This window comes from Phaethon aethereus, assembly GCF_964289735.1.
Source record: "Phaethon aethereus genome assembly, chromosome: W".
NCBI lineage: Eukaryota > Metazoa > Chordata > Aves > Phaethontiformes > Phaethontidae > Phaethon > Phaethon aethereus.
In genome coordinates, this window is record NC_138581.1 from 35,375,593 (window position 1) to 35,519,771 (window position 144,179).

Here is a 144,179-nt window from a genome sequence, read left to right on the forward strand (position 1 = left end):
ACTGACTCAATAAGGCATGCGACATTGCAAAATAGGGCAGCTATCGACTTCCTACTTTTGGCCCAAGGGCACGGGTGTGAGGAGTTTGATGGCATGTGTTGTATGAATTTAACAGATATGTCACAGTCGGTAACTCAACAATTGCAAAAACTGAAGGACTTAACGGACAGGTTACAGACAAGTTCACTAGGCCTCGAATCATGGCTGTCAAGTTTGGGCCTAAGCGGATGGTTACAAGACTTAGTAAAAGGGGCAGTTGTTATAGTGCTTGTTATCTTAATACTAATGCTTATTGTACCGTGTTTATTGCATTGTCTACAAGGAATGGTTCAAAAGGTAGTAAAGAATGCTTGGCTAGCTAATAACTCCAACGAGTATCTTACACACCCAATGAATGAGCTTTGTTAGATAAACACGCTCAAAACAAAAAGGGGGAGAGGCTACCACATCACCCTAAGAACGTTTGAATAAAGCCTTATATGTGTTAAATTATTTGCGGAAGGAGAAAGGACCTTTTCAACTGCTAACCAGGGGACGAGGTTGACGGTGGTGGCTGTTTTACCCATGGTTTTACCCATGGTTTTACCCACTTTGCAGGTGCCTCGAAGTGGGTGAGGCCATGGGTGGGGCAGTCGCCATCGTCATCGTCGGACACATCATGACACTATCAGGTGTCATCGCAATCTGGATGCCACCTCAGTCAAAAGAAAATGTAGGGGTAAATCACACTGAAATTTGCTGTATCATGAGATGAACGTGGAAAGCTTTTGAGGCAAAGTGTTCTATAACTACAAATGCTTTGGTAAGATATAATATTGGTCTTCATAGCCTTATACAAGTACCTTTTTTCTATCACTAGGAGTAGTTTATATCACTAGAAGTAGTACAGCTAGAATTGTTTTGCTTTGTAATATTCTGCTATTGACTTAAGCATAAGTTGATATGTGACTGCTGAGTTATGAAAAAATGCCGTGTGAACAAAGCCTACGAACCAATAGACGGGATGGCTGTGGCACGTGCAGCACGTCTGGCCAGCGGGCGCATACACCATAGGCTCCCTGTGTTAAAAGGTGACAACTGAGGTGAGTTCTGACACTCGCTGGCCATGTGTGTCAAAACTCGTTCCTCTACAAATGTGTAATACCGGGATTTCCTGAAGGGCAGTGGGCCGGTGTACGGCAAGGCCACCGTTGCCTCTGTGGGGACGCCCACGTAAAGCTGGCACCTACCAACTGCTGGGCTGAGTTCGCGGCACAGGACGATACAAGAATGTACAGATGGTCCATCTTCCTCACAGTCCTTGGGTTGCGAATGATCTATCAGGTTTTGTTTATACAAAAACAAAAAGAGGGAGATGTTGGGATCACTCTGCACGGCTCGACCTTAAGGAGAAGGAGCTGCAGCACTGAGAAGCTGGTAAACAGCTGGATATCTGCACGGCTCAGCCTTGAGAAGAGGGAGCTGTGGTAAACAGCTAAGAAGAAGCAAGAAAAACAGGGACACCTGCAAGCAGCAATCCTGACTCTGTGAGGGGTGCGTGGACAGCACGTGATATCTTGTATATAGCCAATTGCAATAATGTGTATAACAAGCTGTAACCAATCATGAGTGTGTGCGCAGTGAATAAGCGAAAATTATGATATATATTGGAGTCAGACAAGACAATAAACGGCATTGACCTGATCATGTTGGTCGTACGCGTCGTGTCCGAGACTTCCGCGTCACGCATTCTGACATTATTCCAGATGTAATGTGCAATCTGATTAATATCCCAATAAAATTCCCCATGCAATCTACTTACTTATTGTTTGTTAATAATAATAAATTATTCATTACAGTACGCACAATATCAGAATCACAGAATCATTAAGCTTGGAAAGGACCTTCAAGATCATCAAGTCCAACCATTAATCCAGCGTCACCATGTCCCCTAAACCATGTCCTGAAGCGCCACAGCCACACAGCCTCTGCCCATCGATCCAGCCTGTCCAGATCCCTCTGCAGAGCCCTCCTACCCTCCAGCAGATCAACACTCCCACCCAACTTGGTGTCATCTGCAAACTTACTGAGGGAGCACTCGATTCCCTCATCCAGATCATCTATAAAGATATTGAACAAGACTGGCCCCAGAACCAAGCCCTGGGGGACACCGCTTGTGACCAGCCGCCAGCCGGATTCAACATCGTTCACCACAACTCTCTGGGCTCGGCCATCCAGCCAGTTCCTCACCCAGCGAAGAGTAAACCTGTCTAAGCCACGAGCCGCCAGTTTCTCCAGGAGAATGCTGTGGGAGACGCTGTCAAAGGCTTTACTAAAGTCCAGGTAGACAACATCCACAGCCTTTCCCTCATCCACTAGGCAGGTCACCTGGTCATAGAAGGGGATCAGGTTGGTCAAGCAGGACCTGCCTTTCATGAACCCATGCTGGCTGGGCCTGATCCCTTGGTTGTCCTGCACATGCCCTGTGAGCACTCTCAAGACCAACCGCTCCATGATCTTCCCCGGCACAGAGGTCAGGCTGACAGGCCTGTAGTTCCCAGGATCCTCCTTCCAGCCTTTCTTGTAGACGGGCGTCACATTGGCAAGCCTCCAGTCGCCTGGGACCTCCCCTGTTAACCAGGACTGCTGATACATGATGGAGAGGGGCTTGGCAAGCTCCTCTGCCAGCTCTCTCAGTACTCTCGGGTGGATCCCATTAGGCCCCATAGACTTGTGGGTGTCCAGGTGGTTTAGCATGTCCTTGACTGCTTCCTCCTGGATTATGAGGAGTACATTGTGCTCTCCATCCCCATCTTCCAGCTCAGGGGGCTGAATACCCTGCGGATACCTGGACTGGCTATTAAAGACAGAGGCAAAGAAGGCATTAAGTACCTCAGCCTTATCCTCATCCTTGGAGACAATGTTCCCTGCCATATCCAGTAGGGGATGGATATTCTCCTTGCCTCTCTTTTTGTTGTTAATGTATTTGTAAAAACATTTTTTATTATCCTTTACGACTGTGGCCAGACTGAGCTCTAGCTGGGCTTTTGCCTTTCTAATTTTGTCCCTGCTTGCCCTAACGAGATCCTTGTACTCTTCTTGAGTTGCCTGCCCCTTCTTCCAGAGGTGATAAACTCTCCTCTTTTCCCTGAGTCCCAGCAAAATCTCCCTGTTCAGCCAGGCCGGTCGCCTTCCCCGCCAGCTCTTCTTACAGCACGTGGGGACTGCCTGCTCCTGCGCCTTTAAGGTTTCCTTCTTGAATAATGTCCAGCCTTCCTGGACCCCTTTGTCCTTCATTGTCCTTCAGGACTGTCTCCCAAGGGACTCTCTCAATCAGTGACCTGAACAGGCCAAAGTCTGCCCTCCGGAAGTCCATGATAGCAGTTTTGCTGACCCCTCTCCTTACTTCGCTCACAACTGAGAATTCTATCATGTCGTGGTTGCTAAGCCCAAGACGGCCTCCGACCACCATATCTCCCACCAGTCCTTCTCTGTTTGTAGACAGCAGGTCCAGTAAGGCACCTCCCCTGGTGGGCTCACTCACAAGCTGTGTCAGGAAGTTATCCTCCACACACTCCAGGAACCTCCCAGACTGTTTCCTCTCTGCTGTGTTATACTTCCAGCAGATGTCCGGTAGGTTGAAGTCCCCCACAAGAACAAGGGCCAGCGAATGCGAGACCTCTGCCAGTCGCTTATAGAATGTCTCATCTGTCTCTTCATCCTGGTTGGGTGGTCTGTAACAGACTCCCAGCAGGATGTCTGCCTCATTGGCCTTCCCCCTCATCCTTACCCACAAGCACTCTACTTGGTCTTTACAATCTTCGATTTCTATGCAATCAAAACACTCCCTAACATACAGAGCCACCCCACCGCCTCTCCTTCCCTGCCTATCCCTTCGGAAGAGCTTATAGCCAGCCATTGCAGCACTCCAGTCATGAGAAGCATCCCACCATGTTTCTGTGATGGCAACTACATCATAGCTGTCCCGCTGCACAATGGCTTCCAGCTCCTCCTGTTTGGTGCCCATGCTGTGTGCATTGGTGTAGATGCACCTGAGCTGGGCTATCGATTTCAACCCTGGCACGTTGAACCTACCCCTAGGCTCAACTCTAGTGAGCCCGGTTTTATCCCCTCCCCCCTCCAAATCTAGTTTAAAGCCCTCTCGATGAGGCCTGCCAGCTCATGAGCAGGAATCCTTTTGCCCCTTGGCGTCAGTTGCACTCCATCAGCTGTGAGCAGGCCCGGTGCCGTGTAAACCGCCCCGTGGTCAAAAAACCCAAAATTCTGATGACAGCACCAGCCCCTAAGCCATGTGTTGATCAGGTGTGCTTTTCTGTTCCTTTCAGCGTTCTTCCCTGTCACTGAAGGGATTGATGAAAACACTACCTGTGCTCCCGCTCCATTGACCAGTCGCCCCAGTGCTCTCAAATCCTTTTTGACTGCCTTTGGGCTTCTTAGTGCAACCTCGTTGTTGCCAACCTGTATGACCAACAGTGGGTAGCAATCAGTGGGCCGAACCAGACCAGGGAGTTTCCTGGTGACGTCTCTCACCCAGGCCCCGGGGAGGCAGCAGACTTCCCTGTGAGTTGGGTCTGGTCGACATATTGGGCCCTCTGTACCCCTCAGAAGGGAGTCGCCTATGACAATCACCCTCCTTTTTTTTTAACACAGGACGTCTTGATGCGTGGGGCTGGCTGACTCACTCTAGGCACCCCCTTGGATGGACCTTCGTCAGGGTCCTCATGTTCCTGTCCCCCACGTTCCAGAGCCCCATACCTGTTGTGTAAGGGCAGCTGGGACGGTGAGGGAGGCTGGGAGGGAATTCGCCGACCTCTCCGAGGAGGGACCTGCTTCCATATCCCCTCATCTCTTAGGTCCTCTCCTTCTGCCCAGCAGCAAGAGGACAGGGGATCCCTTGCTGCTTGTGGAGCCTCCACCTGCTGCCCCTGCTTCAGGGATGGCAGGGTGTGGCTCCACCTACCTCTCTCTCTCTCTCTCACACTCCCTAATACTCCTCAGCCTCTCCACTTCCTCTTTCAGCTCTGCCACCAGGCTGAGCAGGTCGCTCACCTGGTCGCACCGCACGCAGGTGGTATCCCCGTCGGTCTCTGGAACAACCGACAGGCTCAGGCACTCTTTGCAGCCGGATACTTGGACAGCCGCGTGCCTGAGCGGGAGCTCTGTCTGTGTCACCACATTCTTTCTGGCCACAGTTTTCAGCCGAGTGGCGACCATGGCTGAGCCTCCTCTGGGAGGACGATGGCCACTTATACTGTACCCCGCCCGCACGCCTTCCCTGCACGCCCTGCCCGCGCAAACAGACGCGCTACGCCCTCCTGACGCGCCACGCCCTATTCGCCGCGCTCCGGGTCGCTCGCGCTCCCGGGGGCTGCTCTTGTAGGCGAAGGGTTTTGGCCGCCGCCGCCCTGGGCCCCGCCCACGCTGAGTCAGAGCTGCCGCTCGTTAGGAGCCCGCTCCGCCGGCCGGGGGGGGAAGCTGGGGCACTCTCTCGCTCCCTGTGCTGCCGCCTTCGCGGTTTGGCCGCTTCGGGAAGGGTCCCCCGGCGCGATCCTTCGCTCCGTAGCCCTTCGCCTCGGTGCCTGGGTAATTGTCATTGGAATTCCCTAAAAATAGGGACTTAATTGGCTAACTCTACTTCTATATGCCTATACACTTAGGGGTAGAAGGAGGAAAGGAAAATCAAACTAAAATGTAAGGTAGTTTCAACTCATAGGCCTACTTATAGCGCTGGTCTCTAAAGTCCTTCTCCCAGATGCAGACCTATAGCCTGCACATGTTAAAATACTGTACTAATTCAGGAGATGATAATTCATATGTTTAAATCTGTTGCCAGCTGTGATGTACTGGCTTGGATCATCACTGAGGATCACCAACATAAGAGCAAAACCAGGAGTGTGTGGGGAAAAGACTCACTACTGCATGGAGAGTTTTAGGCTTATTTTTCCTGGATTTGTCCAAACTCACTCCTCATCCCTGTGGTAAATGTCCTGGCAGTCTGGTGCTGCCAGTGAAGGAGGCACCAGCACTTGAATACAGCTTGCCAACTTGTGGGGGTATGAGAGGCTGAGAAGCTTAGCAGGTTGGGCTGAATCCATGTGCCTCCTCAGCAGGAGGATGGAGCCTTTGACACTACAGTATTGATTTGGAAACTGTGAGTGAGGGCCTGCTGCTGCCGTTCAGATGGTGAAATTACATTTTTGGAATAAATGAGATGATTGAATCAAGAGACACCCAGCTGCTCTCACCAGGCTCTTCTGAAGAAAATTGGTCTGACTTTTGACTCAAAAGGCAAAGCTGGTGGTAAGTCAATTGCTCCTTCCATGGAAAAAGGCAAACCCATTCAGGGGATTGTCTTCACTCAAGGACCTGGGTGTACTTGGTGGGTAATGCGGAGATGGGGAAACCCAGTGTGTGCCTTGAGGAGATTTAACCTCGGGGGAAAAATAATCTGTGATGCGAGTTGTATGTTGTAGGAAGTAATGTAGCAGGAATGACCTGAACCGACAAAGAGCGAGTTTCGCAAGGAACCAGATGAGTGCAGCAATGACCCAAACCATAGGTGGTATGGTGGGTTGACCTTGGCTGGACCCCAGATGTCACCAAGCTGCTCTATCGCTCCCCTCCTCAGCAGGACAGGAGGGGAGAAATTAGGATGGAAAAAATAACCAAACATGTGGGTCAAGATAAAGGCAGTTTAATAAGCAAAAAGCAAAGGCCATGCATGGAAGCAAAAAAAGAAAAGATTTACTCTCTACTTCCCATCAGCAGATGATGTTCAGCCACTTCCTAGGAAGCAGGGCTTCAGTACACGTAGTGGTTGCTCTGGAAGACAAACTTCATAAAAAAACAAATGCCCCCCCACTCCTCCTTTCTCTTAGCTTTTATTGCTGAGCATGACATCATATGGTATGGAATATCCCTTTGGTCAGTTTGAGTCAGCAGTCCTGGTTATGTTCTCTCCCAAGATCTTGCCCACTTCCAGCCTACTGGTGAGGGAGGAATGTTGGAGAGACAGCCTTGATGCTGTGTGAGCACTGCTCAGCAGTAGCCAAAACAGTGGTGTGTTATCAACACCTTTCTAGCTACCAATAGAACAGTGTAGTATTTAGAAAAAAGTTCTTGCTTGATGTCTCAGAGTGACAAGCACTACACCCCTCAGGTGTACAGCATCCAGGCTTCTGTCATGGATGATGTGATGCACTTCACTCATGAGAGAGAAGCAGCAATATGTTTATTGATCTAAAACAGTGATTTAACAAAGTTTGATAGCAAATGTGACAACTGTTTAACAAGATTTGATGGCAAGGTACGCTTGGTTATTTACTGCATAGAGGACAAGGTAAGCCAGACAAAACTGTCAGGGAGACCCTCCCGCTGAGTCATGAGGTTCAGAGAGGACCCCCTTGCTTTCTGAACTCCTCAAGAGGAGTCTAGGTGCGGCTCGATCCAATCCTAGTCCCAGACTTGGTCAATAGTTTATGTCTAAAGGATTATATGTGCACAATCAATCCAAGATATAATCTTAGCAAAGCTTACAAAGTTTAGCTTGGCAAAGTTTAGCAAACTATCAGTCACTTACCAAAGATCTGTTGCGTCAAGGAATCTCTCAATATTGAAGAGTAAGGGAACTCTGCAGCAGGCATAACCTTGAGAGGCGTCCCTACTCAAGGGGAGATCCTGTCATGCAGCCTGCTAGCCATGCAGGAGAGCTCAAAGGGCTCTTGGGCTGCTCACTCTTAATGGGGGTAAGATGATCAACTCATTCATATTTGCATACCGACCACAGGTTTTAGTTTCATTGACCAGTACTGTGGTTAGGTGTGCACATTGCTCAAATTAGCCCTTGGCTATTGTGGTGTTATCTGTCTCCTGAATCCACATTTTTCTGTATGCAGCCATCCCGAACATCCATTACGACCACCACGGGTGGTTATTGCTTGAGCAGGGTTACAGGAAATAAAGGTCAGGCTGGGGGGCAGAGGGGAGCACATCAACACAGCTTCCTGAAAGTTCAGTCTTACCTCTTCTTTTATTAGCATTTATTTATTTATCTGCAGTTTACAAGTGCATCTTTAACCTTGCCTCAACAAAGTCTAAAATTAATCAGAAAAGCAGTTTTCCCAATATGCACCATAACTCCAACAAAATTTCCGAGTTTTAAAATAGCTCCAGAATTACAAGTCTAGATGATCTGCTCTAAAATCTTTATACATCCTCTAAATGAAGAGGATTAATTTGGTCCCTGAAGGTAGCAACCGGACCAGAAGTGCAATTTCTTTGGTGTGTTAAATTCAGGACCAACATTACAACTTACTTTCTCATGATACATTTATGTACTTTCTGGAAGGTTATTGATTACATGATTAGTTTAACTTTTAAAGATTTCTTTAGCCTAATAACTGTGTGTTTATATTTAACAATATCTACTCTCACAGTCCTTAGGCTATACTTGCCTCAATGCTAACATTTCAGCTATGTGTAAATAGTTAATCATCACAAGGAAAGCGTGCATGTAGAACCAAGAGGCCTCATGAAATTAAAACAAAGAAGAGTTAAGAGCAAGGACTGAGAGATTAATGAGTACAGAGAAGATATCTTAACCTTGAGAATAGAAACATCCTAGCAGGAGTGCTCAAAGAAGATGCTAAGAAAGAATCGCTTGGCTGGACAACAGAAGGGACAAACATCCAAGGAGAAGAAACTATCCTCAGGAGACCCGTGACCATAAAAGGGAAAAAGGAGTAGGGGGCTAACTCCCCAAATGACCACCGATGACCACCCGAGACCCCGGCGCATGTGTAGTGTAGTTTTGCAACGCCAGCATTATGTAAATGTAGTAGATAGGCAGGGAGGCGGAGATTTCTCAGAAAATGTAATGAATATGTATAGTTTGTTACAATAAAAGAAGTGCTTATGGAACTCAAGACAGACACACTGGGCGGAGTTATCCCCTGTGTCTCCAGTGCTGCAATAAAGAATGCCTGCCTTCTAAAACCTCAAACTAAGTGTTAGAGGGTTTTCTTGCTGACTTTTTCAGTAACACTCACAGCTTCAATGTTATTCTTGACTACATACCAGTACAGGACACTCACTTGCAGTCAGCTCCTTGTAAATATTCATCTAATTGTCAGTTTTCTAAACAAAACTACTACTACAACAAAATTACTACACTGTAGTGCAACCACTGCTTGTAAAACCGTGTCTTCAGAGCTATGCTGATCTCATCTGCGAAGATGTGGAAAAAGGAACAAAAAGAAGTAGTCTTGTAAAACACTTAAAATCAGTCTATTAAAAAAGTTAACTCTTCTAAACAGGTGCACATTTTTGTGTAACTCATCTTCATATGGAGTAATATTCTTCTTCAACCATGTTTGTCTTTTTTACAAATACAATATGCTTTGTATCATACAAATCTATGAGCTCTTTGATTCACTGCTAACCTATGTTGTGACTGTAGATGATGTTTGGTAGATACTGTTTCACTTCTACTGAAAAGTATCCCAGCACATCAATCTCCCGATAACACAAGTTGGCTGCTTTTCCTAGAAATAAGAAAAAAACCTCCAAAACTCTCAGATACTGAAAAATTCTTAGATAGGGTTTAGATATGTGTAAAAATATTAAATGTACTGCTGCAAAAGGATCAGATGCTTCATCAAGCCTGAAAACTATGCCTCTGTTGGGAGCTACTACACTCCTCTGGAAGTCCTATTGTGAATTTATACAAGAGATACACAGCCAACTATAGGAGCTTTAATTCATCCTTACTGCATTAAACATGGCTATATTCCTGCTTCAGCAGGCAAAACATGCTCTGCTGCCCAATTCTTGGGCGGGTCCCAATCCCACACCACCAGCATAGAGACCACATGCAGGGGATGATTCTGTTGACAAATGAAACAGAAACAAACCCAAAGCATTTGAACAAGATCTGTCCTAGCTTGGCCATACTGACAGAATTACAAATCTTAAGAAATGTAAGCAAATACAGTTCCAAGACATGAGAAGGAAGAACAGAGAAGTGCTGATTTTCCACACTGTATTGGGTTTGTATGGCAAGGTTTTGGTAGCGGTGGGGGTTGCAGGGGTGGCTTCTGCAAGAAGTTGCTAGAAGCTTCCCCTGTGTCTGATAGAGCCAGTGCCAGCCATCTCCAAGACAGACCCACCAGTGGCCAAGGCCAAGCCAATCAGACAGTGGTAGCACCTCTCTGATAACATATTTAAGAAGGGGAAAAAAAAAACCATCAGGCAGCATTTGCAGCTGGAGACACAAGTGAGAATATGTGAAAACAACTCTGCAGACACCAAGGTCAGTGAAGAAGGAGGGGGAGGACGTGCTCCAGGTGCCTGAGCCAAGATTCCCCCGCAGCCCATGGTAAAGACCATGGTGAGGCAGGCTGTCCCCCTGCAGCCCATGGAGCTCCACGGTGGGGCAGATATCCACCTGGAGCCTGTGGAGGACCCCACACTGGAACAGGTGGATGCACCCAAAGGAGGCTGTGACCCTGTGGGAAGCCCACGCTGGAGCAAGCTCCTGGCAGGACCTGTGGAGAGAGGAGCCCACACTGGAGAAGGTTTGCTGGCAGGACTTATGACCCTGTGGGGGACCCACGCTGGAGCAGTCTGTTCCTGAAGGACTGCACCCCATGGAAGGGACCCAGGCTGGAGCAGTTCGTGGAGAACTGCAGCCTGCGGGAAGGACTCACGTTGGAGAAGTTCGCAGAAAACCTTCTCCCGTGGGAGGGACCCCATGCTGGAGCAGGGGAAGAGTGTGAGTCCTTCCCTTAAGAAGGAAGGAGCAGCAGAAAACGGCGTGTGATGAACTGACCACAACCCCCATTCCCTGTCCCCCTGTGCCGCTCGGGGGAGGGGGGGGAGGTAGAGAAATCAGGAGCAAAGTTGAGCCCAGGAAGAAGGGAGGGGTGGGAGGAAGGTGTTTTTAAGATTTGGTTTAATTTTTCATTATCCTGCTCTGATTTTGATTGGCAACAAACTAAACTAATTTCCCCAAGTTGAGTCTGTTTTGCCCATGATGATAACTGCTGAATGATCTCTCCCTGTCCTTATCTCAACCCCCAAGCTTCTCGTTATGTTTTCTCTCCCCTGTCCAGCTGAGGAGGGGAGTGATAGAGCAGCTTTGGTGGGCACTGTGGTGGTGCATTCTTCCCCCACCCCACTTTGCCTTATACCTGGGCTGCTCCAAGTTGCCTGACAAGCCTTGGCCTCTGAACAAAGGGTTTGGCGGTTGAGAGCCCCTCAACTGTACCAAGCACTCTTGTGTAGCCAAGGAAAAGAATGGCACTGAGTGTATCATCAGGGACATGATCGCCTAAACAAGGTACAGAACACGAACAGAACTTAAAATTATCTCCAGACAATCCTGGCAGCGGTACCATCAAAAACTTGAGAAATCACCTGCCTGGACGGTGGAAACTGACTGATGCCTGAAGTCAGTCACCTCCCAGTCCTATAAATAGTGGGCCCAAGTGAGACCCTTTGAGCTCTCCTGGACTGCAGCGGGCTGCGACCAGCACCTCCCTCTGAGTGGGATGCCTCTCAGAGTCCATGAACCCTCAAGTTTGTGATCAACTCAGAGGCTCGACTGTGCACCCGTTGAGTGATGCAAAGCATTCAATGTATTTGACTGAATTTGAGGGGGATATTTAATAGGTACCTTTGTACATACCTATCTCTTTTCTCTATATCTCTTTATGTGTCTCTATCTCTACACCTATATGTGTGTGTGATTAAGGAATCACAGAATCACTAAGGTTGGAAAGGACCTTCAAGATCATCAAGTCCAACCATTAATCCAGCGCCACCATGATCCCTAATCCATGTCCTGAAGCACCACATCCACACATTTTTTGAACACTTCCAGAGATGGCGACTCCACCACCTCCCTGGGCAGCCTGTTCCAATGCTTGACCACCCTCTCGGTGAAGAAATTTTTCCTAATATCCAATCTAAACCTCCCCTGGCGTAACTTGAGGCCATTTCCTCTCATCCTATCGCTGGTTACTTGGGAGAAGAGACCAACACCCTCATCGCCACAACCCCCTTTCAGGTAGTTGTAGAGAGCGATAAGGTCTCCCCTCAGCCTCCTCTTCTCCAGACCGAACAACCCCAGTTCCCTCAGCTGCTCCTCATAAGACTTGTGCTCCAGACCCCTCACCAGCTTCGTTGCCCTTCTCTGGACAGGCTCAAGCACCTCAGCATCCTTCTTGTAGTGAGGGGCCCAAAACTGAACACAGGATTCAAGGTGCGGCCTCACCAGTGCCGAGTACAGGGGCACAATCACTTCCCTACTCCTGCTGGCCACACTATTTCTGATACAGGCCAGGATGCTCTTGGCCTTCTTGGCCACCTGGGCACACTGCTGGCTCATGTTCAGCTGGCTGTCAACCAGCACCCCCAGGTCCCCTTCCGCCGGGCAGCTCTCCAGCCACTGTTCCCCAAGCCTGTAGCATTGCATGGGGTTGTTGTGGCCGAAGTGCAGGACCCTGTACTTGGCCTTATTAAACTCATACAGTTGACCTCTGCCCATCGATCCAGCCTGTCCAGATCCCTCTGCAGAGCCCTCCCACCCTCCAGCAGATCAACACTCCCACCCAACTTGGTGTCGTCTGCAAACTTACTGAGGGAGCACTCGATCCCTTCATCCAGATCATCAATAAAGATATTGAACAAGACTGGCCCCAGAACAGAACCCTGGGGGACACCGCTTGTGACCAGCCGCCAGCCAGATTTAACGCCATTCACCACAACTCTCTGGGCTCGGCCATCCAGCCAGTTCCTCACCCAGCGAAGAGTAAACCTGTCCAAACCACGAGCCGCCAGTTTCTCCAGGAGAATGCTGTGGGAGACGCTGTCAAAGGCTTTACTAAAGTCCAGGTAGACAACGTCCACAGTCTTTCCCTCATCCACTAGGCGGGTCACCTGGTCATGGAAGGAGATCAGGTTGGTCAAGCAGGACCTGCCTTTCATGAACCCATGCTGGCTGGGCCTGATCCCTTGGTTGTCCTGCACATGCCCTGTGAGCACTCTCAAGACAAACTGCTCCATGATCTTCCCTGGCATGGAGGTCAGGCTGACAGGCCTGTAGTTCCCAGGATCCTCCTTCCAGCCTTTCTTGTAGACGGGCGTCACATTGGCAAGCCTCCAGTCTTCTGGGACCTCCCCTGTTAACCAGGACTGCTGATAAATGATGGAGAGGGGCTTGGCAAGCTCCTCTGCCAGCTCTCTCAGTACTCTTGCATGGATCCCATCAGGCCCCATAGACTTGTGGGTGTCCAGGTGGTTTAGCATGTCCTTAACTGCTTCCTCCTGGATTATGGGCGGGTTATTGTGCTCTCCATCCCCATCTTCCAGCTCAGGGGGCTGAATACCCTGTGGATACCTGGTCTGGCTATTAAAGACTGAGGCAAAGAAGGCATTAAGCACCTCAGCCTTGTCCTCGTCCTTGGAGACAATGTTCCCTGCCATATCCAGTAAGGGATGGAGATTCTCCTTGCCTCTCTTTTTGTTGTTAATGTATTTGTAGAAGCATTTTTTGTTATCCTTTACAACTGTGGCCAGACGGAGCTCTAGCTGGGCTTTTGCCTTTCTAATTTTGTCCCTGCTTGCCCTAACGAGATCCTTGTACTCTTCGCGAGTTGCCTGCCCCTTCTTCCAGAGGTGATAAACTCTCCTCTTTTCCCTGAGTCCCAGCAAAATCTCCCTGTTCAGCCAGGCTGGGCGCCTTCCCCGCCAGCTCTTCTTACAGCACATGGGGACTGTCTGCTCCTGTGCCTTTAAGATTTCCTTCCTGAAGACTGTCCAGCCTTCCTGGACCCTTTTGCCCTTCAGGACTGTCTCCCAAGGGACTCCCTCAACCAGTGACCTGAACAGGCCGAAGTCTGCCCTCTGGAAGTCCATGGTAGCAGTTTTGCTGACCCCTCTCCTTACTTCACTCACGACTGAGAATTCTATCATGTTGTGGTCGCTAAGCCCAAGATGGCCTCCAACCACTACATCTCTCACCAGTCCTTCTCTGTTTGTAAACAGCAGGTCCAGCAAGGCACCTCCCCTGGTGGGCTCAGTCACCAGCTGTGTCAGGAAGTTATCTATCTTCCACACACTCCAGGAACCTCCCAGATTGTTTCCTCTCTGCCGTGTTATACTTCCAGCAGATGTCTGGTAAGTTGAAGTCCCCCACAAGAACAAGGGCCAGTCGCTTATAGAATGTCTCATCTGTCTCTTCATCCTGGTTGGGTGGTCTGTAACAGACTCCCAGCAGGATATCTGCCTCATTGGCCTTCCCCCTCATCCTTACCCACAAGCACTCTACTTGGTCTTTACAATCATTGATTTCTATGCAATCAAAACTCTCCCTAACATACAGAGCCACCCCACCGCCTCTCCTTCCCTGCCTATCCCTTTGGAAGAGCTTATAGCCATCCATTGCAGCACTCCAGTCATGAGAAGCATCCCACCATGTTTCTGTGATGGCAACTACATCAGAGCTGTCCCGCTGCACAATGGCTTCCAGCTCCTCCTGTTTGGTGCCCATGCTGCGTGCATTGGTGTAGATGCACTTGAGCTGGGCTATCGATTTCAACTCTGGCATGCCACCCCTAGGCTCAACTCTAGTGAGCCTGGTTTTATCCCCTCCCCCCTTCAAGTCTAGTTTAAAGCCCTCTCGATGAGGCCTGCCAGCTCATAAGCAAGAATCCTTTTGCCCCTTGGAGTCAGTTGCAGAATCTTAGTAAGTTTAAGTAAGTTGATTATGCTGCTAATGATTTGATACTGTGATTTTCTCTCAATATCATTAGTGAATTTGATTGCTGTTATTTTGTATTAGATTGTTGCCGTCCTAAAGTTACACCAAGCACAACATATATCACTACACCAGAATCCCCGATACCCTATCCCTTTAGTCATAAACCGTTGACCATGTCTGGGACTAGAAGTGGATTTGGGTCCACTCTGAACCTCGTGACTCAATGGGAGGGTCTTCCCTACTTTCTCTCCTCAACATACACATTAACTTGATTCAATAGGTGAGTAAATCATTCCAATTCAACTGTAATTTGGTTTCTTTCTGTATACCTTTTCCATGTTGAATAAGTAAGAGTGGACCTTGCCATCAAAGTCACGCTTTTTATAAATTTATATTAAAATCATTCGCTTTCTGATATCTTTAGTGGTGATTCTTTAAGCAGCCTAAATTATGCATTCGCAACAGGCACCTGGCATCTAGCCAAGGTCAACCCACCACACAAACATGCTTTATTGGAATGGAGTTCCGCTAAGTAAAGGGTTTATTTGCATTATCCAATTTGCATTTTTGTGCTTTGAGAAAATTCATAGTCTAGTCTGCTGATCTGTGTGACCTCAAACCCCCATTTTTCAGATCCTTATCCAAAACAGAAACCCCCAAGGATTGCTCAACTGCTTGAAATTGCTCCCATGCATTTGTGTTTAAAGAATCTGGAACACCTTTTCTAGCTGCTAAGAAATCAGACATTGAGTATGGAGAAGTTTTTTTAAGAAACAAAATTACACCCCTCCTCCCAAATATTATTTCCAAAATAACTCTAGTGAGTTTATACAGAAATATTCTCATTCATCTAACTTGTGATTTTGTTAAGGAAAGACAGAAATAAAACCCATGGAAAAACAATTAGTGTAGAATTTTGGCATTCTATAATTAGATGGTTAGAAATCACATCTAAATTAACAAAAAATAAGAACATTTCATTAACAGGATATGTAGATGTCTTGGTTTAGCCCACCTCTGGACCAAATGCAAGCACTTGCTCTATCCCCCGAAAACCCCCTCTCAGGCGAGAAAGGGAAATCAGGGAAAGAAAGGAAACTCTTGGGTTCAAATGGGTTGAAATAGAAACAGATTTAATAAAACAATAAAACTAATATTAATACTAAAGCAATATGAAGTACACAGAGTTATACTCAGCCCAGACAGTGATCACAAGCTGTGCGCTCCCAGCAGCGAACACTGGTTGGCGGGTACTGTGAGCAGCACAGCTCCAGCGAAGGGAGAGCAGGCCTCAGGAGCAGAGTGATGGGCAAGACCCTCCAGGAATGGCAGCCATTGAGGGAGAGCGAGACATTCCCAGCAGACTCCCCCATTTATAGTGAGTGTGATGTCTATGGTATGGAATACTTCTGTTGGCCAGCCTGGGTCACCTGTCTTGGCCTCTGTTCCTCCCAGCTTTAGCACCTGGCTATCTCAAGACTGCTAGAGGCCTTGATCACTATGGAAACCCACATACCATGACTGGCCATGAACTGAAACAAAGTGTCTTATCAACTTTGTTCTCACAGTAATGGGTGCTGCAGTCTTCTCAGAAATGCAGCTTTCCTGAACAGAAAATTGATTTTATGATTCCATTCCAGCAAAACCAGGACAGTAGATACAACCATCCCTTTCAGTAAAAAACCTTTAGTAACAAAGACTCCAGTTCCAGCAGACACAAGGGAACTTCGGTGTCAATACTGAAGGCTAGCATATTAAATAGAACTTCCTCTGGACTAAACAAACATTGACTCTGACAGCCACATTAATTTACTTTTGATCGCTTATGCTCAGTAATTCCAGATATTTAGGAGCAATGTCCCTCCCACTGTAAGAGAAGATCAGGTTTGAGACCACCTGAGGAACCTGAACATGCACAAGTCTGTGGGACCTGATGAGATGCATCTGAGAGTCCTGAGGGAATTGGCTGATGTAGTTGCCAAGCAACTCTCCATGATATTTGAAAAGTCCTGGCAGTCAGGTGAAGTCCCTGGAGACTGGAAAAAGGGTAACATTGCACCCATTTTTAGAAAGGGGAGAAAGGAAGACCCTGGGAACTATTGATCTGTCTGTCAGCCTCACCTCTGTGCCTGGGAAGATCATGGAGCAGAACCTCCTAGAAGCTATGCTAAGGCACATGGAGGGCAGGAAGGTGATTCGAGACAGCCAGCATGGCTTCACCAAGGGCAAGTCCTGCCTGACCCACCTAGTGTCCTTCTATGATGGAGTGACCACATCAGTGGACAAAGGAAGTGCTACTGATGTCATCTATCTGGACTTCTGTATGGCCTTTGACACGGTCCCCCACAACATCCTTCTCTCTAAATTGGAGAGATATGGATTTGATGGTCTTGCACATTTTTCCAAGAACAGGAACTGAGCAATGATATACTGCAAACTGAAATAACTGAGGGAAATAAAAGGAAATGGCACAGTACATCAGGGTGAGCCTCAGCCTTTGGCTGGCTCAAAGTGCTTTCCTGCTATCTTCTAGACTTTCTTGGTAATGACATGGAAGAAAGGTAGCAATTCACAACTGAAATTTTCAATTTCAGTAGCTGTGTGCCTTAATGAGAAAACAACATGCATGTTTGCCACAGAATATGTATATTGTAGCTCTTAAAAGCAAGACTATCACATTCATGATTCAGCTCAGCAAGGAACACTAAGCAGTGAGAGAAAAGTTAGTAAGGGAAATAGTGTCTCAGGAGGTAGGCAGAGTCAGGGCAGAACAGCCATGCATGAATTTACCCACTCAGATGATGAAGAGGAAGTATATGATCCTCATGACATTCCAACATGCTCTGAAAGCAATCATTACCTTTCGATGCAAAGATGAAACACTGTCAGACTTCAACCTATGACAGTCATGTAGAATACAACGTAATATTATTCCCACCAGAGAAACCAAAATGGGCATAACTTACTATTTGCCTGTTGAAGAACTGAATATGTCCTTTGCAAATGAAGACATTTGGTTCCATAAGTAGGTGTCTTTGACATTTACTGCCAACTGCTGGAGACAGGTGATCTCTGCCATCCCTTGTTCCTAAAAAGGAGACTGCAACATTATAACTACCACACAGTACTGTAAAATTCAGTTTTATAGTAAATCAAATGAAAGAAAAATACCTTACAACTCAATTTATCTTTTATTTAACCCTCACCATATGGTCTCCTTGACATTTCAGTTAATATATTTTTCTGATTTTAAAAATCAGATATTAGAATTTAACTAAAGATTGCTGCTGCCAAGTTTTGTTGGTGAATTGATATGTTCATCTCTATTTGCAGAAAAATCACATAAGTAATGGAGAATATAAAGATTGATCCTTCAAAATGTAGAATTTAGTAGTCACAAAAGAGGCTATAGAACACTTGAACTTATTTTTAACTATCCAAAAATCAATTGATTTTTAAAATATCCAATAAAATCAGGAGAAAGACAAGCAACTGAAACAAGCCCTAGTTTTGCAATACATATTCAGATTGCCTGAATAACGAAAGATTTATGTTTGCTACTTAAATCAGAAGCAACAGAATCATTTCACTGAAGGCCATAAAATAGCAGATTAACTTCCAAGATACACCTCAATGGCTCCAGAACTAATCTAAACAAATCAACTCACTTGACTTGGCAATTAATAGTTACATTTCTGTAGTAATGTGACATTTAGATGTTTAATATTAGATCTAAGAGCATAAGCAAAATGAGGTTCATAGATGCAGAGCAGTTGTGCAATAAAAAAAACCTTTAAAATAACCTTTATTATAAATTAAAAAATATTTAGTATTTTTTTGCTGCCCTTTATCAAAGTATTCTTCATTGATATACCCAAGATATGAATATCGGCTGATATATGTATATGTCATTTAATATTAGAAACAAAATCTTACTATATGAAGTGTTGCATATGAAATTGTGTATAAACAGCAAAGTGTACCAGAAATATTTTATTCACAGCGTTAAATTGAACATATTTACATTAAAATAAGCAAAGGACAAAATTTGTTCAAAACCTTTTATTTACTACAAAACCACCAAAATAGGTAGAAATTATACTATATAAAATTGGTTCAATGGGGTAAAAACTTATTTTAAACATATCAAGATATTTTAATTAACAAAGGATACAATGAAGCCAAATTTCTTAACCCAGAGATTTCTGTAAAATTTGCTTGTGCAGTAAGGTGCTATTAGAAGTTAGCCCTTAAGCCCTGGAAGTCTTAGGAATCTGTCACATAGCAAATTTAATTTCATTGTGAAAGTGAACTTTGGTAGAAGAAACTCCATAGAACACCTGAGGTAGTAGAAACTGGAATAAACAGCAGTAGATGTTATTTACAACTTAAGTACCAAATAACATTAAGAACACAAAAAAATTACACAATATAATTTTCAGTCCAGCTTTGATCCAAAGAAAATAATATTGCATTCACATCTGCATTTTAAAAACACCACAATTACCAGCAAGCTGAGGGAAACACAAACTCAAATACATTTGGACACCTAGAGGCAGTTTGAGTTTGAAATGTGGTAGGCATGGTGGTCTACAAAGTAATACTGATTAGCTGAGGTTCATGAGTTTATACAGTTTACATTTCTGCCAGAAACAGTATTCATCTGACAACTGATCTCCCAGTACATGAATCGGCAAGAGGGCATCCTTTAAAGCTTGCACATAAGACAGACTTGGAAACAATCTTATTAGAATGAGAAATTCTAAAGTGGTCAAAAAAAGTCAAGTACAAAACAGTTAGAACTACCAAACCTCACATTTTGGTATTATCTTTTTAACTCTTCAAAGTCTGACAATCTTTCAAAACAAAGGAATGTAAAGTTTCCAAAAGAAACACATTCACAATTAATGATGCTGCTTTTTATTAGTATGAGCACTATCATCCCTGTAAACTTATCTTTAAGATGTTTTACTTCCAATTTGTATTGTACATTTTTAATGTACTAGAGCTTATTTAGTTTGTCCCGAGTCTTTGAAAATAACCAATTTATTTCAGTCCAACAATTCAACTGGCTTCTGAAGAGTTAAAACATAAACAGTATTTTTTTTTTAAATTGATTAAACACAATGAGTATTTGATTTAAAAAGAACCCCCCTCTTAAAAAGGCAAAAGAAAAGCTACCATTTTCCTTTAGCATTACATGCATCAGAATCTAAAAATCTGCCTTTAAAATAATTTTAAAGACACACCTGCTAAAAACACAAGTTTTGCACTACAGGTGAAAGCTTTATTTCACATTTTACTTACTTAACCTTGTTTTTCAAGTCCAAGTTTGTTTCTTGTTAAAATGAATACCTTTCTTATGGTAATATTTTTAATATTTTCAAATTAAATTATCACTAATTGCTACAGTAAGTAGAGGATGTACAGCAGAAGGAAAACAGCAGGTAAAACTTGTTATCAGTGGAGAATGTGACCTCAGTTTTGTTACACAAAGAATAAGATTTGCTCATAGGTGGCACCTGCTCCCACTGAAGTACAGGACAAAGTCTCCCATAAACTTTAATGGGAGCTGGGTTTGAGGCCTTTGACATGAAACGTCTCTACACAATTTGTCAGAAGAAACTGCTATATGAAAAGAAGGCTCAACTTTTAGCACAATTCAGACTAAGTTGTTTTATGAAAAACTTTTTTTTAATAACCTATAGTATCAGAGGCTGAAATATTGACTTGAAGATGGCATTTCATTTTATTCCAGATTTCCAGCAAATCTGTTTTTTAAAACTCACATCAGCAACATAACACAGTTTGCATCTTTTTCTAAAGACTATTTTAAAAGGCCACCTTTCCCTGAAATTTAAAAATACAATGAAAACAAATTTTAATTTCAAAAGAAATTACATGACCAGCAGTAAATGAACAGTGAACCACAACTGCCTGCTCTTACTTTAAGGAAGGCAAAATGTTTTTTAATGTATCCATTGATGTTTGGATTTGTTACTCAGAGAACTCTGTACAATTAAAAGAGACAGATACAGAACTTCATTTTAACCAGTGCTGAAAACTGACTAATTGCAGAACCCTCTGCTTACATCTACATGATGTGAAACAGAACAGTGATTGCTATATTAAAATAGACCCTGAGCCCCTCAGCTGCTAATATTGCTGAAAAAGTGCTCCAAATAAAATAAAATAAAAATCACTTATCTGCTAATAAACATGCAGATTTAAGGAAAAATGCTTTTGTGTTCACACAGAGACAGATGTTTGAAAAGGCACAGTTTACAAGTCTCTGCACAAGTTGTGAAATGTTGCATACTGAGCTTAGGTAAAGATCTTGATTTGTCAATCACATACTTCAGTAGGGTCCTCCACTGGCCTTACGTCCTTGATGTATCTATCATTAAGGCTAGCAGAATAATACAAGCTGCTGTGCTTAACTGCACTGCAAGACAGTTATCGTATATTCAGTAGCATCTTCTTCAGTATATCAGCCTTACACATAAGTAGCTACCATGTAGTACGGAAGACTGGGTGTTTCAGCAGCTCCCTTGATGGGGGTCTGTCCTGAGGTTGAAGTTCTAAACACCGAAGAGTCACATCTCTCAAACCAGGAGACAGATGTGAAGGGATTGATGGAGCAGTAGTTGCACTAGCAATCTGAACAAAGGGAAAATAACTTTTTTAGAAGTCAGTGATTCTTAAGCTCCCTCTCCTACCCCAAAAGCCTTCAACAAGCTAATAATTTTCAGCTAACTAGTTATATTATGAGCTTTTATCCACTTAGCATATTTCCTACTGCAGTTTGAGGATTATACTACTGCTTCCATTTTATAAAATGGGTCTTAAGTTCCTTTTATGCTTCTTTCCCCAATAACATATGCTCTATTGCTTTTCACAGTCTGCCTCTCTCTGCACTTTTCTCTAAATTTTCCTCTTACAGCAAAATTCTGCAGTAACCATCTGCTAAGCAGGCCATAAGAAAAGCTCTTATGCCACACTTACGGGTATTCTTTAGTCTAATACTTGCCATCACTGCTAACTGGCATAGTGTAAGCAAACATTGAGATATATTAAGCTGAGTGATGTTACATTATATGTTACGCTGGGTATGCTCTCTTGCATTGTCTTATTGTATTTCTGCTACCACCCTAAAGGGCAATCTTCCTCACATAGAAGCAGATCACTTCCAACCAAATTAATTTTTATCTTCTCTAGATCAAATTAAGCAAGATTGAGAACACTTAAGTGGCACCACCAGTTTTATGCAGACACAGAACCAAAACAATTACATCTCTCATGATAAATGATTTGTACTTAATTAGAACATATCTGAATACCGCTGTGCTAGTTCTGATTTGCAGAAACACTTCACTCATGCTAGTGAAGATGCTAATCACTTCCTTCACTTGTGGCAGCATTTTCTTTATTCATGCCTACAGTTCAACTAGATTTTTAAAATTAAATATACCTAATTGATTTCAGTAAGAAACATGAATGCCAAAAGAGACAACCAAGAAGAGGGAGGAATAATATTAATATATAGCATGGCATAATGGTAAATATCTTTCAGCAAAATCTGAACATGGAACATCAGTTTTTTACCAAAGAACATTCCCCACTATGAAATGTGAATACACACATAAATGTTTTAGGGTAGAAAAACTTCTTTTGCTCCCGTATTTTACAAGATTGTAAAGAAAGAGTTCAAATACCACTCTTCTGCCTAGAGTCAATAATCAACTCTATTCCCAAATTTTTTGTTTAGCCTGTTATACTATGTATTTATATCTTAGAACAGAGCTTTTTCTGCATATTATTGTGTTGGTAGCCTTTTTTTTTAAACAAGCAAGTATGATTGATCTGCTGTTTACAAATAGAGAAAGGCTGGTGCGAGATGTGGTGGTCAGAGGCCGTCTTGGGCTTAGCAACCATGACATGATAGAATTCTCGACCCTTGGTGAAGTAAGGAAGGGGGTCAGCAAAACCACTACCATGGACTTCCGGAGGGCAGACTTTGGCCTGTTCAGGTCACTCGTTGAGGGAGTCCCTTGGGAGACAGTCCTGAAGGGCAAAGGGGTCCAGGAAGGCTGGACATTCTTCAAAAAGGAAATGTTAAAGGCACAGAAGCAGGCGGTCCCCATGTACCGCAAGACGAGCTGGCAGGGAAGATGACCAGCCTGGCTGAACAGGGAGATTTTGCTGGGACTCAGGGAAAAGAGGTGAGTTTATCACCTCTGGAAGAAGGGGCAGGCAACTCAAGAAGAGTACAAGGATTTCGATAGGTCAAGCAGGGACAAAATTAGAAAGGCAAAAGCCCAGCTAGAACTCAATCTGGCCACGCTTGTAAAGGATAACAAAAAATGTTTTTACAAATATATTAACAACAAGAAGGCAGCCAAGGAGAATCGCCATCCCTTATTGGATATGGGGGGGAACGTCACGAAGGATGAGGAAAATCTCCAGGTATCCGCAGGGTATTCAGCCCCCTGAGCTGGAAGACGGGGAGGGAGAGCACAGTAAACTCCCCATAATCCAGCAGGAAACAGTTAAGGACCTGCTAAGCCACCTGGATACCCACAAGTCTATGGGGCCTGATGGGATCCACCCAAGAGTACTGAGGGAGATGGCGGAGGAGCTTGCCAAGCCACTCTCCATCATTTATCAGCAGTCCTGGTTAACCGGGGAGGTCCCAGATGACTGGAGACTTGCCAATGTGATGCCCACCTACAAGAAGGGCCGGAAGGAGGATCCTGGGAACTACAGGCCTGTCAGCCTGACCTCCGTACCGGGGAAGATTATGGAGCGGTTCATCTTGAGGGCACTCACAGGACATGTGCAGGACAACCAAGGGATCAGGTCCAGCCAGCATGGGTTCATGAAAGGCAGGTCCTGCTTGACCAACCTGATCTCCTTCTATGACCAGGTGACCCGCCTAGTGGATGAGGGAAAGGCTGTGGATGTTGTCTACCTGGACTTTAGTAAAGCCTTTGACAGCATCTCCCACAGCATTCTCCTGGAGAAACTGGCAGCTCGTGGCTTAGACAGGTGTACTCTTTGCTGGGTAAAGAACTGGCTGGACGGCTGAGCCCAGAGAGTTGTGGTGAAGGGAGTTATAATCCAATTGGCAGCTGGTCACAAGTGGTGTTCCCCAGGGCTTGGTTCTGGGGCCAGTCTTGTTTATTATCTTCATTGATGATCTGGATGAGGGGATTGAGTGCTCCCTCAGTAAGTTTGCAAACGACACCAAGTTGGGTGGGAGTGTTGATCTGCTGGAGTGTAGGAAGGCTCTGCGGAGGGATCTGGACAGGCTGGATTGATGGGCCAAGATCAACTGTATGAGGTTTAATAAGGTCAACTGCAGGGTCCTGTATTTCGGCCACAACCCCATGCAATGCTGCAGGCTTGGGGAAGAGTGGCTGGAGAGCCGCCTGGTGGAAAAGGACCTGGGGGTGCTGGTTGACAGCTGGCTGAACATGAGCTGGCAGTGTGCCCAGGTGGCCAAGAAGGCCAACAGCATCCTGGCTTGTATCAGAAATAGTGTGGCCAGCAGGACCAGGGAAGTGATTGTAGGAAGGACACTGAGGTTCTGGTGCGTGTCCAAAGAAGGGCAACGAAGCTGGTGAGGGGTCTGGAGAACAAGTCTTATGAGGAGCGGCTGAGGGAACTGGGGTTGTTCAGTCTGGAGAAGAGGAGGCTGAGGGGAGACCTCATCTCTCTCTACAACTACCTGAAAGGGGGTTGTGGTGAGGTGGGTGTTGGTCTCTTCTCCCAAGTAACTAGCGATAGAACGAGAGGAAATGGCCTCAAGTTGTGCCAGGGGAGGTTTAGACTGGATATTAGGAAAAGTTTCTTTACTGAGGGAGCGATCAAACATTGGAATAGGCTGTTCCAGGGAGGTGGTAGTGTCACCATCCCTGGAGGTGTTCAAAAAATGTGTAGACGTAGCACTTCAGGACATGGTTTAGTGGGCACGGTGGTGTTGAGTTGATGGTTGGACTTGATGATCTTAAAGGTCTTTTCCAGCCTTAATGATTCTGTGATTCTGCGATTATTATGGTGGTATCAATATTGATTTTGTACTAACAGCTCCAATATAAAGAGCTATTGCAACAAACCCTACTATTTGTATACGTTTCTAAATTTCACATTGCTGTATATTAAATTAGTCAGTGTCTTTTGTAGCATATTTGTAGAAACAAGTACCTCACCTTAAATATCAGAGCAAGATGATTGGAGTGTTTCTCTGCATTCCAGGGTGGTTTAGCACAAGCCATTTCTATAACAACACAGCCAACGCTCCACACATCACAGCTCCTACCATATTGCTGACCTCTCAGAACCTGAACAGACATATCAAAGCTCAGATTATCCACTTAAAATCTCTTAACTCTAAGCAATTCAGATTTAAAAAAAAAAAATCAATGAAGTGCATTCTGATTAAAATTTCAGGTTGAGAGAGCGATCAGTGATGTAAATGCCATAAGATTTATACAGCTGTAGAGAGCTAGTAAATAAAATGCCTTATCAAGGGGCAAAGCATCTTGCAATAATTAGCTTTTGACCGAATGGTCATTTGAGCTTTAATAACCATACTTATTATGTATTTCGTAACAAACTACTTAGAACAACTTTGACAACAAGAAAGAAATGTCATTATTGCCACGTTGGAATCATTCCTATTTTTTAGAACAAGTACATTTAAAACACATTTGAAGCATTTACAGGAATTTTATGTTATTTGGATGTATGAATTAGCTTAAAGACTACAAACAAACTTTTTGAAGTAAATTCCAAAACTGGTTTCTTACCTCCGGTGCCATAAATGCAATAGTTCCCAACAACTGTCCCTGAAACTCCCCAGCACCAGTTCCTTTTGATGCCAACCTGGCTGCAGCTCCAAAATCAGCAATTCTTAATCTATGACCCGTGCTGTCAATTAGCAAGTTAGCACCTGTCAACAGCATAATAAAAATAATGCTAGTTGGCTTCTTATTCAAGGCAAAAGGATGAACACTCTTCCTCCCTCTGTTTCCAAGCTATAAACAGGTTGATGGTCCCCACCCACAATATCAAGGAGAACTAAAAATCAAGGACAAAGTGTAATGTCACTTTTCTGTTATGCCTGAATGATACTGCACACAGCTTGAGGCTGTCAGAGATTTAGAGAAGCAATCAAACTTTCAAAGTAGGGCAAACACAGGATTCTGGAACAATACCTGGAGATGAAACAATGAAAAAAAATGGTGGCCTAAAATCCTGGAGATTTTTATTGCCTGCAGCTCCCTGTGAAATTTAAACTTGTTTCATCCTTAAGCAACTTTGAGTTGTTTTGAAGAGAATTACAGAGCAATTGAAAGTCTTCCTATTTTAAGGAGAAATATTAAAAGGCAAATATTTGTCATCGCTATGTTGCTACTTATCTGGATATCTCTCCAGTTTATGGACAGCTATAGTGACATTATAGGGAGAAGTTTAGTGAGACTGTTATTTCCCAATAAAGTCCATGTTTTGTTTGTCAAACAGTACAACTGTGTTTATGTTCAATTAGAATGAAGGAAGAAAACCCATCATAATACTCCTATACGTTAGAAACCTGATCTCTATTTTGGCTTATTTGCAGATTTTACTATAATTTCAGGGTATTTACATTAATTTAACTATAAGTCTTTAAAGCTATATGGCAACTTCATATTTTATTTGAACAAATTCAGAAAATGAATTTTTCTAAACCATTGGCACAGGTAGCAAATATCCCCAAGCATACTATGAATGTTCTGATTAATTTCAGTAATTAAAGGTTCTTAAGTATGATCAGACAAACCCAATAGAAATAACACTCTTGAGATGGTATCCAAGAGAAGCAATAGGTCTCAAGCCAAAATACGTGCTGCTTTCTGATTATTCCTTTTTAAAAGGCATTCTAAATAATTCTCACCTTTAACATCTCTATGGATTATCTGATTCTCATGGAGGTAAGAAAGACCACGTAACAGTTGATCTGTGTAATTAATAATAACAGATTCTTTGAAGGCTCCATATTTACTTAACAAATGAGCAACTGAACCCCCTAGAAGATAAAAAAATACAATTTATCAACACTTACATTTTATATTAGGTGAATGCAGCACTGCCTCCTAAAACTGGAACTTGGTATTGATATTCCTAATTTATAACTAAATTCCTCCCTCCCCAAAAAACCCATCAAAAGTTCCATAGGCAAAAAGTAATATACTTGGTTATTTAGTTACTTTTTACCTGGAACCGTACACATTAAAGACATAAGTCTTTATGCTTCCTAATCTTTTCATCTGTCCTTAAAATAACGTACAAATCCCTTAGTGTACAAAGTACTGTTGCTGATAAAAAACTACATATATTTATATCTACATTTCGCACTAAGGTTTTCAAGTAGAATAGAATCATTTAGGTTGGAAAAGACCTTTACGATCATCAAGACTGACCTTTAACCCAGCACTGCCAAGTCTTTTAAATACCTCCAGGTATGGTGACTCAACACTAGTTAGAACAGTAGCTTTCTTTGGGGCAATAGCTATGTGCAGCCTCCAGTAAGTGTTCCCTCTAAGAATCATAGAAACATCATAGAGTGGTTTGGGTTGGAAGGGACCTTAAAGATCATCTAGTTCCAACCTCCCTGCCACTAGACCAGGTTGCTCAAAGCCCCATCCAACCTGACCTTGAACACTTCCAGGGATGGGGCATCCACAAATTCTCTGGGCAACCTGTTCCAGTGCCTCATCACCCTCATAGTGAAAAATTTCTTCCTTATATCTAGTCTAAATCTACCCTCTTGTAGTTTAAAACCATTACCCCTTGTCCTATTGCAACAGGCCCTGCTAAAAAGTCTGTCCCCATCTTTCTTATAAGCCCCCTTTCAGTACTGAAAGGCTGCAATAAGGTCTCCCCAGAGCCTTCTCTTCTCCAGGCTGAACAAACCCAACTCTCTCAGCCTGTCCTCACAGAAGAGGTGCTCCATCCCTCTGATTATTTTTGTGGCCCTCCTCTGGACCCTCTCCAACAGGTCTCTGTCCTTATGTTGGGGGCCCCAGAGCTGGACACAGTACTCCAGGTAGGGTCTTGCCAGAGCAGAGAGGCAGAATCACCTCCCTTGACCTGTTGGCCACGCTTCTTTTGATGCAGCCCAGGATACGGTTGGCCTTGTGGGCTGCAAACACACATTGCCGGGTCACATTGAGCTTCTCATTAACCAACACCTCTAAGTCCTTGTCCACAGGGCTGCTCTCAATCCATTCTCTGCCCAGCCTATATTTGTGCTTGGGATTGCCCTGACCCACGTGCAGGACCTTGCACTTGGCCTTGTTGAACTTCATGAGGTTTGCACGGGCCCACCTCTCTAGCCTGTCAGAGTCCCTCAGGATGGCATCCCTTCCCTTCAGCATGTCAGCTGCACCACACACAGCTTGGTGTCATCAGCAAACTTGCTGAGGGTGCACTCAATCCCACTGTCCATGTTGCCGACAAAGATGTTGAACAGTGCTGGTCCCAATACTGACCCCTGAGGAATGCACAAGTCCAGGTGGATCACATCAGTCGCTCTTCCCTTATCCACCAATGCTGTGACCGTGTCGTAGAAGGCCACCAAATTTGTCAGGCACGATTTGCCCTTGTGAAGTCTTGTTGGCTGTCACCAATCACCTCTGTTTTCCATGTGCCTTAGCATAATTTCCAGGAGGATCTGCTCCATGATCTTGCTGGGCACAGAGGTGAGACTGACTGACTTGTAGTTCCCTGGGTCTTCCTTTTTTCCCTTTTTAAAAATGGGATCTTAATTTACTTTTGTTATCATCTAAGTACCAATATATAGAAGCAAGTAGACAAGCAAGTAGAAAAGCAGTATCTTCCTCTGTTTTCCAAAAGTGGTATCTAGTTCCTCCAGATTTTGGATTTCTATTGTGCCTCTCAAAGTATTCTAATATAATTTGGGCTTGAATGAAGTAAAGACATTTCCTGACATTTCCTTATCTAAATAATACTATTTCAGAAAAAAATATACTCGAGTTAGACACCTTTAGTTTTGAGAAAATATTTTCTGCGCTACTGCTTGTAATAACACATACTTGGGCTTCGCTTGTTAGCACTTTGGTATTGCTAAGTGGTTTCTGCTAAAGAATGTAAGTTAAGGTGCAATGTTTTCTTTTAGAAGAAATAAGGGTGTATAAGACACCAAATCTACTCTTGATAACTGGGCTGCAACAACATATAATCCCTTTCATAAAATTAATAAAGCTCCTTCTTAAAAAAGGATACAAAATTTCTTGTATCTGCTCTGAACAATAATGAAGAGATTTCACTATTTATTACTAAAATTACCACTTTATATATTTAGGATTTGAACATGTTTTTTCCCCAAAGCATCCTGCTTACTCCCTATTATTAGAAATTTACTTCTTAAATGCCCTTGCATGTCACCTCACACAAATCTTATGAAAACACTTGGGACAAAATACAAGTGACAGATATTCCAAACTTTCTAGCAAAGTTATCTTTAATAATAACATAAAATTACACAGGTACACTGAAAATGTAATAGTTTGATATATTTCCAACTGAAGTGTCTGTGTCTCAAAGTTTCTAACATGTGATGGGTTGACCTTGGTTGGACACCAGGTGCCCACCAAAGCTGCTCTATCACTCCCCAGCTGGACAGGGGAGAGAAAATATAACGAAAGGCTCATAGGTCGAGATAAGGACAGGGAGAGATCATTCACCAATTACTGTCATGGGCAAAACAGATTCAACTCAGGGAAATTAATTTAATTTATTGCCAATCAAATCAGAGTAGGGTAATGAGAAATAAAACCAAATCTTAACACACCTTCCCCCTACCCCTCCCTCCTTCCCAGGCTCAACTTCACTCCCACTTTCTCTATCTCATCACCCTGAGCAGCACATGGGGGATGGGGAATGGGGGTTGCAGTCAGTTCATCACACATTGTTTCTGCTGCTCCTTCCTCCTCATTCTTCCCTGCTCCAGTGTGGGGTCCCTCCCATGGGAGACAGTCCTCCATGAACTTCTCCAACATGAGTCCTTCCCACAGGCTTCATGAACTGCTCCAGCATGGGTCCTTTCCACAGGGTACAGTCCTTCAGGAACAGACTGCTCCAGCACGCGTCCCTCACAGGGTCACAAGTCCTGCCAGCAAACCAGCTCCAGTGTGGGCTCCTCTCTCCATAGGTCCTGCCAGGAGCTGCTCCAGCATGGGCTTCCCATGGAGTCACAGCCTCCTTCAGGCACATCCACCTGCTCCAATGTGGGGGATCCTCCATGGGCTCCAGGTGGATATCTGCTCCATCGTGGAGCTCCATGGGCTGCAGGGGGACAGCCTGCCTCACCATGGTCTTCACCTCCACCCTCTCCTTCACTGACCTTGGTGTCTGCAGAATTGTTTCTCTCACATATTCTCACTCCTCTCTTCTCCGGCTGCTGTCATGCAGTATGGTTTTTTCCCCTTAAATATGTTATCATAGAGGCACTGTCGCTGATTGGCTCAGCTTTGGCCAGCAGTGGGTCCTTCTTGGAGCCAGCTGGCATTTACTCTATCAGACATAGGGGAAGCTTCTAGCATCTTCTCACAGCAGCCACCCCTGCAGCATCTCCCCCCCAAAACCTTGCCATGCAAACCCAATACATAAATCCTCATTTAAATTCAGAAACTGAGGTAGTAGTAGAATTTTTGTTCAAGGCTTCCAATTACTTTAATTGTATGACAGGTTAGGTATGGAAAAATCAAATTCAAAAAAGGATGCCAGTAAGAATACTACTTAAACTGTTCTGGAACTAAACTTTTATACTGCTTACCAACAGCAATAAAAATATAAGTTTGCAAACTGAAGTGATGCATGGAATATTTTGCAGTATGAAACTATAGTTCAGGACTCAACTGATACGTTCATTTTCTTTAGCATGCAGTTGTTTACCTGCCATCCATTCAATAAAGAGATTATAGTTACTCTTCTCACACGTGGCACCCAACATTCGAATAATGTTAGGATGGTTCAGATGACTCATCATCCTTATTTCTTCTCTCAGTGCTTTAACTACCTCTTCTTGCTCAGATGATGTGTTCCTGACATACGTCACCTGTTTTGAAATATGGTAGTCAGATTTACCTTACATAATTACCAGTCCTGTAACCACCCCCCTTCAGTACAGTAACAAGAATGGATGGTTTTCTGTCGTTTTTCACCATCTGGAAATAGCATGTAGAATCTCAAGTCCCTTTGGCTGAGACCATATATCTCCATGTGAGACAATCATAGAAAATTAAGAGTGATCTTCTGGAGAAATAACAACAAAAATCTCTCCAAGTGTGGCGTGGGGAAACTTCCCTCTTCACTCTTCTCTGCTTAAACTAGGGAAATTATTTATTTTTAATTTTTTTTTTTTCAGATGTTGAAAAGGAAGGCCCAAAATAGGATTCTGACGGTGGTGTTATTTGTAAGACTTTTTACCGGTTTAACCATACTACCTGTTTCATAACTAAACCTCTTATCCCAGAAAGTCAATGGGCAAAAAAACAACAAAAGCTGATCAGAAGTCCAGCAATGGAACTAGAGCCAACCCCAGCTCTGATCCATACTAAATAGAGACTTCTGCAGAGAATTTCCCCTGGGCCTCAGAATCGTCATCATCTCTCCAGGAGGAGCCTCAAGAACCACATGGACAAGTCCTACTCTTTCACAAGCAAGAGAGTTTCAAAGGAGAAATATCTGATAACAGATATTCTTTCCCAGATTAAATGTTTTGAAATTACTCAATTCCATAGATATAAGTTCATTCTAGGATTAATAAGAAAAATGTTAGGACTAAAATTCCCTCTATGTTGGTATCACTGAATCAGACCTAGGGCACCTTAAGTGTGGAAGATTTACTCACATCTAGAACCTTCCAAAAATCTTGAGTGAAGCATGTGCATTTGGGCCTCTTCTCAGTCACATTTTTGTATCTAATAATTTCAATATTAAAAATACTTGCCTCAAAGTTGGCTGTTGGATTGAAGGAAGCAAGCATTAAACTACATTTCCTCCACTTAAACTTTTTTCGGGAAAAAATCTTGACCAGGGACAATTACTTCTAATAGCTATCTTTCAAATAGAGCATCAATTTGGAATCAAGAGACCTGGACCCCATTCCTATCCCTATCACTGATTTGTGAACTTGATAAAAACAAAAATACATTTGAAGAACTATGAAAGAAAAGGGGCATATAAAAAGTAATTTTTTTTTCCTTTTACAGAGAAGTAAAAGAAACTGCAAACATTATCTTAACTCCATGTATATAAAGACTTTGTATTGTGTATCATGTGAGTACAGATAACAGGGAGAAGAGGAAGTAGGAAACAGAAGTCTATGAGAGCAGAGAGCTTTTATATTTAATAACTCAAAGAAATACTGAAGAACAAGCAAAATATATTCAAGAAAGTGAAGTATTTACCTGTTTTATAGCCATTAACATCCCTGTTCCTACATCTTGAGCTTGGTAACAGGAAGAGAAAGCTCCAAGACCAATTTGCTGACCTTTAAGCCATTCTGCATCTTCTCTGTAATGGTGTTTTGCTTTGGTATGTCCAGGCAGGGTTTCTGGTGTCTGCAAATTAAATTCCAAATCAATCCCATGTTTACTAACATGCATCTAAAATATAGACATTTTGGAAGGTTATGAAATATCTTATATGCCTCTTCTCTCCCTTACAGCTATTTGTACTGCATGTTAAACACGTTTCAGTTGAGACCAGAACACCAGTGTATTCCTTAATCCACATATTCCTACTGTATGTAAGAACAGAGAGCCTCCTCTATGTTACTACCTGAAGGTCAAAGGCAAGATGTAAGGACACAAATAGGAGCATGACTTTTTTTATTCCTGATCTCACGCCTAGTCAAGGTTTTAGTCAGCACTTATAGTAAACACAAACAAAATCATGTTTTCTACTTAATTTATTTCTGTCATTTTATGCTTCACATGTTGCTACCTCCTGCAAAGGATCACAAAACCCAACATTTCATTCCTCTTTCCAGTAACTCTACCAAGTCTGTCACCTTTCCTAGGTATGCAGCCTCACAAGCTTCCAGCACCTGTCTTACTCTCAAGTCAATACGCTCAACCATTTTGTGAACTTTTATAAAATACTCCTGTCTTTCTCTATTCTTATTTCTTATGCTTTTGTCTATTTGCAAAGATATTTTTTCTGATTTGTAAAGTATCTCACGTCTTCTCTCTCAAGATGTGCTGACAGCAAGATCTCTTTCTACACTGCCTTTTCTTTCAGAAACTAATTTGGTTCTGTACAATTGCCTTCAAAGTAAATCAGCATTAAGACCCAGTACAGTTCTACTCCTGCTTAAAAACTTTGTTGTCATTTCCTGTCTCCCCACTTTTACACTTTCTTCTTTGCCATTTTAAAGGTTGGTATATAACATGATGTCTCTTCCAAATACCGTCTCTAAACTTGTTAATAACCATAGAAGGATTCTGTTAGCACCCTCAACTGGTAGGCTGTTTATACTCCAACTTCTAGGAGAGGGTATTGAGTCCCTTGGTGTTTTATATAAATTTGGAAATACAACAGCACTGCTTTATAAATTCAGTGAACCTCAGTTGAGACTTATGCTGTATTACTATATGTACACTTACATCCTGCTGAATGATTATGATATCTTCACCATTTTCAACCTGTAGTTGGGGAATTATTGGCAGGGCATCTTGAGATGCTGACATTGCCATAGCAATAGCTAAAGCTTCCTCTTCTTCAGCTTCCATCTTTTCCTTGCATTTTTTATTATGATTTACATCATCTTTGTAAGTATCATAATTTTCTGCCCGCTCAGGAGAAAGAACTGCAACTTCGGACTTGAATGTAACTGTGCCATCACTTGTTGGCATGGAGGCCTCAAGCAGGTCCTCAATACTGGAATTGAGCTCTGCATTAACATCCAATTGACATTTCTCATCTGCTGGTGCAAACACTGTCTCTTCACTTGGCATAACCGCACTGCTACTACTATTGCTATCACACTGTAAAATATCATTCAGGTCAAGTGTCATACTGCTTTTTGAGGTTTCTCCCTGCTTGTTCACATCACTTGAGGTGGGTCGTGATGGCTTTGGTCTGTGTATGTGACTGGATAGCAATGGCCTGGCTTGAGTAAAAACTGGAAAAAGTTTCTCTGGTTCTGTATTTTCAGAAGACTTTTTCTGGAACTGGAGAGAAAGTTTCTGTTGTGTTTGAGGAGAAGGTGAGGGGATTTTGCAGGGAACAAATCCCTGAGGTCTGAGTTGAGAGACATCTGTTGCAGTGCCAGCTAGTACAGATGGGTTTGAAGGAGATGGAAGCATTGGGGATAATGACTGAGAATGACAAGATGAGGGAGAAGAGTTTAAACACTGACTGGGGGTTTTTCCTTTTGTTTGAATGGCTGGCTTTGGTTGCTCAGTAGTTACTGATGAAACGGGAAGTCCTACAGCAAGGCCAGCCAGCATCTCAGAAGCATCCTCTGGACTGTCACTCAGTTTTTTATCACTTAAACTTTTCTCACTTTTCCTTGATAACTGGACAGTATTGTTAGGAGTATTACTTTCTATAGCTTCTGGAGAGTTATCTGGTACAGGTAGCTGCAAAAAGTCTTCATGTCGACATTCCCCAGAGTGCATTTCTCCCATGCCTAGCTGGATAGCATCTGCAATTTCCATTTCATCTGCTATTGCCATCAGACGTCGACGCATCCTTGCATAATGAGTTGAACTTGTCACACTCAACATTTCTAACAGCTTTATAAAAACATGGGGCACTCTTGCCACCATTCTTGCTGCACTCAAAAATATTCTCCGTGATAGTTTTCCAACCATTGAGTGGGGATTGTCAATTGACTGCAAGGCAAAATTTAAGAGGGAGAGAAGTTTCTTATACCTGAAAGTTAAAAAAGAAAAAAGAAGTGTCTTATGGCTTTCTTGGCACTAGTTAACTAGAGCATATCAGTTCATTTCAAGATAATCTATTTAGCTGTCAGTTCTGCAGTAGAAAGGAGACTTATTGCTGCACTGGTACTTCAGAATTGTTTCACAGGTCAGAAGTTAAAAAAGAGAAGAAACCATTTACTCTGTAAAGTAGATGCACTTTATGCACTTTTGCATATAAATATAGACTATTTGTTTACAGGAATTAGAACAACTAATTTTTGAAGAAATTGTCAACACCACATTCAACTACAAGGAGTAATAGTCACATAGTGTAAGTATGTACCTGTCTACTACAGTATCAGCCTGTAAAACACCTCCACAGAAAATGTGGGGATAAAATTCACCAGGAAATTCCAACAGAAGTCTGTCTATTAGACAAAGTCGCCCCAGTAGCGTTTGCCAGTTGCTAGACTCGGTTTGGATTCTGAGAATACAGTTTAAGACATAATCAACACCACCAATACCAATAGACCCTATAAAAAAAGTTGATAAAATAAGAATTAGATATGTTCACAATCTAAATTTTGATCTAAATAAAGATCAAAACTATATCATACAGAAATATACAATGTACACCCAAATTAACACCACTCTCCCCCCTAAACTGCTGAGAGCAGCATTGTTCTCTTTGCCATACTGACAAATACAGAATAAAACCTGTCTTAAATTGAAAACAGTTCAGTATATTTGCTTGTAATTATAACTTAATTATACACAAAGAGCTATTATTACCAGATTTAAGTATTTCTCTCCCAACTGCCAGCTCTCCTGCTTGGCCTTTACACATCTCCAATAGTGTTGAGGCTGAAAGTTGACTTGTTCGACTATGAAATGAAAACAAAAATCCCAAACAACTTTTCGCAGATGCTTTCAAGAAAAATCATTTTAATCATTACATTCCATTAATTGTTAGCTTGGAATTGTGCTTGGAAAATTATTTCACATCACTTTATTCCAATATACTTCTATAATCTTCTATCTGTAAGCTACCAATAGTTGTGACATTTTTTACAAGGACACTTCCAGAAATGTAATGTCTATCAGTAATAAATAAAAAACCCAAATAGAAAACAGCTTCCCCATTTCTCAAATTCTTTAAGACTTTCAGGCAAGAATCTCTTCATTAAAAGAAATTAATTCAACTGCACATTATGATCTCATCCTCTTGCACAAACAGGCCAAATCCAGGAATCCAGCACCACAAGGAACAGTTCTATTTCACTTATACATTTAATTTTAGATTTTCTATTGCTAAACTATTGCCAGTGTATCTCTAGTTGCAGTTTCAGAAGCAATGCTGCTTAGGAACTAAACTGAGAGAGACAAAAAAACCACAAAAAATAAATAAAAATCTGGTGGACTTCTGTGTCTAGTTTATAGTACAGCTGAAGAAACGGTTGGTCTGGCAGAGCAGACGGGGTATCTTGGGAGAGGAAGACAAGGCCTACTCAAGCCAGAACTGCTAAATGCTCAGAACAGCCATCTCCTAACATTACACTATGAAGTAAAAAGTAGCAGTGTTATGTTAACACTTCATGACATAGATGTTCAACAGCTTTCTTTAATAAATATGCATGTTTCCTACTTTAAAGATACAAAATTTGATGACTGGTACTTGCTGAAGGGTACTTGCTAACTGCTTAAAGGGGAGTCATGAGAATTAGACCAAAGCAATATCAACTGAGATGGAGGGGATGATTGATGACTGCACCCAACATATCGTACTTTCTTTTAAGGGGGAAAAAGGCCTTCTACAAGCAAAATATCATTTAAGATCCATAAGTGCTGGAAAAATATAATCCGGTGCCTTCAAAACCTATACCTTTCAAGACAGAAGTTGGTTGGTAGTAACTAGACTTTAACAAAAACATTTATGCATATGAACCACACATTTTATTTCACCACCACCTATAAATGGTCTCCTAGCACCATATAAAACAGCAATAAATGAAGCTTCAATACATTTCAAGTAACAATAGAAAATGAATTTGAAGTTCGTGAGACACCATACCTGTTGGCATCTGCACATTTAACTAATATCGTCTCTACAATTGGCTTGAGAAGTTGCTGTAGTTTAGTCCTCTCTGCTGAAGTATGACAAGGAGTATATACCAGCATGGCTCTTAAGGTTTTCTAAGAGAAAGGAAAAAACAATACACATGAAATTATTGCCGGGTCCTGCACTTGGGTCACAACAACCCCATGCAACGCTACAGGCTTGGGGAGGAGTGGCTGGAGAGCTGCCTGTCTGAAAAGGACCTGGGGGTACTGGTTGACAGCCGGCTGAACATGAGCCAGCAGTGTGCCCAGGTGGCCAAGAAGGCCAACAGCGTCCTGGCCTGTATCAGGAATAGTGTGGCCAGCAGGACCAGGGAAGTGATCGTGCCCCTGTACTCGGCACTGGTGAGGCCGCACCTCGAATCCTGTGTTCAGTTTTGGGCCCCTCACTACAAGAAGGATGCTGAGGTGCTTGAGCGTGTCCAGAGAAGGGCAACGAAGCTGGTGAGGGGTCTGGAGCACGAGTCTGATGAGGAGCGGCTGAGGGAACTGGGGTTGTTCAGTCTGGAGAAGAGGAGGCTGAGGGGAGACCTTATCGCTCTCTACAGCTACCTGAAAGGGGGTTGTGGTGAGGTGGGTGTTGGTCTCTTCTCCCAGGTAACTAGCTATAGGACGAGAGGAAATGTTGGGATCACCCTGCAAGGGCTCGACCTTAAGGAGAAGGAGCTGTGGCATTGAGAAGCTGGTAAACAGCTGGATATCTGCACAGCTCGGCCTTGAGGAGAAGGAGCTGTGGCATTGAGAAGCTGGTAAACAGCTGGATATCTGCACAGCTCGGCCTTGAGGAGAAGGAGCTGTGGCATTGAGAAGCTGGTAAACAGCTGGATATCTGCACAGCTCGGCCTTGAGGAGAAGGAGCTGTGGCATTGAGAAGCTGGTAAACAGCTGGATATCTGCACAGCTCGGCCTTGAGGAGAAGGAGCTGTGGTAAACAACTAAGAGGAAGCAAAGGAGTGCGTGGACACCTGCAGGCAGCAAATCCTGACTGTGGAGAAACGCATGGACTGTGTGTGTTAACCAACCAGGACGTATTTTGTGGCGTGTGAAAGAGCTGTAACTGCATAAAAAGCGGACACTTGTAGCAGTAATGGTCTTCGGCCTGAATCCCTGCCAGAGTCCGTGCCCTGTTACTCCACAAGGAAATAGCCTCAAGTTGTGCCAGGGGAGGTTTAGACTGGATATTAGAAAAAATTTCTTCACCGAGAGAGTGGTCAAGCATTGGAACAGGCTGCCCAGGGAGGTGGTGGAGTCACCATCACTGGAAGTGTTCAAAAAACATGTGGACGTGGCGCTTCGGGACATGGTTTAGGGGGCATGGTGGTGTTGGCTTAACAGTTGGACTTGATGATTTCGAAGGTCGCTTCCATCCTTAATGATTCTGTGAAATCAAATTAGCTACACATTTTATTTTTTTAAGAGTTGTAAATAGTTCTATATAAATTGCATTCAAAATATCACTGAAATGTTCAAAGAATAAACAGCTTACTATATATTCACTCTTAGTCATGTATTCTCTGAGATTGGAAAGAATCTGGTCATACAAGTACTGTTAACACTTAACACTGTAGCAAGCATTTCCTTATATTTGACCAGTGAAGTCATGCCATTTCACTCTTGCTGAGGATTTTGTTCAACCCACTTTCAGATGATGGTTAAAAGTCTAGCCATCAGTGGTGCTCAACAACAGTTATTAGGATTCCTGACTTCATATATCTCCTCCCTTTCAAAAAATGAAGTCATTTGGAAATTACTGGAATACGAGTAAACAGCTACTTACTAAAGCAGCAACATACACTTTGTAGACAGGGTCAGAACAGACCATGGACAGCACGCTGCAGCAGGATTCTACCACCACATCTCCTGAGATACTGGTCTGAGATGACCCACTAACTGCTCCCAAAGTTCCAGCACTTGTGTTGTTTCCATTGCTACTTCCAGAATTTCCAGTGCTTTCACCATTAGCCAGTAATAGAGCACCACTAACATCATGGGAAAGACGTCTAAGTGCCATCTCTCGTATACTCCAGTTTTGAGAAAACAAGCAGCCAACTAACTCCATTCCAAATACCTGCCAAGGAAAAAGCAACATTACAGGAGTCAAATTGAATAATACTGCAAATTAAGTACTTAAGAGCAATCAAAAAGAGCAAAGAAATGTTTCTGGTGAAAGATCACCTTAAGAAGCCTGACAGCAGAAATGTGCCAGAAGGCAGTGTCTTAAAAAAGATTCTGTGATATCATTTATGATGCTTCATTTCTAAGTCATTGGTTCATCCAAAAACTCTGCTAAGAGAAGTGGGGGAATGACTGTATGGATGGTTTCATTCACTCTGAATTTTAATTATTCAGTATGGAGTTTGTTTCTAGACATTGATATAAACAACCCTGAAACCAAGGTCTGGCTATACCAGACAAAAGTTACAACAGACATATAGGCAATACAGGTTCTGCCACTCTTCTTTTAAGGATGTGATCCCTGCCCAGTAGAACCCATCTCTAGATCCTAGAGGTTATTTAGGTCATTTGGCTCCTGCAACCCAATGTGAGTAACAGTAAGTGCCAACTCTGTATTTATGTGACACTTGCACAACCACAATTAGAATTAAGAATACTACATTTTATTACACAGACCTGAGATGAAGTCCAAAACTGAAAACTCCAGTGAAAACAAGACTGGAAAACCTTTTCTTATGATGCAAGTTAAAAAGAATTCTTTCCAATAATAATCAACCATAAAGCTGATGGGATTCAGAATAAATTTTTGAATTGCTGATTTAACAACTCTAGCAAAACAGTTAAAAAAATATCAGTTTTTACATTCGAAGCTTCTTTTACAAAGTAAAATTACCAGAATCCATGGCTCAGCTAAATCTTTATAGGCAAAAGGGATCTGCTGGACCCCATAATGAGTAAAGTTAAAATTGCTATCTTGGGTTCTTCTCTGTGTTCCAACTGTAGATTGCTGCTGAATTTGTTGATGAACCACACAAAGAACAGAAGAAGAATCCACAGGGCTTGGCAATTCATGACTACAGATTAACAAAAAATAACATCGATTAACAAATGAAACCTTTACCAAAGTAAATACTTTAGCATATTTAGGAACATCAACTACGGATCCAGAAACAAATAGTTTCTTATACTTAGACTGAATCCTTACCTACAGAAATCATGAGATCTCCATTTAGATCTACAAAGAGGACATATAAGTGTCTCTCTGTTCCTTCTGCATTCTTCTGCCCCTGGAACACAGCAACAGGATAATATGTATTTCAGTTTTACGGTGCATAAAACCAGAAGATGGCATTATTATGGCCTGAGGGTGCTGGTTGACAGCCGGCTGAACATGAGCTAGCAGCGTGCCCAGGTGGCCAAGAAGGTCAACAGCATCCTGGCCTGTATCAGAAATAGTGTGGCCAACAGCAGGAGGGAAGTGATTGTGCACCTGTACTCGGCACTGGTGAGGCCGCACCTCGAATCCTGTGTTCAGTTTTGGGCCCCTCACTACAAGAAGGACGTTGAGGTGCTGGAGCGTGTCCAGAGAAGGGCAACGAAGCTGGTGAGGGGTCTGGAGCACAAGTCTTATGAGGAGCGGCTGAGGGAACTGGGGTTGTTTAGTCTGGAGAAGAGGAGGCTGAGGGGAGACCTCATCGCTCTCTACAGCTACCTGAAAGGGGGTTGTGGTGAGGTGGGTGTTGGTCTCTTCTCCCAAGTAACTAGCAATAGAACGAGAGGAAAGGGCCTCAAGTTGTGCCAGGGGAGGTTTAGACTGGATATTAGGAGAAGTTTCTTTACTGAGGGAGCGATCAAACATTGAAATAGGCTGATCCAGGGAGGTGGTGGAGTCACCATCCCTGGAGGTGTTCAAAAAACGTGTAGACGTGGCACTTCGGGACATGGTTTAGTGGGCATGGTGGTGTTGGGTTGATGGTTGGACTTGATGATCTTAAAGGTCTTTTCCAACCTTAATGATTCTGTGATTATTTTTAAGTTTTACTGAAGAATGTCAGTTTCAGAATAAACACTTTCCAAACTGAACCATGTGCAAAAGCCTGATAAATATGTACATTTAAACATTTTTGCATGCAGAAACACTTCAGCTTAGCACTACAATTAAAAGTTATGAACTGAAATGCAGTTCTTTTTGTGCCTCAAACATAAGCAATACTTTTTCAAAAGCATTAAAACACGGGAGATGGAATTTTATTTGTTAAAGCAAACTATTTATATACTTTATTTAATGCAGTATATTAAAACATACTTCATAATTCACTATATAATCCTAGTAGATGACTTTCGTGCATTCTCACGACAAGTCAAGAGGGGTAGAAGTCTGTTCCTCGCCTTGCTCTAATTGGACATGATCTTCTCACTCAGGTAAGAGGCTCAAACCTCTAGCCCTGCAGTTAACTTCTTTCTCAAAGCATTCACAAATCAAGTTGTAATTTGATAACTGATAAATAAGGCATATCAAATAGTACCTGAATGATATCAAACTCTCAAAGAGCTACAGTCATCAGTTAAGAGCAGGTTTAGCTTTTAAAATAAACAAAAAACCCTACAACACACTAAGTTATAGTAATTTTGCATATTTAGAGTCACCAGAACTTAACGAGACAAAGATGACAACATACATATTGACATGCAGTGGTGGTGTAATTTGTTCCTGCAGCCATCTTCACACACAGTTAGGCTCTCTTCATCCAGCATGCCTAATAAACAAATGGGGCACATCTGTTCTTCTTCATCCTTCATACTATAAAAATAAATATTTGTGATTGTAAAAAAATGGCATATCAGAATTCAGAACAAGCTTTAACAGTGAAAAAGATTAACTTCCAGTTTGGAACAGTCACTTCCAAATAACTATATGCTGTTCATGAACCATTCTCCTAAACCTTGGTCTGAATAAATGAGCAACCAAATTTTTAGAAGCACCGAGTACAGACAACGCTTTGTTGAAACGAAAGGGAATGTCACAAAATGCATGACATCTTTTCAAACTAGGTCAGATACCAATTAGAGACTGAAAAGCCCAGCCTTGGGCACTTATATCCCCCTCCCCCCAGCTTCTTTAAACAAACCAATCTTTCCTTTTTTTTTTTTTAACTTACCCTTTAGTTTTGAAAAACTAAGAAATTTTTAGATATTGAAAGCTACGTACATTTTTTCCCACACTCCTTTCAGAGTATCGAGTCACAAGATAGTCTTTAGCCCATTACAGAAAACTGTAAATACTATTTGATGAACATATGTAAAACTCAAAAAACAGAAGATAACAGCCACTCAAGAATTTTCTGCCACTGAGAAACAGATGTAATAGATTCACATGAACACTAATATATCTACATATCACATGTAGATTTAAAAAAAATAAATGTTTTTTGTTTTACATGTTGTTTCCATTTTACTTACCCCCACCCTAATTTTTAAATGGATGTAACCAGAGATTTTGCCAGAAAATTATTCTAAACTTAAACAATGTGTAATGAAAAACACAGATTTAGTCTTCTGTAATATTGTTTAAATGTGCAAAACTCTTACTATTCATAGTAAAAATTTAAGTTATAGTTGGTACATGTCTAAAAGTTTGCAGGAATACTGTATTTGTTTAGCAACAGTATATTTCTAAAATAAAAATAATTTGTGTATACATTGTTTCTATACATATATATTCACTTCTATTTTCTTGCAAATGGTTGACACTATTTTTTTTCCTTGAAAAATCCACAAAAATAAGTTTACAGTGAAAAACTGAGTTCCACAGCATGTATAGAAACACGAGTATTAATTTAAAACTTACTTTTGAATAATTAGTAATAAACCAAAAATAACTGCACAGTCACAGTAATTAGCGGAACTGAGTAAACTTTTATCTCAAATGAATCTGATGCTCAGTGTTCTCCAATACTTATATAATGCAAGATTAGACTCACAGAATGACAACTTAGCTCATTGAACCAGTAATGCTGGGAACTAATCAGCAGGTGTACTGGCAAACAACTGAAAGAATCTTTCATCCTGTCAAAAATGAAAACTAATGTAGCAAAGTTCACAGTCCAATAAAGCCATTCCTATGAAAAAAAGAAATCTTCCTACACAAGGTATATAACTAAAGGAACTGGCATACCAAATAAACCAACCAGTTAAATACATAATGTACTCTGGAACTACTTACGTAATTTATTTACAAAGACACAATTTGACAATTTGGAAAAATAATTAAAAATCTATGGGAAATTAAGGTCACGATCTGTATATCAGAATTATAAACCTGTCTGGATATATTCATCTAACTATAGGCTTATTATCACAAAGAAACATATGAAAGCACTTAAGTTTCACTTTACACAAAAGAAAGCCTGTCTTGATTGCCTTCTGTAGCTCGATCTCTCTATAGGATGTCTAGTTCACTCAGTCTACTAACTAATGTGATGCCCAATACAGCAATTGCTCACCACCCAGTGATCGATAGCCTGTCCCCGAGCAGCGATTCCCGCCCCCCGGCCAACTCCAGTTTTATATACTGGGCATGACGTTATACAGTAGGGAATATCCCTTTGGCCAGCCTGGGTCAGCTGTCCTGGCTGTGTCCCCTCCCAGCTTCCTGTGCACCTCCCCGCTGGCAGAGCATGGGAAGCTGAAAAGTCCTTGACTGAGTATAAGCACTACAACTACTTAGCAACAACCAAAAACATCAGTGTTATCAACACTATTCTCATACCAAATCCAAAACACAGCACTATACCAGGTATTAGGAAGAAAATTCACTCTATCCTAGTCAAAACCAGGACAACCACTCATTTTGCATTAAGTGTTTTTTAAAATATATGCTTAATTAAATATATATATGAAAAACATATTACATATGTTTAGACAAACAGTACATTTATCCAGAAATTTTTCAGTATATTGTCATAGGCACAAGCATTTCTCCAAAGTAGTACAAGAGAAAAAAATGAAATCCTGTTTCTTCATTTGTCAACATTTGCACAAGTGCTGTATTTGAACAAATGCACAGAAATAAACAAGTTTCCAAAGTTAAAATATGCTTCACTCTTGCAGATGATCACTTACATTTCTAGAGTTTGTTTCCTAAATTCAGAGAGTCAAAAAAAATTCTTTTCACAACTCTACTTAATATTTTTCAAACAGAAGGTGTAAAGCAAATATGCCCACTTGACTGACTAATGTATGCTTGACTCTTGATTATTTGCAAATACAGATACTTAAGGTGGCTTGAAATGAAAGCAGCTTTGAACAAAAACAATGTAGGTGATTCTAAACCGCAAAAATTAGGAAAAAAAAACAGAAAAAAGCTTTTAATTCCTTTAGAAAAATACTAACCTGTTTTCTGAACTAGATGTAGACGTATTAGATGATGACAGTATATGAGAATTTGACATGCGTGAGACAAACTTCTGGATGGTGTTACGAGATGGAGCTTTGATCCTCGAGCTACGCCTACTGTGATATTTCTGGAACAAACTCTCAACCTAACATCAGAAAGGGATAGCAACAGTCATTTATGCTACAAACAGCTTGTATTTAAAAGGTAATATTACTGAAGTTTAACTACTGCTAAGAAAGATCTATTCACCTTCACAATAACGCATTAGCAGTAGCAGGAATTTCAGAAGTCTTACTAATAAATAGATCACAAGAAACTTTACAACAAAAAACTATTTGCTTGTTAAACATAATAACTTTACGTAAACACAGTTACTTCTGAAGATCCTTGTTCTGTTTACCTTTCAGCTAATCAGTGAGAAGGATATACAAAAATTTGAGTAGAAAATCCAAGATTTTAATCACTTGCTAAACTACAGCTCTCTAGTAATTCTTTTAGTTATGCCTTTTATTTGCAATTTTTTTTCCTACTTGCAGAGCTCTTGAACCCAAATTAAAGATATATAATTAAAAACATGTTCTTGTTGCTTTGAAATGCAGCAGTTCACAGCATTTTTAAGATAATGCCCTAAAGACTTTTACTTGGAGTGTATTTTAGATTTGCCATTAGATCTATTAGAAATCCATTACCTCAAAGTTCTTCAGCATCTTTCTCCAGAGCACTGGGTCTGAGGGTTCAAGCTGGAAGACCCGCAACATAACAAACAGCAGATGAATACAAAATGTCCCACGGCCACAGCTACAAGTCTGCAAAGAAAAGTATATGCTAGGGCTCTACTGAATTGATAATTAGTTAATGCAAAATATTTCATATATAGACATAAATATCTTCATGCATGGCCTTGCAGAAAATGTGAGTCCCCAAAACATTATTCAGGAATATGTATGGAAAAGCAGGCAATTATAACACTTGACTTTTTTTTCCCCTTTTTTATTTTTTAAAAATCAGCTGAAGCTATTGCTACACTTCATACTAGAAAGAATTTATGCATATAATCATCATACAGCCATAACATGACAGTAAACTTAAGAGATGCTTCTGTTTATTCAAAAACCTAAATGTTCCCCAATGCAGCATCACAACAGTACTATGCAAGTCTCTGAAAAGAACCTCACTGGGTATTAATGAAATTATTGCACCATTAAAGGAACTGTGTCATGTGCTTGTCATTTATATATCCCATGAATAGAATAAATATAGTGTTTCAGAGTGAGAAACTAGGAAAATGAAGTGGCCAAATTATAGCCAAAAATACTTAAGATAGATAAATAGGAGCCACTTCTAGGAATGAGAAATATACAGAACATTAAAAAAAATATTCTAGGAAGTAATTATTAAAGATAAACTCTAGACAAAACTAATACTCGATACATCTTTGAAAAGATACAAACTGATCGTTACATTACATGAGCACAGATTACATCTTTTAAACATTACTTTATATAACCATTAGCAAGGGCTGGTGACTAACTTGATCTAATTTGGTTTTGTACAGTTTTCCAAGATTAACTATAAATTAATAAAAACTACAGGCAACACAAAAACATTCTCTACCTGAGGCCCAATAAACACTCTGTATTTATTATCAGGGCTGTCTCCTCCAATTAAGAAAGAGTTGGGTCCTATCTGCTGCAGCAGGTACAGCCTGGCTCGCATAACTTTGTTGACACGACGATTTGTTTCCTCAGGGCTGTACGGAGAGGAGCCATCTGGAGATGTGGCTCGTCGAGGTGGTGTTATTAGTCCACTCTGAAACCACATAAGCAGCTCCATCATGAGCATTTCCAGGACAACAGTAAGTTTAACTATGTATTTTTTTCTCCCACAAATACCATCGAATAAGAGAGTACCCAAAATCTTAAGAAACTATAACCTGCTTAGACTATATGAATTTAAAATGATTAATTTTCTTCCACGCCCAGAACTCAAGGGCAGAAGAGAGTTGGGGGGGGGTGTCTGGGGGTTGGGGTGTCTAGTCACCCCTTTATATCAGCATCTTGCCTACCCAGGAAAGATTAGATACCAATCACCTCTCTAAGCAAAAGACTGCAGTATAGAGCCAAATTAAAAATTACACCACAGCTTGCAACTTACAGGCACTGGAGATAGCCTTTTTCTTCTAACACTCAGTGATTCAGATTTAACTGTCCTAGAGAATGATGAAGAGCAGCTACTAGGAGAAGGACTACGTCTTCCTTTCTGTGTAAGTGAAGCAGCAGTGCTTTGTCCTTCAGCCCAAGGCTCTAGAGAGAGTTTATTCATTTCCGATCCACCTCCTTTCCCAGGGATGGGTTTCACCACCTTGCAGGAATTAAACCATGTGTTAGAATTACAAATTGATCATTTTACATTAAAGCAAAACAAATTCATCAAAACTTGTTTTGCTAGCATTATAATTAAGCTATTATTTAGACATCCAAAGTTTGCATATTCCCCAGGTTCTAATATTAACATCTAACAGGGGCAAGAACCTTTTTTCCCGTCTATTTGTGCCACTTATGTTAGCATTGTGGCAGCAAATGATTTGATTCTCAAAGTGCTTCTGTAATTGTCATTCAAGGTATCTCCAACAACAGCAATTCTCACCTTTGGATAGCAGGAGCCAAGATAATTGTGTTTTTTTTTCCCTACAGGCACTGTCTGCTTATTTAAGAGCTATAACCTTGGATCCATTGGTTACATACAGTATAAGTTAATAAATACAAGGACTGCTATTTCTACAGCACAATATGAACGCTTGCTACAAAGTAAAATGACTTTAAAGCTGAAGGCAATACAGCAAAATTAAGGTGTGCTGCGCCCTATAAAAACCACAGTCAGCTTTTCTGCCCGCAATACAAGTAAAACAGCTACACCGCATCTGGTATCGGACCTAATCACTGTGCACAGTGCTGCACTACCTGAATAGACACATGTGCTCAAGAAGAGTGAGTACATACACTTCTGACCACAGAATCATTAAGGTTGGAAGAGACCTTTAAAATCATCAAGTCCAACCATCAACCCAACACCACCATGCCCACTAAACCATGTCCCAAAGCACCACATCCACACGTTTTTTGAATACTTCCAGTGATGGTGACTCCACCACCTCCCTGGATCAGCCTATTCCAATGTTTGATCGCTCCCTCAGTAAAGAAACTTTTCCTAATATCCAATCTAAACCTCCCCTGGCGCAACTTGAGGCCATTTCCTCTCATCCTATCACTAGTTACTTGGGAGAAGAGACCAACACCCACATCACCACAACCTCCTTTCGGGTAGTTGTAGAGAACGATAAGGTCTCCCCTCAGCCTCCTCTTCTCCAGACTAAACAACCCCAGTTCCCTCAGCCGCTCCTCATCAGACTTGTGCTCCAGACCCCTCACCAGCTTCATTGCCCTTCTTTAGACATGCTCAAGCACCTCAACATCCTTCTTGTAGTGAGGGGCCCAAAACTGAACACAGGATTCGAGGTGCGGCCTCACCAGTGCCGAGTACAGGGGCACGATCACTTCCCTGGTCCTGCTGGCCACACTATTCATGATACAGGCCGGGATGCTGTTGGCCTTCTTGGCCACCTGGGCACACTGCTGGCTCATATTCAGCCTGCTGTCAACCAGCACCCCCAGGTCCTTTTCTACTGGGCAGCTCTCCACCCACAATGGGGTTGTTGTGACTGAAGTGCAGGACCTGGCACTTGGCCTTATTAAACCTCATACAGGTGACCTCGGCCCATCGATCCAGCCTGTCCAGATCCCTCTGCAGAGCCTTCCTGCCCTCGAGCACATCAACACTCCCACCCAACTTGGTGTCATCTGCAAACTTACTGAGGGAGCACTCAATCCCCTCATCCAGATCATTGATAAAGATATTAAACAAGACCAGCCCCAAAACTGAGCCCTGAGGAACACTGCTTGTAACCGGCCACCAACGGGATTTAACTCCAATCACCTCAACTCTCTGAGCTTGGCCATACAGCCCGTTCTTTACCCAGCGAAGAGTATGCCAGTCCAAGCCATGAGCTGCCAGCTTCTCCAGGAGAATGCTGTGGGAGACACTGTCAAAGGCTTTACTAAAGTTCAGGTAGACAACATCCACAGCCTTTCCCTCATCCACTAGGCGGGTGTCCTGGTTTCAGCCAGCGTAGAGTTAATTTTCTTCACAGAACCTAGAGTGAGGCTGTGTTTTGGATTTAGGATGAGAAAATGTTGATAACATGCTGATGTGTTGAGTTGTTGCTAAGTAGTCAAGGACAGTCCAGCTTCTCGTGCTGGCCTGCCAGTGAGAAGCCTGGGGGTGCACGGGAAGTTGGGAGGGGACACAGCCAGGACAGCTGACCCAGGCTGGCCAAAGAGATATTCCATACCGTGTAACGTCATGCTCAGTATATAAAGCTGGAACGAAAAAGAAGGAAGTTGTGGAGGGACATTCGGAGTGATGGCGTCTGTCTTCCCAAGAAACCATTACGCATGATGAAGCCCTGCTTCCCTGGAGATGGCTGAACACCTACCTGCCCATGGGGAGTGGTGAATGAATCCCTTGTTTTGGTTTGCTTGCGTGCACGGCTTTTGTTTTGCCTATTAAATTGTCTTTATCTCAAACCATGAGTTTCCTCACTTTTACTCTTCCAATTCTCTCCCCTGTCCCACCGTGGGGGAGTGAGCGAGCGGCTGTGTGGTGCTTAGTTGCTGGCTGGGGCTAAACCATGACAGTGGGTCACCTGGTCATAGAAGGAGATCAGGTTGGTCAAGCAGGACAACCTGCTTGTTGCACAAACACTAAATTTTGACACTGAGATATGGAATATTTCAAGACAACTTTCAGCTGCCTCTCCCTCAGACCTACATAATGCATGAGAAGAGTAAGGCCCCATGGAATCGAATCAAAAGCAGTCACAGCAGGCAGAATCATTTTTAGTTCTACATTTCTCCATGTCTTAGAGGCTTGACTCAAAGCCAGAAGTAAGGTCCAAGTAACACTTCAGATTAACAGAGCATACCTCTCCTAGAAAGTTGCAGAGGTCTCTCTGATTTAGGCAAAAAAAAAAAAATGGAAGGGGCTTTCCCTGCTCAGGGTATGAGGAGTAAGAGACATTCAGCCTCAGTGCCTTTCTACCTGATGATTTGGACTGCATCCACAAGGTCAAATGATATTTGAAACTGAAGCATTTAACTCATCCAGCTGAAGCTATTCCACTATCCAGAAATGCATTTCGGTTTCAGCAGGGGAGAAGAGGACAATGAGGAGGTGGTAGCCTAGCAGTTAGGCACTGCCCAAGAGAGGAAAGACCTGCCTTGATCCAAGCACTGCTTGTTTTACTTTAAGAGGTTGCCATATTGAATGTATACTTTTTGCAAACCTGAACTTCTCAGAAACCTTTGTTGTTGTTGTTTTAAAATATATTGCTATCTGATCATGAAAATGAACAGGATAAAGGAAAAGCATGAAAAGCAGTGCAGGCTTTTTCTCCTTCCTAATGATTACACTGTAATGCTTTTTTTCTTTCCTGGAAGGTCAGAATTCAAATTCATGTGCCTATGGACAAGTTAGTTATCAGTTGCCAGTGCTTGAAAAAGTTTAAATGTAAAATGGTAGTAATTAAGAATATGGAGCATCAAAAGTTGTATTAAAAAACCAGAAACCTCAAAGGAAGTGAGCTGAGCAGGGAACCATAATTTCAAGCTATGCAGTAACCCAACATGCATTTAAAAAAATTTTAAAGAACTGTTGTGTGTTATTCGAGTTATTGCTGTTTTGGTGTACTTTAAGTATTTTCAATGTTCTTATGACAGCAAGTTACCAACATAACCCTTATTTCTGTTCTAGAAAAGCTGCCTCCTGTCCTGGTTTCAGCCAGGATAGAGCTGGTTTTCTTCACAGAAGCCAGTGTGAGACTGTGTTTTGGATTTGGGATGAGAAACTGTTGATAACGTGCTGATGTTTTGGGTTGCTGCTGAGCAGTCAAGGACAGTCCAGCTTCTCGTGCTGGCCTGCTAGCAAGGAGGTTGGGGGTGCACGGGGAGCTGGGAGGGGACACAGCCGGGACAGCTGACCCAGACTGGCCAAAGAGATATTCCCTACCATACGACGTCATGCCCAGTACATAAACTGGAGTTGGCCGGGGGGTGGAAATCGCTGCTCGGGGACGGGCTGTCGATCGCCGGGTGGTGAGCAATTGCTGTATTGGGCATCACTTGTTCTTGTACATTCCTTTGTTGGTATTATCATTGTTGTTTCCTTCTTTCTTTCTGTCCTATTAAACCGTGTTTATCTCAACCCTCGAGGTTTTTTTCCTAATTCTCTCCCCCACCCTACTGTGGGAGGGGGAGTGAGCGAGCGGCTGCGTGGTGCTTAGTTGCCGGCTGGGGCTAAACCACGACAGTCCTTTTTGGCGCCCAACGTGGGGCATGAGGCTTGAGATAATAACAGTTGCAGGTCACAATATCAGTTTATTTGATTTGCATGATGCTCTCGTCTTTGTTGTACATGTTAAGGATCGGTGTTGGTCTCTGTGGGCTGCTGTACTAGCCTGCGAGTTTTGTTTTTAGAGCATTGACCTTGAGCTTAATGTGGTATCATCTGAACTCTGTACTAAAGCCGTTACTGTATTTTGGCTACAGTCTTGTGGAGACGATTAGCAATTATACTTCTGCCTCTGAAAGGCTTTCTATGGAGGAAATGCAGAATGGTACCTTTGCTACCCTCTATCATAACGTGATTAGCTGGCTGGGGCTAAACCACGACACCTCCAAACACTTGTTTACTGCATCAAATGATCTTCGCTTTGAATTAGCACTCCCATCAAGTGTTACACAGGAGTCACATTGACCAGTGCAACTACACTTATACGTAACTAATTGTTATTAATTAACCAGCATTATACTGAATATGCTAGTGTTAGAATTGTCACTGTGTTTAATAAGTTTTCAGTTTGATCTGTCCGAAGTTTCTTAAAATTACTGCTGAGCCATTTATACAAAAGCATTACCTAAAAAGGATAATAGGAATACTCTGGCATCCAAATTTTAGCCAAGTTGAGACTTATGTGAAGGAGTTACTCAGTGTTGATTTTTCTGGTTCTAATAAGCGTGCAGTTTGTATATTCATCTAGCAAAAAAATCCACACACGTTAAACATATAGAAAACTTTAACATTTTCAAAATAACGAAATGCAAAGTCATGAAACCCTAAAGAATGGAGCACAAAGCACTACAGTGCAGTTTTTATCTAATGAACAAGAGCTACTTTAGCTGTTGACGTTAGAGGGCAGTGTTGTCACAGCAGTATTTTATACTACACAATCAGCAGCACAGCAATGTTTTTTTTTTTTTTAAATAAAGCTTAATAAACGTGTACACTTCAGAAAGTCAGCCACAATTTCTTGTTAAACAGCTCATTAAAAAAAAATGAACGGGAGGATCACAATTAAGAGTCCTCAAATTGTTAACAATAAAGAGGTTTCAAAAAGAAAGAAATTTAAGGGATTTTTATTTGTAATAGTTGTCAGAGATATTGCCCTCACTTCCATGCCACTTACCACAGGGCCTCTCCTGCTTCTTCTTTCCAGCCATTCATGCTTCCAGGCTGGCATACACATTGCCTTGAGTTTCTCCCTGATTATATGCTCTTCTGGGCGGTCATCCATCTTCTGCAACCCCCTGAGGGTTTCTCTATTCTCCGTGTCACAACTACAGCAAAGAAAAAAGTTATAGTCATAGATACAATTATTTTTAGTTAAGGTATAATACTATAGCATTCCTAGGCTTTGTGCCATCCTGTTCTCCTCCTCCTTACAATGCAGGTACTAAAACATTACTTCCAACTGACTGCAGCAAGTCTTTCAGGAGTTACGACCAATTTGCTAGTCTGCAGTTTGCAGCATACCTGGTTTTGAGGGGTATTTAAAATGTTTGCATTGCTTGTAACACTGGACACCCAGTAAAGAGGAATGTTTTGGCAAATATTAAACCAATACAAAAATTACCCTGTATGTCATGTAATTCACCAAAAGTTTCATAAGTGTTGTGATGGTTCATGCATATATTGGTAATTCAAAGCTCGCAATCTCTATTTTAAAACAATTTACAAAATGAATATAAATTAATGGTGAAAAGTTTCTATCTTCACAGGATGCACAAGCATGAAGCTATGTATGTAGTGCCTGCCTTCTATATGTGAACTCTTCCTCAAAAAAAGAGGACTTGTGAACTAATACACAGTATGTTTAAACTAGGCACAGAAATAATGAAAGTAAGGCTAGTGTTCTTGAGAATTGCTTTCTGAATGACCAATGACTCAAAAGCACTTCAAGTAAGCTATAATTATAGCAAAACTCACAGTAAGTTTATATCTGTAAAATGAAAGTATAATCCATCTGGGCTTGTGCTTTCTTGACCTACAGAAAAGTAGATTCCTGTGATTGCTGGCAACAACAAAACAGCAAAAAAATACTGTCAGATACTGACAAACAAATACGAACAGTCTGAAAGATTTCCTGATTCTGTTGAATTATCTGCTAAATCACCAAGAAAACCACATTCTTACACAGCAGTACATGATCCCCTTCCATCTTCTTGAAGTTAGCTGTCTTTAAAAATAAGCAAGCTTGATTAAGCCAACTCTCAGAAATAAAATCACAAAGTGGAAGATAAGGCTATATAATTTAGTCACAATGAGCAGCAGTTGCATATTTACATCCGCTGCTTTCATGCATGCATTCTTCAACTTCTAAAAGTTTTAGCTATAGAGTTAAACCTATGTTTATGTACTGTATGACAACCTACAACATATTCCCTACAACATTCACTGCAATAAGATGTTAAAATTACAACGCCTATCAGCAATGCATTACTAAAGTTAACTTATCACAAAACACTATTTAGAAAAATGAGAAGTTTTCACTGGTCAGAAGGAGTAATTGTGGGGGTTTTTTCCTCTCATTGTAGACACAAAGGAAACAAAGTATTCTGAGACAGGAAATAACTCTTACTGTTCAGTGCTGAAACGTAATAAGCAGATGGATACTGTAAACAAAACACATTTTCTTTCAAGCAACATCTAAACCTACTGTTAATAACCAAATTTAGACACTCAGAACTGTGTCTAGCAATTAAAGACTTAAATGTTTATAAATAGAAAAACAATTCACCTAAGAATGAATGTTTTTTTCAGAGGTTAAGCATTAGTGCTTGCTTAACTTCAAAACTAATGCAAGTGACAAGTTATTTTTGTCCCAACACTGAATTTCATACTACTGCTTTCTAGAGAGAGACAAAAACTAGTGATTCTTCAAAACAGAGACATTACAGCAGCAGGTAGAGTCCAAATGGAGAAAATGCCTAAAAGCTTAAAATAAGGGGGGTAAACCCTATTGTCTAAAAATGGCTGATTTTACATTTTTTTCCTCAGTGAAAAAAAATCATTTCAAAGACAAAAATCTTTGTCTGCATAAGAACAGTACAGCTCCAAAATAAGATAGGTGCAAGTTAAAAATATAGTCACTCTGATTTTTATATTAGTTATTCCATGGCATGAACCATCTCAGTTGCATGAATACCTTGCATACAAGACAGAACACACTATTCCAGCAGTGAAAGAATGACACAGTATTTCATTTGTTCCTATAACCATGATTAACTTCCCAACCAATATTTAAAAAAAAAAAAAAGTCTTTTTAGAGGCCCTTGGACTTGAATTCATGAACAATGCAATATGACAGTGGAGCTTTCATAATCTGTACTTGTTCTCTAAAAAGCAGAAGCAACTATCTTCCTCTCATGTGACAGCTAAACCGATCTAATCTTGCCTGCACAAATAACTCTTGTGCTTTTCCTCCACGCAGGTGGGAAAGACCAACCAGCTTTGAAAGCTTTTGCTCAGTAAACCAGTTATCTTTTTGCAGAATTTAATTATTGTGTTTATTTTTATAGAACACAGTTTCTGAAGTGTTCAAAAAACCTTCCTATTTTAACTTAAGCTTCGCTAAAACTATAGTTTACTAAATATTCTTATACTGTCAGGTCTGTGGAAAAAATATTTTTCCTGTGAATGCACAAAGTTTCCTGTATACTGCAAGACATCCTCATTTTGTAGTCTAAACCTACAGGTTTTGTTTATTTTTTTCATCTAAAGCAAAACCCCTCATCTACTCTAGTCAAGCTGAAGTTTGCCTACATGACAACAGCTGGGTTACCAGTCCCCATATCACTGTACCTCAGCACATCCCCCCCCCCGAGTGTACTCTACTGAGGACCTGATCCTGCTCTGATCCTGATCTTCATACAGCAAAAGCTATTCTAGAGTCAAGGTAGTGATGTGCTTAATTGAATGCCATGTGGTACTTTATTTGAACAGCAATGATACAACTAAGGAGCAGGCCAAAAAAGAGAACATGCTAGCTTGGATCCAGGAGCTTGACATTTCTCAACATCCCACCCTTCTGCTTCATCAGGAAGCAAGGATTTTGCTGTTAAATGTTTCAGCTTTTCATGAAACAAGCAGAAAGGATACAAGGTTTTTCTCCAGATAAAATTTAAATTCCCCCCCTCAAAAATGGCAGCGTTAAGAATCCTTTAAATTATTTTTATTATTTGTTTTAAAACATCAGACATCAGCTCCTGTATTATTAGTTGAGACAGTCTGAAGAAATGGATCCAAATTGTAATTCTAAAGTACTGAGCGAGCTCAATAGTATGATGACTACTGTTTTTTAATGAATAAGCTTAGTGGTCCACACATTAATAATTCAAAGTGAATAATGCAATTATTTGCTTCATGAACTATAAAACTAAATACATTAGAATTAATGTACTGCATGGAAACAGTCTAATGCAACATCTTGTGCAATACAGAAGGCAAAACTTTGTCCTTTGTTTCTGTGTCTTAATTTTGAAGACTTGCAAACAGTAATTGAACAGTTAGATTATGAACAACTGGTTCTCTATGGATCAATGATTCAATATTTTAACACAAGGTATGCAATACATGTGTTATTTAGCAAGCTATTGTGAAATATACAAGCAAGTTTTACTTCTGAATGGCTTGGTGAATTTAATACTAACTCTTCTGCAAGTGTCTTACAAAGGGCATATAACAGTATATGAAAGCTGAATAGTGGCTCCAATCCATTTTGCTGTGCTTCTCAATCTTTAGAAACAGTTAGATGTCTTTGCTCAAATAAAATAGCAGAGAAGCAAACAGCTTTATCCAATAGCCACACTGGCCCAGATTTTATTAGCAGCAGGAAAACAGGAAAAAGGCAAGTTCTGAAATAAGAGGGTCAATTCACCAAGAAAAGGAAAGCTCTGTCTGCCATATCCACAAATACTCAATCATAGGGAGGAAAAAAGTTATTAGCTGCCGAGTAATTTTTTTTTTTTTTTTTAACATTTGTCTGAAGCAAGTTAGCAAAGGTAACTTGCATACCAGCAGTGGTCAGACCATGGGTGACCACAGAACACACTCATGAACAAAAGTGGTCAACACAGCAGCTCTATCAGAACAATGCGCTTAACAATAACAGGTTGCAAGAAGAGCAGCTCAGGGTTTAATGAAAAAGCACTGAATGAGAAGTAAAGAATATGGAAGAAGTTATATATTTTGCTCAGTGCAAATGCCATATACGGTGACAATCAACACTGGGGGCAAGCTTAGATAGGATGTACAGAGCTCATTCTGGAGACAGTAAGCAAGAATTAAGAATATTGGCACCCAGCTACCTGCAACCCAACCCTCAACAGGTCCCAAGAACACTGGGCTAGTCCAGCTGGCCTGGAGGAATGCTAGGAGCAGAGCTCAGCATGGGGAACGGTGACCAAAAAAAAAAGTTAGCCATTCCCTGAAAAGGTCAGCTACTAGTGTTTCAGATAACTTCTGGCCACTAACAGTTCCAGTAGTGTTCAGTTTTTCTTTTGCCCTTAAGTATTTTTAATGATATCAAAATGAGCAAGGCACAGTCTGTCCTCCTGCCAGTCTCCCATTCCTTCTCTTCCTGATCCACTACTGCTAGTATATAACCATTTGTGTCCATCATAACAAAGGAAGAGATCAGGTATGATACATCCCATTAAAATTAAAAACTTAACAGGGAACTTTCTCAATCTGGTACTAAATGGGACCAACTACCACTTAAATACAGCACTGAACACACTACTTCATAGATACGAATGAATCTAGCTTCCTAAAATAGTTACAGGGATTTTAGCCAAATGTTAAGTGTGAAATTAAGCTTTATTCTTCTGTTAGAGTAGTTGACAAATACAAAAGGGAAAATAATAAAGCTTTTTTTTTTTTTTTCTATCTGCTTCAGTTTCTCCAGTAGCTCATCATCATGTTCCCTTGAGAATAAACGTAGACTCTCTTCTTTTGGCCAATACACTTCCCACTGAAGCTCACAAGGAGTACATATTGAGTAGTACCCTGCACCCACCATTTGCCTTTCACTCACATCAAGAAAATGCCACTAAGTCATTTAGATGAATCACTAACAAGCATTCTGCATTAAAAACACCTTACAAGTTTGAGGTGAATTGAATCTTCTACATATATTTTGAAATTTATAAGCTATAAATACATTTACATGTTACAAAACTACAGGAAAAAACATAAGTGGTGCCCAGGTGTAATGAAACAGAAACATAACACCCAGCAGGTTGCTGTGGAACCTCCACTGACCTGGGGAACCCAGGCTGCAGTGCAAGCGCCCCTGCTGGAAACCACCATCAGGTGACAGCCACTGCATCTTTACAATGTAGCTTTAAAAGCTAAAGCATATCCTATTTCTTCCAGCATTTTTCTAATAAAAGGGTAACAAATCCATTTAGAATGTTAAACCTGGAAGAAAAACCTTTCTGTTATTTGGCTCTAAACGCAAACCTACTGAGCCTACACCTCTACTAGTTTACTAGTAATTGTTATTTACTCAGTTTGATACATCCCTTGTCTTCTCTCCCTATAAAGTCATTTGGTCGCAAAGACCATGACAATTAAGCATATCTCTGGAAGACTGACAGGTCAAAAGACACATTTGTCAAAGAGAACATTTCACCGCTAACAGGACAACACTCACAACTGAAGCATTAACTCCACAGACTGAGCCATCACCTTCAGTGGAACCTCATAGGCCATGGTCAAAAAGGATCATCCCCTCAGTGATGAAGACACAGATCTTCAAAGATAGATGTCTAACATTAGAGGCAAATTACCTGCCTGGATTTTCTAGTTTCTATGAAGTCAAATTCACCTATTTGAAATATGTAAAAAAAAATTGGTTGGATTGCTTTCTCTGAAGCCATCTAGTCATACTTTGAGATTGCGGCACTATTCAGTAGCCACTGAAAATGAGTCGTCCTACAAAACAAGACAAGAAATATCAGCCTCTATTTGCAACAAATGCTTGCCACAAAGCTAATGAAATGGGCTTCTCTTTTGCATGCTTCCTAAGCAAGCTATCAGATATCTGAAGCAAATATTACAAAAGCTCCTAGGTCTCTCTAATCCTTCCTGCTGTGATTTAGTCTCCCAGTAACAAGTCAGATACATCAAGGTATACACATACTGTGGTATTTTCAAGATTTAAAAAGAGCAGTTCATTACATGATCTCTCAAACTCTTTACTTTCATACCAGAAGGTTTGCAGAGGGAGTCTGGTATTTTACCTCTATAAAACTAAAAGTTTATTCCATTATTGAGCAAAATTTCTAGAAAATACAGGAAGTAGATAATTTAATATTGATACATTGAGACCCAAATCCACTAATAATTGTGCAGCTTAATTCTTTTCATAATGCTATGTATTTGGACTAACATCTGAAGTGTGATAATACAGCTTACAGAAAGATCCAGTAAGTTTATTACTGTATGACAAACTTCAGTATCCCAAGAGAGAACAGAATCCAGTATGCACAGTTCATATTGGGACAACTGAAGAGAAAAAAGCATGTCCTGCCCCCATCTTGGTGTGACATACTACTGGGCATTACTCCAAGAACTGCAATAATGTCATTAAAAAGATAGCAATACAAGTGCACACTGACAGTCAACGATAATTATTTCATCTGCACCAGGTTACAGGATCACAAGCATAGGTATTAGAGAAAGAGATTAGCTAAGTAGATTTTCCAAAGCTACAACCTATTAAAAAATTCCTTGAGGAGTTATAACCAAGAAAGGGAATGTAGACCATTCTGGTACTGTTCAAAAGTACAAAATTATCATCAGATATCAAATGTTCCAAGACTGCTACTGTAAAGAGAATTTTAAAGTTCTCTCAGCAGAAGACAATCATAAAAATAAACTACATTTAAGCCTTTATTTTCCTATTTGTTTTAAATATGTTATTTCTCGCAAAGAAACATAACATCTAAAAAGGGGAGAAAGGAGGACCCTAGGAACGACCGACCTGTCAGCCTCACCTCTGTGCCTGGGAAGATCATAGAGCAGTTCTTCCTAGAAGCTACATGTCATGGTTTAGCCCCAGCTGGCAACTAAGCACCATGCAGCCGCTCACTCACTCCCCCTCCCACAGTGGGACAGGGGAGAGAATTGGGAAAAAGCCTCATGGGTTGAGATAAACACAGTTTAATAGGACAGAAAGAGAGAAGGAAACAACAATGATAACAACAATAATAATATCGACAAAGGAATGTACAAGAACAAGTGATTCCCAATACAGCAATTTCTCACCACCTGGAGATCGATAGCCCATCCCCAAGCAGTGATTCCTGCCTCCCCCCCCCCCAGCTAACTCCAGTTTATGTACTGGGCATGACATCGTATGGTAAGGAATATCTCTTTGGCCAGCCTGGGTCAGCTGTCCTGGCTGTGTCCCTTCTCAGCTTCCCGTGCACCCCCAGCCTTCTTGCTAGCAGGCCAGAACGAGAAGCTGGACTGTCCTTGACTACTTAGCAACAGCTCAAAACATCAGCACCTTATCATTAGTTTCTCATCCCAAATCCAAAACATAGCCTCACACTAGCTTCTGTGAAGAAAATTAACTCTATCCTGGCTGAAACCAGGGCAGTATCCACCCCTTATTCCACACCATTTATGTCATGCCCGGGTCCCACACTTATAAATACATTCCAATTATTCATTATTACTCTTCCTGTCTTTTAATATATACACACAGATATCACTTTCTTAGTCCATGGGCCATCACTTTAAACTGTCTGTGGAGTTCATTCGGTCCATGACTGTGGGCTTCATCCATCACAGCAGTCTCTCAGGGCAAGGGAGATGGTATGTGGTATTGGATTGTTATCTGTCACAGTACATATCCATGATCTGCAGGTCGAAGATTTCAGTCTCGAGGAAGCTGTTGGGCGCAAGCTGCTGAAGCCAGTTCTGGTTCCATCACCGCTGCACGTTGCTCAGTTTCATTAAAGCTCATTCCTCATCAGTCTGGGTGATTCTTATTGTAATACCATTGATATGGTAATAGCAACCATAGTAGTAATGACATACCATATTGTATAGAAATTAAGATCATACAATTCAAATCATTGACTATTTTCACCCAAAATCAAGTCTCCTTGAGGTACACATCGGACTTCCCCATCCTTCCGCATTACCCACCAAGTGCACCCAGGTCCCTAGGCAAAGGCAATCCCACGAACGGGTTTGCCTTTGCCTAAGGCAGGAGTAACCCAGACTGTCTTCCCCAGCATATTTCTCACATGCACCACAGGGACTTTATCCCCTTCTACAGTACGTAAAAGTTTTGATTGGGCAGGGCCGGCTCTATTAGTAGATCCCCTAGAGTTGACTAACCAGGTGGCTTTTGCTAAATGTTTATCCCAATGTTTGAATGTCCCAACACCCATTGCTCTCAGTGTAGTCTTTAACAGTCCTTTGTATCGTTCAATTTTTCCGGAAGCTGGTGCATGATAGGGGATATGATACACCCACTCAATGCCGTGCTCTTTGGCCCAGGTGTCTATGAGGTTGTTTTGGAAATGAGTCCCATTGTCTGACTCAATTCTTTCGGGGGTGCCATGTCGCCATAAGACTTGCTTTTCAAGGCCCAGGATAGTGTTCCGGGCGGTGGCATGGGGCACAGGGTATGTTTCCAGCCATCCGGTGGTTGCTTCCACCATGGCAAGCACATAGCGCTTGCCTTGGCGAGTTTGTGGAAGTGTGATATAGTCAATCTGCCAGGCCTCCCCATATTTATATTTCCATCATCGTCCTTCATACCAGAGGGGCTTTAACCGCTTGGCTTGTTTGATCGCAGCACACGTTTCACATTCATGGATAACCTGTGCAATAGCATCCATGGTCAAGTCCACCCCTCGATCCCAAGCCCATCTATATGTGGCATCTCTTCCCTGATGGCCTTGAGGTGTCATGGGCCCACCGAGCTATAAATAGTTCACCCTTATGTTGCCAGTCCAGATCCACCTGAGCCACTTCAATCTTAGCAGCCTGATCCACCTGATGGTTGTTTTGATGTTCTTCAGTAGCCTGACTCTTGGGTACGTGAGCATCTACATGGCGTACTTTTATGACTAGATTCTCTAGTCGGGCAGCAATATCTTGCCACAATTCAGCAGCCCAGATGGGCTTGCCTCTGCGTTGCCAGTTGCTCTGCTTCCATTGCTGTAGCCACCCCCATAGAGCATTTGCCACCATCCATGACTCAGTATAAAGATAGAGTACTGGCCGTTTTTCTCGTTCAGCAATATCTAAAGCCAGCTGGATGGCTTTCACCTCTGCAAACTGACTTGATTCACCTTGTCCTTCATCAGCTTCTGCGACTCGTCGTATAGGGCTCCATACAGCAGCTTTCCACCTTCGATGTTTGCCTACAATACGACAGGACCCATCAGTAAACAGGGCATATTACCTTTCGTTCTCTGGCAGTTCATTATATGGTGGAGCCTCTTCAGCACGCGCCACCTCCTCTTCCGGTGATATTCCAAAATCTTTGCCTTCTGGCCAGTCCATGATCACTTCCAAGATTCCCGGGCGATTAAGGTTTCCTATTCGAGCCCGCTGTGTAATAAGCGCGACCCACTTACTCCACGTAGCATCAGTCGCATGATGTGTAGAGGGGACCCTCCCTTTGAACATCCAGCCCAGCACGGGCAGTCGGGGTGCCAGGAGGAGCTGTGCTTCAGTACCAACCACTTCTGAGGAAGCTCGAACTCCTTCATGTGCTACCAATACCTCCTTCTCAGTTGGAGTATAGCGGGACTCAGATCCCCTATATCCTTGACTCCAAAACCCTAGAGGTCGACCTCGGATCCTGCCTGTTGCCTTCTGCCAGAGACTCCAGGTAGGGCCATTCTCCCCGGCTGCCGTGTAGAGCACATTTTTAACATCTTGTCCTGCCCGGACTGGCCCAAGGGCTACTGCATGAAGTATCTCCTGTTTAATTTGTGCGAAGGCTTGTCATTGCTCAGGGCCTCACTTAAAATCATTCTTCTTCCGGGTCACTTGATAAAGAGGGCTTACAATCAGACTGTAATTTGGAATATGCATTCTCCAGAAACCCACAACGCCCAACAATGCTTGTGTTACTTTTTTGCTAGTTGGTGGAGACATAGCTGTTATTTTGTTGATCACATCCATTGGGATCTGTCGACATCCATCTTGCCATTTTATTCCTAAAAACTGGATCTCCTGTGCAGGTCCCTTGACCTTACTTTGTTTTATGGCAAAACTGGCTTTCAGAAAGATTTGAATTATTTTCTTCCCTTTCTCGAAAACTTCTGCTGTGTTGCCCCATATGATGATGTCATCAATGTATTGCAGATGCTCTGGAGCTTCACCCTGTTCCAGCGCAGATTGTATCAGCCCATGGCAAATGGTAGGGCTGTGTTTCCACCCCTGGGGCAGTTGATTCCAGGTGTATTGGACACCCCTCCAAGTGAAAGCAAACTGTGGCCTGCACTCTGCCGCCAAAGGGACTGAAGAAAAAGGCATTAGCAATATCAGTGGTGGCGTACCACTTGGCTGCCTTTGACTCCAGTTCATATTGAAGTTCTAGCATGTCCGGCATGGCAGCGCTCAGTGGCGGCGTGACTTCATTCAGGCCACGATAGTCTACTGTCAGTCTCCACTCTCCATTAGATTTTCGCACTGGCCATATGGGGCTGTTAAAGGGTGAGCGAGTCTTGCTGATCACTCCTTGGCTCTCCAGCCGACGAATCAGCTCATGGATGGGGATCAGGGAGTCTCTGTTGGTGCGATATTGCCGCCGGTGCACTGTTGTGGTAGCGATCGGCACCTGTTGTTCTTTGACCCTGAGCAACCCCACCACAGAAGGGTCCTCTGAGAGACCAGGCAAGGTGGACAGCTGTTTAATTTCTTCCATCTCCAAGGCAGCTATACCAAAAGCCCACCGGTACCCTTTTGGGTCCTTGAAATACCCTCTCCTGAGGTAGTCTATGCCCAGGATGCACGGAGCCTCTGGGCCAGTCCCAACGGGGTGCTCCTGCCACTCATTCCCAGTTAGGCTCACTTCCGCCTCCAGTACAGTCAGCTGTTGGGATCCCCCTGTCACTCCGGAAATACAGATGGGCTCTGCCCCTATATGGCTTGATGGCATCAGGGTACATTGTGCACCGGTGTCCACTAAAGCCTTATATTCCTGTGGGTCTGATGTGCCAGGCCATCTAATCCACACAGTCCAATAAACTCGGCTGTCCCTCTCCTCCGCCTGGCTGGAGGCAGGGCCCCTCTAGTCCTGGTCATAGTACTCGTTACCCACTTCTTGTAAATAGGAATCAGAAGTCCCTTCAAGAGGATCAGAGGTGAGATCAGCTCTTCTATTCTTTCTGGGAAGCTGCCCACTGGAAAGTGGAGCGACGATTTTTCTGGAGGAACCTGAACCCCCTTTTGTAATTGTTTTTCCTTGCAGCTCGTGTACTCGTGCCTCTAGGGTCGAGGTAGGTTTTCCATCCCACCTCCTCATGTCCTCTCCGTAGTCATGCAATTGAAACCACAGGGTGGCTCGTGGTGTGTATCCTCTATATCTTCTCTCTTGAACAGAAGAGCGCTTACTCCTAATAGCTGAGACACTGGTCCGTATGGGTGGAGGGTAGGGCATATCCTCTTTGAATTGCCGGAACTCTCGGGACAGTTTCTCTACAGCAGAGACGCAGGCCCGTAGGGAGGAAGAGAGACTTTCTTCGTATTGCCACAGTTGGCCAGCCAATTCATCCACCGTTGGTCTCTCTCCGTCTTTCCAGGCCATTACTGCTAACGAGTTGGCATATGATGAGGGTGCACTCCGTACAAACTTCCGCCACATAGGTCACGTGCAATTGACTTCATCTGGATCTTTGGATGATTGTCCATTGTCCAAGTCACCATAAATCACTTCCAGCACCGCTAGCTCCCTCAGGTACTGGATACCTTTCTCCATGGTGGTCCACTTGCCTGGGTGACATAGAACATCTTCCTTGAAGGGATACCTTTCCTTCACACCCGACAGGAGTCGTCTCCAGAGGCTGAGGACTTGTGCACCTTTTCCAATTGCTTTGTCAATGCCCCCTTCCCTAGAAAGGGATCCCAGCTGCTTGGCTTCCCTACCCTCTAATTCCAGGCTACTGGCCCCATTATCCCAGCATCGGAGCAGCCAGGTGACAATGTACTCACCTGGACGACGGCTGAAATCCTTTCGCATATCTCGCAATTCACTCAGGGATAGAGATCGGGTAGTTACCGTCTCTTTTATAAGTTCTTCCTCTTCCTCCTCTTCAAGCGATGACTCGCTCTCTTCCCTCTTCCGTGCTTGTGATGGCCCTGCTTCAGAGCACTCTGCCTCCTCACTCTCTTCCTCTGGCTCCTTCTTAGCAGAATCTTCCTCCTCCCTTACTAAACGAGCTGACTTCCGCTTCCAAGATTTCTTCTTTTGTATAGGGGAAACTGATACTGGGATGGGCTGGTTCTCTGGTTCAGCTGCAACAGTCTGAGTAGCTACAGTACCCGCCGTGGGGGTTGGGGTAGTCACAGTGCCTGCCACAGGGGTTGGAGTAGTCACAGTGCCTGCCACATTACCATCAGACCCAGAGAGCCTCTCTCCCCTTTGCATAGTGTTAAATAGGGTTCGGTAGGCATGGGCCAGGCCCCAGCACATGGCAATGATTTGTGTCTCCTTGGAGCTGCCATGCTGACAGCATACTTCTTCCAAATAGTCTGCTAGTTTATCAGGATTCTGCACTTGTTCGGGAGTGAAGCTCCAAAACACCGGAGGTGCCCACCGCCCCAGGCATTTGCCCATGTTCTTCCACACACCCTGCCATTCATAACTATCCAGCCTTGGGGCAGATCTCCGGGTGATATTCTTAAATTGCTTGCCAACCTTAGACAAAACCAAAACAATGTTCCCCAGAAGTAGCAATAGAGGTATTTTAACTACCCAAGGGTGTTCAAAATACGGAAAAATTACTGTGATGAAGGAGGAAACGTTATGATAGAGGGTAGCAAAGGTACCATTCTGCATTTCCTCCATAAAAAGCCTTTCAGAGGCAGAAGTATAATTGCTAATCGTCTCCACAAGACAGTAGCCAAAATACAGTAACGGCTTTAGTACAGAGCTCAGATGATACCACATTAAGCTCAAGGTTAGTGTTCTAAAAACAAAATTCACAGGCGAGACATTACTAATCATTGCAGAGTACAGCAGCCCGCAGAAACCAACACCGATCCTTAACATGTACAGCAAAGACGAGAGCATCATGCAAATCAAATAAACTGATATTGTGACCTGCAACCGTTATTATCTCAAGCCTCGAGCCCCACGTTGGGCGCCAAAAAGGACTGTCGTGGTTTAGCCCCAGCTGGCAACTAAGCACCACGCAGCCGCTCGCTCACTCCCCCTTCCACAGTGGGACGGGGGAGAGAATTAGGAAAAACCTCGTGGGTTGAGATAAACACGGTTTAACAGGACAGAAAGAAAGAAGGGAACAACAATGATAATACCAACAAAGGAATGTACAAGAACAAGTGATGCCCAATACAGTGATTGCTCACCACCCAGTGATCGACAGCCCGTCCCCGAGCAGCGATTTCTGCCCCCCCGGCCAACTCCAGTTTATGTACTGGGCATGACGTCGGATGGTAGGGAATATCTCTTTGGCCAGTCTGGGTCAGCTGTCCCGGCTGTGTCCCCTCCCAGCTCCCCGTGCACCCCCAGCCTGCTTGCTGGCAGGCCAGCACGAGAAGCTGGACTGTCCTTGACTGCTCAGCAACAACCCAAAACATCAGCACATTATCAACAGTTTCTCATCCCAAATCCAAAACACAGTCTCACACTGGCTTCTGTGAAGAAAACCAGCTCTATCCTGGCTGAAACCAGGACACAAGGCTACCCCCAACCTTTACATCCCCAACCAGTCCTTCCTTGTTTGTTAATACAAGGTCCAGCAGCACACCTCTCCTCATTGGCTCCTCCACCACTTGCATCAAAGTTCTCATCAATGTACTGCAGGAATCTTCTGGATTGTGTGTTCCTAGCTGCGTGGCCTTTCCAAGAAATATCTGGGTGATTGAAGTCACCCATAAGCACCAGGGCATGTGATTTTGAGGCTACTTCTAGTTGTTTGTAGAAGGCTTCATCTACGTCTTCCTGGTCTGATGGTCTATAGTGAACACCCACAACAATATCGGCCACATTAGCTTGCCCCTTGATTCTTACCCATAAACTTTCAACAGGTACTTCATCCCCCCCTAGGCAGAGCTCAATACATTCCAGTTGTTTACGTACATAAAGAACACCACCACTGTTGAGTAACAGGGCACGGACTCTGGCGGGGATTCAGGCCAAAGACCTTTATTGCTACAAGTGTCCACTTTTTATGCGGTTACAGCTCTTTCACGCGCCACAAAATACGTCCTGGTTGGTTACCACACACAGTCCATGCACTTCTCACACAGTCAGGATTCACTGCCTGCAGGTGTCCACGCCCTCCTTTGCTTCCTCTTAGTTGTTTACCACAGCTCCTTCTCCTCAAGGCCGAGCTGTGCAGATATTCAGCTGTTTACCAGCTTCTCAATGCCACAGCTCCTTCTCCTTAAGGTCGAGCCGAGCCCTTGCAGGGTGATCCCAACACACCACCACCTCACCTTCCTGGCCTATCTTTTCTAAACAGGACGTAGCCATCCATGTCAACGTTCCAGTCATGCAAGCTATCCCACCATGTCTCTGTGATTGCGATGATATCACGGCCCTGTGACCACACCCAGATCTCTAGTTCTTCCTGTTTATTCCCCATGCTGCGTGCGTTGGTGTACAGGTGTTTCAGGAAGGGAGTCGATCAACTCTCACAGACAATCTTGACATTGTTATCACCCTCCCCCTTTGCATCTAGTTTAAAGCCCTGTCAATCAGCCCCACTATCTCTTGGGCAAAGACCCTCTTCCCCCTTTGAGAGGTGTCTCCCATTTGATGCCAGCATTCCTGGTGCCGTGTATGCCATCCCATTATCAAGAAAACACCAAAATTGTGGCGGTAACACCAGCCACGGAGCCATGTGTTGATGGATTGGATCTTCCTGTTCCTTCCAATGTCACTGCTTTCAAATGGAAGGAGGGAAGAAAAAATAACCTGCGCCTCAGATTCTCTCACTAACCATCCCAAGGCCCTAAACTCTCTCAATTGTTCGTGGACTACAAATTGCTGCTTCTTCTCCACCCACATAGACAATTAGTAGTGGGTAGTAATTTGTGGACCTCACTAGGCTAGGAAGTTTCCTAGTGACGGCCTTAACCCGGGCTCCAGGGAGACAGCAGACCTCCCTGTGAGGAGGGTCTACGCAGCATATCGGACCCTCTGTTCCCCTCAGAGCAGTCGCCTACAACTACACCCTTTCTTTTTTTCTTTTTGTGTGTGGTGGTGATACAGGCAGTAGGCCTGACTGTGTAGACAACTCTGGTGTAGCTTGCCCATCGTCCACATCCTCATTTGGCTGTTCTTTCTCAACCAGAACCTCGTACCTGTTGCTCAGAGGCACCTGGGGGGGGGCAAGGTGGGCAAGAGGGGGTTTCACCTGCTGCCCCTACCATGGACTTGCCTCCACTCACTCTTTTCATTTAGGCTTCTGCCTTCGGCTTGACAGGGCAGGATACAGAGGCCCCTTGATCCTAGGTGCTCTCTGGTGGGTGCTCCCAATTCTGTTTCAAGGAGGGCAGAGCCCGGCTCCACCAGTCTATCTCCTGTTCAGCCTCCCTAATGCTCCTCAACCTTTCAAGCTCCTCACTCACGCAGCTCTGCCACCAGGCTGAGCAGGTCATCCACCTGTTCACAGCAGACACAGCAGTTCTCATCACTGCCACTTGTTGCCAGTGCAAGGCTCTGGCACTCCCTGCAGTCTGTGACCTGGACAGCTAGATGTTTCCATGGGAGTTCTGTCTGGGTTCCCACATCCATTCTGGCAGGTGTGGAGGTCACTGCCTTCTGCCTGGCCATGGCTGAGCTCTCCCGCGTGCCCTGCTCACGCTAACGGAGAAAGTACTTATGGCGAGAAGGCCGCTGCTTCGCTCCTTGCTGACTGAGAACTTCCTGAACTTACCTCTTGCACTAGCTCTTGGCGGCCTGCCCGCACGTCCTGCTGCGCAAACTGCAACGCCTTGGGATGACGCCGCAGATACGCGCCCTGCTTGTTCGCTTGGTGTGCGGCGACCTGGTCGCTGTGCTCCCTCGGGGCTTCTTTTATGGGGGGTGGGGGGGGTGGGTGGTTTCGGCGAGTGACTGTTAGGCGCGTTTACGCCTCGTTTAGATCTGCCGCCGGTGGTGCCAGCTCCGCCCGCGCCACGTCAGCAGCCCGCCCACAAGCTGCCGGCTCCCAGCACAGGCATGCTGCTTTCCCGGCCCCAAAGAGCTCTGTCGGCCCTTTTTTCCGATTTTCCCCTCCCCGGTGTGGACTTACCTGCACAGGAGCTGGTCTCCTCGGCGAGTAACAGTATATGCCCCTAGAGAGGAAGAAGGGGCCAGAAGCTATCATAACTTGGGTAGGTAGCCTACTGAAACAGTTGCATGTACCATCTTCCCAGCAGCACTATCAATTTAAGCAGTTACTACTCCCCACCTCAGTTATTCATTTCTATACCTTACCACTGATGGGGATCTCACTTAAAAAAACTCAAATTTCAAAATGGGTTTTGTGAAGTTGGAGAGGAGACAGTGGAAAACTGTTGAACTGAACTTGCTCTCCAATCCAATTCATAACATGGTCCCACAACAGTTTCCCAGAAAAGCAGACAGGATAGCATTTCCGATGAACAAGCTTCAGTCAAGTCTTTTAAGACATAATAGTTAGGTCTTTCATTTCCACATGGTACACATGCACTGTGATACAGATTCATTCCAGTAGAGAAGACACTCCAAACACAACACTGGAATTTACCATACTGGAGAAAATGGTTCCATAAGATGAAAAATTGTTAAACTAAAGCTGCCGAAGTAGGAATTACAGCTCCAAACGTCTGAAGTTTGTTTTCCTTTAACCTGAATCCACTCGGCACGATAGCAGGGTTATGACCTGCAGCCATGAGATTAGATGTATTGGAAGACTTAACACTCTGAAAGCAATTAATACTACTTTATTTTCTGTTCAAAAGATTACTCCCAAAAAGTAACCACTGCTTTTGTTTCCTATTTATGGTAGGAAGAAAATACTATGTTTTCAGGACAGAAAGGAAGCATGATAGTATGACTCGAAGGAAAACATAAGGATATGTTATGGGCTGGCTGGACAGCCGAGCCCAGAGAGTTGTGGTGAATGGAGTTAAATTCAGTTGATGGCCGGTCACAAGCAGTGTTCCCCAGAGCTCAGTTTTGGGGCCAGTCTTGTTCAATATCTTTATTGATGATCTGGATGAGGGGATCGAGTGCTCCCTCAGTCAGTTTGCAGATGACACCAAGTTGGGCGGGAGTGTTGATCTGCTGGAGGGTAGGAGGGCTCTGCAGAGGGATCTGGACAGGCTGGATCAATGGGCAGAAGTCAACTGTATGAGGTTTAATAAGGCCAAGTGCCAGGTCCTGCGCTTGGGTCACAACAACCCCATGCAACACTACAGGCTTGGGGAGGAATGGCTAGAAAGCTGCCTGGCAGAAAAGGAAGCTGGTGAGCGGTCTGGAGAACAAGTCTTATGAGGAGCGGCTGAGGGAACTGGGGTGGTTTAGTCTGGAGAAGAGGAGGCTGAGGGGAGATCTCATCACTCTCCACAACTACCTGAAAGGGGGTTGTGGCAAGGCAGGTATTGGTCTCTTCGCCCAAGTAACTAGTGATAGGACGAGAGGAAATAGCCTCAAGTTGTGCCAGGGGAGGTTTAGACTGGGTATTAGGAAAAATTTCTTTACTGAGAGAGTGGTCAAATATTGGAACAGGCTGCCCAGGGAGGTGGTGGAGTCACCATCTCTGGAAGTGTTCAAAAAAACGTGTGGACATGGTTTAGAGGTGTCCTGGTTTCAGCCAGGGTAGAGCTGGTTTTCTTCACAGAAGCTAGTCTGAGGCTATGTTTTGGATTTGGGATGAGAAACTGTTGATAAGGTGCTGATGTTTTGGGTTGTTGCTGAGCAGTCAAGGACAGTCCAGCTTCTTGTGCTGGCCTGCTGGCAAGAAGGCTGGGGGTGCACAGGAAGTTGGGAGGGGACACAGCCAGGACAGCTGACCCAGGCTGGCCAAAGAGATATTCCATACCATGTAACGTCATGCTCAGTATATAAAGCTGCGACGAAGAAGAAGGGTGGGGTGGAGGAACGTTCAGAGTGATGGCATCTGTCTTCCCAAGAAACCATTATGTGTGATCGAGCCCTGCTTCCCTGGAGATGGCTGAACTCCTGGCTGCCCATGGGGAGTGGTGAATGGATTCCTTGTTTTGCTTTGCTTGCGTGCGCGGCTTTTGCTTTACTTATTAAACTGTCTTTATCTCAAACCATGAGTTTCCTCGCTTTTACTCTTCCAATTCTCTCCCCCGTCCCACCGTGGGGGAGTGAGCAAGCAGCTGTGCAGTGCTTAGTTGCCAGCTGGGGCTAAACCACAACAGAGGTCATGGTGGTGTTGCGCTGATGGTTGGACTTGATGATCTTAAAGGTCTTTTCCAACCTTAATGATTCTGTGATAAAGCTTACAGGCAACTGTAGCTGCTGTGTATTCACAAGGCCCCTAGCTGCAGAGTCTGACTTTATGAGAGCATCTTTATAAGATCAAACCAGAAGTCCACCTAGCCCAGAATCCTATGTGAAACAGCAACTACTTGTGGATGCTGTGGTAAAACTACAGGAACAACCTCCATGCAACCCCTTCCCCAAATTCTTCCCCACATTCACTAGCAATGCATGGCTTCAGGGAGGAATCAGAGGACGATGCCTCTGCATGAATTTGCCCAATCAATTTTTGATCTGCTATATACCAGAAGGTGAAAGTTTACACGTAGACTGCACTTTAAAAAACAAAAGTCATATGTAATAACCCAAGATGTTTAAAAGAAGTTGGGCTAACCTCCAGAGGAGGAGAGATAGTTTACTTAGCATACCACAATACTAGAAAAAAGCCAAGATCATGGTTAGCTGAAATTAATGGTAAAACAGAAAGTTATGTTAGATATGTATTAGAGGTAAATGCACATTGTTTATTCCAGTTTATATGCCACCTTTGCATACAGGTGAAGGTCAGGGAACAAAACAGATAGAAAACAAAAACTGAAGGCCTGGGTATACAGTAACTTAAAAGAGAATCCCCATAAAGACACACACCTTGACACCCCCCCCACACACTTCTTTTAAAACCCTGAGGCAATTTAAAAAAAAAAGTTGTAATCATCAACTCTGCTCCTGTAGATATCAGAGAGGAGGAAGGTACTCTGGTATCCTCCGGTATTGAGCACTAATTGGTCCACAAGATACAGGCTTTGCTTTCCTTATTTTTTTTGCTATGAATACATTTATCTTAAGGTCTTTGACTGCTCCAGGTAGAAGATATTGCATGTCCTTGACTACATGTCACACTATCAGCATTAATACACAGGAAGACTGATGCAAGAAATCACAGTATTTCAATGTTCAGACTATCTTACACCAGAATTACTGTTATATACAACTGCATTTAAACTTGGAAACCCAAATAGTTCTCCCAATGCAGAGAGCTACAGACTCCAATATATATTACCATGAATTATACATATAGCATTTCCTAGCAATACATGTAATCCTACTACCTTAGTTTTCCTTAAAACATCCCCCCCCCCCCCCCCCCCCCGCCTTTGGGTGGTGGAGATGGATGAGGAAGCAGAGAAATATCACTTAAGGTTAAGACATCCAATATTGCCATAAAATACTTCATGTATTCAATGAATGTGTTTCACTCAAACTGGCAGATGGAAAATTCCAAATTACCTACTTCACCTTTTGGGGAGGTGTCCTGGTTTCAGCCAGGACAGAGCTGGTTTTCCTCACAGAAGCTAGTGTGAGACTGTTTTGGATTTGGGATGAGGAACTGTTGATAATGTGCTGATGTTTTGGGTTGTTGCTGAGCAGTCAAGGACAGTCCAGCTTCTTGTGCTGGCCTGCTAGCAAGGAGGCTGGGGGTGCACGGGGAGCTGGGAGGGGACACAGCCGGGACAGCTGACCCAGACTGGCCAAAGAGATATTCCCTACCATACGACGTCATGCCCAGTACATAAACTGGAGTTGGCCGGGGGGTGGAAATCGCTGCTCGGGGACGGGCTGTCGATCACGGGGTGGTGAGCAATTTCTGTATTGGGCATCACTTGTTCTTGTACATTCCTTTGTTGGTATTATCATTGTTGTTCCCTTCTTTCTTTCTGTCCTATTAAACCATGTTTATCTCAACCCACGAGGTTTTTCCTAATTCTCTCCCCCGTCCCACTGCGGGAGGGGGAGTGAGCGAGCGGCTGCGTGGTGCTTAGTTGCCAGCTGGGGCTAAACCACGACAGGAGGGAAGGAGGAGAAACCATATAACTATCGTTTATGTTAAAACTCTAAAAGAAGCTGTCCATGCAAGTAGATATTCAAACAAACAGATCTGTCAATGTTATCACATATATACAGACCAGAAGAGCAGAGGAAGGAATTTTCATTTCATGAAGGCTTTCTCTGGTGTAACTATACTAGCAATGAATTCTTAGAAATAAGGTCTGATTGCATCATGGCTTGTTAAAAAAATGACTCGTAAGTCATACCTAAACAAATCAGGAGATGATTATCAACTATTACAAACATTAAAACAAGAGAAAAAAAAGTGTTCTGGGTTTAAGCTACTTCACTTAAACCAGTTCCTCACAGTGAGTCTAAAACAAATACTGTTGTATCTTGGAACACGTTCTTAGGGATCTCAGCAGTTCTTCCTGCTCTAGGCATCGAAGTTTCTGACAAAGCATGAGAAGTTGGTAACTTCCTGCTTTGCAAAACTATCAAAATTACTAAGTCACTTTTTTCAACATTTAACAGGCAGACAAGAACAGATTACTGTACCTCGATGTTGAGATTGTTTCATTAGCACACTGAAAATGGTACCTCAGCTATAAAGGAAAGCAGACAGCAAAATTAAACAAAACCAAAGAACAACCCTAAACTCCTGAAGGCATCAACAACAAAAAGACAATCTCTTCAAGGCCTAAACAGAACAGGACTAGACACTGGTTAAGAAAGATGCTTTTTCATGCTTTATCTGAAACAAATACAAAAAAAAGAGAAATTTCAATACACATATGAAAGTTATATAGGCCATAACACAGACTGCATGAAGACAAAGATAGTTACTAATGGAAGTTAAAGAAGGCTTCATAAGGACTACTTCCCTTGCAGAAGTAGGGAATGAAAAAACATTTTTCAGGAGTAAGCTGCATGCATTCAGTTTCTCTTATCTGGTTAAGAAAAAAATTCCTTCTTTCCCATGTAGTACAAAGTCTGTGAAACTCAGTTCATGGGAGGCAGAAATCTGGAAAACAGAAGTTATTTTCAAGTGCTGTCCTAATATCTGAGCACATTTTATTAAGCAATTCCTTTCTATGGAATTACATTCAAAAAAACCAAAATTATTGGTTTGGACACTGTAGAAATACAGCTGTTTGCCATGCACATATTTCCCTTTTTATATTTTAACAGTCTTACACTATTTTGGAACTGAATTGTTATGCATAGCACAGTACACAGTTGACTCAATTTAAAGTACATAATAGTTAAAAAAAAATAGATACGATCAGCACAGAACTAAATTTTACTATACCATACGATTCGTAGCATTCCAGCTTCTTCTTAAGTGACTCAAGTAATAAATAATTTACTACAATAGAGCAATTAAGAACACAACAGGAAGCATCTAGCTAGATATCAGTACTTTGTTTCCTTGCACTGCAGAACACATTCGCTGGGACCATTCTTTGCAGTAAGCATTTGGTCACTTAGCATCAAGTCCACAGCAAACTCGCCATCAGCTAGAGATTCAGCTGCATGAAATAAAAAAAAAAAAAGGTACAAGGCACTTGCTGCCTGCAATTTACCTCAGAAGACTTTTACAGCAGTAGTTTTAAAAGTTCATCTAGGAGCAAACTCAGATCTGCCTTTTTTTATGCAAACTTATTTCACAGTTCACAAAGCGCAAATATTTCTCTTATAAAATTATCCTCTCTACAACAAAAAAAATCTTGTGTCATTCACATAGAATACATTTAGTTGAAAGTGGTACAGTAAAGGTGACGATCTAATTTGGGAGATGTTACTATGTAAGTAGCAGCTATGTATTATGTATTAACGGACAGGATATAAACCAGGAACAGGAACTGTACCGCGTGCGTCTTGGTGGAGCGGAGACTCCCGGCGCACCCAGCGCTGTTTGCTTGCCTCTATTCACTTAATAAATTGTAAATTTGAATTGGAATCCTGTTTGGGACTCAATCATTTATAACAATTGGGGGCTCGTCCGGGAGGGTCTTGGTTCCTGAATTCTAACTTGATCTAGGAGGGGCGCCCCACCTTTTGGTGGCTCCTCATCGGGTCGGGACTAACGCCATCCTGAACCTGACAAGGGGCAAGCAAAGCATTTGATTTTTTTTATGAGCTCCCTTGCCGGCTGCAGCAGTTTATTTTGCCCGTAATTCTGCGCGCAAAGATCCGAACGAAGACGACGGAGTCATAAGTATTTAAGGTGTATACTGTTCAGTTGGGTAGGATTCGGTTGCCTGTGTGTGTAAGAGTGTGACTGAGACGGAACCTAGTTCCGAAGCGATTGTGGAGGTCTTCTAACCGCGGTTCCAATCTCCCGCGAGGGACTTGGCCGGTGAAGGACCGAAGCGATTCCTATAGGATTCGTGGGTGGGTGATAGGTCCTAAATCCCCTGCATGACACTCTTACTGGTAACCAAGGGCTGTAGGAATTGCCACAGTAAAAATTCCTAGATGGGTCAGACGAAATCGAGAACCCAGGACCAGAAGAAAGGGAGCGAATTACCAGAAATACCTCCGGAGAGTCCACTAGGAATAATGATTGAAAATTGGAATGATAGGGGTCCCAGAAAAGGAAAAAGTAAATTAAAATTAGTTCAATATTGTATGGTAGAATGGCCAAAAGAACCTTTGAGACCACATGTCTTTTGGCCCGTTTTTGGATCTTTTGAAGACTGGGTCTGCCAGGCCTTAAATATATATGTTAATTCAAAGGAACCTTTTAGTCAGGAGGAAAGTGATTATGCAGGATTATGGGACAGAACTTTACATCCTTTTCCAGCCTCAATACTTACATTAAAAACAGCTAAAAAGTTTGAGGAAGAAGAAGAGGGGAAAAGTGAAAAGGAAAAAGAAAAAGATGATAAATGGGAGCCACTGGATAACCTACTGCCTCCATATTCTAACAATCCATCTTCGGCGGCAGCTCCCCCTCCAGTGGCCATAGTACCTCTATCTGTACCACCGTTGCCCCTATCTCCACCACCAACAGCACCGGAATTAGATCGACCTCCGGAAATTTCAAGAAAGAAATGGGGACCCTATTAGATTATCCCCTCGGAGTAGCTGAAAAACTGGACCAATTCCTAGGCCCCAATACTTATACCTGGGAAGAAATACAGTCCATTTTAGGGAATCTTATTTACCGCTGAGGAAAGGGGGAATGATTAGACAAGCTGGAATGAGAATTTGGGAAAGACAGAATTAGGCAGGACCCCCGGGAGATCAGAAATGGCCAAATGTGGATCCCCACTGGGATCATCAACAACCCCAAGGAAGACAAAATATGAGGGATTTAAGAACGTTAATCATACAGGGAATAAGGGAAGTGGTTCCCCGAGGGCAAAACATTACTAAAGCATTTAATGAACAACAAGGGAAAGACGAATCTCCAACAGAATGGTTGGAGAGGTTGAGGAAAAACCTACAAATGTATCCTGGAATTGATCCGAACACAGTGGCTGGGACCGCACACCTTAAAACACAATTTGTAGCTAAATCCTGGAAGGGGATATAAGGAGGAAATTAGAAAAATTGGAAGATTGGCAAGAAAGAGGATTAGAGGAGTTACTTAGAGAAGCCCAGAAAGTCTATGTTAGGAGGGACGAAGAAAAACAAAAAGCAAAAGCAAAAGTTTTTGTAGCAGCAGTAAGAGAAAGTCAGAAAAATAAGACTCCGTCTGGAGAGAAAAGGGAAAAAAGAATAGAGCAGACACCCCAGGGACAGCCTTATCGAGAAAGATTTACAATTCCCGTCTGTTACTACTGTACCAAGAGGGGACATGTTCAGAAGAACTGCCATAAGCGGGAACAAGATGAGATGTTCGAAGAAGATTAGGGGTGTCAGGGGCTCTACCTTCTGGGGACTTCAACATCAACAGAGCCCTTGATAAAATTATTAATTGGTCCCCTGTCGTGGTTTAGCCCCAGCCGGCAACTAAGCACCACGCAGCCGCTCGCTCACTCCCCCTCCCACAGTGGGACGGGAGAGAGAATTGGGAAAAAACTCATGGGTTGAGATAAACACGGTTTAACAGGACAGAAAGAAAGAAGGAAACAACAATGATAATACCAACAAAGGAATGTGCAAGAACAAGCGATGCCCAATACAGCAATTGCTCACCACCCAGTGATCGACAGCCCGTCCCCGAGCAGCGATTTCCGCCCCCCGGCCCAACTCCAGTTTATGTACTGGGCATGATGTCAGATGGTAGGGAATATCTCTTTGGCCAGTCGGGGTCAGCTGTCCTGGCTGTGTCCCCTCCCAGCTTCCTGTGCATCCCCAGCCTCCTTGCTGGCAGGCCAGCACAAGAAGCTGGACTGTCCTTGACTGCTCAGCAACAACCCAAAACATCAGCACATTATCAAGTTTCTCATCCCAAATCCAAAACACAGTCTCACACTAGCTTCTGTGAAGAAAACCAGCTCTATCCTGGCTGAAACCCGGCCATCCCCATAAAGAGGAAGTTTTATTTTTAGTGGATACAGGGGCCGAAAAGTCAACCATTCAAAAAACTTCCAAAAGGAATAGAAAAAGGGAAGAGTTACATGTCAGTAGTAGGAGCAAAAGGAGAGCCTTTTAAAGTAAGTATATTGAAAGATGTAGAAGTAGAAACAGAAAAGAAAATTTGTCTTAATGATTTACTTTTGCTCCCTGAAGTGGAATACAATTTATTAGGAAGGGATTTGATTTTGAAGTTAAACTTGAGCATTCAGAGTCAAGGGGACAAATTGCAGATTAAATTATACACTTTAACACAAGAGGATGAAGAAGCTATTAACCCCTCAGTGTGGTATAAGGAAGGGGAAACTGGAAAGATAAAAATGGACCCCATAAGGGTTCAAATAATAGATCCGCACCGCCCAATTAGAATCAAGCAATACCCTATACCTATGGAGGGTCGAAAAGGATTAAAACCTGTAGTTGACAGACTTTTGGAAAAAGGAACCCTAGAACCATGTATGTCACCTCATAACACGCCCATTCTTCCCGTAAAGAAACCGGATGGGTCATACAGGATGGTGCAGGACTTAAGAGCTGTAAATCAGCGAACAATCACTAAATTCCCTGTGGTGGCAAATCCTTATACTTTATTGAGTCATATATCTCCCAAACATACTTGGTATAGTGTAATAGATTTGAAAGATGCTTTTTGGGCCTGTCCTCTGGATGAGGGATCCAGAGATTATTTTGCCTTTGAGTGGGAGGACCCCGAAACAGGACGAAAACAACAATTAAGATGGACTGTGTTACCACAAGGGTTTACGGAGTCACCAAATCTATTTGTACCTTTCTATCTCTTTGGGAATACATCAAGCCAGACAGCATATGGAGTTCTTACTCAAGACTGGGCAGGAATCAAAAAAACCCGTGGGGTATTGTTCTAAGTTACTTGATCCAGTAAGCAGAGGATGGCCTGCTTGTCTCCAAGCTTTGGTTGCTACAGCATTATTAATAGAGGAAGTTAGGAAGATTGCCTTTAGTGCTCCTTTAAAAGCGTATACCCCACACAACGTCAGAAATGTTTTACAACAAAAAGCGGAAAAATGGTTAACGGACAGCCGGATCCTGAAGTATGAAGCAATACTAATAGACTCCCCTGACTTAGAACTGAGGGTGACTTCTGCTCAGAGTCCAGCACAATTTTTGTTTGGAGAACCATCAGAGGTATTACAACATAACTGTTTAGAGGTAATTGAGACCCAGACAAAGGTGAGACCAGATTTAAGAGATGCTGAGTTGGAAAATGGAGAAGCACTGTTTATAGATGGCTCCTCCCGAGTGGTAGAAGGGAAGAGAAAAATCAGGATATGCAATAATTAATAAGGACTTGGAACTTGTGGAATCAGGACCTCTGAGTCCATCATGGTCAGCTCAGGCTTGTGAGCTGTATGCCCTATGTAAGGCCCTGGAATTATTAAAAGGAAGAAGCGGGACTATATTTACAGATTCTAAATACGCATATGGGGTGGTCCACACTTTTGGAAAAATTTGGGAAGAAAGGGGTTTGATTAATACTCAAGGGAGGAATTTAATACATCAAGAATTAATAGTAAAGATTTTGAAGGCGTTAAGAGAACCAAAGGAGATAGCAGTGGTACATGTGAGGGGACACCAAAAGGGATTAGATTACTGAACTAGAGGAAATAACTTAGCAGATAAAGAGGCCCAGGAAGCAGCCTTGAGGACTAAAGTTGCCAAAATTAATGTCATACAAACAAAGGAGGACACCAGCAAAGAAGGACGAGAGGAAAGAGAGAAGAAGTTTACCCCAGAAGAACAAACAAAATTGGAGAAAATAGGAGCTAAATTAGAACAAGGAAAATGGACACTGCCCGATGGGCGAGAAATGTTGCCAAAAGCCTACACCAGGCAAATAGTGGAACGTTTGCATGCGCAAACACATTGGGGTACAAAAGCGTTAAGTGATCATTTTCTTAAACAATTTGGTTGTATTGGAATTTTTGAAATAGCAAAGCAAATTACACAAGGTTGCTTAACCTGTCAAAAGGTAAATAAGACAGTGTTTCGACAAACAGCCACGGGAGGGAGAAAAACAGCTTACAGACCTTTTGAGAAAGTACAAGTCGATTTCACTGAATTGCCTAAGGTAGGGAGGATAAAATATTTATTGGTAATAGTAGATCATTTAACACAGTGGGTAGAAGCGTACCCTGTAGCACGAGCTACGGCACAGATGGTGGTAAAAATTTTATTGGAACATTTGATACCTAGATATGGGATAATCCAGTACATTGATTCTGACCAGGGCACACATTTTACTTCTAAAATAATAAAACTATTATGTCAATCATTAGGTATTCAGTGGGAATACCACACTCCGTGGCACCCACAAAGCTCGGGGAAGGTAGAAAGAATGAATCAAACAATACAACAACAATTGGCTAAATTAATGATTGAGACACAAATGCCCTGGACGAAATGTTTACCATTGGCACTTCTAAACATAAGAACGAAACCATACAGTGAGACTGGATTATCGCCATATGAAATGTTATATGGCATGCCTTATTTTCAAGGAATGCCTCTGGGGAACAATGTAATTGAGGATCATAGTATCCAACAATATATAATTACCATTGGAAAAAGATTAAAAGAATTAAGAGAGATTGGGATGGTGGCCCAAACACCACCTTTAGGATTTGCAATTCATCAGTTAGAACCAGGAGATAAAATTCTGATAAAAACATGGAAAGAAGGAAACTTATCTCCCCTCTGGGAAGGACCTTTCCTTGTTTTATTAACTACAGAAACAGCTGTGAGAACTGCTGAAAAAGGATGGACACATGTGTCGCGAGTGAAAGGTCCAGTGAAGGAGTGGAAGGTCACATCTGACTAAATCGCTGTGGGAATTTTATTGCGGCTACTCCTGTAGAATTGGTGAACAGGGAGACTCCTGAGTGGATATCCATTAGGGAAAACAATAACAGGGATCAGTTTTGCAAATGTACTAGTGTATGGGAGGATCAGCAAAGAATAATTTTTTTTTAAAAAAACTCGGAAAAGGAGCTGGAACTAGAATTTGTCCTTTGTATAGAAGGTGGTGTTTATTTGTAAGAGCGAAATGTTCTCAGTGCAATAAGTATATTATCTCTCTCAATTAATTTGGGTACTAAGAAAGCACCCCCTTAAAGGAAGGAAGAGGGCAAGACCGGAGGGGAACTGGTGTTGCGGCTTAAAAAGGGTCTGCCAAGGGCTGCAACCCCTTCGGGCTGTGACCGCCGATCACTATGGCCCTGACCGGACCTCTTCTGGTTCTACTTGAGGTGAGTTCCTTGACTCTGACTACAGCAAATAACTGTAGTCAACGTGTATCCAAAAGAACGCCCTTATCAATATTGGGTAGAGATGAAGACAGAAGTAGGAAGATTAATTGGAACAAGTAAGGTTGTAACCAATTTGAACAGCATCCAGCTGGGGTTTACCCCAGAAGTGTGTAGGAACTAACTTAGAGGCAAAAATTGAAAAACTGAGGACCTTTTCTAATTGTACAGTCCGTACCTGTAATCCGATAAATGTAACTCTTATAAACTTAGAAAAGTGGAAACAGGAAAAAGTAACCAAAATGGGACTTATGATATATGGACCTGGAGAAGACTCAGGTATAGTTATTAGTATTGAAATAAAAGAAAGAACAAAAGATCATGAAATAGAAACAGGAGTGAAACATGAAATTCCCACAGTTGCTAAAAATCTATTTGTAAATCTTGCTGAAAACATTGCTAAGTCATTGAATATAACTAATTGTTACGTTTGTGGTGGAACAAATCAAGGTGAACGATGGCCATGGGAAGCTATGGAGAGCAATATAAGTAATCCCCAAGTTTGGAAAACAATGGGAAAGGGTAATAGGAAACAACAATGGGTACTCCAAACAAGTATAATTGGAAGGAGTTGTTGGCAAGATACCAAATGGTTGTCCAACTCCTGAAGGACATTATTGGATTTGTGGCAAGCTAGCATATGCATATTTGCCAAAGAATTGGAACTATAAGACCTAGTTTTTTCCTGTTACCCATAAATTGGGGAGAGCGACTAGGAGTCCAGGTGTATAACGAATGGCCTCCTGAGAGACAAACTTGGAATGCAGTCAATCTAGGAGGATTTTGGGGAGATTTTATGGGTGGTGATTGGCTTACTAAAATCGGGATAGTTGTATTGAGGATATGTGGGGGATTGTTACTAGATTAATCCACTCGGTTATACAAGGAATGCAGATATCTGCAGTACTCAATTGGAAATGAAAACACGAATCAATACTATAAAGAAGAAGATGGGGGATTGTGAAATATGTTCATCTGATTCGTGTGATGAAGTGTAACCTTCTGTACTTTTATGGATTTCTCCTGCACCATAAAAGGGGGTAACCCATTATTTTACAGGAGAAACTTAAACCAGTTTGCATAGTATTCTGTAAAGAGAAACTTGTGAAGTGCATGCATAAAGTTTGGGGTCATCCTGGGGGCACGCTGAGGAAGATTCGAGAAGACTCTAGAAGGAGAAGAGGGCATGCACTGAAGAAGACACGCCTATTCATGAATATGTATTAGCAGACAGGATATAAACCAAGAACAGTACCGCGTGCGTCTTGGTGGAGCGGAGACTCCCGGCGCACCCAGCGCTGTTTGCTTGCCTCTATTCGCTTAATAAATTGTAAACTTAAATTGGAATCCTGTTTGGGACTCAATCATTTATCACAACATGAAGCAAGTTAGTTATCTGGAGGGTTTATTTTAGTTTACTTAATCAAAATATCTGTAGTTTTCCTCCCTTATGAAGGGCAGTAGAATTCAAATGTACGAGAACAATAAGCAAAAGTTTCTATGTCTAATTTAACACCATGTACAAGTGCTACTAGCATCTGGGGTGGCGGTGGGGGAAGGAACAGTTATCCTTGTTTGAATCTTTTTTCTAGTTTTATATATTCACCAATTCGCACAATTAAAAACAAACAAGATTATATTACACTGTATACCCCTTCAGTGCTTCACAAATTTATTTTATCATAAAAAGCAAGGCTTCCAGTGTAAAATATACTGTTATCTTGCAATCGGATCAAAAGACGTTAGACCTATGCTGGTATTAATAGCAGCCCCACAAATCAATCAAGCAATTCTATCTAAACAAGCAAACTCTTGACACAATCTGGAAAAAGATGCAAACAAAAAAAGTCTTGAAACAATATAAAAAAATTAACAGAAATGAGTCCAGCACCTGGCCTGGCTCTCTCCCCCCCCCCCAAGCCAACCTATATATTCTTTTCCTGCACTTCATCCCATAAATATACTCCTGAATTTTCTAGCTAACATTACATTAAATTAAAAGAAATCATATTCAGATTATTGAAATATCTCACAACAGACACTTGTGCCAGAGATAAGTACCCAAGTTTGCTGGTAAACTCCTTGCTTATTAAAAGGCAATGAATTAAATTGAGACAGGAGACTGAAGAACTGTTTTTCCAGGAAGTTCTGAAAATCAGCCATAACAATGATACTTCAAGACTATTTAGGCATTTTTGTGAAGTAATTCCTGATGCAGGCAATTATGCCATACTATCGTAATTATTACAATGTTCTTCAAAAAAGAGGAAATACTAGGCTGAATCTGTGGAACAGGTTTAAATTATGAACCATATTTGTTTCCCCCCCCCTTTTTTTTTTTAAACAATTACTCCTTAAAAATAGCTTTCAAATTTCTCACTTCATAGTAAATCCTGTGTGTTTTTTATGCTAGTATATCTAGGACACCTTTCTAACTCGGGTATGAAACGTAATGTAAATGTCTATCTGATGGAAAATTTCATACTAATGTGCAGGTTAAGATTTCTGCATCTGCAAGGAAAGCAAACTCCATAATTCCACAATTTCTCTGATTTTAAAAGCCTAAGAAAATATGCCAGAAAATAATAAAACTAAGCACTTGGAACAGCATCTACTACCAAGCAGGTCCTACAAAAACATTTTGTGAATTAAAGGGTTTTTAAGTTACAGTATTAGACCTAGACCTGGGTGCAATTAAGGAACTGTCCTGATTTCAGCTAGGAAGAAAATTAACTCTATCCCAGTAGTTGGTATAGCACTGTTCTGGATTTAATATTAGAATAACGTTGATAACACAGTGATGTTTTAGTTGTTGCTATGTAGTGCTTACACTAGTCTAGGACTTTTCAGCTTCTCATGCCCTACCAGTGAGAAGCAGGGAGGGGGCACAGCCAGGACAGCTGACCCAAACTTGGCCAAAGGGATATTCCATACCATATGACATCACGCTCAGTATATAAAGCCGGGTGGAGTTGGCTGGGGGGACCACAGCTCAGGAACTTGCTGGGCATTGGTCACAGAAACACAGAATCACTAGGTTGGAAAGGACCTTCAAGATCAAGTCCAACCATTAATCCAGCGTCACCATGTCCCCTAAACCATGCCCTGAAGCGCCACATCCACACGTTTTTTGAACACTTCCAGAGATGGTGACTCCACCACCTCCCTAGGCAGCCTGTTCCAATGCCTGACCACCCTCTCAGTGAAGAAATTTTTCCTAATATCCAATCTAAACCTCCCCGGGCGCAACTTGAGGCCATTTCCTCTTGTCCTATCACTAGTTACTTGGGAGAAGAGGCCAACACCCTCGTCGCCACAACCCCCTTTCAGGTAGTTGTAGAGAGCGATAAGGTCTCCTCTCAGCCTCCTCTTCTCCAGACTAAACAACCCCAGTTCCCTCAGCCGCTCCCCATAAGACTTGTGCTCCAGACCCCGCACCAGCTTCGTTGCCCTTCTCTGGACACACTCAAGCACCTCAACGTCCTTCTTGGAGTGAGGGGCCCAAAACTGAACACAGGATTCAAGCTGCAGGTTCACCAGTGCGAGTACAGGGGCACAATCACTTCCCTACTCCTGCTGGCCACACTATTTCTGATACAAGCCAGGACGCTGTTGGCCTTCTTGGCCACCTGGGCACACTGCCGGCTCATGTTCAGCTGGCTGTCAACCAGCACCCCCAGGTCCCTTTCCGCCAGGCAGCTCTCCAGCCACTCCTCCCCAACCCTGTAGCGTTGCATGGGGTTGTTGTGGCCGAAGTGCAGGACCCTGCACTTGGCCTTATTAAACCTCATACAGTTGGCCTCTGCCCATCGATCCAGCCTGTCCAGATCCCTCTGCAGAGCCCTCCTACCCTCCAGCAGATCAACACTCCCACCCAACTTGGTGTCATCTGCAAACTTACTGAGGGAGCACTCAATTCCCTCATCCAGACCATCAATAAAGATATTGAACAAGACCAGCAGATGGTAAGCAATTGCATTGTGTATCACTTGTTTTGTATATTCTTTTATCATCATTATTATCTTCTCTTCCCTTGCTGTCCTATTAAACTGTCTTTATCTCAAACCATGAGTTGTACCTTCCCCCCCATAATTCTCCTCCCCATCCCACATGGGGGGGATGAGCAAGCAGCTGCATGATACTTAATTGCCAGCTGGTGTTAAATCACAACAGTCCTTTTTGGCACCCAACATGGGGCATGAAGGGTTTGAGATAACAGATTTGACCAGAGCATGTTAAAACAAATTTCTTATAAGCATTCATTATATTCGTTTAATTGTTGCTGGTCACAATGTTGTTTTATTTGTTCTCAGAATTACATTATGTAACACCTTACTTGCCATATATACTGTTTGTATGTGGGGGTTATCAGCTCTGGGCACCGGATGAAGACTACTGCTTTACTATTCTGTGTAACACTGGCTTATGGTATGAGAAAATCATTGGTCATTAGACCAGTTTGGTATTTGCACTCAGCGGTGGCAGGTGGCATGCAGGGCAGAGCAGTAACAGCAGCTTCACTTCTGTACTTCAGAATCTATCAGAAACTATTACTAGTTACACTTTTCATCTTTTCTCCTTGGAGAGCCAATCTACAGAAAAGACACCTTCCTTCATCTTTTCCTCTAGGCTAATTACAATAGTTCTTCAGAACTTTGAATACCCGTGGGATATTCAAACCAGCATGCTCCTACTGCTAGATCTCCTGAATGTGTTGCAGGTCTTGCTCAGGGTTAAACAACTATTTAAAAATAGCTGTTTAAAAAACTAAAAATTAAATTGTTTTAGTTGTTTTGTTGCTCACATCCATTGGAATCTGACTACGTCCATCTTCCCGTTTTATTCCTGGATCTCCTGTGGAGGAGTTTAAAAACTTTAAAAAATTAAAAAATACCACCCCATCTCCTTACTAAAAGGATGATGTTTAGTAAAGCATGATGAAGCAGAGCTATCACAAGAACCAGAGGAGGAAGAGATAGAACCAAAAGATAATCACCCGATCCCTATCCCTGAGTAAGCTGCAAGATACGCGAAAAGACTTCAACTGTGGTCCAGGCAAGCATATTGTCACCTGCCTGCTCCGATGTTGGGATAACAGGGTCAGTAGCCTGGAATTAGAGGGTAGGGAGGCCAAGCAGCTGGGATCCCTCTCTAGGGAAGGGGGCATTGACAAGGCAACCAGAAAGAAAAAAAAAAAAAAAAAAAAAAGACACAAGCCCTCAGTCTCTGGAGGCAACTCTTGTCAAGCATGAAGGAAAGGTATCCCTTCAAGGAAGATGTTATGTGTCACCCAGGCAAGTGGACCACCATGGAGAGGGGTATCCAGTATCTGAGGGAATTAGCCATGGTGGAGGTGATTTATAATGACCTGGACAACACAGATACAGATGAAGTCAATTGCATGCGACCTACGTGGCATAAGTTCGTACAGAGCATACCATCATCATATGCCAACTCATTGGCAGTAATTACCTGGAGAAACAAAGAGGGACCAACGGTGGATGAATTAGCTGGCCAACTCCAGCAATACAAGGAGTACCTGTCCTCCTCCCAGTAGGCCTGCATCTCAGCTGTGGGGAAAAGAAACCTATGCAAAAATTCCAAAAACCCGTTAAAAACTGTTCCAGCAACTCAAAGCCATTATCTCCTACTCCCTACTTGTACAGACCAGTATGTCAGCTGTTAGGAGTAAACATTCTTCTGCTCAAGAGATCATATAGGGGGTACACACCACAGGCCACCCTGTGGTTTTATCTGTGTGACCACAGAGAGGACATGAGGAAGCAGGATGGAAAAATCTACCTCAACCCTAGAGGCACGGGTTATGCGAGTAGCAAGGAAGAACGGTCACAAAAGGGAGTTCCTCAAGGGAAACTGCTGCTCCAGTTTCCAGTGAGCAGTTTCCCAGACAGAGTTGAAGGGCTGGTGTGACTTCCGATCTTAATAAGGATATGAATCAGAAATCCCTTAAAGAAATGAGTAACAGATACTATAACGAGGACTAGAGGGGCCCTACCTCCAGCTAGGTAGTGGAAGGGGATAACCAGGTTTACTGGACTGTGTGGATTAGATGGCCTGGCACATCAGACCCACAGGAATATAAGGCTTTAGTGGACACCGGTGCACAATGTACCCTGATGCCATCAAGCCATATAGGGGCAGAACCCATCTGTATTTCTGGAGTGACAGGGGGGTCCCAACAGCTGACTGTACTGGAGGCCGAAGTGAGCCTAACTGGGAATGAGTGGCAGAAGCACCCCTTTGTGACTGGCCCAGAGGCTCCGTGCATCCTGGGCATAGACTATCTCAGGAGAGGGTATTTCAAGGACCCAAACAGGTACCGGTGGGCTTTTGGTATAGCTGCCTTGGAGATGGAAGAAATTAAACAGCTGTCCACCTTGCCTGGTCTCTCAGAGGACCCTTCTGCTGTAGGGTTGCTGGGGGTCGAAGAACAACAGTAGGCCAGCAGCAATAATCGCACCAATCAAGACTCCCCGATTCCCATTCATAAGCTCATTTATCAGGTGGGGAACCAAGGAGTGATCAGCAAGACTCGCTCACCCTTTAACAGCCCCATATGGCCAGTGCGAAAGTCTAATGGAGAGTGGAGACTGACAGTAGACTATCGTGGCCTGAAGGATGTCATGCCACTGCTGAGTGCTGCTGTATCAGACATGCTAGAACTCCAGTATGAACTGGAATAAAAGACAGTCAAGTAGTATGCTACAACTGATATTGCTAACGCATTTTTCTCAATCCCTTTGGCAACAGAGTGCAAGTCACAGTTTGCTTTCACTTGGAAAGGCATCCAGTACACCTGGAATCAACTGCCCCAGGGGTAGAAACACAGCCCTACCATTTGCCATGGACTGATACAGACTGCACTGGAATAGGGTAAAGCTCCAGAACACCTGCAATACATTGAGGACATCATCATATGGGGCAACACAGCAGAAGTTGTTTTCGAGAAAGGGAAGAAAATCCAAACCCTTCTGAAAGCTGGTTTTACTATAAAACAAAGTAAGGTCAAAGGACCTGCACAAGAGATCCAGTTTTTAGGAATAAAATGGCAAGATGGATGTCGACAGATCCCAATGGATGTGATCAACAAAACAACAGCTATGTCTCCACCAACTAGCAAAAAGGAAACACAAGCTTTCTTACGTGTTGTAGGTTTTTGGAGAATGCATATTCCAAATTACAGTCTGATTGTAAGCCCTCTCTATCAAGTGACCCAAAAGAAGAATGAATTAAAATGGGTCCCTGACAAAGGACAAACCTTTGACCAAATTAAACAGGAAATAGTTCATGCAGTAGCCCTTGGGCCAGTCTGGGCAGGATAAGATGTTAAAAATGTGCTCTACACTGCAGCTGGGAAGAACAGCCCTACCTGGAGCCTCTGGCAGAAAGCACCAGGGTACACTTGACATCAACCCCTAGGGTTTTAGAGTCAGGGATACAGAGGATCTGAGGCCTGCCATACTCCAACTGAAAAAGAGATATTGGCAGCATATGAAAGGGTTTGAGCTGCTTCAGAAGTGGTTGGTACTGAAATACAGCTCCTCCTGGCACCCCAACTGCCAGTGCTGGGCTAGATGTTCAAAGGGAAGGTCCCCTCTACACATGCAACTGGTGCTACGTGGAGTACGTGGGTTGCACTCATCACACAGCAGGCTCAAATGACGCCCCACCATATAATAAGCTACCAAAAAATGAAAGGCAATGTCCTGTTCACTGATGGGTCCCGTCACATTGTGGGAAAGCATCGGAGGTAGAAGGCTGCTGTGTGGAGCCCTATACGACAAGTCACAAAAGCTGCTGAAGGGCAAGGTGAATCAAGTCAGTTTGCAGAGGTGAAAGCCATCCAGCTGGCTTTAGATATTGCTGAACGAGAAAAATGGCCAGTACTTTATACTGACGCAGGGATGGTGGCTAATGCCCTGTGGGGGTGGCTACAGCAATGGAAGCAAACCAACTGGCACCACAGGGGTAAACCCATTTGGGCTGCCCCACTGCGGCAAGATATCACTGCCCAAGTAGAGAACGTCGTTGTAAAAGTACATCACGTAGATTGACACATTTATGTACTTTCTGGAAGGTTGTTGATTACATGATTAGTTTAACTTTTAAAGATTTCTTTAGCCTAATAACTGTGTGATTAACAGCCTACTCTCATAGTCCTTAGGCTATACTTGCCTCAATGCTAACATTTCAGCTATGTGTAAATAGTTAATCACAAGGAAAGCATGCACGTAGAACCAAGAGGCCTCATGAAATTAAAACAAAGAACAGTTAGGAGCAAGGACTGAGAGATTAATGTGTACAGAGAAGATATCTTAACCTTGATAATAGAAACATCCTAGCAAGAGTGCTCAAAGAAGGTGCTAAGAAAGAATCGCTTGTCTGTACAACAGAAGGGGCAAACATCCAAGGACGAGAAATTATCCTCAGGAGACCCGTGACCATAAAAGGGAAAAAGGAGTAGGGGGCTAACTCCCCAAACAACCACCGACAACCACTGTGCACATGTAGTGTAGTTCTGCAATGACAGCATTAGGTAAGTGTAGTATATAGGCAGGGAGGTGGAGATTTCTTGGAAAATGTGTGAATATTCACGTCTAAGGTATATAAAGGATGAAGTTTTGTTTCAGGGCATGCACGTTAGGTGGAGCGATCCCCCATGCATCCAGTGCTGCAATAAAGAATGCCTGCCTTCTAAAACTTCAAACTAAGTGTTAGAGGGTTTTCTTGCTGACTTTTTCAGTAACAAGATGCCCACATACCCAAGAGTCGGGCCACTGCAGAACATCAAAACAACCATCAAGGTGGATCAGGCTGCTAAGATTGAAGTGGCTCAGGTGGATCTGGACTGGCAACAAAAGAATGAGTTAGTTATAGCTCAGTGGGCCCATGACACCTCAGGCCATCAGGGAAGAGATGCAACATATAGATGGGCTTGGGATCGAGGGGTAGATTTGACCATGGACGCTATTGCACAGGTTATCCATGAATGTGAAACGTGTGCTGCGATCAAACAAGCCAAGCGGTTAAAGGCTCTATGGTATGAAGGACGATGGCTGAAATATAAATCTGGGGAGGCCTGGCAGACTGACTATATCCCACTTCCACAAACTCGCCAAGGCAAGCGCTATGTGCTCACAATGGTGGAAGCAACCACCCCATGGCTGGAAACATATCCCATTCCCCATACCACCGCACGGAACACTATCCTGGGCCATGAAAAGCAAGCCTTGTGACAGCATGGCACCCCCGAAAGAATCGAGTTGGACAATGGGACTCAATTCCGAAAAAAACTCATAGACACCTGGGCCAAAGAGCACGGCATTGAGTGGGTGTATCATATCCCCTATCATGAAACAGCCTCCAGGAAAATTGACTGATACAAAGGACTGTTAAAGGCTACACTGTGAGCAATGAGTGGTGGGACATTCAAACATTGGGATAAACATTTAGCAAAAGCCACCTGGTTAGTCAACACTAGGGGATCTGTCAGTCAAGCTGGCCCTGCCCAATCAAAACTGTTACATACTGTAGAAGGGGATAAGATCCCTGTGGTGTACGTAAAAAATATGCTGGGGAAGACAGTCTGGGTTACTCCTGCCTCAGGCAAAGGCAAACCTGTTCGTGGGATTGCCTTTGCCCAGGGACCTGGGTGCGCTTGGTGGGTGAAGCAGGAGGATGGGGAAGTCTGATGTGTACCTCAAGGAGATTTGACTGTGGGAGTGAACAGCCAGTGATCTGAATTATGTGATGTTAATTGCCATATAATACTGTATGTCATCACTACTATGGTTGCTATATGGCATATTAACGGTATTAAGAACCACCCAGATTAATGAAACCAAACAAAGAACAGCAGTGCTAGAACCAAGACTGGCTTCAGCATGCAACAATCCAACACCACACACCATTTCTCCTGCCCTGAAAGACTGTTATGACAGATGGAGCTCAAATTCATGGACTAAATGAACTCAATGAACATTTTAGAGGGATGGCCCATTGTCCTGGTTTCAGCCAGGATAGAGCTGGTTTTCCTCACAGAAGCTAGTGTGAGACTGTGTTTTGGATTTGGGATGAGAAACTGTTGATAATGTGCTGATGTTTTGGGTTGTTGCTGAGCAGTCAAGGACAGTCCAGCTTCTTGTGCTGACCTGTCAGCGAGCAGGCTGGGGATGCACGGGGAGCTGGGAGGGGACACAGCCGGGACAGCTGACCCAGACTGGCCAAAGAGATATTCCCTACCATACGACGTCATGCCCAGTACATAAACTGGAGTTGGCCGGGGGGCGGAAATCGCTGCTCTGGGACGGGCTGTCGATCGCCAGGTGGTGAGCAATTGCTGTATTGGGCATCACTTGTTCTTGTACATTCCTTTGTTGGTATTATCATTGTTGTTTCCTTCTTTCTTTCTGTCCTATTAAACCGTGTTTATCTCAACCCACGAGTTTTTTTTTCCTAATTCTCTCCCCCGTCCCACTGCGGGAGGGGAAGTGAGTGAGCGGCTGCGTGGTGCTTAGTTGCCGGCTGGGGCTAAACCACGACACCCATATACACACAGATATAATTCCCTTAGTTTGTATCAGAAGACAGGAAAAGTGGTATTGATTAATTGGAATGTATTTTCAAAGTGTAGGATATGGGCATGACATAGATGGCATGGAATAAAGGGTGCATACAGGAAACCAGGACAACAGGTGATTGCCAAGCAGTCTGACCAGCTTGGCAGCTGTACTGGTTTATAATCCCATTTGTGACCACCCTACTGTGTTATGACTCTTCTGAATGGACTTTCAACCGTAGTCATGTTAACACAAGTTGTTTCTAACTCTTATGAAGAAATCTATTCCATAATTTGTCTGATTATTACAAATTCATAATCTAATTTCGTTTTCCCTACTTTGCTACAGAATACAAGTTCTACTTTGCAAGAATGAAGAAATTGGAAGAAATCCACACCTCTTACAACTCTGGAAGGTGCTTTAGTTTCATGGCATTGCCACACATTAAGAGGTTACAAGAGGATTCTTATGTTAAATCAATGCATGATCAGAATGTCTTAAAAGTTTAACTGCTGTCACTGAAACACATCTGAAATATGCAGATTTTAAGGTCAATAAAAAGCATACTACTCTAAAAGACCTTCAGATGAGATAGTCATCTAAAAAAAAGAAAATGCTTTTTACGTCCTTAACACCTTATGTTCCTTTGTAAGTTAATAAATATTCCAAGATTACGCAAACATTTGCGATCACTGAAGATGGCTTAGACTCATTTTACTTCTTACCATAGACTTGTATCAGAGTAACAGCCTCTCAAAAATGGCAGAGTAACTTCTGAGAAAGCAGTCTCATTTCTTTGAACAGGTGCGTAAAGTTCTTTTCAAATCACTGTGAAACTACATCATGAGACCAGAATTAAAAAGTAGTTTCCAGGAAACACTGGTGGAACTATAGGTGGAAAAAGTCAGTGTATGAAACAAGTCACACCCTTGTGTCTTACTAATGGACTGTTTATGGAAATACTTTTCTCAACAGGTTAACCTTATACTAGGTACTGGCAGTAGCCTGGCTGTGAACTAGAAGCTTAAAACTGATGCCACCCATTGACTTAACTGCTACACTAAACTTACAGGCAACAGGATGCAGAATCTGTGACTAGTCCATGCAAATGTCAGAAGGAAGACACACCTCTGAAATGGCATTGGAACAAGGCTGACTTCAGTGCAGACTGCACAGGACAAGTCAAGAACACACTGTCATGTAATTCTATCCTGGAAAACTAAAGGTACTTGCATAATCAGCTTCAGTCATATTTCTAACATGTAATATGCAAACATTCAGATATAGGACACAAATGGTATCTCTGACCACTGCAGATGTGAGAGTGTTGACTTTTCCTAAGACAGCCTTCCCATCTACTTGCTTAATGTCTAGGTTAAGCATTAGCCAGCCAGCCACACATCTACACCAAGTTAGGCAAAGTTAGCAAGGTGCTGTAAGACTATGGAATAGCACATTTCTCAATACTTCTGACTGCCCATTCACAGCTTCTGAAGGACTAACATAGTTAAACTGAAAGGGTTAAAAAGTTTAACTCACGTAATGATAGATTATTTTAGTGACTGCAAATAAGTGTACAGTAACCCAACAAATCCTTATCAAAAGTTGCCATGGCAAGAACTAGCTCCATTACTTCCCTTATGAGTCAGCTTTTTCCCCTCCCAGTTATAAAAACATGCCATTTATTTGAACATGGAAAGGTAGTAACAGTGCTAGACCCACACTGTCTCATTTCCCATTTCCTTTTAGGTATCAAAATGCAGACCTTATCACAATAAGGTTCAGAAATGCAATGAAGCAGATATTGGACCTTCAGGAGAGATAAGCAAGATGTTGGTTCTCTAAAGTGAGCTTACAGGGGAAAAAGAGCAAACTGTCTGAGAAAACTGTCACAGACTACACATGAGTTTTCATGGTACATATTCAGCAACCAGAGTTTAGAGTACTGTCATTTTAATTGCTCTGTCATGGTTAAGACAGTATAAATCAAACACTTGCCTGCTAGAGTGCATTAATCTGACAAGGTCAATAAACTCTACACAAACCACAAACTGGATGTCACTAAGTTTCACCACACATTTCAGATATTTGAATTTTGTATGCCTCTTTAGATACAGAAGAGGTAAATATTACCTGAAGGTAATGGGGAGACCCTATTATCCACTAAGCTTTGAAGCTTCCATTTTAAAGAATATAAAGGATTACCAACATTAAATTCTGCAGGCATTTATTGGTAGTAGAATGGGAGGTAACACGGATTTGTTTAAAAAACAAGAACTGTTTCTCAAATTGGTATTATCACAAATTATATTTTTTCCTTCAACAGCAAGTCCTTTTAGCATCTGAAAGGAACAATTCTGAGGATACAAGCACGATGGTCATAAAAAAATCCTCAGAGTGTAAGAGAGCATTTGACAAAAATAACAAGTGAAATAAAAATGCATATCCATGGGTCAAAACAAGGAGTATTAGTTGCATACTTTTGAGGGTTAACTACCAGCTCACAAAAGGAGCTGTCAGCAATGATGATCAGGTGAGCAAAGACTCATTTCAGTTTGCTCAAAAGCAGGATGACAGGATGCTCAAGAGGAGGATGGAAAAGAGCTCAGAAAACAACATGTCAGCTGTAGTCATATGTCAGCATGGTCTAGCAGACAGAACCCATTTCTCCAGCACACTACTCCCACCTTCCACAGTAACCCTGGGTAAGTTACAAGGAGGTGCAGTATCAACAGCAGTGTGTCAGCAGTATTGTGAAGTCTATTGACAAGAAACACTAGGGAAGAATTGAAGTCACCTGGTGTAATAGGTATATTAGTAGCCATTCCACTACAAATTAGAATATTCAAGAGATATGAGAACAAACAGTAAGATTTCCATGAATTACGAGAATAGTTTACACTTCAGGGATACAAAAGAAATACACTGAGACAATGTGAAACAAGGGTAGACTGACTTGAATTCCAGTTTCATCTCATAGCAGAGAAACCAGAATATTCAATGACAAATTTTAAGTTTGAAGAAGAAAAAAAAAAAACCACTTTACAAATACCTTCAAATCCTTAGTCATCAGATACTAAGCACTAAAAAAAATTTGATATTTCTGAGCAAAATTAAGAGGGAGTGATGGCTGTATCAGCTTTTCTTAAGACAATTTGACAAGTATTTAATCAGTTTCTAGACAGAAGGTAAACCATTCCCAATTTCAAATATTTACTTGATACTTAAGAATCAGAGCTGCTGTTTTTTGGGGGCTTGTTTTGGGTTTTTTTCCAGTCAAGAACCAGCAAAACTGATCTTCCAAAAAAATCAAGCAGAAAACACCAAACACACCCCCCACAAACCTATCTTATAAGAAAAAATAATCAAGACTATTCACCACCAAGCAGGATTCTCCAGTTCTGCAGTGTGGTGAGACAGGAAATCAGAAGTGTCCTACAAGCAACACTCAGCCTCCAGGTAAAGATAAAAATGGAGGAAAGCAACAGAAAGCAACTTTCCACTTAACCATGTTCTCCTAGTCACCTAAAGACACATAATGAAGCTCTCAATGGCTTTCCATCCTCTTTGCCTCGAGCAAAAGAATGAACTGTAATTCTAGAGCTTTAAGTGAGAGCAAAGTAAAATAAGACAACCCTTGGGTCTTCACAGAGAATCCACCAAGAACAAGATTAGCATTAGAAACTCCAGAACTCAAACCAGATCTATTCTCTTATCATCACTGCTGCTAAAAAACTAGCTTTACAACTTTGTTTAAAGAACAGCTACATGACAACACATAATTTCTATCTTATACAAGCTTAAGCCAAGTTTCACCAATACTGGAAGCCAGTGAAAGCCAACAGAAGCATTCTCACAGTCACCCCACCCCCAGCTGCTTGTTTCCACTCCTACCTCATCCTTTCCTGCACTGGGATAAACTTTTGTGCAGCTGCACCATTACCTTTACTCCAACTGCAAACAATAACAAATGCACAGTAAAAGATCTCATGAAGTTAAAATCCATCATACAAAAGGAAAAACTGATCTTCAAAAGTATCTTGTATTCTACATGTTTGAGCTTTGGGTAAGGCACACACCTACACACAGGTATCACACTAAGCAGTACCTAGACTCCACTGAGTAACAGTGAAAACTGAACCTTTAGTATCACTAAATACAATGAGGCAGAAAGCTCCAGAGTAGTTACAATCTATTTACTTTGCATAAGAACAAAGAAACTGCCATACCAGATCAAACCATTCAAGCAGAACCCTACCACTTGTGATAACTAATAGTGATAAAAATCAGACATGGTAGAGGGTGACCCTCTTCCAAAAACATTCTCAAGCCACAGAGCACAGAAGAGGTAGGAGGTGAAACTTCTCTCACAGTAGTATTCAGCTTAAACCGGAAGCAGAAAATTTGGTGGCTTATTTAAACAAACTGAAAAATATCCAGCATTATGGACTTGGTTAAAACACATAAATTATATTTTACCTTAGCTATTCTTAGTCAAGGTAAATAAGCTATATTTTTTACCTTGGCTACATTCTGACAACATGAACTGAAAACATTATCATTTCAGTAAAAAAAGAGCACAAACCTTGGCCACGCTGTGCTTTCACTGTACTTGCTCTCCCTCCGTTCCCACTCCACTGCCCAGTCTAGTGCTCTGTTAATACATTCATGCCCTCCTCTGAAAGTCACCAAAGGTGCTACAAACTGATAAGCAGAGCTAAAACTGATGACCTTTTAATAGTATACTTGTACACATAGTCAAAGCTTCAGTTTCAGTGTGTCTTTGGTATCTCTAGCAGGCATCAATGCAAACAGCAATTGCAGAAAATATAACATAAATATCTGCAAAGGTTGACTTGCAGCTGAACTGACAAGTCTGCTATAGCTAGCATACACATTTTCAAATTCAAACACTTAATTTTCACTCAAGTCACACAGTACATTGTTACTGTATGCAGAGGAGACTAATCACAGCATTTCCTGATTTTCATTTTTTATAAAAACAGGATTATGGCAGTATAACTAATCCTGCACTTGGGGATATAATAAGTCACCTACACCAATTTCAGACACAAATAAACATCACTTAAATGGTTTGAACATTTTAAGAGAACATGGTTAACGTCAGAGAAGGAGGTGCATTTTGCCTACATGGATTTCCCCAAATCGGAAGTTATAACTGTAGTATGATTTCTTGTAACTTGAGTTATCACTGAACTCACTGTTAGTATCTTTTTCTACAAACCAAATCAATATACTGTCAGTAGAGACATGAGATAAAAGGTCTGAAGTGTTTTATCTTGAAGCTGCATTTCCTAGTAAAACAACTTCCCCCCCTCCTCCTCTTACAGTGATATAAAAAGATAGTTTATAACATTCACAACTTCTAGTGAAAATATTTGTTCTACTGTCCTGACAAGCAGAACACTCAAGAGGTTAAAGAAAAAAGGTAATATTTACATTTAGGACTTCACAAAGTCAGTTTTCCTTCTCGGTTTCATTCTGAGGCTCATGCAGGTCTTCCAGCATAAACAGAAAATTTATTTTAAAAGAAAATTACTGTAATACCAGAGACCGATAGGAGGACTTTGAAGCAAGCACAGTATCTTTTAACAAACAGTATATCCTTACAGGAAAGTACAAGTACTGTATTTAAAGACAGAATAGAAAACCTTCACATAATATATTAATTTTGATTATGCCCTTCAGTTCACCTCTTAAATGTCTGGGCAACAGCTACATGCACAAATTTAATATGTAATACGCTAACTGCTACTCACATACAAATTAATCTCCCTCCTTCAGCTAGAACAAGTTAATATTACAATAAATTCTTGATATGACCTGACAAAGTAGTACTTTGTCTAACACCTATTTACTGGTAACATGACATACAGAATTACTGAGGTAGTGTACTTTTTGACCATCTTCATGATAAATTTAAATATATGGCAGCATTAATAGCTAATTTTCTTCAGAAATATCCTATAAATGCTCATGTAGAGTATCTCACTAAAATATTAAAGAGAAAAGCACTTGACATTTAGCATTTTCCATGATTTAACATTCCCAGTCAAATGCGAGAGAGCATTTGGGAAGAAGGGTTTTAACTCACACTCAAAACACTGACTTGTCCAAATGCAAGTACTTAAAAGTAATCAAAAACTGTCCATGTGAAAGGAAAAAAAATCCACACCTGCTCTGTCATTGCTGCTGCGGGACTGACTAGCAAGGATGGACTCAATGTTTCAGCATCAATGCAATATATATTGACCTTCCTGAACCTCTAATATCAAGCCTAATTCCCACTTACCAGGAGACTCTTGAGTTGTTTTAAATGTGTTCCAACACAGATTCTTTATTTTCCTTGAAAGCCATGAAACTAGATACAACTGTATTATGAGATATAGTACATTATAAACTCCTGACTCAAGAGATAAAGATGGTGCTAAGAGTCATAAAAAGCCCACAATACTTGCTAGAATTCACACATTATTTTTCCCCTCCTGAAGCACTTAAGATTTCCCACTAATCCTTCTTTAAGCACAAAGGCATTTCTTATAGGTTTGGACCACACCATACCAAGTGTTTTTACATTGCCCTAAAAATAGGTCAAAATCCATCAGAATCGCTGAAAATTCATATAAACAGGACATTAGTCTAGAAATCATTTTTTAGTACAGTAGTCCCAAGACAAGTGAACCTTTAAAAAAAAAAAACATCCTTGAGGTTTAACTGCCATAAGACACAACTAAAAAGAATACACAAGCCATCTGTTCAAACTGGAACTAGATTTCTTATGAGGTTTAAATAATTAGTCAGACAAACTGTAAGGCAGCACTAAAATAGGTCTTTTATGTTAATATTAAGTCCTTAAACTACACAGTCCATATCATAAAACCTTACAAGAAAACCATATGAAATTATCTTCACATCAAAATTACACCATCACTACTGCAGTGCCTTCCCACGCACATACCAGTTAGACCTAACAAGTGCATATTAAAGCTGAAATGTGCTCCGAAGTACTTTAAACTGCTTCACCATGGATACGTTCATTTTCACCCTGAATACTTCTACATATATCAGACAGACATAGCATGGGCAGTTCGATAAAGCCTCAAGAAACTGGACTTATCAAATAAAACACACAGAAAGCAAACAAGAACTACAAACACAAGGGCACTAAATTAAGCCACTCAAATGTATCACTTAGACTGAATCACTACAAAATTAACGTCCCCTGTCTTTTTCAGAGAGAAAGTATGTTTGAAAGCCTTCCTGCCCCCCCCCCCAGAATCAAAGAAATCAGTTCCGCAATGCCACGATGCTGCAAGTTAGAATTAGACTCCAGAAAAAGAAAAAAAATTAAAGTTACTTAATTTTGTACAGCAAACTGCTAGGAAAGTGCAGAAAGTGGTCAGGTACTCAGCGAGCATCCGAAGCAGAAGCACAGCTGCCGCTTGAACCACGCCGCACCCTCGCGCCCTGCTCTAACACCGAGGCGATAGAGCTGCAGGAGTTAACGGGCTCCACTCGCGTCAAGATCCAAAGGCTGAGACATCCGACCCCGGTCCCCGCCACCTCCACAAACTCAAACTCCAAAGCCTTTTGAGACTCCAGCAAATGTTAAACACAGAAGCACACACACACGGCTCGGCTCCCGCGCAGCTAATCGCCCACAGCGCAGGGACGCACCGCCCCAACCCTCTCCGGCGCCGGCTGCTGGGCCCCGCGCAGCCCCGAACCACCGACAGCTGCAGGCGACCCGCGGGGCAGCCCAGCGACCACCCGCCCCTCCCTCTCAAGCACGTACCAGGTGCCTCCGCACCCCAAGGGGAAGGCAGCGGGCAAGGGCTGCCCGTCGCGCCCCAGCCCTGCACTCCGCGGGCAGCTCCCGCCGCCCCCGCAGCCGCTCCCAACTAGGCGGCGGCCTGACGCCCGCTAGGGAGTGGGAACAGGGCGCCCGAGCCCTCCTCGCGGGAACAGCCCAACCGCCTCCATTGCTTCCCCCCACCCTCTCTCACCTCGCGGGGGGACACGGCTCCATCCTCCGCTTCGCGGCGTGGTCGGTCCCCACCAGGCTCCCCGCCGGCAGCGGCGCCAGGAACTCAGCGCAGCGGCTGGGGGAGGCAGCCGGGCTGGCAGGGCTGGAGCGCGGCCCAGGCAGGTAGTGGAGCAGCAGCGTCTCGGGAGGCTCAGGCGAAGAGGAGGAGGCGGCGAGGAAGAGGGGCGCCTCAAGCAGTCGGTCCAGCTCCACACTCCGCACTTTGCGCGGCCGCTTCTGCCTCCAGCCAGAGCGCTGCTCCCGGCCACCCACCTCCCGCAGGAGCCCCCCACCGCTCCCGACGACACTCCCCGCGCCACCTTTCAGGCTCTCGGCGGCGGCGACAACGGCCGCCTCCACACTGCTGCCCGAGAATAACTCCGACGACAAAGTGCCATCCGCCGCCGCCATTTTCTCTAGCGGATCACATAAGGCTCCTAAAGCTCGGAGGAAGCTAACACTCCAACCCACTACGGAAACAGCGTAGAGAGAGGGTAGAAGGCGAGCACGGATTGGCAGCAGCAGGCAGCGCAGGGCGGCCGCCTGTAGGTGCAGCGGTCCGCGGCGGAACCCCGCCCGCCCCCGCGCAGGTGTTGGCGTCGTACTCGCTTGTCAGGGGTAGGGCAGGGCTTGGCTTGGCTGTCTGTGGACTGACGGAGTCGGACCGCGCCAGGTAGCTGGAGGGGGTGCTGGATGGGGAGGGTGTCCCCGCCCCCACGTGGCCCTTCACATGTGCAGGAGAGCGGCGGGTGTTCTGGCGGTCTCGAGGCGTGGGGCCGTGGCGTGGGCCAGCAGCTGCCTTGTGAGGAGCTGGCGCTATGGGGTAGCATGGGGAAGCCCTTCCTGAAACTCGGGCCGGCTCCTGGTGGCACCGTGCCCCAGCTTGCAACACCATCTGTGTGTTCCCTCTCCCTAGCACTCCCAAAACTTCCCCAGGCAAAGTCCTCCTCAGGAGCCAGGCAAGAGGCAAGGAAGGAGCAAAATGCCTGTGGTGCCTTCCTGTGCTGCAGTGAGCCACCTTGAAATGGCTGCTGTGCCCAAGCTTACCTGCTCATTCACCTCTGGGATTATTATGAAATTGAGTGCACATCCTTGCTTGCAGCCTTCACGTGTCCTCTGAGTTGCCCTCACTTGGCAGGTGCCACTTCACCCATCTTCTGATACTTTTCCATGTCTGTAACTAGTTAGAAGCATTAATGTCTCATCAGAGTACACCTGTTTCCATGTGTATGCATATCTAGTTTAGATTATAGCCTGCCACATATACCTACTGCTGTGGCTGTTTCCCAAGAGACTGGGAGAGAAGGCAGGAGACATCACATGACCAGAACCTTGGGGAGGTTCAAGCAAAATTTACTCTTGGTCTAGATTTCCACTCAACCACAATTGGGTGGTTTTGCTTTCAACCTCTGAGCTGTGAAGGGACTTAAAATTTTGCAAGAACAGAAGGGCATGCATTGTTGTCAGAGAGGTGCTGTTTTGCTGCTATTAAACAAGTCTACCTATTTGAATGCTGATTTAATCTGAGACAAGGAAAGAAAAATTGAATGTCACTATGCATACCAGGTTGTTTTCAGGTTGGTGTGATTTTGGATACAGTAGAAGTCACACAGTTCGAAGCACTTTTCTTTAGCTGAATATCTTAAGCTGAATAAACCACAACAGCTTATTTCTCAGAATTTGATGTGTATCCCACAAGTGTAACATTAGCTAAGCATCTTGACAATGATTTTTAGTACGATCACTTTGCTGGGATCACTTCTTTGATCTGAAGTGCTAGTTGGATGAGAAGTACTTCCTAACAGAAGCAAATTCTTTCTTGTCTAACATACTTGATCAGATGCTAACCTAAATGTAGAATCTTTGCTGAAGGATGTAACAAGCATATTAGAAGAGTTCTTTCCCTCTAGACTTGCAAGAGCAAAAGCTTGAGGAGACTGTTTCAAATGATTCTCCATATAATTGCAGAATAGTATCAGTATGCACATGGCCTCAAGGTCACACTAAGTGAATCACTTAAATGGTCTGTTAAGATGCCATGTTCTAACTACCCTTATGAAGGTTTTTCAGTGAAAGATGCTGTGAGAGTCTGTTGTGTTCATTGTCATCTTGTAAGTAGAGTACCTTTGGGATAAGCAGGTCATCTAAATATCCTCTTGTAATGTACAACTCAGGAATGTACGTTTAAAGACAAATTAATTCTGAATTTCATAAATGCAATATTTGACACTTCTCTTGTTTAAAGCCTCAACTATATAGTAAATTAGGGACAGTTTTCTGGAAGATTCCTAAAACAAGCCTTATTGTCAAAGTGAGTATGTTACTAAATGCAGGGAAGAACAGAGAAAAGTATGTGCTTTGTAGAAGTGGGATGAGATTAGCTGCATGCAAATTCTGAAGCAGTTGGTTGAAATGAACTCAAACTATTACCAGTTGTTGGCAGTGTAACCTGCCTGTACCCAGAATCCTCTAGTCTTCAGCAGAAAAAAAAACAAAACCAAAAACAAACGGCACAATTATACCTTTTTAAATATTCCTCTCTGCCATAAAATCCCATTCACAGAAAAAAACCCTATGCTTTTAAAGTATTCTGAACAGAAAAACCCCTAACTTTAGGAATTTACTAAACATTTGTCACATGGAGAAGGAATACAGCTTTGAATAGCAATCGGTTAGAAAGGGATACAGAGAAGAAAAAGAGCAAATCTCTAATTAAACTAAATCTAGGAAATAAGAGTGCATACATATCCTTCTGGTCTGACAGAGTCCTAAGGGACACCTCTCCCAGAGTGCCAAGGCTCCAACAAGGCTTAAAGGAGAGGGAAACTTGGGAAATTCAAGGCAAAATGTCAGAGTGGCAATAGGTTACTGAGGAATGTGCATATGTGCTGAGGTGAAATGGTTTCTGGAAAGCAGCTAAGAACAGGGCAAAACATGAAATCCAGGGACAGTGGGAGGTACCAGTGTAAGAAATAATTAAGCATAGACAAGTGCTGTCACCATCCCTGTTAAGGCACGACTTTGCTGTTTCAGTAAGGCCAGCACTATCAAGGTTTTGAGTTACTTTTTGGATAAGATGGAAAGGGGAAAAAACTCACTATTTAGTCATTAAAGAATACATGGCATGCCTTATAAGGGCTGTTTATCCCCTGATTATTGGCTGAAATCCAACTAATAAATTGCATTTTGCCTTTGATCTTTATCTTCAACCTGTTGTTTCAAATGGATGTTTCTCCACTCTGCCTTGACCAGGGGAGCACAGTGGCAAATGAGAAAACACCTGCCATGCCTCACTCTGAAATAGTAGGTAATACAATGCCTGTATGCAACATAGATTTATGAACAATGCAGACACTGTATAGTAGAGGCTCTACTAGAAGTACTAAATTCTGAAATCATTAATTGAACATGCTGACTGACGTCTGTGTTTTCTTGTGATCTGCTCATAAATATCCTTTTGCACTTAATCAATATGAGTTGACCTAATTGTAAAAAGCATAAAACTTACTGAAAAACTCAGAAAGATACTGAGTTATTGTCCTGGTTTCAGCCAGGATAGAGCTGGTTTTCTTCACAGAAGCTAGTGTGAGACTGTGTTTTGGATTTGGGATGAGGAACTATTGATAATGTGCTGATGTTTTGGGTTGTTGCTGAGCAGTCAAGGACAGTCCAGCTTCTTGTGCTGGCCTGCCAGCAAGCAGGCTGGGGGTGCACGGGGAGCTGGGAGGGGACACAGCCGGGACAGCTGACCCAGACTGGCCAAAGAGATATTCCCTACCATCCGACGTCATGCCCAGTACATAAACTGGAGTTGGCCGGGGGGGCGGAAATCGCTGCTCGGGGACGGGCTGTCGATCACGGGGTGGTAAGCAATTTCTGTATTGGGCCTCACTTGTTCTTGTACATTCCTTTGTTGGTATTATCATTGTTGTTCCCTTCTTTCTTTCTGTCCTATTAAACCGTGTTTATCTCAACCCATGAGGTTTTTCCTAATTCTCTCCCCCGTCCCACTGTGGGAGGGAGAGTGAGCGAGCGGCTGCGTGGTGCTTAGTTGCCGGCTGGGGCTAAACCACGACAGTCCTTTTTGGCGCCCAACGTGGGGCTCGAGGCTTGAGATAATAACGGTTGCAGGTCACAATATCAGTTTATTTGATTTGCATCATGCTCTCATCTTTGCTGTACATGTTAAGGATCGGTGTTGGTTTCTGCGGGCTGCTGTACTCTGCAATGATTAGTAATGTCTCGCCTGTGAATTTTGTTTTTAGAGCACTGACCTTGAGCTTAATGTGGTATCATCTGAGCTCTGTACTAAAGCCGTTGCTGTATTTTGGCTACAGTCTTGTGGAGACGATTAGCAATTATACTTCTGCCTCTGAAAGGTTTTTTATGGAGGAAATGCAGAATGGTACCTTTGCTACCCTCTATCATAACATTTCCTCCTTCATCACAATAATTTTTCAGTATTTTGAACACCCTTGGGTAGTTAAAATACCTCTATTGCTACTTCTGGGGAACATTGTTTTGGTTTTGTCTAAGTTTGGCAAGCAATTTAAGAATATCACCCGGAGATCTGCCCCAAGGCTGGATAGTTATGAATGGCAGGGCGTGTGGAAGAGCATGGGCAAATGCCTGGGGCGGTGGGCACCTCCGGTGTTTTGGAGCTTCACTCCCGAACAAGTGCAGAATCCTGATAAACTAGCAGACTATTTGGAAGAAGTATGCTGTCAGCCTGGCAGCTCCAAGGAGACACAAATCATTGCAATGTGCTGGGGCCTGGCCCATGCCTACCGAGCGCTATTTAACACTATGCAAAGGGGAGAGAGGCTCTCTGGGTCTGATGGCAATGTGGCAGGCACTGTGACTACTCCAACCCCTGTGGCAGGCACTGCCACTACTCCAACCCCCACGGCGGGTACTGTAGCTACTCAGACTGTTGCAGCTGAACCAGAGAACCAGCCCATCCCGGTATCAGTTGCCCCTGTACAAAAGAAGAAATCTTGGAAGCGGAAGTCAGCTCGTTTAGTAAGGGAGGAGGAAGATTCTGCTAAGAAGGAGCCAGAGGAAGAGAGTGAGGAGGCAGAGTGCTCTGAAGCAGGGCCATCACAAGCACGGAAGAGGGAAGAGAGCGAGTCATCGCTTGAAGAGGAGGAAGAGGAAGAACTTATAAAAGAGACGGTAACTACCCGATCTCTATCCCTGAGTGAATTGCGAGATATGCGAAAGGATTTCAGCCGTCGTCCAGGTGAGCACATTGTCACCTGGCTGCTCCGATGCTGGGATAATGGGGCCAGTAGCCTGGAATTAGAGGGTAGGGAAGCCAAGCAGCTGGGATCCCTTTCTAGGGAAGGGGGCATTGACAAAGCAATTGGAAAAGGTGCACAAGTCCTCAGCCTCTGGAGACGACTCCTGTCGGGTGTGAAGGAAAGGTATCCCTTCAAGGAAGATGTTCTATGTCACCCAGGCAAGTGGACCACCATGGAGAAAGGTATCCAGTACCTGAGGGAGCTAGCGGTGCTGGAAGTGATTTATGGTGACTTGGACAATGGACAATCATCCAAAGATCCAGATGAAAATTGCACGCAACCTATGTGGCGGAAGTTTGTACGGAGTGCACCCTCATCATATGCCAACTCATTAGCAGTAATGGCCTGGACAGACGGAGAGAGACCAACGGTGGATGAATTGGCTGGCCAACTCCGGCAATACGAAGAAAGTCTCTCTTCCTCCCTACGGTCCTGCGTCTCTGCTGTAGAGAAACTGTCCCGGGAGTTCCGGCAATTCAAAGAGGATATGCCCTACCCTCCACCCATACGGACCAGTGTCTCAGCCATTAGGAGTAAGCGCTCTTCTGTTCAAGAGAGAAGATATAGAGGATACACACCACGAGCCACCCTGTGGTTTCAATTGCGTGACTACGGAGAGGACATGAGGAGGTGGGATGGAAAACCTACCTCGACCCTAGAGGCACGAGTACGCGAGCTGCAAGGAAAAACAATTACAAAAGGGGGTTCAGGTTCCTCGAGGAAAATCGTCGCTCCACTTTCCAGTGGGCAGCTTCCCAGAAAGAATAGAAGAGCTGATCTCACCTCTGATCCTCTTGAAGGGACTCCTGATTCCTATTTACAAGAAGTGGGTAACGAGTACTATGACCAGGACTAGAGGGGCCCTGCCTCCAGCCAGGCGGAGGAGAGGGACAACCGAGTTTATTGGACTGTGTGGATTAGATGGCCTGGCACATCAGACCCACAGGAATATAAGGCTTTAGTGGACACCGGTGCACAATGTACCCTGATGCCATCAAGCCATATAGGGGCAGAGCCCATCTATATTTCCGGAGTGACAGGGGGATCCCAACAGCTGACTGTACTGGAGGCTGAAGTGAGCCTAACTGGGAATGAGTGGCAGAAGCACCCCATTGTGACTGGCCCGGAGGCTCCGTGCATCCTGGGCATAGACTACCTCAGGAGAGGGTATTTCAAGGACCCAAAAGGGTACCGGTGGGCTTTTGGTATAGCTGCCTTGGAGACGGAAGAAATTAAACAGCTGTCCACCTTGCCTAGTCTCTCAGAGGACCCTTCTGTGGTGGGGTTGCTCAGGGTCAAAGAACAACAGGTGCCGCTCGCTACCACAACAGTGCACCGGCGGAATATCGCACCAACAGAGACTCCCTGATCCCCATCCATGAGCTGATTCGTCGGCTGGAGAGCCAAGGAGTGATCAGCAAGACTCGCTCACCCTTTAACAGCCCCATATGGCCAGTGCGAAAGTCTAATGGAGAGTGGAGACTGACAGTAGACTATCGTGGCCTGAATGAAGTCACGCCGCCATTGAGCGCTGCCGTGCCGGACATGCTAGAACTTCAATATGAACTGGAGTCAAAGGCAGCCAAGTGGTACGCCACCATTGATATTGCTAATGCCTTTTTCTTCAGTCCCTTTGGCGGCTGAGTGCAGGCCACAGTTTGCTTTCACTTGGAGGGGTGTCCAATACACCTGGAATCGACTTCCCCAGGGGTGGAAACACAGCCCTACCATTTGCCATGGGCTGATACAAACTGCACTGGAACAGGGTGAAGCTCCAGAGCATCTGCAATACATTGACGACATCATCGTATGGGGCAACACAGCAGAAGAAGTTTTCGAGAAAGGGAAGAAAATAATTCAAGTCCTTCTGAAAGCTGGTTTTGCTATAAAACAAAGTAAAGTCGAGGGACCTGCACAAGAGATCCAGTTTTTAGGAATAAAATGGCAAGATGGACGTCGACAGATCCCAACAGATGTGATCAACAAAATAACAGCTATGTCTCCACCAACTAGCAAAAAAGAAACACAAGCTTTTTTGGGTGTTGTGGGTTTCTGGAGAATGCATATTCCAAATTACAGTCTGATTGTAAGCCCTCTTTATCAAGTGACCCGGAAGAAGAACGATTTTAAATGGGGCCCTGAGCAAAGACAAGCCTTCAAACAAATCAAACAGGAAATAGTTCATGCCGTAGCCCTCGGGCCAGTCCGGGCAGGACAAGATGTTAAAAATGTGTTCTACACGGCAGCCGGGGAGAATGGCCCTACCTGGAGTCTCTGGCAGAAGGCACCAGGAGAGACTCGAGGTCGACCTCTAGGGTTTTGGAGTCGAGGATATAGGGGATCTGAGTCCCGCTATACTCCAACTGAAAAGGAGATATTGGCAGCATACGAAGGAGTTGGAGCTGCCTCAGAAGTGGTTGGTACTGAAGCACAGCTCCTCCTGGCACCCCGACTGCCGGTGCTGGGCTGGATGTTCAAAGGGAGGGTCCCCTCTACACATCATGCGACTGATGCTACATGGAGTAAGTGGGTCGCGCTTATTACACAGCGGGCTTGAATAGGAAATCTTAATCGCCCGGGAATCTTGGAAGTGATCATGGACATGGACCGTGCCAGATGACAATCCAACACCACATACCATCTCCCCTGCCCTGAGAGACTGCTATGATGGATGAAGCCCAGAGTCATGGACTGACTGAACACCACAGACATTTTAAAGTGATGGCCCATGGACTAAGAAAGTGATATCTGTGTGTATATATTAAAAGACAGGAAGAGTAATAATGAATAATTGGAATGTATTGAAAAGTATAGGACCTGGGCATGATGTAAATGGTATGGAATAAGGGGTGGATACTGTCCTGGTTTCAGCCAGGATAGAGCTGGTTTTCTTCACAGAAGCTAGTGTGAGACTGTGTTTTGGATTTGGGATGAGGAACTATTGATAATGTGCTGATGTTTTGGGTTGTTGCTGAGCAGTCAAGGACAGTCCAGCTTCTTGTGCTGGCCTGCCAGCGAGCAGGCTGGGGGTGCACGGGGAGCTGGGAGGGGACACAGCCGGGACAGCTGACCCAGACTGGCCAAAGAGATATTCCCTACCATCCGACGTCATGCCCAGTACATAAACTGGAGTTGGCCGGGGGGCGGAAATCGCTGCTCGGGGACGGGCTGTCGATCACGGGGTGGTGAGCAATTTCTGTATTGGGCCTCACTTATTCTTGTACATTCCTTTGTTGGTATTATCATTATTGTTCCCTTCTTTCTTTCTGTCCTATTAAACCGTGTTTATCTCAACCCACGAGGTTTTTCCTAATTCTCTCCCCCGTCCCACTGTGGGAGGGGGAGTGAGCGAGCGGCTGCGTGGTGCTTAGTTGCCGGCTGGGGCTAAACCACGACAGTTATGTATTGCACATATTCTTTCTCAGTCTATCAAACTGCTGAGTTCCAATGGGCCAATTTAAAATACAGCTCCAGAGGGTAACGTGAGACTTTTAGCAGTTTTCAGTGCACCTGTTTCCCTTAAGTAGTGGCATTCAGGGTTTTTTATGAAACAGTAGCCTTTGGCCTCAAATTAGCATCATGCAACATTTGGAACATCAACTGTTGTACACAAAGTTCTGTTTGGGAACACACTAAGGTTTTGCAAGCCAAGGAGTTTCCTTGTTGCACAAAACCTGTAACAGTGTCATGAATAACCAACAATTTTCAACATGCTAGAGATAGGAATCTGCCATGCCTCCGAATATATAACGTGGGCATCATCATCCACAAACAGAATAAATATGAGAGAGAACACAGTGTCGTGGTTTAACCCCAGGCAGCAACTAAGCACCACATAGCCACTTGCTCACTCCCCTCATAATGGGATGGGGGAAAGAATCAGAAGAGTAAAAGTGAGAAAACTCATGGGTTGAGATAAAGACAGTTTAATAGGCAGAGCAAAACAAGGAATTCATTCACTGCTTCCCATGGGCAGGCAGGTGTTTAGAGCCACCTCCAGGAAATCAGGGCTCCATCATGTATAATGGTTACTTGGGAAGGCAAACGCCATCACTCTGAATGTCCCTCCTTCCTTCTTCTTCCCCCAGCTTTATATGCTGAGCATGATGTCGTATGGTATGGAATATCCCTTTGGTCACTTGGCGTCAGCTGTCCCAGTTGTGTCCCCTCCCAGCTTCTTGTGCACCCCCAGCCTCCTTGCTGGTGGGGCAGTGGGAGAAGCAGAAAAGGCCTTGACTCTGTGTAAGCACTGCTTGGCAATAACAAAAACATCCCTGTATTATCAACACTGTTTCCAGCACAAATCCAAAACATAGCCCCATGCTAGCTACTATGAAGAAAATTAACTCTATCCCAGCCAAAACCAGCACACACAGTCCATAGCTTCTGGTCTTTACTAAACATTCAAAAAGTTCTTTAATACTGTATACAAACTAGATTCTCCCTGCCTTGTCCTTCTGTATAGAAAGACTTCTCTCCACCTTGATCTTCCATTCATTCTTTCCATTGTGAGAAAGGGAAAGCAAACCTGCTCCTAAGCCATAATCCTTTCCTGTTTACTCTTCTGTGTAATGGAGAAGTCAAGCAACTAAATGAGGACATAAGAGTCTGAGGTCCTTTTCATTTTTGTTTCCTAGGACCTGCTGAGAATCTGCTGGTGTCTCTGTTGCCTATAGAAATGTTTTGCCATCTTGCTGATATTCAGTTCTTACTTCGTAGCATAACAGGTGTGCCTTTGAGAAGCAATTCCACCTCAGATAATCAGGATCCTATATCACTTTTCAGGAGAGAGAAAGCCATGTAAAACCAGAATCTGTTACAGGGATGTCTCTGGATTTAGTTCAGACACTAGGAATGTCTAGTCTTACTGGTTTACCTATTAATTTCAGCATTGATTTCTATGGAAAATGTGTTTAAAGATTTCTTCCCTCACATTTCAGTTTACACAGAACTGAACTCCTGTTAAAAATGTATTTTGGATCCACAAAACTTAAGATTATGTCTTGACCTAGGTGTCAGACACATTATATAAGAAAAGAGCTGTACATAAAGCCTCCTTTTTCTGCCAAAGCACATAATCACAGTTCTCTGTTTCTTTTTAAGAACCAATACTGATGTTTTTTCTAACAGCCCTGTACCGTCTAGTCACATTCATCACAGTATTGATTTTCTTCCTGTGGCATCTATTCATGAACTGGGGAACCTTTTGGTCTATCCACCATATGGTCCAAAGTAAAAAGGCGATCTGTTCCTAAAGAGTTTGCAACTTAAGTATGAAAGACAGACAAGGATTGGAGAAATCAGCAAGCTAGACTGCAGTCCTTGTACAGCAGAAGTCTATCTGCTGCCTTGACTTTTTTTATCACTGGTTTGTACATCTTGCATTCACTACTAAAATCAGTTCAATTTGTGACCTCAGATAGTTTTTAAAATATCAATAATTTGATGTCTAATTTGGATATTCTTCCTGGCTATGCTACAGAGGATTTTTCTGACCTCGAATAAGTCACTATCCTTTCATGGCTCAATTTTTCCCAACTGTAACAGGGTAACAAATATATTTACCTACCTCATGCCTGACAAAAGGCTGAGGGATTTAATATTATTGAGTTTCTAGGTGATCCCCTGCTCAAAAGAAGTACAGTAATGAAGTGAGCAAGACCTGTTAAGCCTCTTCTCGTACATCACTTGGGAAGAGCTACCAAAATTATTGCAGCCGTCAGCTTTTTCTTATATTCTTCCAGACTACTAAATTGACAACATAGCTCTCACCCAGGTCAGCAGTTACATCTATTGTAAGCACTGCTATCAGTTCTCTCTCCAGGAGAAAGCAACTGTACCATTTCAGACTCAGGAGACTAGCAATAGCTTAGTTTTCCTTTACCACACTGCTCTAACACTGGTTGTTATGTCTCTTTCAGCATAGGTGCTTATTATTCCTTCTATTCTGTGAGACAAAGGCATGGGGAATAAGCACAGCTGTTAATAAACCGTGGAAGCTTTTCTCCACTGGAAGCTATAGATTTCCAAATTACAAAGGAACAGATGCAAGAGTGTCGTGGTTTAGCCACAGCCGGAAACTAAGCAACACGCAGCCGCTCACTCACTCCCCCTCCCCCAGGGGGACGGGGGAGAGAATTAGGAAAAAAAAACCTCGTGGGTTGAGATAAACACAGTTTAATGGGACAGAAAGAGAGAAGGAAACAACAATGATAATACCAACAAAGGAATGTACAAGAACAAGTGATGCCCAATACAGCAATTGCTCACCACCTGGCGATCGACAGCCCGTCCCAGAGCAGCGATTTCCGCCCCCTGGCCCAACTCCAGTTTAAGTACTGGGCATGACGTCGTATGGTAGGGAATATCTCTTTGGCCAGCCTGGGTCAGCTGTCCTGGCTGTGTCCCCTCCCAGCTCCCCGTGCACCCCCAGCCTTCTTGCTGGCAGGTCAGCATGAGAAGCTGGACTGTCCTTGACTGCTCAGCAACAACCCAAAACATCAGCACATTATCAACAGTTCCTCATCCCAAATCCAAAACACAGTCTCACACTAGCTTCTGTGAAGAAAACCAGCTCTATCCTGGCTGAAACCAGGACAGTATCCACCCCTTATTCCATACCATTTACATCATGCCCAGGTCCTATACTTTTCAATACATTCCAATTATTCATTATTACTCTTCCTGTCTTTTAATATATACACACAGATATCACTTTCTTAGTCCATGGGCCATCACTTTAAAATGTCTGTGGAGTTCAGTCAGTCCATGACTCTGGGCTTCATCCATCATAGCAGTCTCTCAGGGCAGGGGAGATGGTATGTGGTGTTGGATTGTCATCTGGCACGGTCCATGTCCATGATCTGCAGGTCGAAGATGTCGACCCCGAGGGAATTGTTGGGCGCAAGCTGCTGAAGCCAGTTCTGGTTCCATCACTGCTGCACGTTGCTTGGTTCCAGTGAAGCTCATTCTTCATCAGTCTGGGTGATTCTTACTATAATACCATTGATATGGTAGATAGCAACCATAGCAGTAATGTCATACTGTATTGTGTAACAATTAATATAATACAATTCAAATCATTGACAATTTTCACCCAAAATCAAGTCTCCTTGAGGTACACATCGGACTTCCCCATCCTTCCGCATTACCCACCAAGCGCACCCAGGTCCCTGGGCAAAGGCAATCCCACAAACGGGTTTGCCTTTGCCTAAGGCAGGAGTAACCCAGACTGTCTTCCCCAGCATGTTTCTCACATGCACCACAGGGACTTTATCCCCTTCTACAGTACGTAGAAGTTTTGATTGGGCAGGGCCGGCTCTATTAGTAGATCCCCTAGTGTTGACTAACCAGGTGGCTTTGGCTAAATGTTTATCCCAATGTTTGAATGTCCCAACACCCATTGCTCTCAGTGTAGTCTTTAACAGTCCGTTGTATCGTTCAATTTTTCCGGAAGCTGGTGCATGAGAGGGGATGTGATACACCCACTCAATGCCGTGCTCTTTGGCCCAGGTGTCTATGAGGTTGTTTCGGAAATGAGTCCCGTTGTCCGACTCAATTCTTTTGGGGGTGCCATGTCTCCATAAGACTTGCTTTTCAAGGCCCAGGATAGTGTTCCGGGCGGTGGCATGGGGCACAGGATATGTTTCCAGCCATGGGGTGGTTGCTTCCACCATTGTGAGCACATAGCGCTTGCCTTGGCGAGTTTGTGGAAGTGTGATATAGTCAATCTGCCAGGCCTCCCCATATTTATATTTCAACCATCGTCCTTCATACCAGAGGGGCTTTAACCGCTTGGCTTGTTTGATCGCAGCGCACGTTTCACATTCATGGATAACCTGTGCAATAGCATCCATGGTCAAGTCCACCCCTTGATCCCGAGCCCATCTATATGTTGCATCTCTTCCCTGATGGCCTGAGGTGTCATGGGCCCACCAAGCTATAAATAGTTCACCCTTATGTTGCCAGTCCAGATCCACCTGAGCCACTTCAATCTTAGCAGCCTGATCTACCTGATGGTTGTTTTGATGTTCTTCGGTGGCCCGACTCTTGGGTACGTGAGCATCTACATTGCGTACTTTTATGACTAGATTCTCTAGTCGGGCAGCAATATCTTGCCACAATTCAGCAGCCCAGATGGGCTTGCCTCTGCGTTGCCAGTTGCTCTGCTTCCATTGCTGTAGCCACCCCCATAGAGCATTTGCCACCATCCATGAGTCAGTATAAAGATAGAGTATTGGCCATTTTTCTCGTTCAGCAATATCTAAAGCCAGCTGGATGGCTGTCACGTCTGCAAACTGACTTGATTCACCTTGTCCTTCAGCAGCTTCTGCGACTTGTCGTATAGGGCTCCATACTGCAGCTTTCCACCTTCAATGTTTGCCTACAATACGACAGGACCCATCAGTAAACAGGGCATATTGCCTTTCGTTCTCTGGCGTTTTATTATATGGTGGAGCCTCTTCAGCACGCGCCACCTCCTCTTCTGGCTTGCCAATGTGACGCCCGTCTACAAGAAAGGCTGGAAGGTGGATCCTGGGAACTACAGGCCTGTCAGCCTGACCTCTGTACCGGGGAAGATTATGGAGAGGTTGGTCTTGAGCGTGCTCACAGGGCATCTGCAGGACAACCAAGGGATCAGGCCCAACCAGCATGGGTTCATGAAAGGCAGGTCCTGCTTGACCAACCTGATCTCCTTCTATGACCAGGTGACCCGCCTAGTGGATGAGGGAAAGGCTGTGGATGTTGTCTACCTGGACTTTAGTAAAGCCTTTGACAGCGTCTCCCACAGCATTCTCCTGGAGAAACTGGCGGCTCGTGGCTTAGACAGGTTTACTCTTCGCTGGGTGAGGAACTGGCTGGATGGCCGAGCCCAGAGAGTTGTGGTGAACGGAGTTAAATCCAGTTGGCGGCCAGTCACAAGCGGTGTTCCCTAGGGCTCGGTTCTGGGGCCGGTCTTGTTCAATATCTTTATAGATGATCTGGATGAGGGGATCGAGTGCTCCCTCAGTAGGTTTGCAGATGACACCAAGTTGGGTGGAAGTGTTGATCTGCTGGAGGGCAGGAAGGCTCTGCAGAGGGATCTGGACAGGCTGGATCGATGGGCAGAGGTCAACTGTATGAGGTTTAATAAGGCCAAGTGCAGGGTCCTGCACTTTGGCCACAACAACCCCATGCAACGCTACAGGCTTGGGGAGGAGTGGCTGGAGAGCTGCCCGGCAGAAAGGGACCTGGGGGTGCTGGTTGACGGCCGGCTGAACATGAGCCGGCAGTGTGCCCAGGTGGCCAAGAAGGCCAACAGCGTCCTGTCCTGTATGAGAAATAGTGTGGCCAGCAGGAGCAGGGAAGTGATTGTGCCCCTATACTCGGCACTGGTGAGGCCGCACCTTGAATACTGTGTTCAGTTTTGGGCCCCTCACTACAGGAAGGATGTTGAGGTGCTGGAGCGTGTCCAGAGAAGGGCAACGAAGCTGGTGAGGGGTCTGGAGCACAAGTCTTATGAGGAGCGGCTGAGGGAACTGGGGTTGTTCAGTCTGGAGAAGAGGAGGCTGAGGGGAGACCTTATCGCTCTCTACAACTACCTGAAAGGGGGTTGTGGCGACAAGGGTGTTGGGCTCTTCTCCCAAGTAACTAGTGATAGGACAAGAGGAAATGGCCTCAAGTTGCGCCAGGGGAGGTTTAGTTTGGATATTAGGAAAAACTTCTTCACTGACAGGGTGGTCAGGCATTGGAACAGGCTGCCCACGGTGGTAGTGGAGTCGCCATCTCTGGAAGTGTTCAAAAAACGTGTGGATGTGGCGCTTCAGGACATGGTTTAGGGGACACGGTGGCGCTGGATTAATGGTTGGACTTGATGATCTTGAAGGTCCTTTCCAACCTAGTGATTCTGTGATTCTGTGATTCTTTGATTCCAAAACCTTTGCCTTCTGGCCAGTCCATGATCACTGCCAAGATTCCCGGGCGATTAAGGTTTCCTGTTCGAGCCCGCTGTGTGATAAGTGCAACCCACTTACTCCACGTAGCATCAGTCGCATGATGTGTAGAGGGGACCCTCCCTTTGAACATCCAGCCCAGCACCGGCAGTCAGGGTGCCAGGAGGAGCTGTGCTTCAGTACCAACCACTTCTGAGGCAGCTCCAACTCCTTCGTATGCTGCCAATATCTCCTTTTCAGTTGGAGTATAGCGGGACTCAGATCCCCTATATCCCCGACTCCAAAACCCTAGAGGTCGACCTCGAGTCTCTCCTGGTGCCTTCTGCCAGAGACTCCAGGTAGGGCCATTCTCCCCGGCTGCCGTGTAGAGCACATTTTTAACATGTCCTGCCCGGACTGGCCCGAGGGCTACGGCATGAACTATCTCCTGTTTGAATATGTTCGAAGGCTTGTCGTTGCTCAGGGTCCCATTTAAAATCATTCTTCTTCCGGGTCACTTGATAAAGAGGGCTTACAATCAGACTGTAATTTGGAATATGCATTCTCCAGAAACCCACAACGCCCAGAAATGCTTGTGTTTCTTTTTTGCTAGTTGGTGGAGACATAGCTGTTATTTTGTTGATCACATCCGTTGGGATCTGTCGACGTCCATCTTGCCATTTTATTCCTAAAAACTGGATCTCTTGTGCAGGTCCCTTGACCTTACTTTGTTTTATGGCAAAACTGGCTTTCAGAAGGATTTGGACTATTTTCTTCCCTTTCTCGAAAACTTCTGCTGTGTTGCCCCATACGATGATGTCATCAATGTATTGCAGATGCTCTGGAGCTTCACCCTGTTCCAGTGCAGTTTGTATCAGCCCATGGCAAATGGTAGGGCTGTGTTTCCACCCCTGGGGAAGTCGATTCCAGGTGTATTGGACACCCCTCCAAGTGAAAGCAAACTGTGACCTGCATTCTGCCGCCAAAAGGATTGAGAAAAACGCGTTAGCAATATCAATCGTGGCGTACCACTTGGCTGCCTTTGACTCCAGTTCATATTGAAGTTCTGGCATGTCCGGCATGGCAGCGCTCAGTGGCGGCGTGACTTCATTCAGGCCACGATAGTCTACTGTCAGTCTCCACTCTCCATTAGACTTTCGCACTGGCCATATGGGGCTGTTAAAGGGTGAGCGAGTCTTGCTGATCACTCCTTGGCTCTCCAGCCGACGAATCAGCTCATGGATGGGGATCAGGGAGTCTCTGTTGGTGCGATATTGCCGCCGGTGCACTGTTGTGGTAGCGATCGGCACCTGTTGTTCTTTGACCCTGAGCAACCCCACCACAGAAGGGTCCTCTGAGAGACCAGGCAAGGTGGACAGCTGTTTAATTTCTTCCGTCTCCAAGCAGCTATACCAAAAGCCCACCAGTACCCTTTTGGGTCCTTGAAATACCCTCTCCTGAGGTAGTCGATGCCCAGGATACATGGAGCCTCTGGGCCAGTCACAACGGGGTGCTTCTGCCACTCATTCCCAGTTAGGCTCACTTTGGCCTCTAGTACACTCAGCTGTTGGGATGCCCCTGTCACTCCAGAAATATAGATGGGTTCTGCCCCTATATGGCTTGATGGCATTAGGGTACACTGTGTACCAGTGTCCACTAAAGCCTTATATTCCTGTGGGTCTGATATGCCAGGCCATCGAATCCACACAGTCCAGAAAACTCACTTGTCCCTCTCCTCTGCCTGGCTGGAAGCACGGCCCCTCTAGTCCTGGTCATAGTACTCGTTACCCACTTCACAGAATCATAGAATCACTAGGTTGGAAAGGACCTTCAAGATCATCAAGTCCAACCATTAATCCAGCGCCACCGTGTCCCCTAAACCATGTCCTGAAGCGCCACATCCACACGTTTTTTGAACACTTCCAGAGATGGCGACTCCACCACCTCCCTGGGCAGCCTGTTCCAATGCCTGACCACCCTGTCAGTGAAGAAATTTTTCCTAATATCCAATCTAAACCTCCCCTGGCACAACTTGAGGCCATTTCCTCTCGTCCTATCGCTGGTTACTTGGGAGAGGAGACCAGCGCCCTCGTTGCCACAACCCCCTTTCAGGTAGTTGTAGAGAGCGATAAGGTCTCCCCTCAGCCTCCTCTTCTCCAGACTGAACAACCCCAGTTCCCTCAGCTGCTCCTCATAAGACTTGTGCTCCAGACCCCTCACCAGCTTTGTTGCCCTTCTCTGGACACGCTCCAGCACCTCAGCATCCTTCTTGTAGTGAGGGGCCCAAAACTGAACACAGGATTCAAGGTGTGGCCTCACCAGTGCCGAGTACAGGGGCACAATCACTTCCCTGCTCCTGCTGGCCACACTATTTCTCATACAGGACAGGACGCTGTTGGCCTTCTTGGCCACCTGGGCACACTGCCGGCTCATAGTCAGCCGGCTGTCAACCAGTACACCCAGGTCCCTTTCTGCCAGGCAGCTCTCCAGCCACTCCTCCCCAAGCCTGTAGCGTTGCATGGGGTTGTTGTGGCCGAATTGTAGGACCCGGCACTTGGCCTTATTAAACCTCATACTGTTGACCTCTGCCCATCGATCCGGCCTGTCCAGACACCTCTGCAGGGGATTTTACTTCTTGTCAATATGAATCAGAAGTCCCTTCAAGAGGATCAGAGGTGAGATTAGCTCTTCTGTTCTTTCTGGGGAACTGCCCACTGGAAAGTGGAGCGACGATTTTCCTCGAGGAACCTGAACCCCCTTTTGTAATTGTTTTTCCTTGCAGCTCGCGTACTCGTGCCTCTAGGGTCGAGGTAGGTTTTCCATCCCACCTCCTCATGTCCTCTCCGTAGTCACGCAATTGAAACCACAGGGTGGCTCGTGGTGTGTATCCTCTATATCTTCTCTCTTGAACAGAAGAGCGCTTACTCCTAATGGCTGAGACACTGGTCCGTATGGGTGGAGGGTAGGGCATATCCTCTTTGAATTGCTGGAACTCCCGGGACAGTTTCTCTACAGCAGAGACGCAGGACCGTAGGGAGGAAGAGAGACTTTCTTCGTATTGCCGGAGTTGGCCAGCCAATTCATCCACCATTGGTCTCTCTCCGCCTTTCCAGGCCATTACTGCTAATGAGTTGGCATATGATGAGGGTGCACTCCGTACAAACTTCCGCCACATAGGTCGCGTGCAATTGATTTCATCTGGATCTTTGGATGATTGTCCATTGTCCAAGTCACCATAAATCACTTCCAGCACAGCTAGCTCCCTCAGGTACTGGATACCTTTCTCCATGGTGGTCCACTTGCCTGGGTGACATAGAACATCTTCCTTGAAGGGATTCCTTTCCTTCACACCCGACAGGAGTCGTCTCCAGAGGCTGAGGACTCGTGCACCTTTTCCAAAAGCTTTGTCAATGCCCCCTTCCCTAGAAAGACATCCCAGCTGCTTGTCTTCCCTACCCTCTAATTCCAGGCTGCTGGCCCCATTATCCCAGTATTGGAGTGGCCAAGTGACAATGTGCTCACCTGGACGATGGCTGAAATCCTTTCGCATATCTCGCAATTCACTCAGGGATAGAGATCGGGTAGTTACCGTCTCTTTTATGAGTTCTTCCTCTTCCTCCTCTTCAAGCGATGACTTGCTTTCTTCCCTCTTCCGTCCTCGTGATGGCCCTGCTTCAGAGCACTCTGCCACCTCACTCTCTTCCTCTGCCTCGTTCTTAGAAGAATGTTCCTTGTCCCTTACTAAACGAGCTGACTTCCGCTTCCAAGATTTCTTCTTTTGTATAGGGGAAACTGATACCGGGATGGGCTGGTTCTCTGCTTCAGCTGCAACAGTCTGAGTAGCTACAGTGCCGCGGCGGGGGTTGGGGTAGTCACAGTGCCTTCCACAGGGATTGGAGTAGTCACAGTGTCTGTCACCTTGCCATCAGACCCAGAGAGCCTCTCTCCCCTTTGCATAGTGTTAAATAGACCTCGGTAGGCATGGGCCAGGCCCCAGCACATTGCAATGATTTGTGTCTCCTTGGAACTGCCAGGCTGACAGCATACTTCTTCCAAATATTCTGCTAGTCTATCAGGATTCTGCACTTGTTCGGGAGTGAAGTTCCAAAACACCGGAGGTGCCCACCGCCCTAGGCATTTGCCCATGCTCTTCCACACACCCTGCCATTCATAACTATCCAGCCTTGGGGTAGATCTCCGAGTGATATTCTTAAATTGCTTGCTAACCTTAGACAAAACCAAAACAACGTTCCCCAGAAGTAGCAATAGAGGTATTTTAACTACCCAAGGGTGTTCAAAATACGGAAAAATTATTGTGATGAAGGAGGAAACGTTATGATAGAGGGTAGCAAAGGTACCATTCTGCATTTCCTCCATAAAAAGCCTTTCAGAGGCATAAGTATAATTGCTAATCGTCTCCACAAGGTAGTAGCCAAAATACAGTAATGGCTTTAGTACAGAGCTCAGATGATACCACATTAAGCTCAAGGTCAGTGTTCTAAAAACAAATCACGCAGGCGAGCCATTACTAATCATTCCAGAGTACAGCAGCCCGCAGAAACCAACACCGATCCTTAACATGTATGGCAAAGACGAGAGCATCATGCAAATCAAATAAACATATTGTGACCTGCAACTGTTATTATCTCAAGCCTCGTGCCCCACGTTGGGCGCCAAAAGAACTGTCGTGGTTTAGCCCCAGCCGTCAACTAAGCACCACGCAGCTGCTCGCTCACTCCCCCTCCCGCAGTGGGACGGGGGAGAGAATTAGGAAAAAAAAACCTCGTGGGTTGAGATAAACACAGTTTAATGGGACAGAAAGAGAGAAAGAAACAACAATGATAATACCAACAAAGGAATGTACAAGAACAAGTGATGCCCAATACAGAAATTGCTCACCACCCAGTGATCGACAGCCAGTCCCCGAGCAGCGATTTCCGCCCCCCGGCCAACTCCAGTTTATGTACTGGGCATGACGTCGGATGGTAGGGAATATCTCTTTGGCCAGTCTGGGTCAGCTGTCCCGGCTGTGTCCCCTCCCAGCTCCCCGTGCACCCCCAGCCTGCTCGCTGGCAGGCCAGCACAAGAAGCTGGACTGTCCTTGACTGCTCAGCAACAACCCAAAACATCAGCACATTATCAATAGTTCCTCATCCCAAATCCAAAACACAGTCTCACACTAGCTTCTGTGAAGAAAACCAACTCCATCCTGGCTGCAACCAGGACAAAGAGTTTCACTCTTATTTCTGTCTCTAAGGTCAATATAGCAACCTACTGAAAGTGAGCATGAAGGGTCAGGATGGAAGAAGGACCACTTCCTCACTCCCACTGAACAGGACCCCACAGTTATTCTTTTCTTCTGCCTACTGCTCTGTCATCCTTCTTCTGCCAGCAGCAGAGTCATGCAGTGACAGCAATAAACTGCAATTACTAAAGGACAGTAACATGAAAACAGCATAAACATCCAACCATCACCAAACACAAAAATGAGGACAAGTCTTGTTGGTGTGTCTCAGCATGGCTGTGGGCTGTGAACCAACAGTCTCACATGATGGGTATGTTCAGCGCATACCACGCAAGCTGTATGAGGATCCTGTAGAAGAGGAGCAAATAAGAGGGACACAGTTTGTCAGTTACCTCTGGATAACTGCCTCCCTAAATAATCAAGGAACTGGCAAGAACTCCCTCCAAAGAGTACCCTTCTTGCTTTCTCCAGAGCCAGTGCATATCTGAATAATCACTTCTGGTTGCAGTAATGGCATCCTGCCTGACACATTCTCTCCCTCCTTTTTATTTCTGTTCATCCCACCCTGCCCCTCTAGTAATACTGTCTGTATGGTTTCATTCATGGTAGCAGTAGTGTTCCTCCTCTTAAATCCAGCAGGCACAGTCTGCCAAGGCCCTCACAGCTGTCCGAGAGAATAAGAAAACTCAGCAGCAACATTAGTGCCTAGTCCCTTTATGCCAAGACTGTCAGTTTTCTGGCACCATGGAAGAAGCAAATCAAATTACTTTTTGCTGTAATGATGGCAAGGAGTCCACAGATCTTAAAAATAGTTATGGGATCTTTTATTACCTTTATTATACCCACCTTTTTAAAAAAGTCCACATTATATTTTTCCTAAGCTCTTAAATATATTATTCCCTCCAGCAATTATAGTAGGTCCAACACTACTTTATTGCTTGTGTGCCAGTGACAATCCATGAGAACGGCGTTTTTGGAAATGGTGTTTCCAAAGCCATTTAATCACAGTGTCCCAAGCTACTGTCTGAACTAAACATCTTCCAAAGCCAGATGATCTGGACATGAGTAGTAGGCATTTGCCTACCCTGAGACAAAATGTTTTCAACATTGTATTGCTTCAACAGTTTTCTCTTCTGTGCATGCATAAGTACATGTAATAAGAGCCTGGGAGTCATAAAAACGTTTTCCAGGCAGTTTCTGGAAGAACAAAGATTACAACAGAGGATTCTGAGGAAAGTAACTTTTCAGTCTTACTATTTAGTTGGTATTAAAACCAAACATCTTACCTTTATACTGTATGAGCAGCTGGCTCCAAAAGAAACACAATGAAATAAAATATATTTTTGCAAAATAAATTTCTTATCTTTCTTGAGATTTGATTTACTAGTAAAAAGATATTTCAAAAAATATTCTATCTATTCCACAGTAGAAACCTCCTTCTTGAACTTGGTTGCTACTCCTGGGGTTTATTTATCATTCACAGGGCTCTTGCTGTTCTATATCATAGCTTCCTTTGCTACACCCAGTTCATTTACTTTTTTAATGAAGTTTGTAGAGATTAATGAATCTTACCTATCAATAAATCATCAGTAAATAAATCCTCTGCTTTCTGCATACTTACTTTCCTTCTCTTGGATACTGAAATCACAGAAAATAGATGTTGTATTAGTTGATCATCTTTGACATCTGCAAAGTTAATTTGCATGTAATATAAATACATGTATATACTATAAATATATGTATAACATATATACTGTTTCTCTAATAGTTTGGGTTTATATTTTGCAATTTTATTTTTGATTATTTCATTTCATCCTGCTGATGTAACCTAAAAACATTGCCAGGGTACAAAACTGAGCTGACTTCACATGCTCTACGTGTTTTCTCTATGAAAGGCCTTGAGAAGCAAAGAATGACCTTTACAGATGTTTGTGTGGATTTGGGGGAGGGCATTAATTTAATGCTTGCCAAGGTAGGATACATAATTTATTTTGACAGATTGCCTATCTTCCTCATTCTTTGTGGTTTAAGCCAAAACTTTTCAGATTTTGAACAAAGGCGTGCAAGTCTCAAGAGCATAAATGACCACTTACTGTTGAAGGTATTGGCCACACAAACCACTTCCTGTGAGTTGCGTAACTGCTTTTCAAGGACAGTGCCGAGTTTATTGTGCACAGTACTAACAGTGCAAGTCAGATCACTTCAAAAATACATGTCATTATTTTCTCTTGAATTTCATTAACAGATGAACACCACTGATCTGCTGCTCTTAGTTTCCTGTCCTCTAGACACAAAATTTGGAGGTGATTTTATTTACAAATGTCAACACCAATTTCATTATATTAACTTCATTAGGTAGTCTCTAATATCTTAATCATAAAGCTTCATGAACTGTCTGCTTGTTGAAAAGAACAATCTTCCTTTTAATTTCTGTCCAAGATATGAATGTGTATCAATATATTTACATATTAGGCACAGAAGTCTTGAGATTATAGCTATTTGTTTGCTCTGTTTAACCAGAACACAGGATCCTTCTTAGGGTGGTAACATACCTTTCACTCTACAGTAAGAACTAATGCAGGCCCCTTTCTAATAACTTCTTGCACCCTGTGGATCATACCCATGTATATTTTAAGTATGGAGAGATACAAAATGTAGAAATAAAATGTGGGGTGAAGAAGCTAAGTAAAGAAAATAACACCTCCCCTTATTTTTAAGTTCCGAAACCCAAAACTTTCTGAGTTATTCCCAAATTCCTTTGCATATTCTAACTCCCCATGTTTACTATGAATTGTGACAATATATATTCCTTCTCCTTTTTCACAGAGAACTCAGATTTATTTGATTTTAGTTCAGTGAAAGCACTTACACATAATTGCAGCATCATTTTATTTTAAGTATGAGGAAAGCCTGGCTATCCATGTGTCATGGTTTAGCCCCAGTCAGCAACTAAGCACCACACAGCTGCTCGCTCACTCACCCATGGTGGGACGGGAGAGAGAATCGGAAGAGTAAAAGTGAGGAAACTCATGGTTTGAGATAAAGACAGTTTAATAGGCAAAGCAAAAGCCGCGCACGCAAGCAAAGCAAAACAAGGACTCTATTCACCACTCCCCATGGGCAGGCAGGAGTTCATCCATCTCCAGGGAAGCAGGGCTCGATCACGCGTAATGGTTTCTTGGGAAGACAAACACCATAACTCCGAACGTCCCTCCACCCCCTCCTTCTTCTTCCCCCCAGCTTTATATATTGAGCATGACGTCATATGGTAGGGAATATCTCTTTGGCCAGGCTGGGTCAGCTGTCCTGGCTGTGTCCCCTCCCAGCTTCCTGTGCACTCCCAGCCTTCTTGCTAGCAGGCCAGCACGAGAAGCTGGACTGTCCTTGACTGCTCAGCAACAACCCAAAACATCAGCACATTATCAACATTTTCTCATCTCAAATCCAAAACATAGCCTCACACTAGCTTCTGTGAAGAAAATTAACTCTATCCTGGCTGAAACCAGGACACCATGTCATCTAAGTTACAGGCAGACATTGTGTGGAGTAATAGGGCACGGACTCTGGCGGGGATTCAGGCCAAAGACCTTTATTGCTACAAGTGTCCGCTTTTTATGCAGTTACAGCTCTTTCACGCGCCACAAAATACGTCCTGGTTGGTTACCACACACAGTCCACGCACTTCTCCACAGTCAGGATTTGCTGCCTGCGGGTGTCCACGCGCTCCTTTGCTTCCTCTTAGTTGTTTACCACAGCTCCTTCTCCTCAAGGCTGAGCCCTGCAGATCAATGCCACAGCTCCTTCTCCTTAAGGTCGAGCCCTTGCAGGGTGATCCCAACAACATTGGACTCCTTAAACCCTAAGAAAAGGTACTTTTCATATATTAAAACAGTTTCATAGTTTAGATTAGTCCTTCATAGTTCAGGTTCATCCTTTATTATTTTATCTTGCCAATTAGATTTTAATAGAGTAGATTAGATAGGTTGCCATTCACTGCATCATCAGTCAGTAGATAGACCTCTTCTCTCCCTGACTAGTAGAGTCCCTGTTCTTTTCCACATTTCTAAAAATCCCCCCAAATTTTTAGAACTCAACTTTACTTTTGGGAATCTTCAATCTCAACACAGTGGTCAGATATATACTTCTATAGAGCACTACACATGTCCACCAGAAGCTTCTCTTTCAGATTTTGAAAGATTTGGGGTAATATATACACTACTATATGAGAGTTTAGATATCAAGGAACATCACAGCTCATCTTTTCACCATTCAAAATTATGCAAAGTTGAAGGAAGCTGAAAAGCATCAGAAAAGTATCACTTCAGAAAATTATGAAGGAAGAACGTGGCCAATTGAAAATGCCTGCAGGAAGACAAAAATCCTATTTTTTAAACCCAGCATTTCCCCTAATATGAGTGGTATAAACCAACTTATTTATATCTGAAATAAATCAGGAGTATTTCCCTAACTCATGTGAACATGTGTGTTAATCAGTCAATAAATGCAAAATTTTTTTTATGTAATTTCCCCCCCTTAAAATTATCTTTTGTTCTTATTTTTCATTCTAAAACTATTACTAATGACAGCATATTAGAAAAGTATATAACATCAACTCCTGTCTCCTTCCTCCTTCCCTCTTTTTTTAAAGTACTGAAAGAAGAGAAGCTAAATTCCAATGCATTTTGATGATGTCATGAAAGCCAAAGTTGTAGCTATAAAAATAAAACATTTCTATTTCCCCTGCCCCCAACAAAGCATGAAATAAATAGCTTCTATTTGGAACAATATTCATATATGAGACCTAGACTAGCTTTATACGCCTGCAAATTAATTTGTTTAAAACCATAACCAAAAGTAGTTTTGATGTCAGATGCATGTTACAGAACTACATGAGGATCTTTGTAGTCTATGTTGGTACATGGAAAGGCATTCCAACCATCTTATTTTAGTAATTGTACCACACCAAAATGGTAATTGTACCACACCACCACACCAAAAAAAGACAACAAAAGCTGTCCTGAGATTGAAGTGTAAGATGCTTTCAAAGTGAATTCATTGTGAATATTCATAAGGTCATAGGTCTGAATTCCACTGATGTCTTGCATTCTAGTCTTGCTGCAGAAGATGGGAAAATATGAATGAAAATTTTGCTAGTAAGCCCAAGCTTACCATATGATTTACTGAGTATTTTGGCATTTGTTGGTCTAGAAGAGGATATATGAAGGCTCTGAAATTACAGAGAAGAGACAAAATTTGTCCACTTCTCTTTAGCACTGCAATCTCAACTAAGCCTTTTAGGGCACCAGTTCAACTCCAGTGACCGGGGAAGTATCCTGTTACCTTTTCTGGTAAGGTCTCTGGGCCCAGTGAAGGCAACATCTGCCAAAAGTCCTGTTTTGCCCAACTTTAAGGGTTCTGGATCTTGTCCCTATAAGAAGTTCAAGCTTAGAAGAATCTCTTAAAAAATGGAAGCTATTTTTCCAAATGAAGCAAAGATAAATCAAAATATTGTGTGTTATCCCATGGGTGTAATGAAAGGTGTGAGCCATATTGTATTAATATTGATATGAAGAACTACTTAAGCAAAGCATTCATTGCAAGGAAAAGTGTTAAGATTGCCCCACACCTTTAATATTGTCATTCTCTGAATATCCAGACTTTATTTGTACAACAGCAATTCCTAAAGCACAAAGTGAAACAACTTACCATCACACAGAAAACTCATGGCCTAAGCTGGAACTTAAATTAGATGAGACCATCTGCCTCTGGTCACCAGGCACAGGCTCATCTCCTTGTGGAGAGAGAAAAGAGTTATGGGGCTTCCATGTCATGGCTTGGGATGCCTCTCTGCCTCAGCAATGAGTGTTTTGAAGAGAGAGATCTAGTGCTCCGTTCAATGCTTCTTAGTCGAAATGCCATTGACTGCAGTTAAGATAGCAGGTTGGCTAGATACTGTTTCTGTTGGATTCAAGCATCAACATACTCATACCGGAATCCTTACAGACTCATCTAAAGCAGAATATGTTTAACTCTCTCTACTGTAAACACATGTACTTCCCCCCCCCAAGTTAATATAAATCATCCAGGATTAAATTAATTCATCTAGGCCATTGCATTCTACTTCATTTACTCCCTGTTCTTGTTAGTCAGAAAAAAACACATTAATATTTTTAAGCTCTAACAATTTTTTTATAACATGAGTCAGATAAGGGGGTTTGTGACAGTGTCACAGAGAATCACATAGCTTTTTTGCACTTCAAGAACACGCACAAAAATTACAATTCCTTTCACAATACACATTGGACAATGGTCATGATTCAATTTTCACTAGGTCCAGGTAGCAGAAACCATGACAAAGGGGCTAGGAAGTCTGCAGAATAAAGAGGCTGTGATGGTCACACCCTCCTCTTTGCCTGTGCTGGGCTCAGCAAAAAGCAAACTGAGCTGGCCAAGAATGAGTTGATTCAGCATGCTCTGCTGAAAAGGCTCTTAAGCTCTTCCAGACAAAACTATGAGGAAGGATGACAATGACAACACCATCTATCCTTCAGTCCCGTGCCCCCCGCCCCCAGCTTTAGACTGCTGTCGAAATGAATCATCTCTACTTTAAAATATACTAGGAAGTCCATGTCTGACACAGGTTGTTCCTTAGTTCTTTTTAATTGTCCTCCATGGCTGCATGATCTTGAAACTTGAAAGTTGCAGGTATGGTTAATATTGCAGCACAGAATAACGTGTGGTTGAACTTCAGGTAAAAAGGCTGGATTTCATTTGTTATTAACATTCATTTGTATAGCATTATCCCAAGTTAAAACACAAGGAGGTGAAAGTCAATGAGAACCAGTTGTGACTGAAGTGCTTGCTTCAGAGAATTTTGCTCTGCACTGCTTGACCTGCAAATACGTTCCCTTTCCCCTGTACTTATTGCTTCAGGCATTTTCTTTGGTCTTCCATGTACTACAGAAGTTGCAATTATTTAACTGAATCAGTTTTGAAAGGAACATATTTAAATCGGAGCAATCCTCTTGTATGAACACGCAGAGCATCCTGTCATGATTTAGCCCCAGCCAGCAACTAAGCACCACACAGCCGCTCACTCACTCCCCCACGGTGGGACAGGGGAGAGAATTGGAAGAGTAAAAGTGAGGAAACTCATGGTTTGAGATAAAGACAATTTAATAGGCAAAAGCTGTGCACGCAAGCAAAGCAAAACAAGGAATTCATTCACCACTCCCCATGGGCAGGTAGGTGTTCAGCCATCTCCAGGGAAGCAGGGCTTCATCATGCGTAATGGTTTCTTGGGAAGACAGACGCCATCACTCCGAATGTCCCTCCACAACTTCCTTCTTTTTCGTTCCAGCTTTATATACTGAGCATGACGTTACATGGTATGGAATATCTCTTTGGCCAGCCTGGGTCAGCTGTCCTGGCTGTGTCCCCTCCCAACTTCCCGTGCACCCCCAGCCTTCTCACTGGCAGGCCAGCACGAGAAGCTGGACTGTCCTTGACTACTTAGCAACAACTCAACACATCAGCACCTTATCAACATTTTCTCATCCCAAATCCAAAACATAGCCTCACACTAGCTTCTATGAAGAAAATTAACTCAACCCTGGCTGAAACCAGGACACACCCTAAGTAATTCCCAGAGATAAGACCTTTTATTTAGTATCAGCAAAGTCTCTTGTTTCTTTTTTTTCCATCAATAGATCTCAAAGTACTTTATAAAGTAAGTCACTACCATTTACTCTGTTTTGCAGATGGGGAACAGATGAAATGATTTGCCTACTGTGGCAAAGCTACTGTAGAAAGCTGCGAATAAAAACCTGTGTCTGTGCAATTCAGTGTTTCAGCCACAAAGCCACATGGGGTTTCCACATTTTCCTGCCATGAATGTGCTTTGAGGATCACATTTCTGCTAAACTTGTAATGATGTACCGTTGCTTTCAGAGTAATCACAACCAACTTGAAAAAAAACCAAAATAATTATTTGGTGTACTTTAGTGTTTTTTAAACATTGTTAGCATCTTAACAGAGCCTCCATCTCCTAGAACTTTTTACCGATGCAAAAAATATCGGAAGCATCTGTAAAACGTCTAGAGTCTCTCTCCACCCATCAGTCAGGCCACAGAAAATTCACTCCAAAGTTATGTTCAGATGATAAACAAACCATCTAATAGCCAAAATACAGTGCTATAGCAGAATATAAATCAGCCAAAGGATGAGCATACAACAAATTGAACACGGAGCAAGAAACAATAAAAATGATTGTATTGAAACATCACCTCATTTTCCATCTAGCCCTCAGGATGCAGAGATAAGCTTAGCTTATGTTTTCAGTGAAACTGTCCTAACACTGAGCTATCAGGTAGTAGGATGCTAGTGTATATTTCTTCTATTAAACCTTCCTCTGTCACTGGAACAGGATACTGAGGGATGTAGTGACAACCAAGGGATCAGGCCCAGCCAGCATGGGTTCATGAAAGGCAGGTCCTGCTTGACCAACCTGATCTCCTTCTATGACCAGGTGACCCACCTAGTGGATGAGGGAAAGGCTGTGGATGTTGCCTACCTGGACTTTAGTAAAGCCTTTGACAGCATCTCCCACAGCATTCTCCTGGAGAAACTGGCGGCTCGTGGCTTAGACAGGTTTACTCCTCACTGGATAAAGAACTGGCTGGATGGCCGAGCCCAGAGAGTTGTGGTTAATGGCGTTAAATCCGGCTGGCGGCCGGTCACAAGCGGTGTTCCCCAGGGCTCGGTTCTGGGGCCAGTCTTGTTCAATATCTTTATCAATGGTCTGGATGAGGGGATTGAGTGCTCCCTCAGTAAGTTTGCAGACGACACCAAGGTGGGTGGGAGTGTTGATCTGCTTGAGGGTAGGAAGGCTCTGCAGAGGGATCTGGACAGGCTGGATCGATGGGCTGAGGTCAATTGTATGAAGTTTAACAAGGCCAAGTGCCAGGTCCTACACTTCAGTCACAACAACCCCATGCAACACTACAGGCTTGGAGAGAAGTGGCTGGAGAGCTGCCCGACAGAAAAGGACCTGGGCGTGCTGGTTGACAGCCGGCTGAATATGAGCCGACAGTGTGCCCAGGTGGCCAAGAAGGACAACAGTGTCCTGGCCTGTATCATAAATAGTGTGGCCAGCAGGAGGAGGGAAGTGGTCGTGCCCCTGTACTCGGTCGGCACTGGTGAGGCCGCACCTCGAATCCTGTGTTCCGTTTTGGGCCCCTCACTACAAGAAGGTTGTTGAGGTGCTTGAGCGTGTCCAGAGAAGGGCAACGAAGCTGGTGAGGGGTCTGGAGCACAAGTCTTATGAGGAGCGGCTGAGGGAACTGGGGTTGTTTAGTCTGGAGAAGAGGAGGCTGAGGGGAGACCTTATCGCTCTCTACAACTACCTGAAAGGGGGTTGTGGTGAGGTGGGTGTCTGTCTCTTCTCCCAAGTAACTACTGATAGGACGAGAGGAAATAGCCTCAAGTTGCGCCAGGGGAGGTTTAGATTGGATATTAGGAAAAATTTCTTCACCGAGAGAGTGGTCAAGCATTGGAACAGGCTGCCCAGGGAGGTGGTGGAGTCGCCATCCCTGGAAGTGTTCAAAAAACGTGTAGACGTGGCACTTCGGGACATGGTTTAGTGGGCATGGTGGTGTTGGGTTGATGGTTGGACTTGATGATCTTGAAGGTCTTTTCCAACCTTAATGATTCTGTGATTCTGTGGTCTCCATCCTTGGAGGTTTCCAAGGCTCATAGAGACACCACCACATTTGACCTGATTTAATGCTGGCAATAGTCCTGCTTTGATCGGGAGCTTGGACTAGATAACATCAAGAGAGCCCTTTGAAACAACATTTCAACAGTCCTGTGATTTTAAACCTGGTGTGGATGCAATGGATCTTACATTTTTGTTGGCTTGTAGTATCTGAAAATGCATGAGAATGGATGAATTCTTGCAGAATTGCCAAGTTAGCAAAATTCTTGATCTCAGAAAATTAGAAACACTTTATTTGCTATGGTATGCTGTCTGTTATGGTAGGAGAGTAATTAATCAGGTTTTTATATTAGCTAATTTTGGTATTATGTATAAAGAGTTGCTGAAACAATTTATGAATAGGCTGCAGTCATTAACCCAGTTTTACAGATGAATAAGAAGGTGAGTTCCTGTTAGAAATGATACTTAGCCCTTTTCTGGACTCTGGTATTCATCTTTCCCCTTGCAAGAAAAGGGGGAAAATTGCAGATCAGTACAGGCATTGTGATCTGTAACCTTTGTCTTACCTTTCTGCCTTCTAAAGGCTACTAACTTGCATGAAGGATCCGATGATGGGCAAGGTACCACAGTCTCATTTTATTAACAATGCCTTACTAGAACTGGGAAGACACCTTTTTTTTGTCACAGGGGAAAAGCCAAAGCAAGAGAAGTACAAGCATCCATGTTATATGCTGTGTAGGGCATAGCTAATATGAATTATTTATTTAATGTTTTAGTATATAAATCGATCACATAGTGATTAGACCTGAAATGAAATCAGAACAAAATGTTTGTGTTGATTTCAGCTGATTTTTTTTCCTCAGATTTTTCACTTGGAGTGTTAAAAAAAAGTTTGAATTCAAAAGAAAGCCAGATTTTGAAATGAAGAAATTCTTCTGCCAATGGAATTCCTGTCTCAGGTCTGTTACTAGTCATGTTTGCAAGATTCTGGAGAGCTCTTACAGATAAGTGAAATCCTGGTTTCCTTGAAGTCATTGGGAATTATTACTATGACCTCAGTGGTAACCTTTGGGTAGAAGTATTATTTTTTAAACAAATGAGGTGCTCAGGTTCAAGGCCTTTCTTTGGGGACACCTAAAATATATTGTGTTTCAAAAATTTCTATATATCTCTGTACAAATGCGAACAATCTTTGTATATTGCTCAGTTTTCCCAGAGCAGTTGATGATGAACAGTTGCTGGAGCAACAATAAAACAGAATTAGGATGGACATTTATCAAAGCTATCAAAGTTATTTTGCTTAAAGTTAATGGTATTTATTCAATGTCTCCTGGTAAACTCTGTCACAGAATAGTAATTTATTAGAAAAAATATGCATAAATCCACACAAAATCAGAAGCAGATAGTATCAACATGAATACATTGCAGTTATTGTTAAGCATGGATTCATTGTGGTTATTTTACAACTCTTGAAATCATCACTTCAGATATAGAAAAGTAGCAAGATGCTAAGAAGACATATTCAAAATCCTGGTTTTTGTTTTTCCCCAAAGATTTTTTTGTGCTGAAAAATAAAATTATGTACATAGCAACAGATACATATTAGGCATTTTTAAAGATAAGTCAAGGGTCCTGCTGATTTTTGTTGCTACAAAAATCTTGTATAATCCTTTTACGTAACTGCTCACAGTACCATCAAATGAAGAACAGCTGACAAAATGTCAGCTCATGTATTTGACAGGTTTTGTTACATCAAGAAAAATGGATATGCAATAAATTAAATGAAGTTTCAAGTTCAGTAATCTTATTTTTGTTGGAAATTCTGAAAGATACTTTAAAATACTTTCAGAAGGGAAGAGGATGTGCAGACTTTGTGACTGTATATTTAAAGAAAAATTCAGTACAGGAAATGAAGATATACATGAGGAAGAACTTGCTGCAAATAAATATTTGCAGGAATAGGCCATGGATTTCTAGCTGTTCACCTTCAACATTGTGACGGTGAGAGACTTCACTGTGAGGTTCAAATTAACAATTCATGTGAACTTCACTCACAGGTCCAATAACAGTACATTTGAACTTCACTCACAGGTCAAATACGCCACTGTTGCAGGTTTTTATGAATACAACGGAGGAATGCACTATTGCAATTCTAAACCACAGGCGCGCTAGATATTAATACCTTCAAAAGAGTGTACTAATCACAATCTTAAAGCATGCCAAATAACATACGTATGTTTCTTAATCACTTACCCTCTCTCAGGTAAGGCCTCTCAATCCCTGGGAAGTTACCTTGTACAGCGTCCTGGACAAGGGGGGAGAGAATCTCCTACAGGCCAGATGTACCGTTGGAAAGACTGCCCCATTTCTGCCCAAACCTTACGGTTTTTATCTCCTGATTTGATGGGTGGGGGCAGGACTCGACTGAGTGGATAATTTTGTTTAGTCTGGTGGTGTGATGGCCTATTAGTCTACATATTGACACAAAGTTACTGAATAGTGGTGGAATGGTGCTCAGGGCATTTGTTAAGGGATTCCTGAAGGCGCCATTCAGGCCTTGGTTCTTACCATGGTGCAGTGTTCAGGCAACCCCGGGCTGAGCCGTTTTTGCAGCTCCCCCCAAGTCATCTTCTGTATAGATAAGGATCTGTTAAGGTGAGACGAAGCTGAGTCGATTCACAACTCCCTGCATCTCGCCTTTGTGCTCCGAAACCGGTCTAGCCGGGTGATCCCTTACAGTTGGACATCCCTTGCAAACATTTCCTGAAGTGTTGGTGTATGAAGAAAGCTCTTCTGTTGCTTCATTTTACAATAAAGAAACTTATGTTTCTTATTAGTCTTTTTTACTTTAGGGTTTTTTTATACACAGTGATTTTTTCACCTCATAAAACCCAGAAAGTTTTGGGAGCATAAACCTCCAAACACTGGCACTGGAGAATGTTATAATTTTACCTGTCCAATTGAGTGACAGAGGCTAGTCAATTAGAAATTTTTGATTTATTAAAGCAAGCGACCAGTAAGCAAAACAGCGCTGGGCGACCGGGGAGTCTCCTGCTCCACCAACGGCCGGCAGCTTAACAGTCTTTCAGTCCTCTCTTTATACTTTTCGTCGGTTGTCAGTTTCTCCAATCACAATCCGTTTTCACTCGCGCCTTCTTTCGAATCTTCCAATTGCAATCTACTCCGCTCCCCCCTCCCCTTCTACCTCAGGGCTTGTTTTGTCTTGTTGCCGGGGGTATTCAAGGTGTTAAGCAACGATTTCTTATCATGCCGTTCCATCTTACTATACAGTTCTTTCATTCTTAGCATTACCATCTAAACTTTAATGCTTTAAGAAAACTTTAGCAAACATGGTTCTAACACATATCACAGGACTTAATTGTATAACGCCTATCACAGGCATCTGACACAAAGTTTGATGAACAAAACAGTTTACAGTTTATCACAATCCCCTCTTTTTCTTTTCACCATTTTTGTTCATCAAATTGCTTAAGCTCCTGCTGGCTTAAAATGAAGGTCTCCTCCACCTCCGATATTCCTCTCAAAGGTTCATGCTTGGCTTTTATCAATACAAGTACCCAATGTGAAAGAGGACTGGTGGGTTCTTATTTCTAATTGAAACTTCCCTTTTTAGCCTGCAGAATTTGGTTGTGTCCCTTGTGCCTTTTCCTTTTTCGTCAAGCAATAAAGCCTGGGGCCTCGGGGGTGAGTGATGTTATACATCCCCCTTGAGCGTCCCTTTTCCAGCCTCCACTTCTTTACGTCTCTGCCTCCTTCGCCTACACTTTTGCCTAGTGCAGCGAGGTGTACCATCTTCTCGGCAGCAAACGTATTCTTCAGGAGAATGCTCTTGTTTCTCTTTTCGCTTTTTATAGGCCTCCCAATTTTTGCTTTAACTTGAGGTTGTATACAAGGAATGTTAGGCACTGTAGTTCTACCAAATTACTTGTCCCACTAGGCTTGGATCCCCTTAATTATTAAGCCAATTACCACCCATAAAATCTCCCCAAAATCCTCCTAGATTGAGTTGCTCTCCCTAATTTATGGGTAACAGGAAAAAACTAGGTTTTATTGTTGATTACAGGTATGGGCTGTACTATTAGAAAAGGTCCTCAGTTTTTCCATTTTTCTGGGGTAAACCCCAGCTGGACTTGTTCCAATATTGACTACAGTTATTTGCCGTAGTCGGAGTCAAGGAACTCACCCCAAGTAGAACTAGAAGAGGTCCGGTCAGGGCCATAGTAATCAGCGGTCACAGCCAAAGGGGTTGCAGCCCTTGGCAGACCCTTTTTAAGCCGCAACACCAGTTCCCCTCCGGTCTCGCCCTCTTCTTTCTTTTAAGGGGGTGTTTTCTTAGTACCCAAATTAATTGAGCACTGCTTGTGAAGGCCAGAGCTTTGATAGATCAGTGGTTTGTCCAGACCTGAGCAGTTGCCCGAGCCTGGCAATCCTCTTTATTTGCAAGGCTTTATGGCTACAGAAAACTGCCAGTTAGCCTGCAACACTAATCTTACAAATACACACCACCTTCTACACAAAGGACAAATTCTAGTTCCAGCTCCTTTTTCCTGTTCTTCTTTTGCCAACAACTCCTTCCGATTATACTCGTTTGGAGTACCCATTGTTGTTTCCTATTACCCTTTCCCATTGTTTTCTTCCCATGGCACAGTGTGAAATATGTTTATCTGATTCGTGTGGTGAAGTGTAATCTTCTGTACTTCCATGGACTTCTCCTGCACCATAAAAAGGGGTATTTTACAGGAGAAAGTTAAACTACTTTGCTGGTATATCAGCTCAAACCAGTTTGACCACTGACCGCATCATATTGTGTAAAGAAAGTGCATGCATAAGGTTTGGGGTCATCCTGGGGGCACGCCGAGGAAGATTCGAGAAGACTCTAGCAGGAGAAGAGGGCATGCGCTGAAGAAGACACGCCTGTTCATTAATATGTATTAGAAGACATGCCTATTCATGAATATGTATTAGCGAACAGGATCAGCTGAGGAAGATTCGAGAAGATTCTAGAAGGAGAAGAGGGCATGCACCGAAGAAGACACGCCTATTCATGAATATGTATTAACGGACAGGATATAAACCAGGAACAGGAACTGTACCGCGTGCGTCTTGGTGGAGCAGAGACTCCCGGCGCACCCAGCGCTGTTTGCTTGCCTCTATTCGCTTAATAAATTGTAAATTTGAATTGGAATCCTGTTTGGGACTAAATCATTTATAACAACAGTGATCCCATAAGAGAAAATCCCTGCTACAATGATCCCACCAATTCTCTTTACATAAATTGCATTTTATACAAACAAAAGAATAACAAATACAATCCTTTCTAGGGCAGAATATCAATCCAGTTCATTAACCCTTTTTTTTCCGCAGTTTTAGTTTTAGAGTTTATGGATCTCCAGAACTCTCCCACTGCTCCGCAGAGATGGGTCCTTTCACTCGGCTGGCATGAGTCCACCCTCTTTCAGCAGTCCGAATGGCGGTTTCTGTAGTAAGTAAAACAAGATAAGGCCCTTCCCAGCGGGGAGTTAATGAGGACTCCTTCCATGACCTGATAAGAACTTTATCTCCAGGTTGTATATTGTGTATTACAATATCTAATGGAGGCCTTTGTACTGCTAAGCTCTTATCTCGCAGTTGTTTTCTCATAGACATAAGTTGAATTATGTATGATTTCAGTTGTAAACTTTCAACCTGGGGATGATCTCGGGGAACCTCCAAATCATAAGACATTCCATATAACATCTCAAAAGGGGAGATTCCCACATCAGTACGGGGTTGAGTCCTAATATTTAATAAGGCTAGGGGAAGACATTTCACCCAAGACATTTTGGTCTCCATCATCAATTTGGTCAGTTGTTTCTTTATCTCACCGTTTACCCGTTCCACTTTTCCCGAACTCTGTGGGTGCCAAGGTGTATGATATTCCCATTTAGTCCCCAAAGCAGTAAAAACTTCCTGTATGATTTTTGAAACAAAATGTGGTCCCCTATCAGAGTCAATAGTTTCAATAGAGCCATACCTAGGTATCACATTTTCGAGCAGTAGTTTGGTTACCGTTTGGGCAGTGGCCCTGGCAGTCGGAAATGCTTCTACAAAGTGTGTTAAATGGTCTATTATTACCAACAAATATCTATACCTTCCTACCTTCGGTAATTCGGTAAAGTCTAACTGAATTTTAGCAAAAGGTCGATGGGTTAACTCTCTTCCTCCTAATGGCCTTTCTCTTAGTTGGTGCTTGTTCACCCTTTGACAAGTTAAGCAGTTTCCAATTATTCTTTTTGCTATATTATATACCCCAATACAGGCATATTTTATAGCAAATTGGTCTACTAATGCTTGAACCCCCCAATGGGTGTTTTCATGGTACTTGCGCATGATTCTTATAGCCATCGTCTTTGAGATGACTTCTCGCCCATCAGGAAGTTCCCACTTTCCTGATTCGATCTCCTTTGCTCCCATCCGAGTTAACTTGTCTTTTTCCTGTACAGTAAAGCTGTACATGTAAAACTTTTTCCCATGCACACTACAAAATTTATACTTGGGATTATCACAACTACAATGGAGCGCATCGCTCCCAAAATCCTTCCAACAATCATAACAGGGAGGCTCAAGCAAATCATCCCCGCAATTGATACACCTTTGACGGGTTTCATTCCCGTGATTTCTAACTTTCTTCTTAAAAATCATCAGAGCAGCTCTTTTTGCTTCTTGATCTGCTAAGTTGTTTCCCCTGGTCAGCGGAGTCAATCCCCATTGATGTCCTTTTAAATGAACCACTGCTATTCCTACTGGTCCCCGTAAAGCCTGCAAAATTTCAACTATTAATTCCTGATGAATCAACCCCTTTCCCTGGGAATTTATTAAGCCTCTTTCTTCCCAAATTTTTCCAAATGTATGCACTATTCCAAAGGCATATCTGGAATCTGTATAAATTATACCGATTTTTCCTTTTAATAATTGTAAAGCTCTTAAAACCGCGTATAACTCACATGCTTGGGCCGACCAGCTGGGACTTAGGGCCCTGATTCCATTACCTTGAATGTTTTTCCATTAATTACCGCATATCCTGATTTTCTTTTCCCTTCCACCACCCGGGAAGATCCATCTACAAAAAGTTTTTCCCCCATCTTCCAGTTCTTCTTCCTCTAAATCTGGTCTAATTTTAGTTTGTTCTTCAATAGTGTGCAAGCAGTCATGAGTTATTTCTTCTGACAGTTCCCCGTACAGAAATTGTGCTGGATTCTGTAAACTAGTAACTTCAAGTTCAAGTTTAGGCGAAGATATCAGGATACCTTCATACTTTAGGAGCCTGGCATCAGTAATCCACTTTTCAGCTTTCTGTTGTAGGATTCCTCTGATATTGTGGGGTGATAATACTTTCAGTTCTCCCCCAAAGGTAATTTTGTGAGCCTCTTCCACTAGCAGAGCTGCAGCCACTATAGCTTGTAGGCAGATAGGCCATCCTCTGCTTACAGGGTCTAACAATTTAGAAAGGTATCCTACAGGCTTTTTCTTCCCTGCCCATTCTTGCGCTAACACCCCATATGCCATTCCTTCATCAACATTAATAAATAAATAAAATGGTTTCTTGACATCCGGTAAGCTCAAAACAGGAGCGTTTACCAAATCCATTTTTAAAACTTCCAATTGTTCATCATCATCCTTAGACCATTTTAATAGGCCATCCTTAGGTATCTTAGCATATAAAAATTTTACTTTTCTACTATAGCCTTCGATCCATTGTCTGCAATATCCCAAAAGGCCCAACAATTGTCTGATCTGTCTCTTAGTTTTTGGAGCCGGCAATGATAATATGCCCTGTACCCTTTCTGGGTCTAATTTCTTAGTTCCTTTGCTCAGCCTGTGTCCTAAATATTTCACTTCCTCTTCGACAAACTGCAATTTTGATTTTGACACCTTTAATCCCTGTAAGCTTAAAAAATTTAGTAACCTGATACTCTCCTTCCTAACTGCCTCCTCATCGCCACCGGCCAACAGTAAATCATCCACATACTGGACAAGGGTCACCCCCCCTTCTAGTTCATACCCCCGCAATATTTGTTCTAATGCCTGTCCAAACAAATTTGGAGACTCAGTGAACCCCTGAGGTAAGACTGTCCACCGTAATTGTTGTTTTCTGTGAGTGTCCGGGTCTTCCCATTCAAAGGCAAAATAATCCCTGCAATCTTCCTTTAAGGGGCATGCCCAGAAGGCATCCTTTAAATCTATGACACTATACCATTGATCATCTGGGCCTAACTGGCTTAAAAGTGTATGAGGGTTTGCCACTACAGGGAATCTAGTCACCGTTCGTTTGTTAATTTCTCGCAAATCATGCACTAATCGATATGTTCCATCAGGTTTCTTTACAGGTAAAATGGGGGTATTAAAAGGGGACATGCAAGGTTCTAATATTCCTTTTTCAATTAACCTTTGAATTTCAGGTTTCAATCCCTGTCTCCCCTCCATCGGTAAGGGGTATTGTTTTATTCTCACTGGTATTTCTGGATTTCTTATTGTCACCGAAAAAGGTTTGATATCTAATTTTCCAATGGTCTCCGGAGTATACCATACCTCAGGGTTTATTCTTCCCTCATCAACTGCCCGTAAAGGACACAATTTAATTCTTAGTTCATTTCTTATGACTTCTAAACCAATCTCTAATTCTATCATTAAATCCCTGCCTAATAAGTTATAGTCCGCCTCAGGCATTAACAGCAAGGACCCCACCCCTAATTTAGAATCACTTTCAAGAACCACATTTTTTATTACGGTAACTTTAAAAGGTTCCCCTTTCGCTCCAATAAGTTCCACTTTTTCCGAGGATATCTCACACCCCCGGGGCAATTTTTGAACAGTAGATCTTTCTGCTCCAGAGTCCACTAGGAACTCTATCTCTTGTTGCTGGGGACCCACTTTTAATTTTATCAAGGGCTCAGTTTTCTCACGGGTCCCCAGCAAATAAAGCCCCTGACCCCCCTAATCTTCTTTAAACATTCTCTCATCCATCATCCTTTTTCTACAATCCTTCTTAATATGTCCCGTCTTCCCACAATAAAAATAGGTTCTTGTTTCCTTTTTCCTTCCCTGGTCCCTACTTTCCTTTCCAGAGGGTCCCGATGGGTTATTCCGTCTGGGCGGAGTACCTCTCTGTCCTTCCCTTACTGCTGCAACCAAAAGCCTAGCTTGTTTCTTCTGAGTTTCTTCCTCTCTCTGGACATAAACCTTCTGCGCCTCCCGGAGTAACTCATCTAATCCCCTTTGCTGCCAGTCCTCCATCTTTTCTAATTTCTTCCGGATATCGATCCATGATTTAGCCACAAACTGAGTTTTTAGTAACGCTTGCCCTAAATCAGTGGTTGGATCTATCCCGGAGTACAATTGTAAACTCTTCCTTAATCTTTCTAACCATTCTGTAGGGGTTTCATCTTTCTTTTGCTGTTCGTTAAATGCTTTGTTAATGTTCTGTCCTCGAGGAACGGCTTCTTTAATTCCCTGTATAATTATTATCCGTAAATCGGACATGTGGCCTCTATCAACTTCGTTCTGATTATTCCAATTAGGTTTTTGGGTTGGCCACTTTATATCTGCTGCCGGACCTCCTTGATGTTGATGGTCCCAATATCCTCATTCCAGCTCATCTGATCATATCTCTCTTCAGACGTAAATAAAATAGCTCATCCCAGGTATATATATATTAGGACCTAGGAACTGGTCTAATTTTTCCGAGACCCCTAAGGGGTCTTCCAACAAACTCCCCATTTCTTTTTTAAATTCTCTCACATCCCCTGAGTTAAGTGGGACGGATACATACCCCACGCCAGGTTGAGGTCCCCCCATCGCAATTTCTCTAAGGGGGTATAACTCTGTCTGCTCCTTTCTCCGTCTAGTTCGGCTACGGGTTACTACCCTATTTTCCTCAGGGGAACTTGGAGCTGTCATTCTCATACCCTGGCGCCACCGATAGGAGGGGTGCCGAAGGCTGCGGAGGAGAGGGTGGTGGAATATAAGGGGGAGCCGAGGTAGGAACCCCTTCCTCGTCCCTCGGTTTCTTTCTCCTAGCCTCTTTTTTTTTTTTTCATTTAAAGGATATAGATTCACTTTCTTCCAAACTAAAAGGTTCCTTTGAGTGACCAATCTTCAAAGGACCCAAATACAGGCCAATCCATGCAACAGTGAATCATTATTACTTTACTCTTACCCCGCCTAGAGGGGTAATCATCCCAATTTTTAATCATTAAGACTATCCGGTGGTATAACCTCAGAACCACCCATGGGACCAGAGGGCTTGCTTTTCCTTTGTCCCATCTTCCGAAGCGCCTTCTTTCACTCACACACTCGCTTCCCCTGGTTCATGGCCCAGCCCCTCGCGGGGTGTGGGAACCGCACTACTGAGGGTCCGCACTCACTTCGCCCGGTGGACTACTGAGTCCCGTGGACGTCTCACACAAGCACGCTTCAGGATACCCAACCCCAACCGAACGGCTAACCGGCCTATACTCACGCATCCTGCGTCTTCGTTCGGACTTCGTGCACAAAGATTATGGGGTTACCAGTTTTATTTGCTTACTGTCAAATTTAGGTTCGTCGGTAAAGGATTTGGCGTAGAAGCACCCTGACAAGGGCCGCTTATTCAGCGGGGTGCCTCCCCTGCCAAGGACCTCAGGCCAGATTGCCTTTATCCGAGTCACGGCACCAAATTGTTATAATTTTACCTGTCCAACTGAGTGACAGAGGCTAGTCAATTAGAAATTTTTGATTTATTAAAGCAAGCGACCAGTAAGCAAAACAGCGCTGGGCGACCAGGGAGTCTCCTGCTCCACCAACGGCCGGCAGCTTAACAGTCTTTCAGTCCTCTCTTTATACTTTTCGTCGGTTGTCAGTTTCTCCAATCACAATCCGTTTTCACTCGCGCCTTCTTTCGAATCTTCCAATTGCAATCTACTCCGCTCCCCCCTCCCCTTCTACCTCAGGGCATGTTTTGTCTTGTTGCCGGGCTTGTTTTGTCTTGTTGCCGGGCTTGTTCTGTCTTGTAGCCAGGGGTATTCAAGGTGTTAAGCAACGATTTCTTATCATGCTGTTCCATCTTACTATACAGTTCTTTCATTCTTAGCATTACCATCTAAACTTTAATGCTTTAAGAAAACTTTAGCAAACATGGTTCTAACACATATCACAGGACTTAATTGTATAACGCCTATCACAGGCATCTGACACAAAGTTTGATGAACAAAACAGTTTACAGTTTATCACAGAGAATACATATATTCTCCTTTTATAGCAACCTCAATCACAAACTGTGTTACACTCAAATACTCAAATCCTGCACTCTGATCCAGTTCATCTCTGCATCCAAACTGGATTCCCATTACACATGACTAATCTGTTGGGAGCAGATTTGTTCAAGACATTACCAAACTTCTGAGTGTAACCAAGGTGGTAGGGAATTAAAATAAAATAGGGTTAGAAAATAGGTTTGTGAATTTGTAGCAAGTTGTAACTATAAGAACATTATGCACCAGCAATGCTGCTCGAGAACCCACCTAACCCTTCCCATCTTGATTTAATTATCAAGGAGTTAAGTGTAACATTGTGATCATGGTATTATGTTTTGTTCTAATAACAAGTAGTCAGAAAGAAGGAACACCTTGGTCAGTTCTACGGTCCGGTGGGTGGGTAATTATTCATTCTATAGTCTTGTCTTAAAACAAAGGACTGTGGGGTGAATGATTGCATATTGGACCGACAGCCCGTGAAGATCTATTTAGTGTTGCCAAGTTTAAATGAACTTAGAAGGAAAGGTAATTCCGGCAGGGGGAGATCGCGACCACTGACTCAAGAGACCACCCACTCAAGAAACCCTCCGACTCAAAAGAATAAGGAAGTAAAATCCCAAGAAATTATAGTGAGCATGCGTGGTCATTTACATGGTAGGCGAGGAATACTTAACCAATCATTGTATGGAAACTTGATGAATATGTATTAATCTTGTAATCATAGGCCTATAAATGTTTGATTTTTGAACTGATCGACGAACACGATTTAGGAGGAGCTATCCCCCGTGTTCCCGGCGCCGTGAATAAAGAATGCCTGCCTTTTAACACTACATTGGTGTTACGAGGTTTATTCCTGATTTCGGTGACAGTTTTGGCGACCCAGGTGGGACACTGCTTGTGAATCTCAACGGATCCGTGGGATCACAGGACCTCCAGCCGTCACCGAGGGATTCTCGGGGACAACCTCTGATCCCCGGACCGAAGAATTCTGAGCAAGTCCCCTGGAAAGGTAATAAGGCATTCTTTAAAGGATTGAAGTAACGTGGGTTCGAGTCCCGCTAGCTTGCTCGTAAGGCGCGGCGAAAGCTACGCAGAGTAAGGCTGAAAGGTACCTCTGGAAAGGGTGAGGGTACGAGACCCTCACAAGGAATGCCTGCCTATAAGACGCGGCGAAAGCCTCGCAAGGTTGGGCTAGGGGCCCAGGTAAGGAGGTTGGGGGATTTCTAGCAGGGGGCTAGAAGATCCAGAGGGACCCTCGAGGAGAGTAGGGGTCCCTCCGACTAGTGCCTGTGATAGTGCACAATCACACCCACTAGTCTTGGGAAGATGGGAACATTTCCGAGTAAAAGATCTATCCCACAAAAAAACACCTTTGGGATGTATTTTGAGGCATTGGAAAGATCTGGGAGGTGATCCTCTGACTCGGAAGCAATTAATTGAATATTGCAATCATTGGTGGCCAATGTATAGGTTGGACAGTGGGGAGAAATGGCCAGAAAATGGGACATTGCAATATAACACCATCTTGCAATTAATGTTGTTTTGTAAAAAGGAAGGTAAATGGGAAGAAATGGCTTATGTTGATTTATTCTTTACACTACAAAATCATCCAGAATGGCAGAGATAGTGTGGAATACATCCGTATGATCCCATGGTAAAGATTGTGAAAAAGGGAAAATGTGATGAGAACTCAAAAAGGGGTTGTTCTACTTATAATACTAAAGAAAATTGTTGGAAAAATGGAACTGAGGAGGAAGATATTGAATTAATGGTTGCTCCTCACCGAAGGTGGGAAAGGGGAAGAGAGGTCCAAAATTCGGAGGATGATAGTCCCCCTACTTCTCCCAAGGAAGGGGAAGCAGTGGGATTTAGCCCAATTTCAGGGAGGAGGGGGGAAGTAAGACTAACTTCCCTCCAAGCCCCTCTCCGAGAAGCGGTGGGGAATGATGGTCCAGTGGTGGTGAAAGTTCCTTTTTCAATTACTGATTTAAGATCATGGAAAGAGACTGCAGGTACCTATCGGGAGGATCCCGAAAGGGTGGCTAAGGTAAAATGCTTGAAATTGCTTGGGCTATATATAACAATAGAGAAAAAGAAAAAGAGGTGAGGCAAGCCCGAAGGGGTGGAAAATTATTAGCGATTTTAACAGAAAATCATAGAAGAGGTAGAGGAAGAGGATGGGGAATAAATATTGGAGAAAGGAGGACAGTAAAGCCCTGATTAGCAGAAGATCAATGTGCTGTTTGCAAGGAGCATGGGCACTGGAAAAGAGATTGTCCTAAGGTAGGAGAATTAGATCCGGCTCTCCAGGCAATTAAATTAATGACTCTGGATGAAGAACTATGAAGGGGACTGGGGGAATCAACCCTAGCTGAACGTCTGGTTACATTGAAGCTAGGGAATGAAGAAATAGAGTTTCTGGAGCTACTTACTCAATATTGAATACATGTAAAGGGAGATTTAGTCACAAATCAGTAGATGTTGTTGGTGCGACAGGGCAGAAGGAAAATTGGCCATTTTTAGAGCCATTAAAGTTTAAATTGGGAAAATAATGGGTAACTCACCAGTTTCTGTATATGCCTGAATGTCCACTGTCTTTGTTGGGACGAGATCTATTGAGTAAATTAGATGCACAAATAACTTTCAAAGATGGAGAAATCAAATTATTAATACCAGAATCAAAAGCCATAGAGGCAAGAGTGTTTATGTTACAGGATTCCTACAGGGAAGAACAGATTTCAGAAGAAGTGGAAAATGCAGTTATTCCTTTGGTCTGGGCAAGTGGAATTCTGGGACGATCTAAATTGGCAGAGCTGGTAAAGGTGATTTTAAAACCTGGAGCCAAACCGGTAAGACAAAAACAATATCCTATTAAGTGGGAGGCTCCAAAGGATTAGAGGGGTTGATTACAAATTTTTAGAATATGGACTATTGGTAGAGTGTGAATCAGAATATAACACTCCCATATTACCAGTAAGGAAATCCGGAGGCAAGGGATACCGATTGGTTCAGGATTTAAGAGTTATAAATCAGATAGTCCAAGATATACACCCAGTAGTGGCTAATCCATATATTTTACTGACTTCTTTAAAAGAGGAACATAAATGGTTTACTGTACTAGATTTAAAGGATGCCTTCTTCTGCATACCTCTAGATATAGGCAGCCAAAACATATTTGCTTTTGAGTGGGAAAGTCCGGCCACAGGACGAAAGACCCAATTGACATGGATTGTACTTCCACAGGGATTCAAAAATAGCCCTACGATATTTGGGAATCAATTGGCCAAAGAATTAAAGATATGGAAGAGACAGGACCAAAAGGGAAGTGTTCTGCTATCAGTTTACTAAATTTCCTAGGCCAAGGAGGATATAGAGTCTCCAGAAATAAGGCCCAAATAGGAAAAGAAACAGTAATTTATTTGGGATTTGAAATATCCCAAGGACAGAGACAATTGGGAAATGAAAGAAAAGAAGCTATCTGTCAAATTCCTGAACCAAGTAGCCCGAAAGCATTGAGAACTTTTCTGGGAATGATTGGGTGGTGCCGACTTTGAATTTTGGATTATGGATTGTATGTAAAGCCACCGCATGAGACTTTAAAGGAATCCAAGGATCAGTATCTGACTTGGACACCTCAATGTCAGAAATCATTCAAAGAACTGAAAAAGGCATTAATGATGGCACCTGCTCTGGGATTACGTAATGTGACCAAACCTTTTGAGTTGTTTGCACATGAAAGGCAACATCTGGCTCTTGGAGTGCTGACGCAACGGCTGGGATCCTGGAGACGACCAGTGGGGTACTTCCCTAAACAACTTGACAACGTGAGTAAAGGATGGCCAGGATGTTTACATGCTGTAGTGGCAACAGTATTGCTGATCCAAGAAGCTCGAAAATTGACCATGGGTCAAAAGATGGTGGTGCACGTACCACATATGGTAATAACTGTTCTAGAGCAAAAGGGGGGTCACTGGCTATCCCCCAGCAGAATGCTGAAGTATCAGGTTGTCCCATTGGAACAAGATGATGTGGAATTGAAAACCACACCGATTGTTAATCCAGCAATATTTTTGTCAACAGAGAATCCAACAGGAAATTTAGAACGTGACTGTTTGTTAACTATT

At 43.3% G+C, this 144,179-nt stretch overlaps 1 protein-coding gene across 1 annotated transcript; it reads right to left on the minus strand.

Annotated features, from left to right (window-relative positions):
• Positions 1–21,271: 21,271 nt before the first annotated feature.
• LOC309415043 (mitogen-activated protein kinase kinase kinase 1-like) lies at positions 21,272–99,022 on the minus strand (the record flags this gene model as incomplete). Its single annotated transcript, XM_082012434.1, has 20 exons — positions 98,571–99,022; positions 51,750–51,900; positions 46,325–46,531; positions 45,785–45,985; positions 44,860–44,976; positions 44,167–44,315; positions 41,454–41,575; positions 39,980–40,061; positions 39,668–39,848; positions 38,597–38,887; positions 36,773–36,894; positions 35,494–35,585; positions 35,045–35,234; positions 33,439–34,711; positions 32,239–32,391; positions 30,722–30,884; positions 26,700–26,831; positions 25,573–25,715; positions 24,973–25,104; positions 21,272–21,421 (listed from the first exon to the last, which is right to left on the minus strand). Exons 1-20 carry the CDS (start codon positions 98,999–99,001, stop codon positions 21,272–21,274), a joined length of 4,482 nt encoding a protein of 1,493 aa, XP_081868560.1. The 5' UTR covers positions 99,002–99,022.
• Positions 99,023–144,179: the final 45,157 nt, after the last annotated feature.